Below are 144179 nucleotides of genomic sequence, written 5' to 3' on the forward strand. Positions count from 1 at the left end.
TTTCTATTTACGACGTATAAATTAACTATGCAAACGCAGCCGTCGTTAGTAAGGTTTAGTTGAAAAAGACTTTCTAAAATATTTTAAACGTGACTGTAAGAAACCATTTGCTTTACATCTCGCTTTGCTATTATCAGACTGTTAACTGTCACGACGAAGTTGGCCAACTTGACGGTTGCGTTGTAATTTTCACGACTGCCGATTTACATGTAGTATGGGTGCGCTCAGATTAATAACTAATCGGTTACACGGCGAAAATCGAGTTGTAAGAGCATTCAGACTGGCAACTTGGCAGTAGTGGAATTCGTTGAGAGCAGTTAATTGTCCATCTTTGTGCTGGCAGTTGGTAGTCTGAACCTAGCATAAGATAACTATGCAAACGCTACTGTCGTTGGTAAGTTTTAGTTGAAAAAGACGTTCAAATGTCTTTTAAACGTGAGCGTAAGAATCCATTTATCTTACATCTCATTAGATACGTTTTGAAACAGCTCGTAAGATAAATGGAAGCCGACGACCACTCGTGTGTTACTCCCCATTTTACATGCAGTTCATTGGCGTCATGTTTGAGCTGTCATGATCGCTCATGTTCGTTACTCATAAAGTATATCTAACTATGTATTCCTTTTTAGTGAATAAACCCGCTGAATATGTTTTCTTGTTCGAAGCAGGTCCGTATCTAGCATACGTTTTTATCTATGGAGGGGGTGCAATGTCCAAAAGGGGATACCTATGGTATTCCCAAGAACATCACCATACATAAGTTAAAGAATGGTGCCTTCGAATCCCCCCCCCCCTGGATCCGCACCTGATTCTTAGTTTAAACATATGGTCATTTATTATACTTTTCCTCACTCCCTATTATTTTGTAGCTATATACTGCACAGGGGCGGGATGTAGCCCAGTGGTAAAACGCTCGCCCGATGCGCAGTCGGTCTAGGATCGATCCGCGTCAGTGAGCCCATCGGGCTATTTCTCGTTCCAGCCAGTGCACCATGACTGGTATATCAAGGGCCGTGTGTGCCATTCTGTCTGTGGGAACCAGGGATGGTACATATAAAAGATCCCTCGCTACTAACAGAAAAATGTAGCGTATTTCGTCTTTAAGACTATGTGTCAAAATTACCAAATGTTTGACATCCAATAGCCGATGATTAATAAAGCAGTGTGCTCTAGTGGTGTCGTTAAACAAAACAAACTTAACTTTACTATATACTGCACTGTGAGAAGTGATATCCCCGACTTCCATTTCTGAAATTTACTCACGATTCCGATTCCGGAATATCAAAATATCTACGTCCAACCATGTCGAAAAGAGGGTTGGTGCTTATTAGAATATTACAAAGTTCAAGGTCATTAAATTCAGTTTACTTAAGTATGCGGTTTACCTGTCGCTGGTTACTCTTTGCAGGTCAGTGGCCTGTTGTTGTTTTTAAAACACTGATGCCGACTTGGCATTGTAATACAAACGCCAGGTTCACCATATTCAACATACATCTAATATTCAACTCATCAAAACCTCACTCACCGACCCGAAATGTCGGGCTTTAAACCGACATTCGTATGGGGTTATTGACCTCAAACTTGGCAGGTATGAAGTCCATGTGACCAATTCTTAAGAGTGTAATATACTCTAAAACTGTTAACATGCTGAGCACAATGATACTAATTTACGTTAGACACGTTAACACTATATAGCGTGAGGTGTAGTTTTTAAAAATAAATTTGAAAAAAAAGAAAAAAAAGTGAGAGGTGCAGACCAAAGTGGTCCTGGGGTGATTAAGGATTTCTCTAGAGAGGGGATGCAAGATTATTTCATTTGCACACTAATATCAAAGCCGATTTATCCTAGTAGTACATGTAGCACGTGCTACGGGACCCGCGCTTTAGGGGGCCCCGCGGCCATGTGTACATTTATTTTTCCCCTCTCCCCGAGGGTGTTGCAAAATATATATCCTGTTATTTGTGCTACAGGCCCCGCGGATCCTTAAACCGGCTCTGACTAATATTCATTGTGTTTATAACGATCTTTTCCTGAAACACACGGCTAACCAAAATATTACATAATACTAGTATCCACAAAATAAAACAATAACTATATTCGGAGTGCGACCAGCCTCGGTGGCGTCGTGGCAGGCCATCGGTCTACAGGCTGGTAGGTACTGGGTTCGGATCCAAGTCGAGGCATGGGATTTTTAATCCAGATACCGACTCCAAACCCTGAGTGAGTGTTCCGCAAGGCTCAATGGGTAGGTGTAAATCACTTGCACCGACCAGTGATCCATAACTGGTTCAACAAAGGCCATGGTTTGTGCTATCCTGCCTGTGGGAAGCGCAAATAAAAGATCCCTTGCTGCTAATCGGAAAGAGTAGCCCATGTAGTAGCGACAGCGGGTTTCCTCTCAAAATCTGTGTGGTCCTTGACCATATGTCTGATGCCATATAACCGTAAATAAAAAGTGTTGAGTGCGTCGTTAAATAAAACATTTCTTTCTTTGAACCAGTATCGGGGTGTGAACCCAGTACTTACCATTCTTAAGGTGCATGGGTTAACCACCATCATTAGTCTGAGTATGAACCAGTATCAGGGTGTGACCCTAGTACCTACCATTCTTAAGGTGCATGGGTTAACCACCATCATTAGTCTGAGTATGAACCAGTACCAGGGTGTGACCCTAGTACCTACCATTCTTAAGGTGCATGGGTTAACCACCACCATTAGTCTGGGTGTGAACCAGTACGGCTAACCAAAATATTACATAATACTAGTATCCACAAAATAAAACAATAACTATATTCGGAGTGCGACCAGCCTCGGTGGCGTCGTGGCAGGCCATCGGTCTACAGGCTGGTAGGTACTGGGTTCGGATCCCAGTCGAGGCATGGGATTTTTAATCCAGATACCGACTCCAAACCCTGAGTGAGTGTTCCGCAAGGCTCAATGGGTAGGTGTAAATCACTTGCACCGACCAGTGATCCATAACTGGTTCAACAAAGGCCATGGTTTGTGCTATCCCGCCTGTGGGAAGCGCAAATAAAAGATCCCTTGCTGCCAATCGGAAGAGTAGCCCATGTAGTGGCGACAGCGGGTTTCGTCTCAAAAATCTGTGTGGTCCTTAACCATATGTCTGACGCCATATAACCGTAAATAAAATGTGTTGAGTGCGTCGTTAAATAAAACTTTTTTTTTATATTCGGAGTGCGAGATAGGTGGTAAGCACCCCCAGTACCCATCCCTGGATCCTCGCCTGCAGCCATACATGTATATAACTGATTATTTAAACTGACAATACTGCAAGCCACGCAATGAGCTGAGGATATGTTGGCATGTTCATCTAGAAAAGCTGTGAATCACAGATCCAATTGGGGAAATTTTGAAACACTTTTTTTCTTCTGGTTTTTAAATTCGGGTGAGAAAATGTGGGAGAGCATGAGACTTCCCTTTTAAGACACTGAATCCAGACACGACCCTCATAAATGGACATGAACATGCACACAGCACCGATTCCTAGACAGGAGTTAGGTATAGGGGAGGGATTCAGTGGCAGATCCAGAAAATCCATTTGAGGGGAGGGAAAGACATGAGGTGGAATGCCAAGGGAACTTTGGGGGAGGTTTGGAGGGGGGTCGTAAAAAAATTAAAATTAATATATAATAAAATTATAACTGTCGCAAAATTTAGGGGGGGGGGGGGAATTGTTAGATATTTCAGGTCCTTTGCTAAATTAGCCAACTCCTGAGTTTTATACAAAGTGGCTACATAGTACAATGTTTAGTGTTTGGCTAATAAACATTTCCATAAATTCATCACATTTTAATAGTTAAAAAGAAAATAGTCCTGGGAAGTGGCAGTCCACCTATAGGCAAAACACCTGCCATTGGTTCGTTGTTTAAAGGTTATTTTGCATCAGTTTTGTACAGAGATGCAATTTTGTATGTGTTATTTTGGTTCATTTAATCTTATCTTCGTTCTTATAGTCAGTTGAGGTACAAGTACGCAATCCTGGGCACACACCTCAGGTATCTGGACTGTCTGTCCAGAACAGTGGGTTAATGGTTCTGTTATTCAGGTTAAAAGTTACAGCATGGAGGGTGGCTATTGTGTGCTTCATAAGGATTTCCCAGAGGTACCGACGGCAGGGGCGGAACCAGGATTTTGTAAGGGGTGAGGGGTTGACAAAATTCTAAAAAGGGCAACTTGAGTTTGTCGAAGGCAAATGAACCGAGGTCCTAAAGGAAGCGAGAAAATGTTCAGAGACGCCTTTTCAATTCAATTTCGTTTTGAATATTGTAGATGATGAATTTTAAAACTAAAGTAATTAAAACGAACATATCTAACTGGCGGAGGGGGTCACGGGACGGCGGTCTCGTCAAGGACCTGCTTGTGCACCACTCGTCTACTGCTAAAATATCATTACCATAATGTTTAGTACAACAACACCGGCCTCGGTGGCGCAGTGGTTAAGCCATCGGACTACAGGCTGGTAGGTACAGGGTTCGCAGCCCGGTACCGGCTCCTACCCAGAGCGAGTTCTTAAGGGCTCAATGAGTAGGTGTAAGGCCACTACACCCTCTTCTCTCTCACTAACCTCTAACCAACTAACAACTAACCCACTGTCCTGGACAGACAGCCCAGATAGCTGAGGTGTGTGCCCAGGACAGCGTGCTTGAACCTTAATTGGATATAAGCACGAAAATAAGTTGAAATCAAGTACAACAACCAAATACCAGTACCACACAGTACGACATTCTAAATACCAGTACCATATATATATATATATATATATATATATATATATATATATATATATACAACATTCTCTTCGTTTATGATATGACACAGACGATGATTTATATGGTTATAAGCACCGCATCACACGACCATTTTATCACGGACATAAATTTCCATGTGACAAGCAAATTAGCCGAAGCTATGCAAACAATGTTGATGGTGTTGCGAATAAGTACTGAAGAGAATCTATTATCGTGGTGTGAGGCTTCCCCAGTTGATACGGATGTCATCATTATTGGTTTCCTCGTTTGAACCACTTCCGGCGCTTATCGACTACCACCAATATGGGAGAGCGTGTAGTATTCGGACGTTCCCAGCCATATCAAATTGTTAATACTCTCGTATCAGTGTAGTTTATCTCGGTAGCAGTGCATAAAAATACTGAGTGTTTAAGAATGAAATTAAATATGATACACCAATATTAAAAAATAAAGGTAAAACGATTACCTCGTGCGCATCATTCACAAAAATGTATTTTCGTCTCAGGATTGATGAAATACGAAAACAAATATTTAGATTGATTGAAAACATATTTTAGTGCATAAACAACAAAGGGATTGGGCACAAGTTTGCCAACTTACTATACCTGCGCTGTTGTTGTTGTTGTTGTTGTTGGTGGTGGTATGTCTTTAGTTTTAGAAACAAAACATCTTATATATGAGATAAGAGTCACTAATTAGGAGGTAATGTTGATGTGTATAGTGAGTCAGGTTGGCAATATAACATATATATTTATTAATAACGAATATTATCGGCACCACAATAACGTACGCTACTTAAGAAGTTAGAAATAGTCCTGGTGCCATAAGCGTACGAGACAATGAGGTGCAACTGCACACACACACGCACACACGCACACACGCACACACACACGCACGCACACATACACACGCACGCACTCACACACGCGCACACATGCACGCACATACGCGCGCACACACGCACGCACATACGCGCGCGCACACACACGCACACACACACACTGACACACACACACACACGCACGCAGAAACACACACACACACACACACGCACGCAGACACACACACGCACGCAGACACACACACACAGACACACAGACATACACACACGCACACACACACACACACAGTGTGCTGGAGAAAAACCTCAAATTCGAGCAAAATGAGAGCCCGTACGCTTATGCCTGGTGTTTAGCTCCCGTACGCTTATGCCTGTTGTTTAGCTCCCGTACGCTTATGCCTGGTGCTCCCGTACGCTTATGCCTGGTGTTTAGCTCCCGTAGGCGTTTTTAAGCAAAATCGCATCATTTGTTTAAAAAAAAAGTCTTTTTGCACTGAGCTATGAGACCACAAAGTTGAGAGTTTATTGTATTAGACCTCCTGGGAATAACATTCTGGAATTTAACAAAATTGTAGGCCTACATACTGTTATGCGTATATTTTAGCCCATGGGCGGGATTTAGCGCAGTCGGTTGAGTGTTCGCTTGAGGTGCTTACGTCGCAGGATCCAACCACCTCGGTGGATCTATTCAGCTCATTGGGGTTTTTTTCTCATTCCAAACAGTGCACTACAACTGAACAAAGGTTGTGGTATGTGCTTTCCTGCCTGTGGAAAAGTGCATATAAAAGATCCCTTTCTGCATTAGGAAAAATGTAGCGGGTTTCCTCTGATGACTACGAGTCAGAACTACCAAATGTTTGACATCTAATTAAACCATGTGCTCTAGTGGTATCGTTAAACACAAACTTTATTTATTATTTGATCGATACAGCTGACATGCATCGAAGGTATAATTGGCAGTGTACGTGCTTGGACCTTATATAGAAACCAGCACCGTAAACCAAATCTTGGTTGGCCGTCCGCTGGTTCTCGCCCACCCCCACCCCCCTCTCACCATCACCCCCACCTTCGACCTTATTAAATTAATGGGCTCTTACCATATGTCTACAATGTTTTGATATCTGTTTGATTTAATTTCAACCGCCGGGCGGATGATCGGTCTGACCCGGTTGTTCTGAATTATGCATCAGTCAGTCTAGTGCACGAACTGATAAAAACGTTTCCGTGCTGCGTGAAATCCACACTTGAATAGGGCCAGATAGGCGATACAGTATTAAATATTCGGGCTGGACCGTGGCTGTCACAGGCAAGTCACGTGGTCATGACGCTTTAATCGGTCTGGATCGCTGTTCATGAAAGGTCAAAGGTTACTGGTTGGACAATAACAGGAATTCAGACCTTGTTACCTCTAGCTTATTGAGTTACATTCGGCAACTAACGCGACCCGGTTTTTATTTTTATTTTTTTCGACACCGTTTAGAAGTGAAAAAAAACGAACAGATTATATATTTACAATTCATGTGCTGCATATTTTGCTAGTCTTCAATTTTAAACAATATACAATGGTCAGCTGCGGATTTAAAGAGAGGGTACCTTAAAATTATTTTTGTTACTAATGCTTAATAAGGTACTATATCAAACATTCCTAGCTCTTCCTTCTGAGAGAGAGAGAGAGAGGGAGGGAGAGAGAGAGAGAGAGAGAGAGAGAGAGAGAGAGAGAGAGAGAGAGAGAGAGAGAGAGAGAGAGAGAGAGAGAGAGAGAGAGAGAGACAGACAGACAGACAGAGAGACAGACAGACAGAGAAAGGGAGAAAAAAAAGGAGGGGCGGGTGAGCGATAATTATAATTAAAGAGAGAGAGAGTGAGGGAAGGGAGAGAGAGAGAGTGAGAGAGAAAAAATGAGGTAGGGAGAGAAGGACTGAGACACAGAGAGAGAGAGAGAGAGAGAGAGAGAGAGAGAGAGAGAGAGAGAGAGAGAGAGAGAGAGAGAGAGAGAGAGAGTGAGAGTGGTATGATGTACCAGTATTTCATGCAAAACCGAAAATAGCCGTTAAGATACCATTTATCTTACGAATTATTTCAAAACATACTAATGAGCGAAAGCAAGTTGGATATGTTTTAAAATAAATGAGTTGTAAGATAAATGATAACTAACAGACGCGAGTTGAGTATTTTATTTCTTACATATCGTCAAGAACTTTTTTTCCAAGTAAATCTTGTCAACAAATTACGTCGTTTGTGCTTGCAGTGAACTTGTACGTCACAGAACAGTCCGTTTCAGTTTAATTTAAACGTCACAGAGCAATCAGTTTTGTCGTGCTGGTAGCATTGGATTGCATGGCTGTCGTGACAGGGTAATTGCCACTGACCAGCCAACTCTATGTCCTTAAATAGATAACACACATATGTGTGTTACTGCCGTATGATATCATAAATAAGGAATTAAACGGAAATACCTTAATCTGTGTAACAAAGCTTATTAATTTTAGCATTATTATCAAATAGCTATATAGAATTTCAAACGAACCACAACGCATTTTTACATGGGCTACAATAAATAAGTAATAATGTAAGTTAGTTTGTTTTTGTTTAACGACACCACTAGAGCTATCGGCTATTGGATGTCAAATATTTGGTAATTATAACTCGTCATCAGAGGAAACCCGCTACATTGTTCCATTGCAACAAGGGATCTTTTATATGCAATTTCCAATAGACAGGAAAGCACATACCACGGCCTTTGACAAATTGTTTTGCACTAGTTGGAACGAGAAAAAACCCAATCAGTTGAGTGGATCCATCGAGATGGTTCGATCCTGCGACACAAGTACCTCAGGCGAGCACTCAAACGAAAGAGTTAAATCCCGCATTTGAAAATGGGCAGAAGCTGGACGCTATCGCCTGTGCTCTCGACTCACCCGATATTTTTAGAATGTATATGCTCCCGAATAACGCTACAAAAGGCGAAGTGTAATTGGTCGATATTTAAATTGTTATTTATAGATGAAATGTCACCTGGACATGGGAGTCCACGCAATGCTGTTAGATCTACTGGTAGACCAGTAGAGCTAATTTTAATCAGATTGTGACACAGTTTAACAAAGTTTGTCAAATGATGTATCTAGGACTATACCATAACGGGAACATAAGCCTGAAATTCTGTCTCAAGGGTCATGTAGATTGGATGCGGCGTGTGCGTGCGGTCCGACTGGTGCATCTGATGCGTCTGCGACTTGCGGTTTGGGCATATGTATACACCATATATACGATTATTTCATTGCGGCAGGTTGCATGCGTTTTGCACACGCACACATCCAGTCTATATGGGCCTTTAGTATTAGATTATTTTTAGCCAGACCGCACGCACGTATCGCATTCAATCTATCTGAGCCCTTAAAAGCTGTCCTGTCCTGGACGGAGGAGCCGGCCGAGGCCGGCTCTTGTGCCCAGGACAGGCGTGCGCTACAACACCTTGCTCTGAATGTGCACGTAAAGACCTATGACATGACCTGACCTGGGTATATTTGTGAAAGTCTTCTAGTTTTTCGTTTTTTAACAACACAGTTAGAGCAGATTGATTTATTAATCAACAGCTATTGGATGTCAGCAAATTGATAATTCTAACATATAGTCTAAGAGAAAACCGGCTACATTTTGCATTAACAGCCAAGGGGTCGTTTATTTCCACAGAAAGGAAAGCCTTTGCCTTTGATACGCCAGTCGTCGGGCATTGGCTGGGACGCAAGAATCCCAGTTAGAGAATGGGTCCACCGAGGGGGTTCGATCGTACGATCCTAGCAACTCGGAGATCTTTTATATGCACTTTCCCCACATACAGGACAGCCTAAGCCTTTGATTTACCAGTCGTGGGGCATTGGCTGGGACGCAGTGATCCCAATTAGAGAATGAGTCCACCGAGGGGGTTCGATCGTACGATCCTAGCAACTCGGAGATCTTTTATATGCACTTTCCCCACATACAGGACAGCCTAAGCCTTTGATTTACCAGTTGTGGGGCATTGGCTAGGAGGCAGTAATCCCAATTAGAGAATGAGTTCACCGAGGGGGTTCGAACCTACGACCCAAGCAACTCGGAGATCTTTTATATGCACTTTCCCCACATACAGGACAGCCTAAGCCTTTGATTTACCAGTCGTGGGGCATTGGCTGGGATGCAGTAATCCCAATTAGAGAATGAGTCCACCGAGGGAGTTTGAACCTACGACCCAAGCAACTCGGGCGAGCGCTCTATCTACTCGGCTAGATCTCGCCCAGGTTGTGAAAGTCGTACGCGTAGTGGAACTGCGCTGCCATAAAGATCTTCCCATCAGGCCTTGGATCCAGCCTTTGGGGCTCTTGTTACGGCTTTGGCAATGAGATTTATTGATGCAGTAATTATCTCGCACACTAAATGCTTTGTAGTCCTAGTACGGTATACTGAAGTGCACTGAAAACACACCAGTCATATTTGTAGTTGTAAAAATGATATGAGAAAAATATAATAATACCAAGAAAAGAAGAAGTTTGTTTTGTTTTTAAGGACACCACTAGAAAACATTGATTTATTAATCATCGGCTATTGTATGTCAAACATTTGGTAATTTTGACATATAGTCTTAGAGAGGAAACCAGCTACATTTTCCCATTAGTAGCAAGGGATCTTTTATATGCACCTTCCCACAGACAGAATAGCACATACCACGACCTTTGATATACCAGTTGTGGTGCACTGGCTGGAACTAGAAATAGCTCAATGGGCAAAATAATAATACATTTAACTGATTTTGTATAACTGTAGTCTGTCCCATCCTCCTACAAGAATGTTGGTTTGACGTAAGAAGAAAAGTATAAGCGTGTTGGAAATAACACAAAATTACTATTTTTGTGTGCATGTTACAAAATAATCTGCTGAGAAACTTGTAATACATTTGGGGTGAGACGTAGCCCAATGATAAAGCGTTCGCTTGATGCACGGTCGGTCTGGGATCGATCCCCGTCGGTGGGCCCATTGGGCTGTTTCTCGCTCCAGCCAGTGCACCACGACTGGTATTTCAAAAGCCGTGATATGTATTATCCTGTCTGTGGGATGGTGCATATAAAAGCTCCCTTGCTGCTAATCGAAAAGAGTAGCCCACGAAGTGACGACAGCGGTTTTCCTCTCTCAATATATGTATGGTCCTTAACCATATGTCCGACGCCATATAACCGTAAATAAAGCGTCGTTAAATAAAACATTTCCTTTGTAGTAAATTTCATAGTATGAAAAAAGGCGTTTCCTGTGGGACGGACTATAGATGTGTTCTGGTAGGCAGTAAATAATTCAAAAATTGTATCAAGAGTTATGCGATAGCAGCAACAACTGAAATTTTTTGTGTGCGTTTTCATTGATTTCAGTATAATATTAATATGTGTATGTATGGTCGACATGTTATACACTGTGTGGAACCGACAACGGATATTGGACAAATTTTGCTGGCCAAAAAAAGAGAAAAAAAAAGAAGTTTTTTCTTGTATTAATGACTCACTATTGGGGATAATTTACAATTAATCAAGTTCGTACAAGTTCATGTAACTTTAACATTGCAGAATACATTAACATTATGCATAATAACGCGCTACTTTCATTTAAAATTTTAATTGCGACTGTACGGCGAATTGCTCGATCAGTTATTTTTACAATTTTTAGCGACGTTTAAATTTATACTCAGATTTAACTGTTGGCGTATTTGTTTGGTAAAAGTCTTAAATATAGGTCTGTAACTGCTTTGTTATCAGTTGTAACCGTAAGTTAAATGCTAAAACAATTTTATTACCATAGTTCAACTTTGGTGGTGCCAAGAAATGTAGCGAAATTATAGCGACGACAGTACCAATATCCGGTGTCGGTCCTACACAATGGAAATATAGAGCAGAATAGTTGCCATTTAAATTGTGTGGGCCGAATTTATGAATCCTGTTTTTCTCTTTCTTATTAAACTCTGGTGTTTAGGCTTAAACATTGTAGTTGTGAATACATGTAGTTACACGCATGCAAGTCAAAAACATGCTCTGTAAATACGGCACTGTACGTATATTTTATTTTACATAAAAGATGTCGTTTACTAAAGTGCGCCTGGTTTTTCTCAATTAGAAAACCCTTTCAAGCCATTAAAGGGTCATACCCTAATTTTTAAACACTAAGGCATATTTTTTTTTTCTTTACTATTGTAGCCGTTTTTGATAACTGAAATCATACTTTACTTAGATTTTATGGTTTAGATTATCCATTTCCGTACATTCGAAGTGTTTTTGGTCATCCTGGTGTTTTAATATCACAAAATGCATTTCTCATATTTTTAAAAACGCACTTTTTGGGAAGTAACAAATATGGAGTCGAGTGTTAGTCTATTTTTAGAGGGTATTTGACCATTTTAAAGTCATAGACTCATGTTTTACTCAATTGTAACGTTATCCAAATGTGTTACAGGTTTGTAAATTAATTGTTAATTTTCACGGGTTTAAACTAGGGTCTGTCCCTTTAAGAGACATAATTTACTGACTGTCTGTGTTTTTATCGAAATAGGCTACTTTCGATCAAAGGTAACATATAGGCGTCTGTTATGATGTTACCTCATTTAAAACATGTACATTCATTAGATCGATCAGAATCACAAAGAATATACAGCAATGTATATTCCAAGGATACAGAAGAAACTGATCTAATAAGCTGGGCGTTAAGTCATATTTCAAATGTGATATTGTATGTTTACTAGTATTGTTGTTTGTTCATACCAATAAGCCGCTATGCTTACGGTGAATAAAGAATTGAAATGTCATAACTTACTGTTAAATCACAATCCTATTTGTGTGGGAAGTAAACGATAATTCCCGAATCTGAATATTTATTCATATATTTGCATTACTGCCAAACAGCTATACAGTGTTCCGAACGAATCACTGTACGCATTTTTACGCGTATTAAAACTAATATTGTGAGAAGAATGATGGAAATACATGGTGAAATGTTTTCAGGCCAACCCGTTTCGCTAGAAAGTCTCCATTGTTTGTTGAAATGTGACCCAGCACTGGGGGGCGGCAGAGACAGTTGACACCCCCCCCCCCGTCCCCCAACGCTTATGCCTATATCCATATACTACATGTATACAGGCACGGCGGAAGCAAGTAGACATTGGGTGGGGGAGGCTGACAGATCGCGGGCACAAAACGTCCGAATTTCGGAGGGGGGGGGATTACTACCAATAATATTTTTTATTCAGAATTATAGGGGGCTATAGCCCCCATCCCCCAGCCCACCCACCCTGCTCGGCCGTGCCTGCTATATGTCATACTAATAGGTGGTAGTGGGGGTGATTTAAACAGGGAGCTTTGGCATCAAACTCTAAAGATAATACGTACATTTGCACCACCTCCAGTTGATAATCAAATTAACATATAGGTTCCCTATCCCTTTAGTTGCTGTCATCTTCCAATGCCTACGTATGTAACTGTAAACCCGGTTTAAGGAACATGTGATGGGCCAATCGCCGAATTTGCAATACGACACGCCTCCATTTGCAATCGGACGTATTCCGCTTCTGGGTGTATTCATATTCCGTTTCGTAAACTGGGAGTTGAAGTGTCGATAAAATGATGACCAGTTTTGCTAAAACAAAGCAGCCGGAGAACATTTATAAACTGATATTACTCATAAATGAGCAAAGCTCATCAGACTTCAGGCGCGGATTCAGGCGGGGGCCCAAGGGGCGCAGCCACCCTCCTAGTTTTGGTCAAAATATATATATTACAGAATACACCAAAAAAATGCAAACTTATCCCGACCACCAGTCAAGGACGTTTAAATTACGTTTTCAAAAGCAAGAACAGCTTTTGTGCCCCCTCTATTAAAAAATTCTGGATCCGCGTCTGGACTTCCCTGAACTATTGAAATATATTGTTTTATAATGCATATATTTTAACGCAGCGCCAGGCTATTACAATAACTCTATGACCAGGAGAGACGGAGTTTTTTTTCGTTTAACGACACCATTAGAGCACATTAGTTTATTTGTAATCGGCTAATGGATGTCAAACATATGGTCATTTTGACACAGTCTTAGAGAGGAAACCAGTTACATTGAATGGGGCCATAGAGTCCACGGATTAGTATTGTATGTCTGTTGGTTTCCATGTACTTAATATCTGTGGTTTAATTAATTAAAGAGATTGTCCGAAGTTCACTGCAGTTAACACGTTGCCGGCTAACAGAATGAATGAATGAATGAATGTTTTTACGACACCCCAGAAAAAAAACCCATCGGCTATTGGGGGTCAAACTAATGTTTGTCAAAATACATCAGCTATTGGGGGTCAAACTAAGGTTTGTCGACTAATAGAGCCTTTTTAACGGTTGTAATTGCAATGCAGGCCTAAATATTACACTTTTTTCTTGTGCATAAACTATTATGTGTTTTTGATTTTCCTAATGTTTGTATTTGGCCATACTTCATTTTATTTCCCAACATATACATTTGTTCCGTACATACGAAAGTATTGGGAGACCAAATCCAGTTTGTGCTTCTTGCAAAAATTCGGACGATCACAAACCTATTGAATATACAGACACTGGCATTCTAAACAAGAAAATATTGTTAATATGCAGTATTAGTTGTTATGTAATATTAATATTAGTCTGAAATATCTTACAATTTAGCAAACTCGGGATGGTCCCTTTAATTCTATGGCTGAAAAGAAGTTAAGTTTTTTTTTGTTTCACGACACCACTAGAGCACATTGATTTATTAAGCATCGGCTATTGGATGTCAAACATGGTTATTCTTACTCGTAGTCATCACGGGAAACCCGCTACATTTTCCCTCATGCATCAAGGGATGTTTTATATGCACTTTCCCACGGACAAGAAAGCACACCACAGCATTTGTGGTGCACTGGTTGGAACGAGAAAAAAACAATCGGTTGAATGGGTCCATAGAGATGGTTCGATCCTGCGAGGTAAGCACCTCAAGTGAGCACTCAACCGACTGAGCTAAATCCCGCCCCTTCTATGGGTGAAGAAAGGAAATGTTTTATTTAACGACGCACTCAACACATTGTATTTACGGTTATATGGCGTCAGACATATGGTTAAGGACCACACAGATATTAAGAGAGGAAATCCGCTGTCGCCACTTTATGGGCTACTCTTTTTCGATTAGCAGCAAGGGATTTTTATATGCACCAAAACACAGACAGGATAGTACATACCACAGCCTTTGTTACACCAGTTGTGGAGCACTGGCTGGAACGAGAAATAGCCCAATGGGTCCACTGACGGGGTTCGATCCTAGACCGACCGCGCATCAAGCGAACGCTTTACCACTGGGCTACGTCCCGCCACCTTCTATGTGTGAATGATGTTGCCTAGCATAACATCTTCCTGTAACCATAATAATTTAGTTTTTAGAACATCCCTCGTCAAGGTTTGTGGAATTCTCTGAAACTACGGAACTAAACGAATAATACACAACATGTAATCGCTGCTCCATCCAATGATATTTTATACTTCGTCCTCTGACAATATTATTTTCCGTGCACGTGCTGCAAGATACGGAACGCTTCCGTTAGCTGTTGGTTCTGTTACAAAATATTAGTTTTAACGTTTCATTTGCCAGTAAAGTTAACGGTTAGTTAATATTTAAACTGCATCATTACTGTATACTTTGATTAATGCCACAGATGCTAGCATTTATTAAATTAAATATTTTATTATCATGCGGTCTGGATAAAAAATATTATTGGTAGTAAATCTTTTGGCAGAGATGAATTTTGCTCGTAGAATGTAGGAAATTGCATTTCAGGACATCTGGTTTTAAAAGATTTACGGGGAAACATACATCCGAACCCCCTAGAAACTTTGCTTTGCGCCCTCAATCTCGGTCAGACCCCCGTGTCTTACTTGCTTACGCCGTCAGAGCCGGTTTCGGGATCCGTGGGGCCTGTAGCACAAATAACAGCGGGACACCCTTCCCAGGATATATATTTTGCTACCCCCTCGGGGAAAGGGGAAAAATGACCTGGTGAAAATAAATTTAGACATCACCACGGGGCCCCCTGAAGCGGAGAGACCGAAGCACGTGCTGCATGTGCTACTAGGATAAACCGACTGTCCGCCGTGCCTGCCATCATACATAACAATATTCATTATCTTTTTTTTTTCTTCTTTTTTTTGCAGCGTTCTCCCACAATGCATTTGGTCGGTTCCTTGAAAACGAAAGTAAACTATCGACTTCTTTCCATCGTCTCTCCTGACTGGACATATGACGTCGTCATTGAAGGAATTAATGTAAACCGACTTTTGCAGAAAGATCATCTGCAGCGGCTGTCACGGAGAAGTGCGGACTTTATTGAGAGATAAACACACAACTGTCAGACGGCGGATTGGCGGGAATTCGGGCTTACATCGTTTGGAGTCGAGATATCAGGTAAAGCCTCTTCAAGCCGCAGGGGTTCCAGTTCTGATGACGTTTATGGCCGAGAGAGAGAGAAAGAAAAAAAATGGAATAGAGTTTTGAGGCTTTTATCTCCTTGACCTGGTGATTAGTTGATTGATTGATTGATTGATTTTGTGTGCTTTTTTTTTTTTTTTTTTTTACATCATTGTCACAATCATGGTATTTACTGTTTGATACTAAATTGATGCAAGGAAGGAAGGAATGGTTTATTTAATAAGACACTTGACACATTTCCTTTATGGTTATATGGGGTTGGACATATGGTTAAGCACCACACAGATAATGAGAAAGGAAACCCGCTATTGCCATGCAATGGTAGTGCAGGTCGCATACAGCTGTTCAGACTAATGCAATTATATGCAATCTTTTATATGTACCATCCCACAGACAGGATAGTACATACCACAGCCTTTGTAACACAGTTGTGGAGAACTGGGTGAAATGAGAAATAGCCCATTGGGCCCACCAATGGGAATCGATCATAGACCGACTGCAGAAGACCACTGGTCTACATCCCACCCTCAAATGGGTGGAAATAAAAACTAATCTTTTTTACAATGGAAATTTGAAATGTGTGGTCAGTTTAGTTCCCAATTTTGGTCATATGTTCCGATGACCTACCGGAACTAGAAATCCATTGGTAGCATTTTTTCTGACCACTGTCATGTCAGCCATCTTCAAATTCAAAATGGCCGTCACTTTCATATAATATTTTTATAAATCTCCACTTCCATTTAACATAGAAACATATTTTTGGGTCTATTTAAACATATTATGTTTGTGAATTAAAATATTTTTTAAAATTATTATTCATTTCACATGACAACCATCTTGAAATTCAAAATGGATGTCATTCCATTATATTTTTTTCTCTATCTTTACTCCCATTAAACAGAAAAATTATTTTGGTGTCAGTTTACATCTATGAGTTCAGATGATTATTTTGTAAAAAGGAAAATTGTTGTCTGATCTTGGCAGCCATCTTGAACTTCAAAATGGCTACCACTTTAATATATTTTTTCAAATATCTCAACTCCCGGTTAACGTGGAAGCATAATTTTTTGTCCATGTACATTTCTGTATACCATGCATTGGATGGTTTTCATTTATATAGTCATTGACTCATAAAAACAATCTTGAAATTCAATATGACTGCCATTTTAATACATTTGTCTTATATCTCAACTCATAGTTAATGGAGAAGCACAATTTTGTTGTCTAGATGTATATTTCAGTGGTCAATGAATCTAATTCTTTAGATTTATAGTCATCCAATTATGGCAAACATCTTAAACTTCACAATGATAGTCATATGGAAATTCAAAATGGCCACCAATGTTATCATTTGACAAATACTTTTTCTCCTAGTCTACAAACAAATGCAACTTTTGTGTCCATTAGTACAATGTAGAGCTGTTATATCAAACTAAATACCAAACATCCTTTCCTTGGTACACACATTGACTATCTGAGCGGTTTGTGCAAGAAACAGGGTTAATGTGTCATCCTGTAAAGTGGAATTGGTGAAGTGGCCTCACACCTACTCACAGAGTCATTAAAACTCATTTTGGGTGGGAACCGGTACCAGATTTCGAACCCAGTACCTACCAGCCTCAAGTCTGATGTCTTGACCACTTTCATTTCATTTCAACTCAGTGTTCGTGCTTATATCCAATTAAGGTTCAAGCCTGCTGTCCTGGGCACACACATCAGCTATCTGGGCTGTCTGTCCAAAACAGTGGGTTAGTTGTTAGTTATTGGTTAGTGAGAGAGAACAGGGTGTAATGGTCTTACGTCTACCCATTAAGTCATTAAAACTTGCTCTGGGTGAGAGCTGGTACCGGGCTGCGAACCCAGTAACCTACCAGCCTCAAGTCTGATGGCTTAACCAGTACACCACCAAGCTCCTAATTCATATCTCAAGAGAGAAAGATGTTTTCACAGCTAAATATACAGCAATTAAGGCGGCATCAAGATCTAACCCTGGCTTTAATTGGATTGTCTAAAGGCAATTAAATTTGTTCCAGATAAGGAGGTGATTATGCCTGTACTTCTCAGGTGGCCAAGCAGTCGGTCTGTGGGGTCTGTGAGAAAACTCTGCTCTCCTGTTACTGTAAGATTTGTTCAGAGACCACGCCACCTTTTGCCAGGTCTTACTTATTTAGTCCAGGGTCCCGTTTTATGAAGCGTTCTTAGCACTAAAATCATCTTAATTCACTAAGATCGATGGTAGAACTTAATAACTTAAGGTAATTTTAGCACTAAGATTGCTTCGTAAAAGTTAACACACTTATTCACATTTTGGGTTTCTTGAATTTATATCCATTATGTACACATGTGATGCCCACTGATTATTTTCACCAATTCGTTGAAAATATTATATGTATAAATGGTAAGTTCAAAATGGGAAAAGGGTGGGATGCAGCCCAGTGGTAAAGCATTCGCTTGATGCATGGTCAGTCTGGGATCAATCCCCGTCGGTGGACCCATTGGGCTATTTCTCGTTCCAGACAGTGCTCCACAACTGGTGTAACAAAGGCTGTGGTATGTACTATCCTGTCTGTGGGATGGTGCATATAAAATATCCCTTGCTGCTAATCGAAAAGAGTAGCTCATAAAGTGGCGACAGCGGGCTTCCTCTTTCTATATCTGTGTGGTCGTTAACCATATGTCTGATGCCATATAACTGGAAATAAAATGTGTTGAGTGCGTCGTTAAATAAACCATTACCTTCCTTCCTTCAAAATGGGAAATGGCATCAAACATCATTTTCAGGTTACACGCCTCTGAGAATTGAAAATTCGTGTAAACTATATATGGGTTAACCAAAAATAAAATCATGGTAACCCGTTTAGTTTTTACGTAACCCGTCATGACCGTGTAAATGATGTCATAAATTCAGGCCACAAATGAAAAATGTGTTACGCAAAAATATACTTATACGAGCTATGCACAAGATGTGCAAACGAAACTATATTGCTCTTGCAGTTTTATGAGGCCTGAGGTTAGTGCAGGTTTGGTCTCTTACATGCAATACCAAATCTCCGTTACCATCATGAGACCAAACACCATTCCTTTCATTTTTTTCCAAACTCTACCATGGGAACCATTCAGGAATGGTCCAACCAGTGTGTAATATAGGGCTAAGATTTGTTGCTCTGTGATAAGATCCACTGGTTTATCTGGTGTGTGTGCTCTGATCCAGAGATAAGGTCAATCAGTCAAGCTGACCACAAAGACTGGACTTAGCTGGCTGCACAACAATGACATCAATCTTACTTTATCAACAGATGTTTGGAATAAATGTTATCTTATAATGGGTGTATACATGGGCATTGTGTTAGCTGACACTGAAGAATGGCCGTCAATGTGCTGAACAAAGACACAGCAACCACGGAAAGAGGGAGACAGGGGAGAGGGAGGGAGGAATATGTATTTTTTTTAGTACCTGCAAAAAAGTTAAGGTATAATAGTTACTTTTTTTAGTCCCCTACTGGTCCAGCTGCAGGGGACTATAGGTTTCATCTCCATCCGTTTGTCCATGTCTGTCTGTCCATCTGTCTGTCTGTCCGTCCATCTGTCTGTTCCACTTACAGTTTTCCATATGTTTTTCGCACAATTTTGTATACAGCTTTATCATGTAGTTATGTATCAAGTTTGACTTGCATGGCGATTTACCCATTTTTGACAGAGTTATATGACCCATGAACTTGGAAGTTTTAAAAATTGTTGGTGCTGGTAGAGGATATGTGTTGTTTTAGCAGTACTCTCAGAATGCTTGTTGAAAGTACTGTTTACTACAAACCAAAATAACTTGCGAACATTTACTTGTTTAACTTTCTTCTGTTTTCTTTTTCTTCACTAAAATATATTTAAAAATAATTTAAGGACAGTCTCAGATTTTATTACCTAGTGAGCAAGAGGTGATTCAATTGTTCTGAATACTAACCACCAACACAGTGTTATTTAATCAGATTATGAATCCATTAAAACAAAATACAGCAAACCTACATAATTTTTTTTATTTCAGTCGGCCAATTTACTATCATTTCAACCAGCTGACCCTAATCTTTTTTTAAACAATTACCAAGAAAATGATCAAGGGTGGGAATTCTCCTCGGATTTTCCTCTCATGGAACATGACATTTCCTCGCATTTTAATCGTCCTTGCCCCCGGACCCCTCTAGATTTCTTCTATTTTACAGTTTACCACCCCGGACCCCTCTAGATTTCCTATTTTTTACAGTTCACCACCTCGGACCCCTCTAGATTTCCTCTTTTTTTTACAGTTCACCAATTCCCACCCCTGAATGATACATACAATCACTTTAGTGTCATGGTCATCAGTTTTCCATGTAAAATAATTTCCCCAAATAAACTATATTTCCTACCTACATGTACCTACCCTATTTGTCTTAGCTCCACTGTGATGTTAATCAGCAGAGCCTTTCCCACACCAATTTGTCCAGCATCCATCCATTATAATACTCTTCTGTCATTCATCCATCAACTTTTCCTTTGAAGTTTATCTTCTCTTCTTTGATTGGATTGTTCTAAAGCTTGGTACAGTGATCCTCTGGGGCAGCCTTCACAAACTAACAGAAATATTTGAGATATTTAGAATTTTAGAATTTCTATTCAGTTTTGATTAGATAGTTCTGAAACAGTATAATTATGGACTGCGGCAGTGTACACAAACTAACAGATATATTGTAGAAAGTTTGAATTTTCGAATTTCTATTAAATTAAAAAACCTGAAAAATTAAATTGCAGATTTGAAAGTACCGGTATATCTTTTTCTGGAGGTTTGATCACATAGTTCTGAAGCTTGATAATATATAATCTCTGGGGCAATATCCACAAACTAATAGTGAGCTATTTTGGAGGTTTGAAAATTTAGAATTTTGTATTAAATTTGATAAAAAATAATTAGCAATTTAACATTGAAAGTGACTATGAAGATTTTTTTTATTAAATGTGATAAAAAATCTTTTGAAATTCAACATTGAAAGTGACTATGAATTACCACCTACTAGTGATAAAATTAAAAATTAAATAGGAAATTTAACAAGCAGGGTTTTTTTTATTGCCTGCAACCTCCGTGCATGTGATAGTTATGAAAAATCTGTATTCAAGTTAACTTGCTAGGTTCATCATATATGCACAGTCACACAAACTGGCATACAGTGTTATTGCACACTAGTATCAGTACACAGCAGAATTTTAATTTGGGTGAAGGAGCGGGCACGGCAAGTGTTGCCTTCGATTTAATAACAAAATTTAGAGTACCAATGCTGGTTGGTAGGTTTAAAGGTTGTTTTGTTTCACGACACCACTAGAGCACATTGATTTATTAATCACCAGCTTCATTGTTACATTAGTAGCAATGGATCTTTTATTTGCACAATCATATAGACAGGATAATACATACCACAGCCTTTGGTATACCATTCGTGGTACACTGGCTGGAATGAAAAATAGCCCAATGGCCCCCAACAGGGATTGATCCCAGACTGACAGCGCATCAGGCGAGTGCTTTACCACTGAGCTACGTCCTGCCCCTAGTTGGAAGGATGCCAAGGTTAAAAAACAAATTCAAAAGAGGAACATGAAGACAAATGGCTTTTTATCAAGGTTTCTGACAATAATTATTTCACCCTATGGCAAGGGGATGGTGGCAAACCAGTTAAGACATCACAGTATTTTTCTTTCCATTGACAACTTTAAATTATCAGGGCACATTAGCAAATAAGGAGGGCAATCATGGCACCTGCCATCGGTGCTGTGGTTATTTTTTATTATTTTTGAAACTTATAAGTTTACAGCAAAGTTTAATGCTTCCTTACCACATGCACTATATACTGCAGCTGCGAAGATAGAATTGAATTACAGGTAGATGTGTGTTATTGTGAATTGGATGTAGCAAACATGTGTTTATAGTTTTCTTAAACACTCATTGAGAGAACATTTTGAGATATTTATAATATGACATGGTGATATCCTACTTAAGATTTATTTAAAGACATCTAACCATGATGATAATCTAGATGTCAAAGCCCAAAATTGCTGGTTCAAATTAACCCTATGAAAACAGATTTTCTACCTTGATGTAAATATGTTTTAGTTGAAAAATTCATTTAAATTTCTTTTATAACTGGTTTTTAAAGATACATGTATATAGGAAATAGAATGTACACTTGTGTCCATTAGATGTCATTTATCTTGCAACTCATTATTTAAAAATGTATTCAATTCTCTTCTGTTTGTTATAGATACATTTTGAAACAACTCACAAGTTAAAAATGGTATCCAAAATCCATTTTATTTGTTTTATTTTGACATAATATGCAAATTGCAATTAAGCTTCAAGCATGATGTCGTGGGCTCACACCTCAACTGACTGGGTTTTCTGTACTGGGCATTGGATTAATGGTTAGATTTTTGTGTGATTAAAACTTGCTCTGGGTGATAGCCAATCTAATTAAAATTAGCTCCACTATTACATGTGGATCTAAAGACAGCCAGTTGGAACTCATGTCCACCAATCAAAACCTTACTTGCAGAATCCTGCCAGTGATTTAAAACTAACAACACTGCGTAGTCCCCAATGTCCAGGTAACATTTCATCTGTAAATAATAATTTAAATATTGACCAATCACACTTCGCCTTTTATAACGTTATTTGGGAGTATACAAATTCTAAATATATCGGGCGAGTCTATTTTAGTGGCCGCAGTACAGCGAACCATACCAATACGTATGGAGTGGGTTATCAGTCTTCAATTTTACATTAAAAATTATTTATTTATTTATAAAATTAAAAAAAACTAAATCAGTCTTCAGTTTTTCATTACAAATTATTTATTTTATAAAATAAAACATGTTTTAAGGCATTCGTAATTCACACGAAACATGTATACCCTCAGGATAATTCGGAATGTTTTCAAATTATTTTTAAATCACTGGCAGGATTCTGCAAGTAAGGTTTTGATTGGTGGACATGAGCTCCAACTGGCTGTCTTTAGATCCACATGTAATAGTGGAGCTAATTTTAATTAGATTGGGTGATAGCCAGTACCAGTAACTACCAAGATTTGAACTAAGCACCTGCCAGTCTTAAATTATGTCTCATGGCTTAACTGCAGACATTTAATTTTAATTTAAATTAAGGTTCAAGCACACTGTTCTGGGCACACATAGGTATCTGATATGTCTGTCCAGGACAGGGATTAATGGTTGATGATTAGTGAGAGAGAATTCAGTACACTGACCGTAGACTTACCCATAGAGCCGTTAATTAACTTGGTACCAGTCAGCTAGCACCAGGCTGCGAACCCAGTACCTACCATTCTTAAGGTGCATGGGTTAACCACCACCATTAGTCTGGGTATGAACCAGTATCGACCGGCCTCGGTGGCGTCATGGTTAGGCCATCGGTCTACAGGCTGGTAGGTATTGGGTTCGGATCCCAGTCGAGGCATGGGATTTTTAATCCAGATACCGACTCCAAACCCTGAATGAGTGCTCTGCAAGGCTCAATGGGTAGGTGTAAACCACTTGCACCAACCAGTGATCCATAACTGGTTCAACAAAGGCCATGGTTTGTGCTATCCTGCCTGTGGGAAGCGCAAATAAAAGATCCCTTGCTGCTAATCGGAAAGAGTAGCCCATGTAGTAGCGACAGCAGGTTTCCTCTCAAAATCTGTGTGGTCCTTGACCATATGTCTGATGCCATATAACCGTAAATAAAAAGTGTTGAGTGCGTCGTTAAATAAAACATTTCTTTCTTTGAACCAGTATCGGGGTGTGAACCCAGTACCTACCATTCTTAAGGTGCATGGGTTAACCACCATCATTAGTCTGAGTATGAACCAGTACCAGGGTGTGAACCCAGTACCTACCATTCTTAAGGTGCATGGGTTAACCACCACCATTAGTCTGGGTGTGAACCAGTACCAGGGTGTGAACCCAGTACCTACCATTCTTAAGGTGCATGGGTTAACCACTATCATTTCTGGGTGTTAAGGGGTGAACCAGTACCAGGGTGTGAACCCAGTACCTACCATTCTTAAGGTGCATGGGTTAACCACCACCATTAGTCTGGGTGTGAACCAGTATCAGGGTGTGAACCCAGTACCTACCATTCTTAAGGTGCATGGGTTAACCACTATCATTAGTCTGGGTGTGAACCAGTACCAGGGTGTGAACCAGTACCAGGGTGTGAACCCAGTACCTACCATTCTTAAGGTGCATGGGTTAACCACCACCATTAGTCCGGGTGTGAACCAGTACCAGGGTGCGAACCCAGTACCTACCATTCTTAAGGTGTGTTAAACCATTAGTCTGGGTGTACCAGTATCAGGGTGTGAACCCAGTACCTACCATTCTTAAGGTGCATGGGTTAACCACTATCATTAGTCTGGGTGTGAACCAGTACCAGGGTGTGAACCAGTACCAGGGTGTGAACCCAGTACCTACCATTCTTAAGGTGCATGGGTTAACCACTATCATTAGTCTGGGTGTGAACCAGTACCAGGGTGTGAACCAGTACCAGGGTGTGAACCCAGTACCTACCATTCTTAAGGTGCATGGGTTAACCACCACCATTAGTCAGTACCTACCATTCTTAAGGTGGTTAACCACCACCATTAGTCTGGCCATTGTGAACCAGTACCCAGGGTGTGAACCAGTATCAGGGTGTGAACCCAGTACCTACCATTCTTAAGGTGCATGGGTTAACCACCACCATTAGTCTGGGTGTGAACCAGTACCAGGGTGCGAACCCAGTACCTACCATGGGGTCTGAGTATGACCAGGGTGTGAACCCAGTACCTACCATTCTTAAGGTGCATGGGTTAACCACCACCATTAGTCTGAGTATGAACCAGTACCAGGGTGTGAACCCAGTACCTACCATTCTTAAGGTGCATGGGTTAACCACCACCATTAGTCTGAGTATGAACCAGTACCAGGGTGTGAACCCAGTACCTACCATTCTTAAGGTGCATGGGTTAACCACCACCATTAGTCTGGGTGTGAACCAGTACCAGGGTGTGAACCCAGTACCTACCATTCTTAAGGTGCATGGGTTAACCACCACCATTAGTCTGGGTGTGAACCCAGTACCTACCATTCTTAAGGAGCATGGGTTAACCACTATCATTAGTCTGGGCGTGAACCAGTACCAGGGTGTGAACCCAGTACCTACCATTCTTAAGGTGCATGGGTTAACCACCACCATTAGTCTGGATGTGAACCAGTACCAGGGTGTGAACCCAGTACCTACCATTCTTAAGGTGCATGGGTTAACCACCACCATTAGTCTGGGTGTGAACCAGTACCAGGGTGTGAACCCAGTACCTACCATTCTTAAGGTGCATGGGTTAACCACTATCATTAGTCTGGGTGTGAACCAGTACCAGGGTGTGAACCAGTACCAGGGTGTGAACCCAGTACCTACCATTCTTAAGGTGCATGGGTTAACCACCACCATTAGTCTGGGTGTGAACCAGTATCAGGGTGTGAACCCAGTACCTACCATTCTTAAGGTGCATGGGTTAACCACTATCATTAGTCTGGGTGTGAACCAGTACCAGGGTGTGAACCCAGTACCTACCATTCTTAAGGTGCATGGGTTAACCACTATCATTAGTCTGGGTGTGAACCCAGTACCTACCATTCTTAAGGAGCATGGGTTAACCACTATCATTAGTCTGGGCGTGAACCAGTATCGGGGTGTGAACCAGTATCGGGGTGTGAACCCAGTACCTACCATTCTTAAGGTGCATGGGTTAACCACCACCATTAGTCTGGGTGTGAACCAGTACCAGGGTGTGAACCCAGTACCTACCATTCTTAAGGTGCATGGGTTAACCACCACCATTATTCTGGGTGTGAACCAGTACCAGGGTGTGAACCCAGTACCTACCATTCTTAAGGTGCATGGGTTAACCACCACCATTAGTCTGGATGTGAACCAGTACCAGGGTGTGAACCCAGTACCTACCATTCTTAAGGTGCATGGGTTAACCACTATCATTAGTCTGGGTGTGAACCAGTACCAGGGTGTGAACCAGTACCAGGGTGTGAACCAGTACCAGGGTGTGAACCCAGTACCTACCATTCTTAAGGTGCATGGGTTAACCACCACCATTAGTCTGGGTGTGAACCCAGTACCTACCATTCTTAAGGTGCATGGGTTAACCACCACCATTATTCTGGGTGTGAACCAGTACCAGGGTGTGAACCCAGTACCTACCATTCTTAAGGTGCATGGGTTAACCACCACCATTAGTCTGGGTGTGAACCAGTACCAGGGTGTGAACCCAGTACCTACCATTCTTAAGGTGCATGGGTTACCTACCATTCCACCACCATTAGTCTGGGCGTGAACCAGTACCAGGGTGTGAACCCAGTACCTACCATTCTTAAGGTGCATGGGTTAACCACTATCATTAGTCTGGGTGTGAACCAGTACCAGGGTGTGAACCAGTACCAGGGTGTGAACCCAGTACCTACCATTCTTAAGGTGCATGGGTTAACCACCACCATTAGTCTGGATGTGAACCAGTACCAGGGTGTGAATTCTTAAGGTGCAGTACCATTATTCTGGGTGTGAACCAGTACCAGGGTGTGAACCCAGTACCTACCATTCTTTCTTAAGGTGCATGGGTTACCATTCCACCACTATCATTAGTCTGGGTGTGAACCAGTACCAGTACCAGGGTGTGAACCCAGTACCTACCATTCTTAAGGTGCATGGGTTAACCACCACCATTAGTCTGGGTGTGAACCAGTACCAGGGTGCGAACCCAGTACCTACCATTCTTAAGGTGCATGGGTTAACCACCACCATTATTCTGGGTGTGAACCAGTACCAGGGTGTAACCCACCTACCATTAGGTGCATGGGTTAACCACCACCATTATTCTGGGTGTGAACCAGTACCAGGGTGTGAACCCAGTACCTACCATTCTTAAGGTGCATGGGTTAACCACCACCATTATTCTGGGTGTGAACCAGTACCAGGGTGTGAACCCAGTACCTACCATTCTTAAGGTGCATGGGTTAACCACCACCATTATTCTGGGTGTGAACCAGTACCAGGGTGTGAACCCAGTACCTACCATTCTTAAGGTGCATGGGTTAACCACCACCATTATTCTGGGTGTGAACCAGTACCAGGGTGTGAACCCAGTACCTACCATTCTTAAGGTGCATGGGTTAACCACCACCATTATTCTGGGTGTGAACCAGTACCAGGGTGTGAACCCAGTACCTACCATTCTTAAGGTGCATGGGTTAACCACCACCATTATTCTGGGTGTGAACCAGTACCAGGGTGTGAACCCAGTACCTACCATTCTTAAGGTGCATGGGTTAACCACCACCATTATTCTGGGTGTGAACCAGTACCAGGGTGTGAACCCAGTACCTACCATTCTTAAGGTGCATGGGTTAACCACCACCATTAGTCTGGGTGTGAACCAAAAAGTACCAGGGTGCGAATTCTGTACCTACCATTCTTAAGGTGCATGGGTTAACCACCACCATTAGTCCGGGTGTGAACCAGTACCAGGGTGCGAACCCAGTACCTACCATTCTTAAAGTGCATGGGTTAACCACCACCATTAGTCCGGGTGTGAACCAGTACCAGGGTGCGAACCCAGTACCTACCATTCTTACGGTGCATGGGTTAACCACCACCATTAGTCTGGGTGTGAACCCAGTACCAGGGTGTGAACCAGTACCAGGGTGTGAACCCAGTACCTACCATTCTTAAAGTGCATGGGTTAACCACCACCATTAGTCTGAGTATGAACCAGTACCAGGGTGTGAATCCAGTACCTACCATTCTTAAGGTGCATGGGTTAACCACCACCATTAGTCTGGGTGTGAACCAGTATCGGGGTGTGAACCCAGTACCTACCATTCTTAAGGTGCATGGGTTAACCACCACCATTAGTCTGGGTGTGAACCAGTATCGGGGTGTGAACCCAGTACCTACTATTCTTAAGGTGCATGGGTTAACCACCACCATTAGTCTGGGTGTGAACCAGTATCAGGGTGCGTACCAGTACCAGGGTGTGAACCAGTACCAGGGTGTGAGTACCATGACCCCAGTACCAGGGTATGAACCAGTACCAGGGTGCGAACCCAGTACCTACCATCCATATAAGGCCCAGTGATATAAACCATTGCCATAAGAAGTCACTCTAGGTGGCAGTCCGTATCGGGGTACAAACCCAATATCTACCATCATTATAAGAGTTTTTGTTTAATGACACCACTAGAACAAATTGATTTATTAATCATTGGCTTAGAGAGGAAACCTGCTACATTTTTTGAATGAAGTTTGTTTTGTTTAACGACACTGCTAGAGCACATTGATTTATTAATCACTGGCTATCGGATGTCAAACATATGGTCATTTTGACACGGTCATAGAGAGAAAACCTGCTACATTTTTTCCATTAGTAGCAAGGGATATTTTATATGCACCATTCCACAGGCAGGATAGCACATACAATGGTTTTTGATATACCAGTCATGTACCATCCTTATAAAGCTCAAGGCTAAATCACTTGTCATTAGAACTCTATCTTGGAGGCAGTTGGCATCAGGGTGCAAACTCTGTACCTACCATTCTTAAGACCAATGTCTTAACCACTATACACCACCGAGGCCAGTTATCACAGACAGCAGTAATGGCCATTAATATGTGGAGTATTCTCTGCGTTATGAATTGATTGCTCTGTTTCAGTAGATCGAGACAGCCCCAGAGTCTCCTCCAGACTGTTCCATTTCTACTTGGCTGCGTTATCTCGTAGATTTGAGATATTTTCAGAGTGTTTGCCGGCTATATTTAGATGACATGTACCTGGGAGAGTACATCTGTCAGACCCACAGGTTTGGAATGATAAATACTTCCAAGAAGAAACCCTCACCATGTCTTAAGTCTCTTTCATTCTTTTAATGCTCGTTCTTAAAAGATCATAAAGCAAATGTTTTATAATGCCCTGCGGCTGGGTCTTTGCTACTAATTCCATTTTGATGTGGTATTTTTAGATTGTTTTTGGCAAGTTGACGGATGGAATATAATTATCATGTTGTAACACTTGTTATTGTTATATGGTTGAATTTTTACCTATAGATAAGATGTTAAAAAAACCCACTAAAAAAACACTTAACAACGACAATAAATTTAAAAAAAAAAAAAATTATACATCAGTTTTTGTTGTAACAGTGTTATTGTTGAATTTTTACCTGTAAATAAGATGTTAAAAAAAAATAAAAAAATAAAAACGAAGGAAAAAACAATGATAAAAATAAATAATTATTGTACATTAGCCTTAAATTTAGCAATCTTGTTATGTTGTTGTACTTTTACCTGTAAATAAGACGTAAAAATAAGGTGTAAAAAAAAATAAAAGAAGCAAACATCGCCCTAAAAAAATCCAACAACATCAATAATAAAAATGAATCGTTATCGTACATCATGCAGCCAGCCCTTGCAATTAATTGACATTGATATTTGGCAGTGTCAACATAAAACAAATTAATGTAGGCATTTTGTCAAGTCTGTTTATTTTCAGTGGAAGTGTGTCAGTGAACGATATACAATAAAACTTTCAGTCGGCGCGTTCTCATTATGATGTAAATTATATCTTGGTCAAATTGTTTTCTCAGATTCCTTGAACAATAATTAGCTACAGGTCTGGCACGTGCATAAATTCCATACCTCCAAAATGCACATCACTTACTATATGATGTAGATTGTGCAGTTCCCTGTAGCATGTGAATTTATATAGTATGGGGGTGGGGGGGGGGGGGAAGAAGCAGGACGTAGCTCGGTGGTAAAGTGCTTGCCTGATGCACAGTCGATCTAGGATCGGTCCCTGTCAGTGGGCCCATTGGGCTGTTTCTCATTCCAGCCAGTGCAACATGCATGATTGATATATATCAAATGTTGTGGTATGTGCTATCCTGTCTGGGATGGTGCATATAAAAGATCCCTTGCTATACTAATTGAAAAATGTATCAGGTTTCCTCTCTTAAGACTATATGTCAAAAATTACCAAATGTTTGATAATAAATCTGTGTACTCTAGTGATGTTAAACAAAACAAACTTTAATTTTTTGTATGGTATGATTTTTGGTAATATCTTAAATGGCTCCCCATGATCTAAGTTAATCACTACATGTACCTTCAATTGTTTTTCACATTGAGGTCCATTATGTAGGCCTAATCATGGTGGGGGGAGTCTGTTATATATTCTCCTGCAAGGCAGACCGAATGTTCAGTAACTATCATGGGAGATATGTCATGTATCTTGTATCACTTAATTCTTTAAAGGCATTTCTCACTCCAGCCAGTGCACCACGACTGGTATATCAAAGGCCGTGGTATGTGTTATCCTGTCTGTGGGATGGTGCTTATAAAAGATCCCTTGCTGCTAATCAAAAAGAGTAGCCCATGAAGTGGTGACAGTGGGTTTCCTTTCTCAAAATCTGTGTGGTCCTTAACCATATGTCTGATGCCATATAACTTTAAATAAAATGTGTTGAGTGAGTCGTTAAGTAAAACATTTCCTTCCTTCTTCCTTCTTTAAGGGTAAACATGTTTTCACAACTTTTATGTGTTAAAATTGATCCTTTTTTTTTAGTTTAGTTTTTTTGCTGTATTTTCTTTTTTCATTTTTATTCTAGATCAAGTATATAATATACTGATAGAAAAAAAAAGTTAAACTTTGTTTTGTATACGATGCCACTAGAGCACATTTATTTATTAATCATCAGCTATTGAATGTCAAACATTTGGTAATTTTGATATATAGTCTTAGAGAGGAAACCCAGTACATTAGTAGCAAGTGATCTTTTATATGCATCATCCCCCACAGGATAGCACATACTACAGCCTTTGATATACCAGTCATGGTGGACTGGCAGGAATGAGAAAAACCCAATTAATGAGCCGACCGACAGTGATTGATCTGAGACCGACCGCGCATCAAGCGAGTGCTTTACTACTGGGCCACGTCCCGCTCCACTCCTCGTCCATAGTATGATGAAGTCAACCATTTTTTAGCAATCAATATGACATTACAATACTGACATTCAATCCATGTTACATCTTTATCTTTTATATAGACAGGGGTGAGACATGGCCCAGTGGTTAAGCACTTGCTTGATGCATGGTCGGTTTGGGATCAATCCCTGTCATTGGGCCCATTGGGCTATTAGAGTTCCAGCCAGTGCAACACAATTTTTACATCAAAGGCTGTGGTATGTGCTATTTTGTCTATGGGATGGTGCATATAAAAGATCCCTTGCTGCTAATTGAAAAGAGTAGGCTATGAAGTGGCGACAGCGGGTTACCTCCGTCAATATCTGTGTGGTACGTAACCATATGCCTGATGCCATATAACCGTAAATAAAATGTGTTGAGTGCATCGTTAAATAAAACATTTCCTTCCTTCTTCTTCCTTCCTTTATACAGACATTACGAGACTATTGGTGAATTGTATTTGGTCTATCATACAAAGTATTCCTTTATTTCTTAAAGTTGTGCTGAGGTGTTATTAAACAAACTTTGTTTTCTTTCTATATGCATTGCATACATGCATATATGGGTTTGGATTTTAAAACGAAAAAACAAGGGAGAAGTACAGAGAACAACGTTTCCTTTGAAAAGGTTTGTTTTCATAAAGCGGCATACAAATTTTAATGAAAATAACTAATATTAGACGAGGAAGTAACGGCACCTATGTACGAGTGTGTTAAGCAAATGCCGCAAGAATGGAAATAGTTTATCACCAAGTTGTGGGAGATATTTGCTAGGAAAATAGATAATTTGTTGTCCCTATAGACATTGAAGTTGTGGAATGCTGCGTGTACAGGAATAATGGCTGCACTGTGCGGAACACAGACAGGTGAAGCCAAGGCATATAGCACCAGGCCCTGCCGTACAACGTGTCTTTGTTAGCCAGGTAACAAGGCCACTTTGTTGATACGGCAGAAATGCAAGGAATTCGCCTGATGCTCCCCACCAAAGCCTGCTGGAACTACTAACCCGCTTGTAATAAAGACAAAATTATTAGACCATTAGCATTTTTTCGGAGACATTCGCGACTTTGTTACAAGATGGGTGGGTCGCATTTTTTTTTAATAGGTTTTTTTTGTATTTTTTTCATCGTCTTCCTTTATTGTCAATGTTTTTTTGTTGCTTGTAAGATGGGTGGAGTCACGTTTTTAAAAAAATAGTTCCCCCCCCCCCCCCCCCCCCCCCCATTTTCTTTTATTGTAAATGGGTTTTTTGTTGTTTGTGAGAACATATATTATCAGGCCAATGTGTGTGTGTATATATATATATATATATATATATATATATATATATATATTGTTAAAATTTTTTTTACAAATGTGTATGCAAATGGATGGGTCTCTTTTAAAAGAAAATCCCTTCATTTTTTTTATTTTTTATTTAATTTTTTTTTTTTGTCTTCTTTTATTGTCAATGTGGGGTGGGTTTTTTTGTTAGAACATATTAAATGAGGTCACATTCCGGTATATACAAATACAGTTAAACGTTTGTTACAAGTACCATCATTTGAATTCTTACGCTTTTATGATGGAAGTATAATGTACCTTGCTTTGAATGGAGAAGGGCGATGTTTAGTTAGAATCATGAATGGGTAAATGGGTGGGCTGTTAACTTATTTCTTAGCTGTATATGTGCACTGAATATGGATCAATGAGTTGTTGAATAAATATGTTGGTGAATGAAAACATGGATTTATTACTATAAGATTAAGCAGTGTTTAAGAAATCATTTTCCAATGTGATAAAAAAACATAATAAATTTACTTGCGTAATGTCAGATCTATAGATAATAAATGCCAAGAATGTAATGTATGAAAACAACTGTGGCTGAATGTGAGTATTATCATTTTCTCGTGAACTACTTGGCTGTGTTCCATCAAAATTTTCATTTAACAATTTTACTCATACCTTAACTACTATGTACACCACTGTATATATACCTTATTTGTTACAGACCATACATATACCATATTTGTTACAGACCATACATATACCTTATTTGTTACAGACCATACATATACCATATTTGTTACAGACCATACATATACCTTATTTGTTACAGACCATACATATACCATATTTGTTACAGACCATACATATACCATATTTGTTACAGACCATACATATACCTTATTTGTTACAGACCATACATATACCTTATTTGTTACAGACCATACATATACCATATTTGTTACAGACCATACATATACCTTATTTGTTACAGACCATACATATACCATATTTGTTACAGACCATACATATACCATATTTGTTACAGACCATACATATACCATATTTGTTACAGACCATACATATACCATATTTGTTACAGACCATACATATACCATATTTGTTACAGACCATACATATACCTTATTTGTTACAGACCATACATATACCATATTTGTTACAGACCATACATATACCATATTTGTTACAGACCATACATATACCTTATTTGTTACAGACCATACATATACCATATTTGTTACAGGCTGTATGTATGTACATGTATAAGACATTTGTTACAAGCTATATACATACCATATTTGTTACAGGCTGTAGATATATATACAGTATTTGTTACATGCAGGCTGTATGTATATACAACATGTATTTTTACTGGCTGTATATATACCATATTTGTTACAGACTGTATAAATGTGATATGTGTTACAGGCTGTATGTATATATCCATGTATAACATATTTGTTACAAGCTGTATAGATATACATACCATATTTATTACATGCTGCAGATATATATATCGTATTTGTTACAGGCTGTACGTATATATGCAAAACATTACTGACTGTATATATACCGTATTTGTTAAAGGCTGTATATATGAATCATATTCATTACAGGCATACACATGCAATAAAACTATGCCCAGTGCTAGTGTCCTGTGGTTTACGTTAAGATGTCCATTGATTACTTGTAAAACCACTTAGTCTTTTTCTGTCAGTTCTGACAGCTTGGTATTCTCCCCTGCATTGAGGATTACGTCTCGAGTTTGACACGCCATTCATACGTGTTTGGACATGCAGTAATCAGCGTATTCTTCCACTGTGATCATACAAACGGATTATACCTCAGAGACAATTTAATATTGCTTTTATTTTGAGCATATGATTGTTTTGTTTTCAGACTCATTTCATGTCGGGGTTGGAGGGGTGGTGTTATTTTCTGGATACATATGCATGTGGTTGAATACTGATAGCTCAATTAGCCAGGTCTGTTATATAAGCAACTCATCTGACCAGTAAATAATCCCAGGAGCCCAAGACTAAAAAAATCACTGTGGTTCATTTTTACATGCAAGTAGTTAACTTACTGAGACAGTCTAGATAATCAAGTTTTCAGATTTTCATAAACATATTTGCCTGTTAAAGAGGCAATATCTATGGGTGGGTCCAAAATTATTTTAAAAGGTTAAACTGTAAGTTCATATCTTTTTAGCAATATCAGTTAGCAGTTGTTCCCTATTTGTAGTATATGCTGTACATTAATAAATCAGTGTGTCATAGAAATGTCATAGAGATGACAATAATGTTTTTCAAAATCATCAAATATATGGTACAAATTAGCTTGTATTATAGACTACCATCTATCTTCAGGGAGAGATGGCATCTAACTCAGTTGGTTCAGCCAATTGTTTTTTTTCTCGTTCCAACCAGTGCACCACAACTGGACAAAGGCCGTGATATGTGCTTTCCTGGCTGTGGGAAAGTGCATATAAAAGATCCCTTGCTGCATTAAGAAAAATATAGCAGGTTTCCTCTGGTGACGAGTCAGAATTACCAAATATTTGACATCCAATAGCCGATGATTAATTAATGTGTTCCAGTGGTGTCGTTAAACAAAACAAACTTCTTCTGCTCACCTGAGGTGCATGGGTTCGTAGGATCAAATCCTCTCTTCTCTGATTGGGGTTTTCCTCATCCCAACCGTGACTGGTATATCAAAGGCTGATATATGACTGGTATTTTAAAGGTTGTAGTATGTGCTGTCCAATCTGTGAGAAAGTTCATATAAATGATCACTTGTAGCTAATGGTTCTCATTCCAGCCAGTGCACCACGACTGGTACATCAAAGGCCGTGGTATGTACTACCCTGTCTATGGGATGGTGCATATAAAAGATCCATTGCTGCCAATCGAAAAGAGTAGCCCATAAAGTGGTGACAGTGTGTTTCCTCCTTCAATATCTGTGTGGTCCTTAACCATATGTCTGACACCATATAACCGTAAATACAATGTGTTGAATGTGTCGTCAAATAAAACATTTCCTTTCTTCCTTCACTACTAGAGTAGTAGTGTTGGTATAAAACACAACTTAGGTGTGATGTGGGATTGAATGTCAGTAATCTGAGACTCAATGTCACCGAACACTGTCAACTTTTCAACACTGTGGATGATGGGTTTGGTTACAGTCACTATTTGCTGTTTCTATATACCTGATCTCATATTTCAAACCACAAGTAGCTGTACACAACTTCTTAACTTCTTGTGGTCCTTAACCATATGTCTGACACCATATAACCGTAAATACAATGTGTTGAGTGCGTCGTCAAATAAAACCTTTCTTTCTTTTTTGTAGCTAATGGAAAAACGTAGTGGGTAAATTTTCTCTAAAAACTGCATGTCGGAGTTACCAATAGTTGATATCCAGTAATCGATGGTTAATAAATCTATGTTGTCTAGTGGTGTTGTTAAACAAAACAATCTTTAAATTCAACAGAAAATGATGTTTGGCCAAGTCACCTAATATGGTACAAATTAACCTATATTATAGGCAGCCACAGATATTCAGTGAGCACATTAATTTTCTTCTGTCTGCTTATTACAGGCTTCACTGGATATTAAATTGCTTATAAAGACCACCTACTAATAGAGGTCAGTCTTTGTTGGATTTATTGATGGGTTTTCTTCACATGTCGGAGCGGGACATAGCCCAGTGGTAAAGCGTTCACTTGATGTGCAATCCGTCTAGGATCGATCCCCATCGGTGGAACCATTGGGCTATTTCTCATTCCAGCCAGTGCTCCATGACTGATGTAAAAAAAAAGGCCATGGTACATGTGTATGTACTATCCTGTCTGTGGGATGGTGCATATAAAAGATGCCTTGCTGCTAATCGAAAAGCGTAGCTTATGAAGTGGTGACAGCGGGTTTCCTCTCTCAATATCAGTGTGGTCCTTAACCGTATGTCTGATGCCATATAACTGTAAAATAAAATGTGTTGAGTGCATTGTTAAATAAAACACTTCCTTCCTTCCTTCTTCACATGTCTGACAGTACGGGTCTGTGTTCCCTTGTGTAAGCATGGCTGAAAAATTATTCAATGGGGGTATATACAAATGTATATAGTGACATTTTTGGGTTTACATAAGTAAACATCTGAGAAATTATTCAGTTGGAGAATATAATAATACAGTGACTTTTTCCACACAGGTTGGACTGAATGGAACTTGTGTGTTTCCCTTACACAGACAGCATGGCTGAGAAATGATTCAATTGGTTTAAAGATAATGGCTTTTCTAAACAGGTCAGACTGTATGAAACTATGTCCCCTCAAACAAGAATGTAAGAAATGATTCAATGGAAGAGTGTATATATACAATGCCTATTCTACACAGGTAGGACTATTCATGAATCTTGTGTGTCCCCTACCCCCCACCCCCCACCTTACATAAACACGGCTGAGAAATGATTCAATGGGGTTATATATCTATATAATTACACACTGCATGAATGATGCTGGTATTTTTATAGGAGGGTGGGAACTGTGTGTGTAAGAATGCAGCGCCACCTGGCACGTGTGACAGTGGAGACACTGTGACGTCGCCGTATAAGAGTGATGTGTATCAGGTGAAGCGTTCAAGCGTAAAAGAATGTGGTGCAGAGGTACACAAAGCCGGGCTCTGTGTGGCAAAGTGCGATCGGCCGTGGCTCGAGGAACCCTACAGCACATTCCACGCGAGACTGTAAAACGTCGCTGCAGGTATGACGCAGGGATTTTGCTGTTGATCATCACTCTAGCTCAATGTTGCCTGCGTTTGCCTGTCCATTTGCTTGCCTTGCCTTGTCCGTCTGACTCTGCCTGGACATCGTGTCGTGTTGTGTACATTGCTACCAGCACAACAACATTATCCATCAGTACATTATTTACCAGTATTTGTGATGACATTTATAGCTGGATTTTTGTGTTCCCTTTTGGAATGTGAGTTGGACGTTAATTAAATTGTTTAATAATTATGTTGGTTAACTTTATATTGGGATTTTTGTGTTTTGGAATGGGAGTTAGACTTGTAATTAAATTGTTTAGTAATTATGTCAAACACCATAGTGGGATTTTTGTGTTTTTGGAATGTCAAACTTTATAGTGGAATTTTTGTATTTTGTGTTTTGGAATGTGAGTTGGACATTAATTAAATTGTTTAATAATTATGTTGGTTAACTCTTTATTGGGATTTTTGTGTTTTGGAATGTGAGTTGGACTTTAATTAAATTGTTTAATAATTATGTCAAACGTTATAGTGGGATTTTTGTGTTTTGGAATGTGAGTTGGACTTTAATTAAATTGTTTAATAATTATGTCAAACGTTATAGTGGGATTTTTGTGTTTTGGAATGTGAGTTGGACATTAATTAAATTGTGTAATAATTATGTCGGTATAACTTTCTGTTTGTGTTTTTCTTTACAGGTTTGAAACTTATTTATTGTTTTTTTATACATTCATTAATTCTATACCATTATAATATTATTTGTGTTTTATTTTTTCGGGTTCCAAATTTTGTTTTGTTTTTCATATTAATTTCTGGTGTAATTAATATTACTAAGTTAATTTTAACAGTGAGAACTGGCAAATGTGTTAGTATTTTTTTCTTTATTTATTTAGCTAACAAAATCATTAAATGTTTTTTTAATGATTTTAATTTTTAAAAATTGTTTTTCAGATTTCACACCTCTATCTGTGAAGTTGGAGCAAGTTGGATTTTTAAAATAACATTTACAAGAAATCGGCTATCAATGAAAGATGGATAATTAGACCAGACACGGAAAATTTTAAGACTGGATACTGCTGTGAAAGGTAGGTAAAGATTATTCATAACCATTACATATACCTAGCTAAAATAAAGTTAAAGTTTCTTTTGTTTAACGACACCACTATAGAGAGCATTGATTAATTAATCACTGACTATTTGATGTCAAACATTTAGTCATTCAAATGTACAGTATAGTATTCAGAGAATATCTGGCTTCATTGTTCCATTAGCAGCAGGGGATCTGTTATGTGCACTGTCCCACAGACAGGACAGCACATACCTCAGCCTTTGATATACCAGTAATGGGAGACACTAGCTTGTGGAATGAGAAGCAATCTCTACTCTACTTCTCAAATCTAGAAATTGGGAAGCCATTATATAGACTGCTTGCACTGATATAGACTTTACTCTCACTTTAATGTAAATTTAAAATAATCTTTTTTTTTTCTTTTCTTCTTTTCGTGTTTTTCACTTTACATTATTTAATTTAATATTGGTCGTGCTGATGCTGACATAGCTGTCACTAATTTCTCAATTTGAATAGCTGTACAATGTTTTAGGATTAGTGTTTTCCCTAGCTTGTTTTAGCATGGTGCAGCACAGCACCATGCCTCAATAGCCTAGCACCATCTTGCCTTAATCAGTGCCATGCTGCCCTGAGATCAAACAAGCCTTTTTCAGTAATTAATTCAAAAATTGCCTTTATAAAACACCAAAAAAGGTATTATTAATTAATAAAATATGCCTTTTATATCTTTTGCCATTCATTTATTAAAGCAAGCACATAAATTACATTAATGTTTATTTCAATTAATTTTTGTGTATTTTTTATTGAAATACAAGTGCCCCAAAAATGGTGAAAATGCCCCAAAAGTGTTTGGTCTACCATGCCTTGCCAAATTTCTAAGGAAATCACTAACCTGGATGGAAGGTAAATGCTGCTTGTAAAATTGATTATCAGAAATCATATTGTGTAATCTTGTATGACAATTACCTCTTGTTGTCTGTCAATTTCGAGCCCTGCCTCAGGTGAACACTCTGTCACTGAACTACACATGTACAGCCCATCAACTGAGAATTAAGTTACTGGCCTCGGTTGAGTCATTGTTAAGCCATTGGACTTAATGCTGGTAGGTACTGGGTTCATATCCCCATACCAGCTGTCACCCATAGCAAGTTTAATGACTCAGTGGGTTGGTGTAAAACCACAACACCGACTTCTCTCTCACTAATCACTAACCAACTAACCACTAACTTTCTGTCCTGGACAGACAGCCCAGATAGCTGAGGTGTGTGTTGGGGTGTTTGAATCCTTAATACCTGGCTGGTGTAGTGGTTAAGCCATCCGAATATGGCTGGTAGGTACTGCATGGGTTCACATCCCAGTACCGTCTTCCACCCAAAGTGAGTTTAACAACTCAGTGGATAGACCACTGCACATACTTCTCTCTCACTCCCTGTCGGTGGGCCCATTGGGCTATTTCTCATTCCAGCCAGAGCACCACGACTGGTATATCAAAGGCCGTGGTATGTACTACCCTGTCTGTGGGATGGTGCATATAAAAGATCCCTTGCTGCTAATCAAAAAGAATAGCCCATGAAGTGGTGACAGCAGGTTTCTTCTCTCAATATTTGTGTGGTCCTTGACCATATGTCTGACGCCATATAACCGTAAATAAAATGTGTTGAGTGTGTCATTAAATAAAACATTTCTTTCTTTCTTTTTGTCTCTCACTAACCACTAAGCACTAACAATTAACTGCTAACCCTCTGTCCTGGACAGACAGGCTATATAGATAGCTGAGGTGTGTGCCCAGAACACCGTGCTTTAACCTTAATTGGATATACCTAAGCACGAAAATAAGTAAAACAAAAATGTTAAGAAGTTGTGTACAGCTACTTGTGGTTTGAAATATGAGATCACGTATGTAGAAACAGCAAATAGTGACTGTAACCAAATCCCTTGTCCATAGTGTTGAAACGTTGACTGTCTTCACTGACACTGAGAGTCGGATTACTGACATTTTATCCCACATCACACCTAATTTGTCTTTTATACCAACACTACTACTCTAGTGGTGAAGGAAGGAAGGAATGTTTGGTTTAACGACATGCTCAACACATATTATTTACGGTTATATGGCGTCAGACATATGTTTAAGGACCACACAGATATTGAGATATGAAACCCGCCACTTCATGGGCTACTCTTTTCGATTAGCAGCAAGGGATCTTTTATATACACCATCTTACAGACAGGATAACACATACCGACGGGGATCAACCCCACACATTGAGCATGCATCAAGCAAGTGCTTTACCACTGGGCTACATCCTGCCCCATCTAGTAGTTAATTGAATTGGGTCTACAATACCAAGTGATATCCCGTATTAGTTTCGTTTTACTGGTATATTTTGATACTCTCTAATTATTCTTAAAGGTTAACTTTACATGTAAAGTTAAGTTAAAAACAGATCTAAAAATGTTTTGCCAAGTTGTAGTGAAATATTAGGAGATGACATTATGTATGCAATCATTTCCAGTGAAGGCTGTTTTAATTGTATAAAAATATTGAAAATCTGGCATTAAGTGGATTTTTGGCTAAAATGAAAAAAAGTACCATTGAGTTGCCACCCTTGAATAGTGATGTAATTTGTGCATTTTCATCATCTGCAGGTGTGTAATGACGTACTGAAAATGATAAAAAATGTGAATAATAAAACCACTCGTGTTTTCAAATAAAATTTTGGAATGTTTAGCATATACATAGTAGGTTTTTTGTAACATGTTTTATTGCCTTTGTATGAAAGCAAGAGTAGGACTATCACTTTTACTTGTTATATAGTAAATTAAATTTAAACCATATAGCTCAGTTAGAAATTTTATTATAAAGTTAAAGGATTTTGTAATATGTGTGTGTGGGGTGACACAATTCTAGAAAGGCCAAGTTTGTTTGCCAAAGGGGATATTTGGGAGCATAATCCCTGGAAAATTTTGAAATGAAGATATGTGTTTTCAGAGCAATTTAGTGTTGTATATTGTGGATGATGAATTTTAAAGTGTCAGTAAAAAGGGCACAACAAGTGGGGTTGGGTGGAGTGGAGTGAGGGGGTACTTGGAACCCCTATAACTCCCCACTGGATCTACAAATGAGTTGACCCTTTAACAGTTTTTTTTTACAGACAGAAATAAAAGTTCATTTCTTGCAAGCTACATATTGTATGCAACAGCTGACTGAATGTCGCTCAAAACTGATATTATTTCATACATGTGAATTGATTGACCTACGACTTGTATTGTGTGTGTGTGTGTGTGTGTGTGTGTGTGTGTGTTTTGGTATGTGTGTGTGTGTTGGTGTGTGCATGTGTGTTGATGTGTGTGTGTGTGTTTTGGGTGTGTGTGGGATTTTTTTCCCAGGTCTTTAAAGAAATATAAATGTATCTCTGAATGAAAGGGAAAAAAAGAGAAAAAGTTTGTTTTGTTTAATGACACCACTAGAACACATTGATTTATTAATAATTAGTTATTGGATATCAAACATATGGTCATTTTGACTCGGTCAGAGAGAGGAAACCCACTACATGTTTCCATTAGTAGCAAGGGATCTTTTATATGCACCATCCAACAAACAGGATAGCACATACCATGGCCTTTGATATACCACTCGTGGTGCACTGGCTGGAATGAGAAATAGCCCAATGGGCCCACCGACGGGGATCGATCCTAGACCGACCGCGCTTCAAGCCCCCTGAATGAAAGGATGATGGTGTTTGTATATCTGCAGCAATGGAGTCGATTGTCGAACAGGCATGAGTGGTTCACAGACAGTCACTGACCGTTAAATTTAGCTTGGATCGGGGTCTGTGGGAAGGTTGTATGAAGAAGAAGATCATTATTATGTACTTACAGTTAGAGTCAGACTGGACGAACACTGACAGTCACTGACCGTTAAATTTAGCTTGGATCGGGGTCTGTGGGAAGGTTGTTTGAAGAAGAAGGTCATTATTATGTACTTACAGTTAGAGTCAGACTGGACGAACACAGACAGTCACTGACCGTTAAATTTAGCTTGGATCGGGGTCTGTGGGAAGGTTGTATGAAGAAGAAGATCATTATTATGTACTTACAGTTAGACTGGACGAACACAGACAGTCAATGACCGTTAAATTTAGCTTGGATCGGGGTCTGTGGGAAGGTTGTTTGAAGAAGAAGATCATTATTATGTACTTACAGTTAGAGTCAGACTGGACGAACACAGACAGTCACTGACCGTTAAATTTAGCTTGGATCGGGGTCTGTGGGAAGGTTGTTTGAAGAAGAAGATCATTATTATGTACTTACAGTTAGAGTCAGACTGGACGAACACAGACAGTCACTGACCGTTAAATTTAGCTTGGATCGGGGTCTGTGGGAAGGTTGTTTGAAGAAGAAGGTCATTATTATGTACTTACAGTTAGAGTCAGACTGGACGAACACTGGCAGTCACTTTACCGTGACTGATACTTAAAGTGTAGACATGACCAACCTGGTTAAGCCATCAGCCTTATGGTGCTGGTAGGTACTGGGTTCGTATCCTGGTACCGACATATACATCCAGAGCGAGTTTAATGACTTAGTAGGTAGGCGTTGTTAATGCCTGTACATTAATGTCTCTCTCACTAACCACTAACAAGCTATCCACTAACCCCTGTCATGGACAGTGTATAAGTAGTTTTAACCTATGTCCTGGGCAATCAGCCGAGGTGTTTACGTAATTTTAACCCATGTCCTGGACAATCAGCCAAGGTGTGTAAGTAGTTTTAACCCATGTGCTGGACAATCGGACAAGGTGTGTAGGTAGTTTTAACCCATGTGCTGGACAATCAGCCAAGGTGTGTAGGTAGTTTTAATTAACCCATATGCTGGACAATCAGCCGAGGTGTGTAGGTAGTTTTAACCCATATCCTGGACAATCAGCCAAAGTGTGTAGGTAGTTTTAACCCATGTGCTGGACAATCAGCCGAGGTGTGTAGATGGAGAGGAATAATGTACAAAATGCTTACATTGTGGAGAGTGTTTTTAAACAAAATCCCAGATGTTTCATGTATGTAGCTTAATAACATCCTTCTGCTAGTACTAGTTTAAATCAGGGCGAGATGTAACTCAGTGGTACAGTGCTCGGTTGTTGCGTGGTCAGTCCTGGATCGATCCGCCTCGGTGGGCCCATTAGGCTATTTCTCATTCCAGCCAGTGACTGGTATATCAAAGGCCGTGGTATGTGCTATCCTGTCTATTAGATGGTGCATATAAAAGATCCCTTGCTGTTAATCAAAAAGAGTAGTCCATAAAGTGGCAACAGCAGGTTTCCTCTCAATATCTGTGTGATCCTTAACAATATGTCCAACACCATATACTAGTAACTGTAAATAAAATGTGTGGAGTGCATCGTTAAATAAAACATTTCCTTCCTTGTTTAAATCAACTAGGGTTTGAATTGAAGTAACCTAAATGAAAAACCATTTTATCAATGGGTTGCTGGGCCAGGTATGAAAACAGTGATGGGTGCTGAGTGGACTCTACATGTACATTCCCAAATTTTGAAGTATTATAAAATCCAGTGTTTAACGACAATATAATTTTTTTAATTTTAATGATGGACATACAATATCCTCGTCATTTGGGTGTACATGTTCAATGTGCAGTAAAAACAAATTTGTATTGTGTCTTGATCATGCTGCAACCGGCCTCGGTGGCGCCGTGTTATGGCCATCGGTCTACAGGCTGGTTGGTACTGGGTTCGGATCCCAATCGAGGCATGGGATTTTTAATCCAGATACCGACTCCAAACCCTGAGTGAGTGTTCTGCAAGGCTCAATGGGTAGGTGTAAACCACTTGCACCGACCAGTGATCGATAACTGGTTCAACAAAGGCCATGGTTTGTGCTATCCTGCCTGTGGGAAGCACAAATAAAAGATCCCTTGCTGCCTGTCATAAAAGAGTAGCCTATGTGGTGACAGCGGGTTTCCTCCAAAAAACTGTCAGAATGACCATATGTTTGATGTCCAATAGCCGATGATAAGATAAAAAATCAATGTGCTCTAGTAGCGTCGTTAAATAAGACAAACTTTACTTTTGATCATGTTGCTTGCAGTACTAGTGGTACTCATTCTGTGGAGACTATTTGTTATCTTTGGCACTTCTTCGACAATCATTGTCATTGTGAATGGCCCTGTCACACTGTAGCTTATGTCACTCATACGCTGGTATACGCTGACATACGCTAGGGGTACGTTAGGAATAGGTTGTATACGTTTGAAGCACGGTGGCATACGCTGGCATACGGCGAGGTAGAAAATTATTTTTAAGCATGTTTAAACATTTTGTGCATACTCCGACGTATGGTTTATACGCTAAGCATACGTTAGGCAGATGCTGAATACACTAGAGGTATGCTAGAGGTACGTGACTCCTAGGTCGAGTACGCTGACATACGCTAGCATGAAGGTGTACCGTATAGCTAGCGTATTGATAGCACATGAGTAACGTACTTCTAACGTATGTCTGACGTATCTGCAACGTATATAGACGTATATACGCAGAGTATGCTGGCCATACGCTGGTCACACGCTGGTCATACACTGGTCATATGCTGTCATACGCTAGCCATACGCTAGCCATACACAGAGTACACTGGCCATAGGCTAACATTTCCTGACATTCGCTAGTCATACGCTGGCCATACGCTACTCATACGCTACGCATAGGTTAAATACAGTAAGTATATGCACAATTCTGCATTTTCAAGGGCTTCTTGTGCATATGAAAATTATTTTATGAATTTTCATACACAACTCATACGTTTCTCTCATACGCTATAGTGTGACAGTGCCATAATACAATGACATGTCATCCAAGACTGCATAAACCTACAGCAGCTGAGGGAGACTACCTGGACAACTACAACAACTCTCCATAAGAAGCTGTATGGCACAAGAAGTGATCTACAGAGAACAGTATCATTCATAGTCACTGCTGGTCTCGACGTGCAGTCAACAAGTGAACGAAAAAAAGAAGAAGAAGAATTGTTAATCAAGGGTTGTTCTAAAAAGGATCAGATTGGGGGAAGCTGTTGGGGTTGGTGTGTGGCACGGGGGATTGAAAATTAGTTTTTCATGGACATATTTGAACCAGGGACTCTTTGCAATTGTGCTCTATACTACCTGAGCTAATAGTGAAATTACCACCAGCTATTGCTGTTAGGAGCACTTTATATCGATTCTCTTACCTAATTATAACAGATCTGCTGTTAATTGATTTATTACCCATATGGTTAAAAATGTCTACAACATAAAGTGGGACGTAACACCTCGATGTCATACAATAATATCATACAATTGGTGCACTACAACCGTACTAGAATAACCTTGATGTCATGCGATAATATCATACAATTGGTGCACTACAACCGTACTGGAATCACCTCGATGTCATGCGATAATATCATTCAATTGGTGCACTACAACCGTACTGGAATCACCTCGATGTCATGCGATAATATCATACAATTGGTGCACTACAACCTTACTGGAATCACCTCGATGTCATGCGATAATATCATACAATTGGTGCACTACAACCGTACTGGAATCACCTCGATGTCATGCGATAATATCATACAATTGGTGCACTACAACCGTACTGGAATCACCTCGATGTCATGCGATAATATCATACAATTGGTGCACTACAACCTTAATGGAATCACCTCGATGTCATGCGATAATATCATACAATTGGTGCACTACAACTGTACTGGAATCACCTCGATGTCATGCGATAATATCATACAATTGGTGCACTACAACCGTACTGGAATCACCTCGATGTCATGCGATAATATCATACAATTGGTGCGCTACAACCGTACTGGAATCACCTCGATGTCATGCGATAATATCATACAATTGGTGCACTACAACCTGACCAGAATGTCAAACTCAGTGATATACATGTAGCCTTAAATTAAAATTAATTATGGGTAATAAATAGGATATTAAATTTGATACCATTTTGTATTATGTTTATGTCCCTGGTGAAATAATTTTCATTGTGATTTCTTAAAGCTCATGACTGTTGAAAATTATTTCACTCGGGACATAAACATGATGCAAAATGGAGGCTCATTTAATATCAGATATTATGTGCCTGCTAAATTAGTCTATAAACTTATATATCTGCCTATTGCATTGCATTTAATATCCTATATGTACCTGCTATATTAGCATTATAAAGCTAGTATATTTTACCCCTTACCCACAGTTAAAGTTTGTTTCTGTTTAACGACACCACTAGAGCACATTGAATTATTAATCATTTGCTATTGAATGTCAAACATTTGGTAAGTTTGACATTTAGTCTTAGTGAGGAAACCTGCTACATTTGTTCCATTAGTAGCAAGGGATCTTTTATAATATGCACCATCCCATAGACAGGATAACACATACCACAGACTTTGATATATTAATTGTGGTGCACTGGCTGGAATTAGAAATAGCCCAATGGGCCCACAGACACGGATCGGTCCTAGACCAACCACGCAGCAAGCGAGCGCTTTACCACTGGGCTATGTCCCACCCCCTCCCTCCTCCTTACCCACAGATGCACACATATAGAGAAAGAGAAAAAAAATTACACTATTAAGAAAACATGAAAAATCCTTTGTAAATGTAAAACAAACATGTAAACTAGAGAAGTAAATATCAAACACAGAAACTAAACCTAGTGTCAGCACGCAAGTTCTCCCGTGTTGACCTTTTAGTGTTTGCTATGAGCTGTCGTGTTTTTGCGGTTAAAACCCTAAAACAATGCTGTAGTAATTTTCTGTATGTTCTGCTTAGTTACAGATCTGCTTGCATCATGCCGGTTAAAGTGCATGTGCCAAAAAAATATGTAGACTTTATTTGCTGATCTATACTGTAAATCAGGAAATGTTAGCGAGCATAAAATTTTAGCGAATTTAGCGAGGTCATACAAGATGCTAATATTGCATGATGCTAAATTTAAAGAGTGGTGGATTGCACATGGATTCCAGTTTATTTTGTTGATTACATAAAAAACCCAACTATGCTATAGTGGCCCTTGGGTACCATTTATCTTACGAGTTTAGGCTTCAGAAAATTGCAAGAATATATAGCATGAATATAGGCACAAAATAGTTTTTTACCATTGTTTAAAAAGTTTGTTTTGTTTAACAACACCACTAGAGCACATTGATTTATTAATCATCGGCTATTGAATATAAAAAACTAGGTAATTTTTACATATAATCTTAAAGAGAAAACCCGCTACATTTTTCATTTTTATTTATATATATATATATACACCATGTCACAGACAGGATAGCACATACCACGGCCTTTAATATACCAGTCGTGGTGCACTGGCAAGAACAAGAAAACCATTGTTTGACACTCATTAGCCAATGTATTTTTTGTGCTGGGGTGTTGTTAATCGTTCATTCATTCATTCATTCATTCATTTATAGGCACAAAATAGACTAGAATACAAACAGAAACATAACAGTTGCAAGGGGACAATATTTCAAAATCTTAGGTGAGTTTTACTTAGGTAACCGATTGTTCGGTTACATGAATATACATGTAGTTCTCATAACCAATGAGTTAGGCCTACCTCATCCTAAAACACTTGAACTATGGATCAGTGCTACATTGGTGGTTCAAATGTATTTTAAAACATAGACTAATCTTTACTATCATTACTGATATGTATGGTACTTTTAATTTTAGAATGTAATTGTTCACCACATAAACCGATTGGCAGTTCTCGTGATTTTAAAGTTGCATAACCAACACGCGAACAGAATAACTGTTCTGGTGAAATATTGTGCCCTGCAGTTGTGTAGTGAGTTACAATATACAAATGCTGACAGTTCCATAAAAAATTAGAATGATAAACATTTGTGCCATAAACTAAGGCATTTATGGCACTTGTGCTTGCACAGATAACTTATATATCCAAAGTAGCAATCAATTTCAGTAGTGTTAATCCTCAGTGGATGGTTTGGCTGGAACATAAAAGTCATCACCATAAACAGGCCTTTAGATATTGCACCAAAGTCGAGGTGATAAATACTGTGCCAAAAATAAGTATGCCAAAAATAAGTTATACCCAAAATAAGTTATACCCAAAATAAGTACAAACATGATGATTTTAAAACATTTCACCTCAAAAACATTGGAAATGTTAACCTGCAATTAAATTAAAATTAACTTGAAATGCATTTCTAAATATGTACAACTCTTTATCAGCTATTAATAACATTACTGCACTAAAAAGACCTTGGTGTGCTCAGAACGGAGGCAAAACCATTCTCTAATTGTTTTTCCCCCCATCACAACCAGTGGCACTCAACTGGTATATCTAAGACTGTGGTATGTGCTCTCCTGTCTGTGGGGAAAGTCCATTTTAAAGATCGCTTGCAAAATTATCAAATGTTTGACATCCAATAGCCAATGATCAACAGGCCAAAGTCAACGTGCTCTATAGCTGTGTTGTTAAACAAAACTAACTTGAAACTTTCACCCTAGTTGCGTAAGAGAAGAATGTTATTAATACATGATATATCAAGGTTGCGAGTGCCAAGAAACAAGGCAGGGCTAGAGAGACGTGGGTATAACCTGCCAGGTATGTCAGGTATGGAATGTTAGTACTCACGATGTGTTCATCAAACTATCAACAGTTTGGAGGCTTTTATTTCTCTAGTACCAACAAATGTGCTGCAGTCGTAATGATAATTCATATTTCTCGACATGCTCATGTCAGTTAAACAGCTAGACTGTTGCATTTTGTGGCGATAACATGCATACTATTGTTTGAGTTATGACATCAGTGGACTGATTCTGCACCTACGCAGTAGCCAAACACAATAAACATATATCTAACGTTCTAGACCTTCGTGGGGGATCCAAAATATATTCGCTAAACGTTTTTTGTTGAATATCTATAAAAAAAATGCACCTTCAATTAATAGCAGATTTTATTATTTTTGTTTGAAATTTGTGGATCTAATATAATGTTTTTTACCCACTTGCAAATTCACCTGCCCCCTAACTCTCCCACTTCCACTCCTACTCCCCTCCCACTCCCATCCCCTCTCCTTCCCCACTCTCCACCCTGCATACATGTACTTCTGGTTACAAAACTAACATTGTTCCAATTTTAAACTAAATAATCAACATGCTAGCTATATAAAATTTAGTTTTGCCTTTGTTTAATTTAATTAAATACATGTATCTTAAAATTGATTTTTGATTTTTTAAATTATGTTGAACATTCATGTACATAGGAGATATGAAAATTTGTTGGGACCGGTATGGAACGTATTACACGTATGTATTGTTTTAACAGTATTCTCTGAATGCTTGTTAATTTTTTTTTACAAATAACAGGTAATAACCTTGGAAAGACTAAATCTCAGGTATACACATGGAGCACTCTACCATCATTGTATCTTGTAAAAAAAATACATCATCAATAATATTGCTTTCTTAACATGTAAGTAAATGACGTCAGACTTTGAGTGGCGTTAAATTTACTTGTTTTTTGACGTCATGCTAAGTTGTAGGTTTTTGTGTTTTCACGGCTCGTATTATATATTCAACACTCAGTCTGGATATGAACAGAGCATGTTTAAAAAGGTGTTCTATACATGTAGTTACACGATATTCTCCACACAACTATGCTGGGAATGCCGGCCATTGACACAACTGGTAGATGAATTGGTGGTAACAGGGATGTGTGTAATGGTTGATATGCTACGAGGTAGGCTGTCTGTAATCAGGTCCAGGTGGGAGTGTAGTGTAGGTAGTAACTAGATGATTTTTATTGGTGTGCAATGTCGTAAAACACAGTAATTGTTACATTAAGTGATGTACAGTGAAACCTGTCCTAATATTTATCTGAGTTAGTCAGGATTCAGTGTTTGGAGGGTCGCAGTGTTCGGAGGGTCGTGTTGTTTAGAGGGCCGCGTTGTTTGGAGGGTCGCGTTGTTTAGAGGGTTGCAGTGTTTGGAGGGTTGTGGTGTTTAGAGGGTCGCGTTGTTTGGAGGGTTGCAGTGTTTAGAGGGTCGTGGTGTTTAGAGGGTCGCGTTGTTTGGAGGGTTGCAGTGTTTAGAGGGTCGTGGTGTTTGGAGGGTCGCAGTGTTTGGAGGGTCATGGTTTAGAGGGTCGTGGTGTTTGGAGGGTTGTGGTGTTCAGAGGGTTGTGGTGGTTTAGAGGGTCGTGGTGGTGTTTAGGGGGTTGTGGTGGTGTTTAGGGGGTTGTGGTGGTGTTTAGAGGGTTGTGGTGGTGTTTAGGGGGTTGTGGTGGTGTTTAGAGGGTCGTGGTGGTGTTTAGGGGGTCGTGGTGTTTAGGAGGTTGTGGTGTTTAGGTCGTGGTGTTTGGAGGGTCGTGGTGTTTGGAGGGTCGTAGTGTTTAAGGGGTCGTGATGTTTAGAGGGTCGTGGTGTTTGGAGGGTCGGAGGATCGCGGTGTTTGGAGGGTCGCGGTGTTTGGAGGGTCGGAGGGTCGTGGTGTTTGGAGGGTCGTGGTGTTTGGAGGGTTGTGGTGTTTAGAGGGTTGCGGTGTTTAGAGGGTTGTGGTGTTTGGAGGGTCGTGGTGTTTGGAGAGTTGTGGTGTTTGGAGGGTCGGAGGGTTGCGGTGTGTTTGGAGGGTCATGGTGTTTGGAGGATCATGGTGTTTGGAGGGTCGCGTTGTTTAGAGGGTTGCGGAGGGTCACAGTGTTTGGAGGGTCGCGTTGTTTAGAGGGTCGTGGTGTTTAAAGGGTTGCATTTTAGAATTTAGAAAATTTGAGACCATGAAACTTGGTAATTTTGACAGGATTCCAGTTTGTCAGGATTCCATTTCGTTCAGGGTGCAGTTTAAACAGGTTTCACTGGAATGTGTACTGTGTTAATGCTAAACAGGTCATAATTTCACTTAAGCTATCTGGACTGTCTGTCCAGAACAGTTGGTTATCAATTGCCATTGGTTATTAATAAGAGTGAGGGTGGTATAGTGATCATACCCACCGAGTTGTTAAAACTTATTCTGGGTGGGAGCTGGTACCGGGATGTGAACTCGGTACCTACCAGTCTTAAGTCTTATATATATAACCACGACACCACCAAGGCCAGTTGTAATATAATATGGAAATAACCAATTTTATGCTATAAACCATTATGTGATTCAATGGAATTGACATTATTATTATTGACTGTATTTTGAATAAAGGAAAGAACAGGAGTATTTACTTAATGACACCTCATACATTTTAAAATGATGTGTGTCCAACATGGTTATTTCGACACTTAGTCAAGAGAGGAAACCCCCAATTCTGCCACACAAACATACATACATATAAAGCAGCTAGGGATCTTTTGTATATAGACAGCTAGGGCAGTACAAACCATGGCTTTTGATGTATTATAGTCACGAAACATTGGTTGGGATGGGGAAAAAAACAAAGGGTGAGCATTCTTACCATTGAACTACATTCCATCCCATTTTGAATAAAAATCAATCAAAGAAATAGTTGCATGTACAGGCTTTATAGTTTATCCTGTTATTGGCATATATATATACTCTTCAAAAGAAGAAACGCAAAACCACATTGTCGTAACATTTGGAGAATTGATTTAATTATTGAATGGTGAGTCCGATAATTACCAAATGTTGCAGGATTGTTCACAATTCACTCTAGTCCATTGTGAGTAAGTGATAGGACACACCACCAAGGTCAAGGTCATCTGGAGTGAATACCGGGTGTGGCCTCCGCGTGTGTTGACAACTGCCTGGCACCGCCTGCCCATTGAAGCAACCAGAGTACGAATGACGTCCCGGGGGATGGTGGCCCACTCGGCCTGCAAGGCTGCTGCCAGCTCGGGCAGGGTCTGGGGCTGTGGTTGTCGCTGTCGGAGGCGTCGGTCCAACTCGTCCCATAGATGCTCAATTGGGTTCAAATCCGGTGATATCGATGGCCAAGGAAGGACATTAATGTTGTTGTTCTGTAGGAAAGCCGTTGTGAGACGTGCTGTGTGAGGCCTGGCGTTGTCATGTTGGAACACTGCGTTGGCGTTGGCCATAACTGGAACGATGTGTGGCCGGAGGATCTGGTCAATGTAGCTCTGTGCATTCAGGTTGCCCTGCACGTGGACCAGGTCAGTTCTGCCAGTGTGTGAGATGGCTGCCCACACCATGACACTACCCCCGCCGAATCTGTCCATTCCTGCACGCAGTTTGCCGCATAACGTTCACCACGACGCCTATACACGAGACATCTTCCATCATGACGTCGGATCAGAAATCGGGACTCGTCACTGAACCACACCTGTCTCCATCGCAGTTGAGGCCATTGTCGATGAATCTGGCACCACTGCAGTCGGAGTCGACGGTGTTGTGGTGTTAAGATGACACCTCGAACTGGACGTCTGGCACGAATTCCTACCTCACGTAGGCGGTTCCGTACGGTCTGGTCGGATATCCTGCGCAAACCTGGTATTGCTGCGGCTATGGAGGTGGCAGTAGTCAATCGTTCCCGAAGGTGGCGTACTCGGATGTAGCGGTCCTGCCCGGGGATAGTGACCCGTGGTCGACCGGATCTAGGGAGGTCACGTGTTGATCCATGTTGCTGGTAACGGTCCCACAGTCTGGACATGGTGCTTGGGGACACATGGAATGCCCAGGCAACGGCCGTTCTGGATTCGCCTGCTTCTAGTCGGCCGATGGCATTGTTTCTCTGTGGTTCACTGAGACGTGGCATGTCCTGGATTGTCAACTGTCGGCCAGGTACAGAGGCCAGGCAAGCGAACACCCTGCACTTTTATACTGTCGGTGTTCATGTTGCACGTGCAGACAACGCACGTGCAGTGGTGACATGGTTTGCACGTGGCTGCGTTTTTGCGAATATTCACATTTTGGAACTTTATTGTACAGTAGCTGCGTTTTATCGAATGTAACCGTGGGAATGTGTTTGGGACATGCAATGACCTTATATTCACAAAGCATGAACCGGTAGGAAACATAAAATCGGAGTTATAACCCATTTGTACCCTTTTGCGTTTCTTTTTTTGAAGAGTATATATAATTAGTGTTAGGTTTTATAATTAGTGTTAGGTTTTGTCAACTAATTCAGTGAAAAATGGCATGCAAAGCAAGATGATTTTCAAAAATAATGAGTTCAGACAATGACAGTTATTGACATGTTTACCACTAATGTTAGATGTGAACTAATCCATGGTTGTTTGTTTTTCTCAAAGTAAAAATACCTGGCAAACAAGTCATCATGAAAAGACATTTGACAGTTTTGTTAGATAGATGGACATTCTAGAAATGATCTCCCGTATGACTTGCCAAAACTATTTTAATTAGTAAAGAAAACCAACTACATATACAAAATCCATTTTAAAAATGAAAAATTAAGATTATTTCTGTCAGTGGTATATTTATAAATTGGTAAGCAGGAAATAACAATACAAAAAATTAATAATAATAATAATAATAATAATAATAAAATCTTTATTTATAGAAGATATAGTTCAGTTAGTTCTAAACTATTCTCCCCTCAAGCCTTCTTACTAATTATAACAATAATAATATTAAAAATCATATTAATTATTAAAAGTAAAAACTAACAAAACCATAATATAATATAATAATAGTATAATGTATACAACCATAAAAGATATTAAATAATTATGTAGAAGAGCAATCATGTTTTTAAGAAGTGTTTGAAACATTTTTCTTAAATATATTTAAACTAGTACATTTTTAACATCATTAGGTAAACTCTTCCAGATACCAACTCCAGAAAATTGAAAGCTTTTCTTGTAATGTTCTATTTTTGGTCAGGGAGCTAACATTTCCATCATAAATGGAGCTAAGTTCATAAATTGATGATATTGGATTGAACAGGTCTCTGAGGTACTGAGGAGTAAGTCTGTTCTATGTTTTACATACAAGAATGGCTTTTGATATTCGATTCTTCTGTTTATTTTTAGCCACTAGTTCATGAAAAAGTAAATCAATTGGATCATCAGGTGATTTGTCAAAAATAGTATGTGCTGTTCTTTTTTGTAATTTATTTATTCTTTCTAAGTCTAATTTAGAACAATTTCCCCATATAGTCAGGCAGTAATCGAATAATGGTTGAATATAAGCACGAAAATAAAGTATTCTAATATTTAGAGGAAGATATATCTTTATTTTTGCTAGCAGAGTTATTTTTGAAGTTGGTGCTTTACATACCTTGTCAACTTATGTATCCCATTGAAGAAAACTGTCTATATATACACCAAGGAGCTTATGACTTGATACTTGCTCTATTTGTGTGTCATCAACTCTTATTTCTATATCTTTTTGTTTTATATGAGATAATTTTTGGGCAGTAGTTATTAAAGTGCTTTTTGTTTTGTTCTCATTCAGAAACATGTTGTTTTTACACCAAGCTTCAATGCTTTTCTTATCTTTATTTAATTTATCTTTTATAATGTTTATTGATGGGCCTGAAACATGTGTTGTTAAATAGACTTAATCTGTGGCTTGTGGCATTTGCCTTTTTAAATTCTTTCCTTTATTCTTCAAGCACCATCACTATTAACTGTCTGTCAGATATTGCCTGTATAATTTCCTTTGGTTTAGCAGTAATGTGGAACTAGTTGGAATGAGAAAAACCCATTATTTCTCCCATCTCTAGCTATGCAAGACAGACCCATTCCATTATGTCGACCCATAATAAATAATAAATCAGTTTTGTATAGGCTATGATGTCATTGCATTTAACATGGGGAGTATTACCTCATTGGTAATATGGTAATATATGACGTCATATTAAAGTGAGTTGGTTAGTTTCAGATCAATATTTTGTTATTAAAACATTCATTATAAATGCTATGTAGTTAAGTTATAGTGCTAAATTATATTTAACACATGAAACAGAGGCGACAAATATTTTTGATAAAATGGTGAAATAAAGAAGTTACTATTTCAGCCATCATTGTTATTCATGTAAAATAATGGTTTATTTATCAAATGGATGGGAGAAAAAGACTCCATCATATGCGGTCATGTAGGATAGAAAAAGTACACCCTCCGTGGTTGAAGCCTTGTCCTGGGTCGAAATTTCCACCACCTCGGGCATACTTTTTCAATTTTTCTATCCCACATGACCGCCTATGATGGAGTCTTTTAGTCTACTGAAGGGTATCGATCCTATTGCATTTTGGGGTGGGATCCTTAAGCTCTCGCCTGATGAGCAATCAATTTAGAATAATCCCCATTGGTAAGCCCATTGGGCTGTTTTTCATTCCAGCCCTTGCTCCACAACTGGTGTATATATGTAACTAAAGGCCATGGTATGTACTATCCTATCTGTGGAGTGGGGCATATAAAAGATCCCTTGCTGCTTCATAAAAAGAATAGCTCATGGAGTGGCATGCAGCAGCAGGTTTCCTCTCATTATCTGTGGTGTTGACCATAAGTTCAACACTATATACTAGTACTGTCCTCGGTGGCATCGTGGTTAGGCCATTGGTCTACAGGCTGGTAGGTACTGGGTTCGGATCCCAGTCGAGGCATGGGATTTTTAATCCAGATACCGACTCCAAACCCTGAGTGAGTGCTCCGCAAGGCTCAATGGGTAGGTGTAAACCACTTGCACCGACCAGTGATCCATAACTGGTTCAACAAAGGCCATGGTTTGTGCTATCCTGCTTGTGGGAAGTGCAAATAAAAGATCCCTTGCTGCTAATCGGAAAGAGTAGCCCATGTAGTGCCGACAGCGGGTTTCCTCTCAAAATCTGTGACGCCATATAACCGTAAATAAAATGTGTTGAGTGCATTGTTGAATAAAACATTTCTTTTTCCATATCCTAGTAGCCATAAACAAAAATGTGTTGTATGCATCATTCAATAAAATGTTTCTTCCTTCCTTCCGGTTGCGATTCAGGTAAGCACTGACCTGCTATAACCTTGCATTAAGAGTAATGAAGAACATGCATGCCAGACCTTTGGAGAATTGGAAAATTTGCAAAACCAATTTATCAGTTACGCAAAAATAAATTTAGGTAACCCACTTCCTTTTTATATTGCCCTTTATGCATGCATTTCTACGTAAATAATATAAACTTCAGGTTATTCAAAATGAGATTTGTGTTACGGTAGTGATGCTAGAACAAAATGATAATTTTTACAGATTTTTTCAGATGTCTGCATACTATCTGTGGTTTTAGTGTAGTTTGGGGTTTTCGTTTGTTTGTTTGTGGGGGAGGGTAGTGGTGTGTCTGGGGGTTGTTGATTTTACTTTCATTTTTGTTTTGGTAGGGTTTTTTTGATATTTTTATAAAAAAAAATAAAAAAATCTGTTTCTTATTAATAGTTAAATAATATTGAACAGCTGACAGAAAGAAAAGAAAAAAAATAATTACACATAATTAAGTAACTGTGATCGAAGACAAAACAAGAAATAAAGGACAGTCAGTGGTAACATAAAATGTGCCCATGCTTACTGTTTCTGATCATGTAGTGATATTAAAGAAATGATACTGACACAGATGTTCCAGTCAATTTAGAATTTTCCGCTCCCTCGGAAAATACATTGAAAAAAAGAAAATTAACCTGGAACAAGGAAGGGTGGTTTTGACATACACTCCCAAATTTGTATTATCTGTTAACGTGGAATGTTATTTTACTGAGAGTGTTAACAATATTGATTAAATTATGTAAGCTTTTGACACCTGGAATGGCTGACTGGCTTTAATTATAGATCTTCAGTGTTGCTGTTTTTGATCCACTTAATACATTTTATGTTAACCCTTCATATATTGGCCAGTTAACCCACCCCTTCCCAGAATGCATTTAATGACTTTTAAAAAAAAAACCTAGGTACTATATACAGCAATATTTCAAAGATAGATTCTTCTCAATTACATTATAACAGTGGTGTAGAAAGGTGCCAAAAAATGTGTGTGGAATGCACACCACACACACACACACACACACACACACACACACACACACACACACACACACCATAGCAGCATCAACAAAAGTGGGGGCACATGCCCCCTTGCCCACCCAACCACCGCCCCCACTTCCTATGCCAGTGTTATAAGTAAAAGTTACTTTTGCTGAAACAAACTATAGTGTTTTACCTAGCTTGTTTTAGCATGGTGCAGCACCATGCCTCAATAGTCTAGCACCATCTTGCCTTAATCAGCATGCATGCTGCCCTGAGATTAAACAAGCCTTTTTCACTAATTAACACCCAAAAAGGTATTATTAATTAATAAAATATGCATTTTATATCTTTTGCCATTCATTTATTAACACAAGCACATAAATTACATTAATGTTTATTTCAATTAATTTTTGTGTATTTTTAATGAAAAACAAGTGCCCCAAAAATGGTGAAAATGCCCCAAAAGTGTTTGGTCTACCATGCCTTGCCTAATTTCTAGGGAAATCACTGAAACTATGTACTGCAAATGTAAAGCTGATACTATACAAAAGCATATAGTGGCAGGGGGGCTCACGTTTATGTTTACACACTTTTATACTATTATAAAGCATATATAAAGTAAAATATCTGAAAAGTTGGGGGGGCACATGCCCCCCTAGCCCCCCTCGCTTCCTACGCCAGTGATACACATAACAGACATTCAATTGTTAGCTAAATATCAAACCCCAGGGGCCTTGTACTTTCTTTCTTTAATTATTTCTATTCTCCTGTATATGGTATAGCTAGCTGTTGCCAGTTTAGCTTTATATAGTTTTCACTTTAATTAGATTTCTGCCAAGCCTACAAACAATGGGATTGATTTCACCTATTTCTGTGACACTAAAAGACTGTCTCAGTTTATTTCTATATTTAAAAAAAGAAAAAAAGAAAGAAGAGATGTGACACAAATGCTTTAGAAGAAAAATGAATTAATCTTTTGGGTGGGTGGATGGAAGAAAATCTGCAGCACGCGGCAAAGCCATGTCTTTGAGAGAAGTAAGTCGGACAAACCGAGAACATTAAGCTTGTTACATGATCTGCGATGCCATGTGCTATACTGCCACCACTGCTGCTGCTACGTACTGCTGCTACCGCACTCTCCTTTTTCTCTCTGACTGCCTTGGGAACCGTGTGTGGGTGGGGACTTGTAGGGGGGCTGAAGAGATGTCGGGGGCGTATGTGTGCTGCTAGGTTGACAATATACATATATATATATATATATATATATATATCACCTTGTCCTTTGTCATCTGCGCCAAGTCTTAAAACACTGTGTACTTTGTGAGAGAGAACATTGAACCCGGTTTTTAGTATTGATCTGGTCTTACTGAATAGACATAATGCACCATACTGCTTAAAATGAACAGTAAGTGGTTTTTGTCTATTTTATCTTCTTCTTTTTTCTGTCTGTCTGATTTTGTTGCTTGTTTTCTTTTCTTTTTTTTCCTTTTCTTTTCTTTTCTTTTCTTTTATTGTTAGCATGACTGAACATATTAGGAACTGGTAATGCAGTTATTTGCAGTTGTTTTAGACACTATAAGTAACCACTACTCATACATCATTTAAAGTACCAATTGGAATTTTTAAATATAGATATTTATGCTTTTTTTAATTACATAATTAACTTGTATTATTATTAAGTGTATATATCTTATCTGGTGCAGAAATAATGCATGTGTAGATGAAAAAGGAAACAAGTAATTTTTTGATTTAATAGCACTTCAAACATATGGTAATATTGACTCTATGTGTAGTTAGCTGCTGGAAAGAAACCTGAATCCACAGAGGTTATTTCTTTTGATAAACAGCAAGGGATCTTTTATACTAGTCATGCAGTTTGCATTTCAACAAAATGGTGATATTTCACAAAAGCTTAAATAATCTCCATGCACTTTAATAGCCTCAAAAAAAAAGAAGAAAAAAATAGCCTAAAAGAAAAAGAAAAGACGTTTAACTTAGTCTTTGTCAATTCATAAATAGTTGCGATGTTAATTGCATTAGCATAATTAATTAAGTGAGAGGAAAAGATATGGTGTGTGAGTTCTAGTAGTACATGTGCATTCATCTCCATCTTCATTTGGTGCACATATTATTCACTCTGTAAGAAGATATTTTCACTGAAAAACTAACGTCACTTCCTGCACTGTTTAGTGAAGCATAAAACTACAATAAAATAATATTTAAGGTTATTTTGTCCATGATCTCATAATGGGAAATTGTTGGGATGGTCGCCATCTTGGAAAATGGGCTATAGATATCAAATATAATTCTGATTGACAGATATTCTTCAGAGGAAAGCCATTATAATGCTTCCTCACAGACAGGACATAATTCACATATACTATGGCATTTGATATATTCCATTTGTGGGCACTAGTTGGAATGGGGAAAAAAACGACAATGGATTCGCATCATGAGGTTAGATCCAAGTACCCCTGCGTGTGCTGTAACCTCACCGTGGTGCAGGGGTGTAACATTTTCTTTGAGAATGGCCAATACAGCACAAAATTGAAGTTTTGAGTAAAATTGAATTTTTATATTGATGTTGATCATCACTTTATTTATTTGCATTACCATAGTTTGACACCCAATAGCCGATGTATTTTTCGTGCTGGGGTGTCGTTAAACATTCATTCATTTAGATCCAAGTATCCTGGCTTATCAGACAAATTGTCTATACAGACTGAGCTACATGTAGCTCTTTTCGTGCGCCCTTTCATCAAAAACAGACAAAATTTTCTTTATCACATTAAAGCAGTTGCCAAAAGATGGCGAAAACTCGAGTTGGGTAAAAAATGTTTTATTTAAAGATGCATTCAACTCATTTTTTAATTAATTTATTTATGGTTATATGGTATCAGACATATGGTTAAGAATGCCAGAGATGATTAGAGAGGAAATCCACTGCCGCTACTCCATGAGCTACTTTTTTCGATTAGCAGCAAGGGATTTTTTATATACATCATTCCACAGACAGGATAATACATACCATGGCATTTGTTACACCCGGGGGGGGGGTGGGATATAGCCCAGTGGTAAAGTGCTTGCTTGATGTGCGGTCGGTTTGGGATCGATCCCTCATCGGTGGGCCCATTGGGCTACTTCTCATTCCAGCCAGTACACCATGACTGGTATATCAAAGGCTGTGGTATGTGCTATCCTGTCTGGGATGGGGCATATAAAAGATCCCTTGCTCATAATGAAAATGTAGCAGGTTTCCTTTCTATGACTCAAAATTACAATATGTTTGATATCCAATAGTCGATGATTACCAAATCAATGTGCTCTAGTGGTGTTGTTAAACAAAACAAAACTTTATAACAAACTTTGTTACACCAGTTGTGGAGGACTGGCTGAAAACATATATATTTTTGTTTAACAACACCACTAGAGTATTGATTTATTAATGATCAGCTATTGAATGTCAAACATTTGGTAATTTTGACATATAGTCTTAGTAGCAAGGGATCCTTTTATATGCAACGTCCCACAGACAGGATAATACATATCATGGCCTGTGAAAAATATTACCTAGCTATAGTGTACCCACTGATGGGGATTGATCGTAGACTAACATCACATCAGTTAAACATTTTACATCCCGCCCACTCAAGTTAAAATGTTGTTCATGTATTTTTGCTTTAGAAAATGATCTTATGTTGTGCAAAAAATGAGATTGCAGTTTAAAATGATTACTGGCAATTATTTAGTTTGTTTAGGGTGGGACGTAGTCCAGTTGTAAAGCGCTCGTCTGATGCGCAGCTGGTCTAGGATTGATTGCCATTGGTGGGCCCTTTGGGCTATTTCTGATCCCAGCCAGTACACTACAACGTGTATATCAAAGGCTGTGATATGTGATATCCTGTTAATGGATGGTACATATAAAAGATACCTGGCTACTACTAATTTATTTTAGCAGGTTTCCTCTCTAAGACTATATGTCAAAATTATTACCAAATCTTTGACATCCCGTAGCTGATGATTAATACATCAATCTGCTGTAATGGTGTCATTAAAAAAATACACAATACCTGTTGCCTTCTATCTGCACTCTACTGTCAACCCAACCTGTTCTACATCTGTTTATACATTCATAATATTCTGTCTGTCTCACACTTTAACATATTTTAAACTATATATAGAGAATAATAAATACAGTATCATTGTTATCAAATTTAGAGGATAATAAATAAGTTACAAGTTATTGTAAAATTTATGTTCCGAGTAAAATAATTTTTACTTGTCAAACTTGAGCAAGTGACAAACGAAAATTATTTCACAAGGGACATAAATTTGATAACAACTGGTACGGAGTTTGTTATTCTATTTATTACCTCGGCTGTTCATTTTCTTTTTTTTTTATTATCTAAAAGCATTTTATTTTCGATATTTGTATAGAAACGATATACATATAAGCTTAAACCACCTTTCATTCTGTTCTTCATATTTCTATAACTTTGTATTTTATTCACAATTCACAGAAAAGAGAGAAAAAACCAACCCAAAATTCTTCTTTTTTTTTCTTTCAAAAAATTATTTAATGAATTACAATAAAAATAACATTTTATTACCAATTTAATGATAAAAGTTGTGAGGCATATATATTAAATAAAAACAGAAAATTTGCTTGAGTAAGAGGGTTTCAACCTGCCAAACTCCCCTTCCCCAAGCCATCCATCTGCACATGTGCTGGTTGTGTATTGGAAAACAACCCTCAGTAAGATCTATCCCGTGATCCATTCATTGCAGCCGTGGGCAAGCATTCTACCACTGAGCCATGCATCCCGCCCCCACACTGCTGTCGAGGTCAGGTCCACTATACATATCAGTGAATTTGAGGAATTATCACTAAATTATGGAGTTTGTGGGAAAACGGCTTTTGCACAGGAAATGCCAAGGAATCCTGCATTTCTTCACTGTCAGAGGGTGCTATACCAGATCACAGGGAAAGTGGTAGCTGGAAAAAGGAAAGTGGTAGCTGGGAAAACACGCTGCAAACACTTTCAGATGGGTTTCCACTTCCTTTAGAAATACGGTGTACATGTTGTGTTTGTTAATTTTGTATATTTACTAGTTGGTCAGTCTTTGTTTGTTATGTTATAGGGGCTCACACATTACTGGAAAGAATTGTTTTGGCTAATTTTGAAATATGTTGAGTATTTCCTTGAATATGATTTAAAAAATTGATAATTTAAACAAAATTGTATTAGCAAATTACTAACTGTTGTACCCACTATGTATAAAAATTGGCAAATGGCTAATTTAGCAATGTATGGGCAGGGTGAGTCCTGTGTGAGATGCATACAAAACACTTTTATGAAGGTATAATATTATTGTACACTGACATCTAACAGGTGGTCATTTCAATTTTGATAAGTTAATTAATATTGTCATGAGATACTCGGTAAATAAGTATGATAAACTCTTAAAAACTGAAACCTTAGTAAAGGTGAATTCTATCAAAATCAGATGTAATTATTGTGTCAGTATATATTGCACACATATATTTTTTCACAATAATATCTTGCTCACATTAATTTCTTGACTCTGTGGGTAAGAGTAGCTTCGATCTACAGACTGCCATAGATTGGCATCACAACCATTAGTCTATGTCTAGCCAGATGGTCCAGACAACCAAGGTTACCAATTGTCAGAATAATTATAAACTGGACACCAAATAGCCATCATTTTAAAATGTGCTGAGGTGTCATTAAACAAACAAACATTCCTTTCCTTTCTGTGTTGGTTATATGCATATGTGGCTAATTGTTCTGGTTTGGCCTTTGGGAAGTGAAATATTGTAGTGGTGTCCTTGGTAGATACATTGTACCACTTGTGTCAGTCTGGGCTAGTTCTTCCAATAATTGACCATTTCCTGCATAACCAGTTTCATCCCTCACCAGATGCTACTGATATCAGTTATGTGTGGGCATAACATACAGTGAAACTTGTCTAAACTGGACCCTGAACAAACCGGAATCTTGGCAAAAAAACGACCAAGTTTCATGGTCCCAAACTTTCTAAAACATGACCCTAAAACCCCCAGATCCTGTCTAAATTGGCTATATATTAGGTATCCGGCCTGATCTAGTTTAGACATGTATGTTTAATTGTACACTGAACTAACTGGAATCTTGTCTAAACCGGACCCCGAACCAACCAGAATCTCATCAAAACCGGCCAAGTTTCATGGTCCCTAATTTTCTAAATTCTAAAATGGGACCCTTTTAACACCAGATCCTGTTTAAATTGGATAAACAGTAGGTCCCCATTGTGATTTGGTTTAGACAGGTTTCATTGTATTATAATCTAGTTAAGGGGAAGGACAATAGCCCAGTGTTAAAACATTCACCTGATGTGCGTTCGATCTAGGATCAATCCCTCTCAGCGAGCCCATTGGCCTATTTCTCAATCAGGCCAGTGCACTACAGCAACGGCTGTGGTATGTACTATGCAGGACACTGTATGTAAAAGATCCCTTGATAAAACGAGTAGCTCATTGCATGGTGGCAGTGGGTTTCCTCTCATTATCTCTTTTGTCTTTGTCCATATAAAGAAAGATAGACATGTTTTATTTAACGATACACTCAACACATTTTATTTATGGTTATATGGTGTCGGACATATTGTTAAGGACCATGCAGATATTGAGAGAGTTTTCGTTAGAGTTTTTAACATGCTCCTATACCACGAAGGTTTCAAGCATATTGAGAGAGGAAACCCTTTATCGTCACTTCATGGGCTACTCTTTCCGATTAGCAGCAAGGGATCTTTTATATGCACCATCCCACAGACAGGGTAGTACATACCATGGCCTATGATATACCAGTCATGGTGCACTGGCTGGAACAAGAAATAGCCCAATGGGCTCACCGACAGGGATCGATCCCACACCGACTGCATCGAGTGAACACAGTACCACTGGGCTACATCCCGCCCCTTATCTATATCTGCAATGACAGACAACTATAAATTAAAATGGGTTGAGTACATCGTTAAATAAAACATTTCGTCCTTCTTATATATTGATCTAGATATGGTTTGTGTGTGCTGTCTAGAATATGGATGTGTGGGTACATCTGTCGATCTAACCAAGGGTTGTTCAACAAATAAATAAATATATCAAATTTCATATTTGTTATACCCAGTCCAGGCCTCCACCCCTAAGTAACATTATGCAATATGCAGACCTGTCAACCTTTAGTCAAGAGAAAGCAGGAGGTGTGTGTTGAAAAAGCAGGAGATTTTGTCAAAAAGCAGGAGATTTTTTAAATTCACACAATTTAACCCAAAATCGCAAGATTAAAAAAAAACATTATTACAATAAGTTATATGAATACTTTATAATGTCATATATACTTCTTAACCTTAGATCTTGGCATTTTTTTAATTTTTTTTTTATAAATATTATAATTTAAAACATATTTAAAAAAAATAAAATATTTTATCCAAAAATTTTAAGAACATGAACAAGAAAAAAATAATTTAATTAGTACATTTACGGTATTACACTTACAGCCTTACAGGTTGCGTTACATTATCATTTGTGGTTAGTGTACCTAAGTACCAAAAACAAATTTATATAAATCTTATAAATTAATATTCAGTTTTTACTATAATGAGGAACGGTGGCGTGGTACTTATTTAAAATCATTATAATGATGCAATAAACATTGTATTTTCATTAATCAAAAGTAAAACCTCATTACGGACATCGTGTGAAATATACCGGAATTATACCCATTTCCGTGAGTAACTTTATGTCAGTGTCAAACACAACATTTTTTAATTGTACAAAAATAATTTCTTGAAGTGTACCCTTATAACCAACATTTTACCCACAAACATACAACATTAACTGACACAAGTATGTTTATACAGCTAATTGGTCTTTTCGTTGTCTTGCTGTGACATGTGATTTTAACATGCATCGTGTGTATCGCTGTCAACTCGGGAGTCTGGCAGTTCAGATTCGTCATAGTTGCATTATGTAATCCAGTGGGAAGACATTTTACAATTCAGAGGTGTTATTAGAACTAAATTGGATAGTTTTGTTTTTTTATATGGCAAAAATGAATGTCAATACACAGCCTTTTGAATTAGCGGCAACACGCTTCGTAGCCATTACGATGACAACAAACATTATAATAACACGTCATTTTATAAACTCCATGTGCTTTTTTAACAATATAAATAGGCTATCCCACAATTCTCACTTCGGCAAAGGTTAAACAGTTGGGACAATTCGGCCTGTTACATTCTCGGAAACCGAATGTAGTTGACATTTTCCGAATGAGAAAAAAAAGGCAGAGTTACTTCCCTTCTGTTATTTTGACAAAAGAGGATCGATTTTTTTTTATGCTTACAAAAATGTCATTTAACAGGAGAAACTGTCTCCCGCACAGGTGAAAGGAGATTTGATCAAATACCGGGAGACTCCCGCGGAATCCGGGAAGGTTGACAGGACTGAATATGTCAAGACCACTTCCCCATGAAAATTTACATAAGGTTCATGAATAACCTCCCCTGAACTATCCTTTTCATTTTGATGTACACATATTTAATTATGTCCTAAACATAGCAAGTGTCCCATGTCTGTTGCATCAAAGGCTATGGTATGTGCTGTCCTGTCCGTCTGTGGGAAAATACATGTACATATAAAAAATCCCTTGCTACTGATAAAACAATGTAGCATGTTTACTCTAAAGTCTGTGTATGTGTCACAAAATGTTTGACATCCAGTAGCCTATGATTAATTAATCAGTGCACTCTAGTGGTGGCATTAAACAAAACGAGCTCTACTCTGGATATACAGGCCACTTATTAATTTCCATTTATTTTTATCCTCGCATCCAATTACAACTGGATCTCTGGGTCGTCTTGGGTCGTGTTTCCAGAATGGCTAGTGGTTAGTGGTCGGTACTCAATGACAGTAATCAGTCTGGCTGTCTTATACTTCTCCATGAAGCAGTGCTGTGTCCATTACTTTAAAGTGCATACACAGTGAATTAATGTGCTCTAGTGGTGTCATTAAACAAAAAAACCTTTGCACTTCTCCATGAAGCGGTGCTGTGTCCATTAAAGTGCATACACAGTGAATTAATCAATGTGCTCTAGTGGTGTCATTAAACAAAACAAACTTTGCACTTCTCCTTGAAGTGGTGCTGCATTCATTTACTTTAAAGTGCATACTCAATGATTAATTAATTAATTAATGTGCTCTAGTGGTGTTGTTAAACAAAAACAAAGTTTTAACTTTAAAGTGCATACAATTAAAAGATTCCTTGCTCTCTATAAGGGGCAGAACATAGCCAAAGGTAAAATGCTTACTTGATGTGTGGTCGGTCTAGGAAGGATCCCCGTTGGTGGGTCCATTGAGTTATTGCTTGTTCCAGCCAGTGCACCATGACTGTGGTATTGTGCTATCCTGTCTGTGGGAAAGTGCATATAAAAGATCCTTTGCTTCATTAGGAAAAATGTAGCGGGTTTCCTCTATGACTAAATGTCAGAATTAATAAATCAATGTACTCTAGTGGTGTCATTAAACAAAAGCATTCTATGATTGGGTTTCTTTAAATCCCAAACAATTCCCCGCGACTGGTACCTGCATGTGTATTAAACACTGTTCTGTCTGTGGGAAAGTGCATATAAAACATCACTTGCGATTAATGGAAAAACCGGCCTCGGTGGCGTCGTGTTTAGGCCATCGGTCTGCAGGCTGGTAGGTACTGGGTTCGGATCCCAGTCGAGGCATGGGATTTTTAATCCAGATACCGACTCCAAACCCTGAGTGAGTGTTCCGCAAGGCTCAATGGGTAGGTGTAAACCACTTGCACCGACCAGTGATCCATAACTGGTTCAACAAAGGCCATGGTTTGTGCTATCCTGCCTGTTGGAAGCGCAAATAAAAGATCCCTTGCTGCTAATCGGAAGAGTAGCCCATGTAGTGGCGACAGCGGGTTTCCTCTCAAAATCTATGTGGTCCTTAACCATATGTCTGACGCCATATAACCATAAATAAAATGTGTTGAGTGCGTCGTTAAATAAAACACTTCTTTCTTTCTTTAATGGAAAAATGTATTGGGGTTTCCTCTCTAGGACTATATAAGTAAAATGTATCAAAATGTTTGACATCCAATAGCCGATAATCAATAAATCAATATGCTGTAGCAGTGTCAATAAACCAAAAAAACTTTAAACTTTTTTAATCCATTCTATGATTGGGTTTCTTTATATCCCAACCAATTCACCATGACTGGTTTATCAACTTTAGGTGTAGTTAAAACAAAACAAACTTTTTGCTGCACAGAGCATGCGCTTTATGGGAGAAGTTGATGCAGATTGAAATAGCAGCAGGTATTGGGATACGAACCGAGTACCTACCAGTGAGCCTCAAAGCTGATGTCTTTATACCACTAGATCACGGAGTCTAATATCGAGGCCATTTTCATCATTACGTGTTCCGATACAGTCTCTATTTACAATATGTATTCAACTGTATTTAAATGGCGTGATTAATAAGCTAGAAGCCATAAATAAGTTATAATTGGCCGAGAAGGAAGCTTCCTTGGCAATTTTCTAACGATGTGGCTCCAATATCATTACTGTTGTAGGCGGCAGTGTGGTATTTTTGTCATCCGCCTAGTCTTGGAGTGTACATGTACACACAGGAAGGCACCATTTGGTACAACACAGTGACCAAGTTTTCATATCCTTCCCTATATATATATAGTATTAATAGTATTACGTCATGGTATACCACGTGTAGGTGACATTTGATGGGAGTATTAACACAGCTAACTGCTGCATCTATTATAGAAAACAATCAGGTCATCCTGTTTGTTGATTATAATGTGACTCATAGTAAATTGTAGTATGCAGTAAGCTGGTAGGTTTGTACATATGTTTTTTAAAATTTATTATTAATTGTTTTTTAAATGTTAAATTGAACCAAAGAAAGAAAAGAAACAAAAATTGTTATTGAAAACAATTTAGTGTTGAGTTCATGGTTCATTATTTTTTTGTAATACTGGTATATTTTTAGGGGAGCATGTGACTCACACCCTAAGTGGTGGGACATGCATAGCCCGGTGATAAAGTGCTCGCTTGATAAGCAGTCAATCTAGAATCAATCCACTTGGGAGTGCATGCATCCAACCCCTTCCTCCACCCCCATGTAACAGTTTCAAACCCTTCAGGCCCCCAAATTTCCATCTTCCAAGTCATCACACTGACAGTGCCCCCACCCCCAACCCAACCCCCTCCAAATACACTCCACAGTTTGTGATCAGATTTCATGGTTATATGTAGATCCAACAGGTATGTGACTTAAGTTGATGACACAGCGTTTCTGTGAACTGACCACATTGCACTGCATGGCCGTGTATTTCCCTTGAGATGATCACAAGTGAATCATTGAATTCTTCCAAGTAAAGTGTGAGAGTATTGATTAATTTTGTGTTACTACAGTCATTTGCTGAATGAGTGTGACCGTCACTTTAAATCAGACAACCAATCATATTCATTTCCTGTTTGTGTGGAAATCTATGATTGGTCATCCAATATAAAAATTTGAAAATGTTTAAGGGAAGACATACGTGGAAGAAGTAATTTAATGAACATGTTTAGTGACTAACAAGCAGTCGTATTTAAGTAATAATTTGCAAAGAAGGGAACTAGTGTCTTTGACATCTGAAGCTTGGCACTGAAGGGAACTAGTGTCTTTGACATCTGAAGCTTGGCACTGAAGGGAACTAGTGTCTTTGACATCTGAAGCTTGGCATTGAAGGGAACTAGTGTCTTTGACATCCGAAGCTTGGCATTGAAGGGAACTAGTGTCTTTGACATCCGAAGCTTGGCACTGAAGGGAACTAGTGTCTTTGACATCCGAAGCTTGGCACTGAAGAGAACTAGTGTCTTTGACATCCGAAGCTTGGCACTGAAGGGAACTAGTGTCTTTGACATCTGAAGCTTGGCATTGAAGGGAACTAGTGTCTTTTGACATCTGAAGCTTGGCATTGAAGGGAACTAGTGTCTTTGACATTTGAAGCTTGGCATTGAAGGGAACTAGTGTCTTTGACATCTGAAGCTTGGCATTGAAGGGAACTAGTGTCTTTGACATCTGAAGCTTGGCATTGAAGGGAACTAGTGTCTTTTGACATCTGAAGCTTGGCATTGAAGGGAACTAGTGTCTTTTGACATCTGAAGCTTGGCATTGAAGGGAACTAGTGTCTTTGACATTTGAAGCTTGGCATTGAAGGGAACTAGTGTCTTTTGACATCTGAAGCTTGGCATTGAAGGGAACTAGTGTCTTTCGACATCTGAAGCTTGGCATTGCAGGGAACTAGTGTCTTTGACATTTGAAGCTTGGCATTGAAGGGAACTAGTGTCTTTGACATCTGAAGCTTGGCATTGAAGGGAACTAGTGTCTTTGACATTTGAAGCTTGGCATTGAAGGGAACTAGTGTCTTTGACATCTGAAGCTTGGCATTGAAGGGAACTAGTGTCTTTTGACATCTGAAGCTTGGCATTGAAGGGAACTAGTGTCTTTGACATCTGAAGCTTGGCATTGAAGGGAACTAGTGTCTTTTGACATCTGAAGCTTGTCATTGAAGGGAACTAGTGTCTTTTGACATCTGAAGCTTGGCATTGCAGGGAACTAGTGTCTTTGACATCTGAAGCTTGGCATTGAAGGGAACTAGTGTCTTTGACATCTGAAGCTTGGCATTGAAGGGAACTAGTGTCTTTGACATCTGAAGCTTGGCATTGAAGGGAACTAGTGTCTTTGACATCTGAAGCTTGGCATTGAAGGGAACTAGTGTCTTTGACATCTGAAGCTTGGCATTGAAGGGAACTAGTGTCTTTGACATCTGAAGCTTGGCATTGAAGGGAACTAGTGTCTTTGACATCTGAAGCTTGGCATTGAAGGGAACTAGTGTCTTTGACATCTGAAGCTTGGCATTGAAGGGAACTAGTGTCTTTGACATCTGAAGCTTGGCATTGAAGGGAACTAGTGTCTTTGACATCTGAAGCTTGGCATTGAAGGGAACTAGTGTCTTTGACATGTGAAGCTTGGCATTGAAGGGAACTAGTGTCTTTGACATCTGAAGCTTGGCATTGAAGGGAACTAGTGTCTTTGACATCTGAAGCTTGGCATTGAAGGGAACTAGTGTCTTTGACATCTGAAGCTTGGCATTGAAGGGAACTAGTGTCTTTGACATCTGAAGCTTGGCATTGAAGGGAACTAGTGTCTTTGACATCTGAAGCTTGGCATTGAAGGGAACTAGTGTCTTTGACATCTGAAGCTTGGCATTGCAGGGAACTAGTGTCTTTGACATCTGAAGCTTGGCATTGAAGGGAACTAGTGTCTTTGACATCTGAAGCTTGGCATTGAAGGGAACTAGTGTCTTTGACATCTGAAGCTTGGCATTGAAGGGCACTAGTGTCTTTGACACCTGAAGCTTGGCATTGAAGGGAACTAGTGTCTTTGACACCTGAAGCTTGGCATTGAAGGGAACTAGTGTCTTTGACATCTGAAGCTTGGCATTGAAGGGAACTAGTGTCTTTTGACATCTGAAGATTGGCAATAAAGGAAATTAGTATCTTTTGTCATCTGAAGCAGGATCTAACTCATTTGCCTCATATTTGGGTCATATTATTTTCTTTCAGTATTCCATTAATTTGTTCTCAATCACAGCTAGTGCCTTGTGACTTGTGTATCAAATGTGTGGTATGTGCTGTCCTGTCTATAGAAATGTGCATATAAAAGATCCCTTGCTGCTATTGGGGAAAACATAGCGGGTTTGCTAAATTAATCATTGTGTTCTTGTGGTGTCATTTTTAAAAAAAGCCAACACTTCTTTGACACATAAATCATGCTTGGGGTGTCATTAAACATTGTTACTTTCATCTTGGGGATCATTTTGTTTATTCTCTATTCAAGTTTCAGAGATAAAAAACAATTGAAAAAGAAACTATTCCATGCATCAAAATTGTATTTATTTTTCACAGCTTTCCCCACCCCCCCACCCCCCTTCCAGATTTAGATAAAATTACAAAGCTATTTTAATGAAATACATTAATGCATTCCTGTTGCATGAGATAAGTGACGTGAACTTTCAATCATGCAATAAATTGACGTGTAGCCTTAAAGCTTGCTATCTATCTGGAGCAGCTCAGTACTACTTGCAGCTATAGCGAGATAAATTTGATTTCAGGGTTAGCAAGTCATTCACATTTTACATAACTCTGGAGGGAGATCATAGTTGAACAGGAAGTTGTAAAACAAGGTGGTGGTTCTGTCTGGGCCACACTGACTCATTCAGATCAGTTATAATCCCATGTTCATGTTTTGTTATGGCGGCTCTTGCTGCAGTAGGATACAGCATTTTATAGGAATCATGGTTCATTTGTAAATAATGGGCAGGATATAGCCCAGTGGTAAAATTATTGCTTGATGTGTGGTCGATCTAGGATCGATCCCTGTCAGTGTACCCATTGGGCTATTTCTCGTTCTAGCCAGTGCACCACAACTTGTATATCAAAGGCTGTGGTATGTGCTATCCTGTCTGTGGGTTGGTGCTTATACAAGATCCCTTGCTGCTAATTGAAAAATTAAGCAGGTTTCCTCTCTAGACTATATGTCAGAATTACCAAATGTTTGACACCCAATAGCTGATGATTAACATATCAGTGTGCTCTAGTGGTGTTGTTAAACAAAATCAACTCTAACTTTAACATGTAAATGTATATACTGATGTCCAAAAGAAACATTACATACATAAAATTTGAATAATTTGATAAATATTGTTGTTATTAAAAAATGAACCAATTAAGAAACCACCTTGCAAACACTTTGCATGTATCACGAAGTGCATTGTGATGTTTAGATGTTGAACTCCAGGATTCTTTCCATTTGTGCTTATAAAAGATCCCTTGCTGCTAATGGCAAAATGTAGCAGGTTTTCTCTGATGACTATGGGTTTTCTCTGATGACTACGAGTCAGAATTACCAAATGTTTGACATCCAATAGCCAATGATTAATTAATCAATGTGCTCTAGTGGTGTCGTTAAACAAAACAAACTTTAACTTACACATTGAGGTCAGCTGAATGATATAGCTTTGACCACAGACCTTTCTTGATGGAGATATCCCAGCCAACCTGATATGCATGCAGGTTCTGTACATATTTGTATTACACATGTGGTAGTGGCAGATACTATCAATGTTTTGCTTTCATGTGTCAACTTTCCATTGCTGTAGTCTGTTTATAACACATTAATTAATTTAATATGCTGTGTAGTTTTGTTACTTGTATGAGAGAAAAAGTATTGAAAATGTGAAATTTAGTGTGAAATGTGTATTAGAATGTGTATGAGTCTTAGAGAAAGAAAAGGGTTCTAGAGAAAGAAAAAACTGACTTTTTGTGATTGCAGATTTTATCTGAATGTTTTAGTTCATGTGTCAACTTTTTATTTCTGTATAGTCTGTTTGTAAGACATAAATTAATTTATTTGCTGTGTAGGTTTGTTACTTGTGTAGATAAAAAAACATTGGAAATGTGAATTTTGTATTAGAATGTACATGTATTTATGTTCTAGAGGAGCGGAAAAATTGACATGTGGTGGGTGGTATTGTAGATTTTATCCGTGTTTTGGTTCATATGTCAGCGTTCCATTGCTATATAATATGTTTATGACACATAAATTAATTTACTATGTGAACTTGCATAGCGTTTTTACTTGTACAGAAAAACAGCTTTGGAAATGTGAATTTTGTATTAATTCTAGAGGGGGGGGGGGAGGGGGCATTGGCATGTGATGACTGCAGATTTCATCTCAATGTTTTGTTTATGTTTATATTCCATTGCCATATAATGTTTATGAGCGATAAATTAATTTAGTATGTGAACTTGTGTAGCTTTGTTACTTGTATAGAAAAAAAAGCAGCTTTGGAAATGTGAATTTTGTATTAATTCTAAAGTAAAAAACAAAATTGACATGTGGTTATGCTGATTTTATCTCAATGTTTCGGTTCATATGTCAGCAATCCTTTGCTATATACACATGTAGTATGTTTAAAATAATTTAGTATGTCTTGTAGTTTTGTTACTTGTGTGGAAAAAACCATTGGAAATGTGAATTTTGTATTAATTCTGGGGGGGTGGGGGAGGGTGGAATTGACATGAGGTGACTGCAGATTTTATCTCAATGTTTTGTTTATATGTTAACATTCCTTAGCCATATAGTATGTTTACAAGCCATAAATTGATTTAGTATGTTGTGTAAGTTTGTTACATGTATAAAAAAAAGCACTAAAAATGTGAAATTATTTTTAAGATCTGAAGGGGGAAAACTTGACATGTGGTGATTGCCGATTTCACCTCAATGTTTTGGTTCATATATTATGTCAACATTCCATTGCTATATAGTATGTTTATGAGCCATAAATTAATTTAGTATGTCCTGTATATAGTTTTGTTACTTGTTTGAGAGAAAAAGCTGTTGGAAGTGCTGAGTATGGTGTGAATTGTGTATTAGGACATGTGTATATAATTTGTGTGTGTGTCTTGACAGGTGGAATGGGTTCATAATGCTAAGTTGATATTTGATCACACTGTGCTTGGAAACCCGTAGCCTTCTCTTTGTACTTAACAGGAAATATCTCTTACACAACGTTCTGTCGGAGGTGCCAGGCTTTGTAATTTGGCTTGTAGCTTTATAATCTTGTGTTCTTGACAACCCATATATAACTCCTGTAGGGATATGTAAGATTCAACCATCCAAAAGTGTCCATTGTTTGTCCGGCCAGATATCTGTTACCGAATTCAAAGGAAGGAATTTTTAACAAACTTACATGTAGATGGTGTTGTACACAGTGCCGGATTTATAAGGGGGCAAAGGGGGCAATTGCCCTGGGCCCCCCTGCCAGAGGGGTCCCCCAGACTAAGGACTTCCTTTGTAAAAAAAAATTAATAATTATAAAATTAGTTTTATTTTTTTTATTTGTCATGTAATTTAATTTCTATGTTGAGGGCCCTCTGAACCTTAAGTGCCCCAGGCCCCGGCCCCGGGCCGCCTCCCCCATGCACGCCCCCCCCCCCCAAGGTCTAAATCTGGCCCTGGTTGTACATGTAGTTAAGCCATTGGCCTTATGAGGCTGATAGGTTCTGGGTTCGTATCCCAGTACCGGCTTCAATGCAGAATGAGTTTTAATGGCTCAGTGTGGAGATATGAGGACATTGAATACTTGGCTACCATTGGGCTTAGCCCAGTGTTGGATCGCACTCTGGATTGGGCACGATGCTCCCCCCTTTGTCAACCCTTTGTCCTCCAGGGCTAAAAATAATGAGTAAAGTTTAGTTTTTTAAAGTATTAGTATATATATTATATTTTAGAGTAGCCTGATCAAAATTAGCACCAGATAATATAATAGTAATAGTACATAGCCTGAATTGATTTATTTCATATGGTGCATTTTAAAACTAATTATGTATCTAGTGATTTATATTAAATGTAACTTAACCCACTCCCTATTAGGACTTTTAGAAATAGGTCTTACCATCTAAATCTGGTAATTGCCCCCATTAACCTACTACCTTCCCCCTTTCCCTTCCCCCTCCCACCATGGAATCATGGACTGGCTACACCAGAACCCGAATCCATGGTGGGCGTGCCCAAACCGTAAAGATGTGGGCACGTTAATATAGTTCCCTTCCCCTTCCCATTGAATACTATATTAAATGTACACTGAACAACAAACGAAACACCAATAGTTCACCTAAAATGTTCACAAGACAGATAATTTTAATAGACTCTAAAACTAAGATTCAAAGTGAATAATTTAAAATAAATTAAAGAAAGCTAAATTAATATTTGTGTTTCATTTTTTTATTCAGTATATATTCTTAACATTAACTATAATCCCCGTTGGTGGTCCTTTGGGCTGTATTTCTCATTCCTGCCAGTGCACCACGACTGGTATATCAAGGGCTGTGGTATGTGCTGTCCTGTCTATAGGATGGTGCATATAAAAGATCCCTTGCTACTAATGGAAAAATGTAGCAGGTTTCCTTTCTATGACTGTATCAAAATGACCATATATGTTTGACATCCAATAGCTGATGATTAATAAATCAATGTGCTCTAGTGGTGTCGTTAAACAAAACAAACTTTTTTTTGTTGATTCAGTATAAATTCTTAACACTAACTATAATCCCTGTTGGTAGCCCTATTGGGCTATTTCTCGTTCCACCAGTGCACCATGACTGGTATATCAAAGGCTGTGGTATGTGCTGTCCTGTCTATAGGATGGTGCATATAAAAGATCCCTTGCTACTAATGGACAAATGTAAATGTCATGGGCCTGTTTTATGATGTGATCTTAGCGCTAAGATCAGCTTAAGGGCATAAATAACTACATGTGCATGTACCTTAGCAGATCGACATTTGTGTCTTGGTTGGATTGATGAAGGACAGTCAAGTTAAAATGTAATTAAAAGACAAGCTTTCAATATGTCTATACCCAAATCTACACATCTAGTATATCAAAAGCCTGTAGGAAAGTGCAAATAAAAGATCCCTCTTTGGGTATAATGTTTATGACATCAGCAAGTTTCTTCTCTCTGTCTAAATCAATTAAGTGTCCATATAACCATATGTTGAACACATTTGCATGTAGCTTTAGTTTTAAAAATGTGCTGAGGTGTCATTTTGTAGGTCAGTGCATGTGATATATCTATAATATAGCACATGTAATATATATATATATATATATATATATATATATATATATATATATATATACTGTAAACCGTATTAATATTGCGATGTGTTTTTTTTGAGAATGTATACCTTAGCGCATGTTCGCGACGTGTAAATTTCGCGAACGACCGTTGACAGCTCAAAAAAAAAGTGGATAAAGACAGCTCACTGTAATTGTTATAAAGTTACTGTCTGTAATTCTGTTATCCTACATCAAGCAATTGTACCTGGTACAGAGTCTATAGAAGGGATTAGGCCCTACCCACTTCACCTGTATTAGAATCACAACTCACAACTTCAGTTGTTAACTGTTAACACCCTTTGGTAGATAAAATAATAAACGATTAATCGCCATCGATTTAAGTTACATAAAACAATTAACAATTAGTCGCCATCAAGGAGAGCTCGTGTATAGGCTGTGCATGTTGAGTGAATCTTATTGTGAATTTTATTCTCAATAAAATATTTCAAAACAAAACAAATTACTTTAAACACACTTCAAACTGGAAAATAGTGCGTGCGTATTAATTTCACGACATAAGGTTGGACGCGAAAACACGCGAAATTTATACGCATGCATTTTTTTCACGGTTTACAGTATATATATATATATATATATATATATATATATATATGATATTTTACAGCACCAAGTAGTGCTTTAGGATTTAGTGCTGTGTATTTAGTGATGCACTGCACAAAGTTGAATCATTTTCTTTAACTGGATTGCATGATGCATGCTGCAAAAATAAAATATTTACGTATTCATAAAACAGTAATAAACCTGCATAGCTTTCACAGCTTATATGCACTTTCCACTTTTATTGTGTGTGATCTATGAATAATCAACCAAGAAACAATATCTCCCCCCCCCCACACACACACACACACAAAGCTATTGTTTGTGGATAACCTTTGATCTTTGTGTATCCTGTTACTACACAAACCACAGTGCTAGACATACTACATGGTGGAGCTAGAGTTCATACTGGGTTTAAAACTGTCTCCGCTTGTAATGATTGATGGGCCAAAGAAAGGAATGTCTGTTTTTACAACCATACAGTTCATGGACTGTTAAGCAGCAAACAAAAAGAGTTAAATTTGTTTGTTTAATGGCACCACTAGAGCACATTAATTTTTTAAATCATCGGATATCGGATGTCAAACATTGGGTAATTAGACACAAAGTGTCAAAGGAAAGTCCTACATTTTTCCTTTAGCAGTAACGGATCTTTTATATGTACTTCACCATAGACAGGACAGCACAGCACATACCATGGTCTTTGATATACCAGAGAATTGGTCCACCAAGGTGATTCGATCCTATATCAGGCAAGCACTCTACTGCCTGAGCTAGACCCCATCCTGCTAAACAGCAGTTATTAATTAGATGGTATAATTACGACACTTTGCCTACAAATTGAGAGAAGAAACCTGCTGCTGCCACATACATACCTTTTAGCAGCAGTTTCTGACAGCACAGCACATACTGTGTGATATACCAGTCATGGAATTTGTTGAAATGGGTAAACAATGTGTGGGTCTGTTGAATGATGGGGAACTGATTCATTGACTATATAATCATGGCTTAGGTGAGCTAGTACTCTAACCACTGAGTTGCATCCCACTTGTATCTATTTAAAAATAGCTGAATCTAATTTTACTCTAACACTGAGTTACATCCCACTTGTATCTATTTAAAAATAACTGAATCTAATTTTACTCTAACACTGAGTTGCATCCCACTTGTATCTATTTAAAAATAACTCGATCTAATTTTATTCTAACACTGAGTTACATCCCACTTGAATCTATTTAAAAATAACTGGATCTAATTTTATGCAATTTGTGGATATATCTGAATAATCATTTAAATAATAAATGCCTTCAAGCATGTCATGCTAGGTGAATAACTTAAATAAATTAAAATACCTTTGAGCTTGTTGTGCTGAGAGATGAAATGTAAAATTATTTAAATAATAAAATGCCTACCAGCATATTGTGCTGGATGACTGCAAACAAACTTAGTTTAGTGATAGCCTAGTTTTCTCAGACCTGTCTCACCATGGGCACAATCATTTCATTTTTTATTTCAACTTGTTTCCGTGCTTATATCCAATTAAGTTCAAGTACGCGGTCTTGGGCACACACCTCAGCTATCTGGGCTGTCTGTCCAGGACAGCGGGTTAGTTGTTAGTGATTACTGATAGAGAAGAGGGTGTAGTGGTGTTACACCTACCCACTGAGCCCTTAAGAACTCACTCTAGGTTGGTGCCACGGTACCAAGCTGTGAACCCTGTACCTACTAGTCTGTAGTCCGATGGCTTAACCACTGCGCCACCAATCAAAATCTAAGTGAGCTGAAGATCACTCTCCTTACATGTCAGGCAACCATGCAATCTAATGAAGTTTCAAATTAAATTTATTAAACATTTTATAGCATTGTGATCAGCTTTCTTAAAACTTAGTTTACAGGTGAGTGTAGAGGGGAGTGATGCAGAGATAGAGAATGAAAAAAGAGGGAAGGAGAGAGGTGGTGAGAGAGAGAGAGAGAGAGAGAGAGAGAGAGAGAGAGAGAGAGAGAGAGAGAGAGGTGGTGAGAGAGAGAGAGAGAGAGCAAGAGAGAGAGAGAGAGAGAGAGAGAGAGAGAGAGTGAGGGAGAGAGTGAGGAAGGAAGAAAGAGAGAGAGAGCATGGGAGGGGGAGAAAGCAAGGAAGGAAGGAAGTTAGAGAGGCAGAAAGCAAGGTAGAGGTAACAAGAAAAAGAGAAAGAGTATGGAAGGAAGAGAGAGAGAGAGACAGACAGACAGACAGAGAGAAAGAGTATGGAAGGAAGAGAGAGAGAGCGAGAGACAGACAGACAGAGAGAGACAAAGAGTAAGGAAGGAAGATATAGAGTTTGCAGATACTGCAGGCCAACTTCCAACTTCTCAAAGCATTTCTTGTATATATCCATAATTTATTTTATTTAAATAATAAAATGCCCATCAGCACATTGTGCTCAATGACTGCAAACAAAATGATTTTCAGCCTGAGCTTGTCGAGACCGACTTCTACTTGTTCCTGTTAGAATGAAAAATCTCCAAGCATTTCTTGTATATCCTGTATCAGTGCCTGCCCGATCCTGTTTCTTGTGCTGTATGGTATTTGATGTCAGGAATTTACTTTGTTGATAAGCTGTATTAGAAATAAACTGGTCCCACCCTTCTTATATTGGCGCTGATTAGAGTCGCTGATTAGAGTCGGTGTACATTTCACAAGTCCTTCCTTAACTGACTGAATTTGTGCAGCGACTTGCATGTCATGGGGTATTGACTTACAATCAACGAAAATAACACTGCAGGTTTTAACATGAACTGTGAACAATTTGTTTTATGAATGTAGAGTTTGAAGACCGTTTTGGGTTAAACTAGACTTGAGTAACAGCCGAAATGAAGATTTGTTAATAAGATATGTCTAAGTTAATATCCATCTTTTGTGTTAAATATATAAATGTAGGTTTTCCGTGATCAATAGATTTAATTGGTTTTCAAATATTTGTGTGTGATTATGATGAGCATATGGATCGAATTATTGTCCTCCAGAAAGATATGCATAGCCCAGTGGTTAGAACTACATGCAAGTAGATCCATCTAATACATGCACATGTTAAGAGCTGCATGCCATTGAATCTGTTGTTACTAAACCATGGTATATTTACTTGAGCAAAACATTTGAGCCATTATTACAACTCTTGCACTGTTTTATTTAACGACGCACTCAACACATTTTATTTACGGTTATATGGCGTCAGACATATGGTTAAGGACCACACAGATTTTGAGAGGAAACCCGCTGTCGCCACTACATGGGCTACTCTTCCGATTGGCAGCAAGGGATCTTTTATTTGCGCTTCCCACAGTCAAGATAGCACAAACCATGGCCTTTGTTGAACCAGTTATGGATCACTGGTCGGTGCAAGTGGTTTACACCTACCCATTGAGCCTTGCAGAGCACTCATCAGGGTTTGGAGTCGGTATCTGGATTAAAAATCCCATGCCTTGACTGGGATCCGAACCCAGTACCTACCAGCCTGTAGACCGATGGCCTAACCACTACGCCATTGAGGCCGGTCCACTCAGATGAAAGCATTGATTTAATGTTGTATATCAACTAAAACTGAAATATTTACAAACACGAAACTCGTACCCATTAATTATAGAGGATTCAAAAGTCAAAACGGAAAGTTCCATTTTGTTAAACGTTGTCGTGTTGAGTATTATATATGTATAGCTTATCAGGCAGCAGCAGGTTTCTTCTCTAATATCAACCTGTGTTCTGGGATGTCCAGACCAATGTCTTGTAATTTGATATAAGAAAGGACAAAAGCTAATACGGTATATTCTTTACCACTGGGCTACGTCCCACCCCTTTGACTGTTTGGTGTCCAACGGATGGTGATTGCAATACCATACAGACTGAAAGCAGGAAATCATCCAGCCATTAGTCATTAAACCTTGCTAGACAGGTTTTTCTTCACACCACACATTAAACCAAATAACCACTTCAGAAACCAGTCAAAATAGTTTTCAAATGTTTAGTGGGAAAAAATGGGCTTTTTTAAATTTATTATTAATTTTTTTTTTTAATCCCCTTTACTGTTTCTCCTTTGACTTCGAACCATATCATTTCTTCCCGATCTGACAACTCCTAATTTCAACTTTCTTTCGCTATCCACCTCCACATCCCTGTCCTTGTCTCTCCTACTGTGGCAGTGGGGGAAAAAAATGGCTGGCTGGCTGAATGTAGGCCTGCTTCAGCCACATAAGTTCCTCCTACAAAATGGCAGCAAAAGATATTTTAATTATATCAAATTTTCCAGGTTATCACTTGTCAGTCACACAGATACCTTCCTGATGAAGGTTTTGGTTATGGTCAATATTCCCTTAGTTCTTTCCAACATTATATTATGACATATTTTATACCACTTTGTGCATCACTGGTTGGAATGGGGGAAAACCCTTTGGGTCATTAAATGCAATTGACACTGTGGCCCATCACCAGTTGAGTGAGTGCTCTTCTGTGCAGCTCTATAACATGGTGACCCACCCACAGGCTGACAGGAAGACTTACCAAAGGTGTCAAGTGCTACTTACGGTATTGGGCTGCAAATAATTACAGGGCTTTAAAAATAGATCTACACATACTGATTAACCTACTGCTGAAATTGTGGGGGAAGGAAATGAAAGAAGATTTCTGTTACCGACACTTAAGTACATTTTTAAACAGCAGCTGTTTGGTGTCTTAACATTTATACACCTGGAAATTAATTAAGCAGTATCTAGTTTTGATCTTGTGGCTTATAATTTGCAATAATTTTTAACATTTCCTGAAAACAAAATACTGTAATTAATTAGGAGATAACCATCATTTTTGACTGAATCGTTTTTCTATGGAACTAACTGGCTACTATCTAACTGTAGACCCTTCAGTCGTCAACTTCACCTGTTCCAGTTGCTAATAACGTCACTTTCTAATGACATCGTTAGCTTTCCGGGTGTTATTTTTATTTGATCCTGTTAAAAGAATGTAATTAAGCAATCACAATACAGAACACACTCGCAGTCAGTTTACAATGTTACGTGCAGGCAGAGCATATTGAAAAAGATTGACATCAAATGACACTGTCGTTACATTAATATTTAATATGTTCTAGAGAGAAAAACACAAACCATAAATATATATGTATCGAATCATATTGTAATTAACTATGGAGCTGGTATCACACTGATGTGCTTCTCATAAATCATTTATTCATGCCATCTTGGAGGAAAATACCAAGTAGATAACAGCGATACGTAAAAATTCTCAATATGAGGCTTAAAGTGACTAGTCTGTCAGCATGGACAATTACTACTAAGAGCCTTTTTGGCTGCAATGCAATTCAGGATGAGCTTATTTAATTTCCAAGTGTATATAATTGTTCTAATGAGAAGTGGGAGGGGCAGAGGGAGGGAGAAAAATAGAGGGTAGACAGATCCAGAGAAAGGGAAAGAAAGAAAGAAAGAAATGTTTTATTTAAGGATGCACTCAACACATTTTATTTACGGTTATATGGCATCAGACATATGGTTACGGACCACACAGATATTGAGAGGAAACCCGCTGTCGCCACTTCATGGGCTACTAGCTCTTTTCGATTAGCAGCAAGGGATCTTTTATATGCACCATCCCACAAACAGAACAGTACATACCACAGCCTTTGATATACCAGTTGTGGTGCACTGGCTGGAGCGAGAAATAGCCCAGTGGGCCCACTGACAGGGATTGATCCCAAACCGACTGTGCATCAAGCGAGCACTTTACCACTGGGCTACGTCTCGCCCTCCCAGAGAAAGGGAATGGATGGGAGAAAAAGACTTCATAATATGCGGTTATGTGGGATAGAAAAAGTACACCTGAGGTGGTGGAAATTTCAACCCAGAACCACATATGATGGTCTATTAATCTAGTATTGAGTTGAGTGTGTGATATATTGTATACAATGTATAATATATATAACAAGTCCTTTGAAACAGCTGTTTGTACATTGCACTGACAGCTGGTTAGTTTTATAAGATTTATTATGGATTTATTAATAAGAGTATCGTTGATGATTGCTATTCTGATAGTAACCTTGTTATTAAACAGTTTTCTGTCTGTTAAATGTTTCTTTGAATACCTCTCTTCACCTCTGTCTGTCTGCCTGTCTGTCTGTGTCTGTCTGTCTGTCTGTCTGTCTGTCTGTCTGTCTGTCTGTCTGTCTGTCTCTCTCTCTCTCTCTCTCTCTCTCTCTCTCTCTCTCTCTCTCTCTCTCTCTCTCTCTCTCTCTCTCTCTCTCTCTCTCTCTCTCTCTCTCTCTCTCTCTCTCTCTCTCTCTCTCTCTCTCTGTGTGTGTCTGTCTGTCTATCTCTGTATGGGTGGGGATTGAGTGGGGGAAACACTTTTTGCCTTACTGTAGATTTCACCATGGTTACTTTAAATGTATGTATATATATATTTGTGTGTTTGATATATAAGAGCCAAAGATTCAACATTGTGTTGATACGATGTTAAATAAACATTCTTTTCCTTGGCATATATATACCTTATCAACCCTTCCAGATCTTGGTGAAACATGCCTTTTTGTACTTTTAACATGAATTATTTATTTATTTTATTATTTTTTTTTTTTAAAGTCTAGAGTGAAAGAATTTCGCTCTGCATTGCCCCATGCCTGGGCAGGTTTGTCTGGCATATAGTGGAATGCTAGCTAGTATAGTAGTGTGTGGTGTTTATCAACATTCACCTTTGTGTTGCGCTAATCTTGTGCGCACACCACCCCCTTGGCCTCGTGCCCAGTGCATAATGGCCCATTTTCTCATCCGCGGAGTCAGACTTTTGGCACGGGGCCTACAAGACGTTACTAAAACCACTATAGGTCATCTAATCTGTGCTAAATACTTGCTTTTTTATAATGGCCAATTGTTATTTCGGATATCTCGGCAGACCCTTGATGCCTAAAATGTACCTTACCCATTTTTTTTTACGTTGATTGACGTTCAAGATGGTTAAACATCTGATAGCGAGAATATATTGGCCGAGTTTATGATCTCTATAAACAAGAAAGTAAAAGAGTCTTGTTATCTTTTAATAAAGTAAAATGTGTTTTGATAAAATGGATTGTCTGCACATGCAGGAATATTTGTTTAATAACACCTCATTGCTTTTTAAACTACGTGCAGCTGTTTGGTGTCCAACACATGGTTATTTCAAGAGGGCAGGGAAGTAACACAGTGGTAAAGTGCTCGCCTGATGCACAGTCGGGTCTAGGATCGATTCCTGTCAGTGGACCCATTGGGTTATTTCTTGTTGCAGCCAGTGCACCACAACTGGTATATCAAAAGCCATGGTATGTGCTGTCCAGTTTATGGGATGGTGCATATAAAAGATCCCTTGCTACTAAAGGAAAACAAAAAAGTCAAAATTAGTAAATGTTTGAAATGCAATAGCTGATGATTAATAATATGTTCTAGTGGCGTATTAGCAAAAGTAAAAACAAACGTGATAGAGAAAAAGACCATGCATCTTCTGTCACATAAGCCACTCCTAACAATAATTTACAGCTGCAAGGGATCTTTTATATTCTCTTTCCAACAGAACAAACAGTATATGGTATGGCGTTTGTTTTACCAATTATGGGGCACTGGTTGGAATGTGAAAAAAAACCCCACGAATTCATTGAGGGTGATCAATCCTGTGACCCATTACACATCAGGCAAATGCTCTACCACTAAGCTACAATCTATGTATGTCCTGCCCCACAGTAGAAAAAAAAAAAAAATTTGTTTTGTTTAACAACACCACTAGAACACATTGATTTATTAATCATCAGCTATTGCATGTCAAACATATGGTCATTTTGACACATAGTCTTAGAGAGGAAACCTGCTACATTTTTTCTATTAGTAGCAAGGGATCTTTTATATGCACCATCCCACAGACAGGATAGCACATAACACAGCCTTTGACATACCAAGACTTTGTGGTGCACTGGCTGGAATGATAAATAGCCCAATGAGCCCACTGATGGGGAATGATCCTAGATTGACCGTGCATCAGGTAAATGCTCTACCACTAAGTTAAGTATGTCCTGCTCAACAGTTGAAGGTTAAATGTAAGTAATTACAATGGTCTTTGATTTGTTGGGGTGTTTTGCTCAATTTTTTTCTTGCTGTTACTAAATCGGGGTTCGTAGCGGTCTTTAAATTCCTTAAAAGTCTTTGAATTTGGAAAAAATTATTTTTAGGTCGTTGAAAGTCTTTGAATTGTAATAAAAGTCTTTAAATTCTCACAAATCTTAGCCAAAGCAATGATGATATCTTTTACAGCTGCATGCACTTGATATTTTTCAGTTACAAAGTTTAATCTGTCATGATGCATGTTAAAAAGCTAAAAAATTTGACATGGACAGCAACTCGCTCTTGGCTGGAGCTGGTACTGGGCTGCGAACCTTGTACCTACCAGCCTGTAAAGTTTATCAATGTATTTTTGTTTATCTTTGTTCATTAAAAAATATATATTCAAATTTATGCTAAATTGTAAAAATAATTCTCGACTGGATTTTCATAATGAATGTGTACTCTAGGGCAGACATGATCTGTGCCAATATTCCTGCTACAGACTACGCAGATGCCAAGTTGGATTCGCATAAAAACATTGAAGTTGATCATTAGAGTCTACTGGTGTTATACTGATTTCAAATTCCGCCTTTGCTGTTGTCTATTATCATGGTTTCGTGGGTTAATCTTAGACAGATAATGGATCCACACAAAATGGTTTTACTTTTCTGTCCTGGAAACACCCCCCAGCTGTCTGGGCTGTCTGTCCAGGACAGTGGATTAGTTGGTTAGTGGTTAGTGAGAGAGAAGAGGGTCTAGTGGCCTTACTCATTGAGCCCATAAGAACTTGCTTTGGGTTGGAGCCGGTACTGGGCTTAACCACTGTGCCACCAAGGCTGGTAGAAATTCATTTTAATATCTAGTTTGTCCTCAAATGTATATATGGAATTATTAGGTATGGACCTACTTTAAAACAGACAATATCCCAAAAAGTTAACATTTGTTTTGTTTAACAACACCACTAGAGCACATTGATTTATTGATCATTGGCTATTGGATGTCAAACTTTTGGTAATTTTGTCATATTTGTCTTAGAGAGGAAATGTTAACTGCTACATGTGTCCATTAGTAGCAAGGGATCTTGTATATGCGCTATCCCACAGATACAATAGCACATACCATGGTCTTTGATATACCAGTCGTACTGTACTGGCTGAAATGAGAAATAGCCCAGACAGAATAGCACATACCATGGTCTTTGATATACCAGTCGTGGTGCACTGGCTGGAAAGAGAAATAGCCCAATTGGCCCATTGACGGGGTTCGATCCCAGGCTGATCGATTGTGCATCAGCACATTACCACTGGGCTACGCCATGCCCTAGTCTGTGTACTGATAAGTACTGAATTGCTTTTATCATTGTCACGATCATGCCCTAGTCTGTGTACTGATAAGTACTGAATTGCTTTCATCATTGTCACGATCCATTGACTTTGTGTCATAGACTTGCAACTGTCACGTTTTTGTCTCAAGACCTTCAAGATAAATAGGTGTTAGTTTTCCAGCTGTGATGGTGTCAACGTTTGTGTTTAACTGTATGTCAAGTTCACGCATTTTGGCTTCGTTTCACATGAGCTACATGTAGATAATAATTCCTAGATGAATAAAACTTGGATGTTCGTTTTACATACATGATGGAAAATTATTTAATTACATTTTTCATAAGACAATTCTAAAATGTTTAGTATTAATTGCTGATCAATTGTCCAACTGATAGCAACCATCATTGTTGGAAATTTTGAAGACAAAATGTTCCCTGGTATTTAAAACAAATGTTCCTTTATTATCATTGCAGAGTAAATTTTTCTGTTACATGTTTTAAAGGCCGTGGTATGTGCTGTCCTGTCTCAGAAAGTGCATATATAAAAGATCCATTGCTGCTATTGGGGAAAACAGAAAAATGTAGTGGGTTTTTTTTTCTATATGTCAGACTACCTGTTGGAATTACCAAATGTTTGCTTTCAGTAGCCAATGATTAATTAATCAATGTGTTTTAGTTGTGTCGTTAATCAAAATAATATTCAGTATTATAAGAAACACTTTTGGCATGTTATTTTTTAAGCTTATTTTATCCATGTTTTTTTTCTTTCTTGTTTCAGCTGAAGAAGTAATTCTTGCACTAACGGACTGAACTTGCTCACCCCCAGATCTACCACTGGTACATGTCAGTGATGTACGCCTTTGTGCCAGACATGAATAAAAAACCCAGTTATTTGCAGAGCAAGTTTATCAACAAATTACAGAGACTACCTGCTTTTCCAGACAGGAGAGAAGTTAAAACAAAGGTTGCACAAAATTTAGGAGTGCAGTGGCATTTCTATTGTGGTACATGTTCAAGATGGAGGCATTATATTCACTATTGGAAATACCAAATTGTGTGTGTGGTTATTAAGGTGGGTTTTTTTATATTAATCGTTTTAGAAGAAATTGTAAAATTAAAAGTTTGTTTTGTTTACTGACACCACCAGAGCACTCTGATTTATTAATCATCAGCTATTGGATGTCAAACATTTGGTAATTTTAATATAAAATCTTAAAGAGGAAACCCGCTACATTTTTCCATTAGTTGCAAGGGATCTTTTATATACCCGGTACACCAGTCTATAGACAGGATAGCACATCCCATGGCCTTTGATATACCAGTCGTGGTGCACTGACTGGAACGAGAAATAGCTCAATGGGCCCACCAACGGGGATTGATCCTAGACCGACTGTGCATCAAGTGAGCACTTTTGAACTCAGCTGCGTCCCACCTAAAAATTGTAAAGATTTATTTGTAGAGTTAAATGTTCAGATTTATTCTTTTGTATAGTTTTGTTTGAGTGCTCAAGGCAAGTTATACATGTATATATTAGTAATTCAGTAATTGTAACATTATTGTGCAGTAAATTATAGGGCTTGAACTTGACAATTGCACCGATAGCAATTGCCATCGTCGGGATATAAGGGGTGGGATGTAGCCCAGTGGTAAAGTGCCTGCTCGATGAGCTGTCGGTCTGGGATTGATCCCCATCGGTGGGCCCATTGGGCTATTTCTCGCTCCAGTCAGTGCACCACGACTGGTATATCAAAGGCCATGGTATGTGCTATCCTGTCTGTGGGATGGTGCATATAAAAGATCCCTTGCTGCTAATTGAAAAAGAATAGCCCATGAAGTGGTGACAGTACATTTCCTTCCTTTGTTGAGATATAAATTGCTGTAGGTAGAGGGCATCACTGACGACACGTTGCTGTTTAATTCAAGGGGAACAACTGTTAGTCAATTCCATATATATTATTTTGTAAGAGTTGTCTCCCATTGTATGTAACAGCAGTGTGTCTCTTACCAAACTCCCCGCGGGTGTATATGGTGTTAATCATTGGAACTCTTGTTTATCCTAGCACAGCTATCATTGCACTTCTTAGGGTCACTAGGTAAATTTAATAAATGATTTCTTGGAAACTCCTCACTAGGCTACTTTCACTATGTTTTAAAAAACAATAAAAAATTAAATAATGTTTTTTTATACATATACATGTAGAAACATACTATATCCATGTTTATTTGAATTCAGGTTGCATATGCAAGGGATATCATACTGTGGACATACCAGTGAAAAGTCTGATCTCTTGTTGACAGAAGAGATATCATTGTTAGGATTTTGACAAAACATCACGTTATTGGAACATCAGGTAACTTGATTACATACATGTATTATTGAACAGTTTCGATCGTGTGGAAACTGAACTAAATGTAGTTGAATTTATTTATTTATTGTATATTGTATTTATTTATTAGTTGTTGTAGAATGAAACCTTATAGTTAATGTACTTCATTCATTCATCCATTCTTTGTCCATCTCTCCATCCCTCATCCAGAATTTTTTCCTGACAACAATTTGGTTTTTCTGGGGGGTTTTAGGTGTTTTTTCACAGGATGAAATAATTTTCAGTTAATAGTTTGAAGTAATGTATTTTCTAATTCATGTAAGAAAACATACTTATGTAAACAGATAAAACTGTTAGTGACAAATATTGAACTGTATTAAAAAAGCAAACCCAAGATATTCTACCAGACAAAACGTAGAGGGAGAGAATGCAACTTTCTTGTCAAGCTACTTTACCTGAGTTACTTCCCTTACATTATAGTTCATTGTCGTCTTCTCTGCTTTTACATTAAAGTACATGTGTATGTAATTACATTCATTGATGGATTTTTTTTTTTTTTTATGTCTGACTTAAGATATTTACTAGTTTAGTAATATATTGAGATAGCTTTTGATTAAAATACAAAACATGGATATATGTCATATAAAAAATTAATAATTAAATCTCTGACCCTAGGTGTGTTTACAGTTTTATTCGTGTCAGAATTGTATGGATGAGAAACAGTAAAACTATTTCTTTTATGCAATAATATATTATAATATTTTATAACTTTTGATCATTTCAAGTACAACTTTATATTTTCATGTTGGTTATATCAACAAATATGCTTGACTAGTAATTTAAAGGAAGGAAGGAAATGTATGATTATATGACGTCAGACATATGGTTAAGGACCACACAGATATTGAGAGAGGAAACCCACTGTCGCCACTTCATGGGCTACTCTTTTCGATTAGCAGCAAGGGATCTTTTATGTGTACTATCCCACAGACAGGATAGCACATACCATGGCCTTTGATATACCAGTTGTGGTGCACTGGCTGGTACGAGAAATAGCCCAACGAGCCCAACAACAGGGATCGATCCCAGATAGACCATGCATCAAGCAAGTGCTTTACGACTGGGCTACGTCCTGCTCTCTAGTAATTTAAATGATCGAAATTTGGTACAGATTTAATGCAAAAAATATTGTTGCCTGCCTTTTAAATATTATTGACATTCGGAAGAAATACATGTACATGTACATGTGTATGTGATATAAAGGCATAGACCCTAGTTTTAACCCATAAAAAATGGACACTAAGTTTAGTGGATTTACTAACCTGTAACTCGTTTGGATGAAGTTACAATAGAGTGAAAGGAGAGTCTGTGACGTTAAAACAGGAAATATCCTTAAAACAGACTAGAACTCGAATCAATAAACTGCTACTTCTCAGATGCACATGCTTTTTTAAAAATATGAAAAATTAGAAATACCAGAATGACAGAAACACTTGGTTCTACGGAAAAGGATAATCTAAATAATAAAATCTAAGTAATGTTTGATTTCAGTTATCATAAATGGCTCTAATAGTGAAAAATATGCTGTAGTATTTGAAAACTAGCATCTGTCTCTTTAAACTAAAACATAAAAGGTAGAAAATTAACCACTGGGGAAAACAAAATAAAAATACAAAAAATACAAAACAACGAAGTAGGACTTTTACACAGTGCAAAATTAGTTTTAAGAAAATTCTTACTTAGTAAGCATTTGTATTTAAGAGGTAACTTTTGCCTGTGTGTGTTAGCAATTTCATATACCACTTGGAGTATAAGCTTACTACGCACCGAAGCTACAAATTGATATATCTGTCCATGAAAATATAATTCCATCATATCTTTTGTATTGAATATTCAGCACGTCTATTAACAGTTTACTTTCATGCTTCATTCACTGATATCTATAGATATGACAATATAATCCCCAGCAAGATTTGATAAATGCAAAAATTTGTATTCTGGTGGGTGTTCCTTGTAAAGGGAGAGAAAGCTGAAGAGTGAATATATATTGAAATATCATATTCAAATAACACGACTTTAGAACTCAGATGACAACACCTTTGAGGTATAGTTCATATATATGGGATCAGACTGCTGCAAATATTTCTCTTGAAACTCTTTAAGAAAAGACGGTTTGCATAATATTTTCCTTTCGCACTATACACTGACACGGGGTCAGATCTGATAGGAATGCTTTGCATGTTTGACTGGAGTGCCATCGGCGTCTGAACAATACGGAGATATCGAATCATATTTATGACGGCCGTAGGAGCAGGTATCTGTGATATTCTAATACAGGGGATTGCATGAAGTCTGATTATGTTTTGCAAATCATACGGCAATTGAAAATACTGGATTAGAATCCATAATGAAGCCTGAACAGTTAATCCGCCGATATTGTGTTATGGGTACTCCCAGCATTTAAGTGCTGCGATATCCTACGCAGCTATTTTATGTCATGCATAGAAGGTGTTGAAGTCAGTCAATAGTAAATACATATTGATTCACATTCTTTGTAAGCCAGCCTGTTTGGGACAAGTCACAGCGGGGCATCTCTTTTGTAGGGGTAATTTATGACGTCTAAAGTACATGTAAGGCTGACTGGACTCATCGGGATCAGTCTTTTGGAAAGCTATATCAAAATATTTTGACTCTATGAAAACTGTGTTGAGCTTGCTGCTGTTGTAGGGTTTGTTGGGTTTTTTGGTGGTTTTTTCCTTTTTTTCCTAGTCTTTTTCTTAAAATTTATTTTTTTATAATCTTTGTGAAAAACATGTTTAAAGCTTTTCTGTGGAATGCCATAATTAATTTTAATCAGTCTTTTGGAAAGCTATATTAAAATATTTTGACTCTATGAAAACTCTTTTGAGCTCACTGTTGTTGGGTTTTTTTGTGTGCTTTTTTCCTGGTCTTTTTCTTAAAATTTAATTTTTTATAATCTTTTTTGTTGGTTTCTTTCCTTAAAATTTTTTTGTGTAAAAGACAGGTTTAAAGATATTCTGTGGAATGCTGTAAATACTTCTAATCAGTCTTACGGAAAGCTATATAAAAATATTTTGACTGTATGAAAACTGTATTGGAGTTCGCTGTTGTGTTTTGTTTGTGTTTTGTTTGTTTTTTTTGTGTGTTTTTTCTTAAAATTTCATTTTTTATAATGTTTGTAAAAACCCCAAAACAAACAGGTTTAAACATATTCTGTGGAATGCCTTAATTTAAATATTTCGGTAATATAAACATGAGGGTTCTTTTTTTTTTGTAGTTAAACAAATAAAACATAATATGTTTTTAAGTCATTTTATTTTTTGTTATCTTTTGAATAGATTTAACTTGATTTTATGAAAAACTTATCTAAATACGTTTTGACAACAAAATACATGTAATTGTTCATGTTTCGTAAGTAGACATTAGATTGTGTATTCATTAATAGATTAATTATAAGAACCCAGTAAATGGAATATGTATTCAAAACCCGATAGAAATCGGACAATATTTTGTTTAAGTAGATTGTAATTACATGCTAGTAATATTTTTTAATCTGCCACACACAAACACACACACCTCCAAAAAAAGAAAAACAAAACAAAATACTCTCTTTTTTTTATTAACTTGTTTGTCATTAATTATCTGGTTTGGTCGCAGTTATATAAAAGGTAATGTTGAAATTTTCCAAATTGCTATGCTAAAAACATGACTGCTATACCAAATACCATGCTGTATACCTGTCTGTTTTTTATATATAGCCTTTACGATATTTATTGTTAAGCTTCTAGATGGTCAATTTAAAACAAAATTATATTTTTAAAAGAAAAAAAAGAGACAAATAACCATCTAATATTAATACTTCATAGGTGCTTGGGCATCATTAAACATTCATTCATCCATTCATTTATTCATCCATTCATTCATCCACCCACTCATTCATTCACTCACTCATCCATCCATCTATTCATTCATTCACTCATTCAGTCATCCTTGATAGCTTATGCAAGTAAATTTTTTCTAACTTTATTCATTTGATTAGTGCAACAATAAAAATAGATTTTGTAAGCAAACGAATAAAATATTTCAGACCAGTTCTTTACTGTTACTATTACCGTCTAGCATTCTCATTTCTTTTTTGTGTTTCTTTTTTTCAAAACCCAACATTTTATATGAATGAACTTTTCTTAATGTTTTCGGCTTACTAAATATTCCTTTAAGCTTTGGAAAACAAGAAGGTATAATTATCTGCAGACGTTTGACAAAAAAAAAAAGACTCCTTAAGAGTAAGAAAAATAAAAAGATTTTGTCACAAAGTCATGGATATGGCTAAATGTAATTTCCAGCTGTTTAATTTCTTAGCCACTTTGAAATACAATCCCGTTTAAACTCGATGTGGATGATTCAAGTCATTGAGAAATCCGAAGCCAGGATGTGCGGGCAGCTCACGGCTCACGCTGTAGGACATTATCATATTGTATAGCTGGTATCGTGTTGTAGTGTCTGATTTACCTGAACTAATTTGTACAGGTAACAACCAGGTAGTAGGCTGACTGTGTCACAGAACGGCGGAAGTAGAACACAAACCACCACCTGTTCTTGTAGGTTGTTTCAGATAATGTGTCGATTCTGCATAATTAAATGCATTGTATGCACTGTATATATTTAAAGGTGCATTGTATGCTTTTTGTAGATAGATGAACAGAGTCTGTTGTAAATGTCTGTTAGAGATTTGGAAATCCCAACCCAAGAGAGAATATATTTAAAGGAGCATTCTACGATTTTTATAGATAAAGAGAATGTATTATAAATGTCTGTTAGAGATTTGGAAATCCGAACCCACGAGAGAGTATATATTTAAAGGTGCATTCTGTGTTTTTTTATAAATAGATAAAGAAAATCTGTTGTGAATGTTTGTTAGAGATTTGGAAATTGCAACCCAAGAGAGAGCATACATGTATATTTAAAGGTGCATTCTATGATTTTTATAGATTGGTAAAGAAAATCTTTTGTGAATGTCTGTTAAAGATTTAGAAATACGAATCCAAGAGAGAGCATGTATTTAAAGGTGCATTCTGTGCTTTTTATTGATTAATAAAGAAAATCTGTTGTAAATGTCTGTTAGTGATTTGAAAATGCCAACCCAAGAGAGAAAGCTGTTAGTGTGAAACTACTACTGACTGAGCTAATCAAAGTGAAATTTCCACTAGCTACAACTAGTAAAAACACACACAGTACAAGCACTTGACAACTACATGCTTCAATTAAAACTACATCACAATGATATCTTTAAATATGAATTTCACTACAAAGGAAAATAGTAGTGACACCAAGCACATTATTTAATTAGTGGCTGTGCAAAACATGCGGTAAGGGTGAGATTTTCCTTAAGTTCAGCCAATGGTAAAGTGCTCGCTTGATGTGTAGTCAGTCTAGGATAAATTCTTGTTGGTGGGATTATTGGACTATTTCTTATTCCAGCCAGTGCTCCACAACTGGTATAACAAAATCTCTAATTGCATGATGGCTACAGGTTTTCTCACTCATTATTTGTGTGATCCATAACCATATATTGATACGTCCAAGACATATAACCGTAATTAAAATGTGGGCCCATTGGGCTAAATCTTGTTCCAGTTAGTGCACCACAGCTGGTATATCAAAGGCTGTGGTATGTGCTATCCTGTCTGTGGGATAGTGCATATAAAAGATCCCTTGCTATATGTGGAAAAATGTAGCTGGTTTCCTCTCTAAGACTATAATCTCAAAATTACCAAATGTTTGATATCCAATAGCTGATGATTAATAATCAATGTGCTCTAGTGGTGTCATTAAACAAAACAAACTTTATTCTGGTTATATAAAAGTTTTAAGTATTGTGTTTTGGAATTTTACAAGTCTTATCACTGACCTACAAGAAAATGTGCATGCAGAAATGTAAGCATGTGACAGTGATTGTAAATGTATACATGTACACATAATGAAAGATGTGTGAAGGATTGGCTCAAGTCACAATACAGTATGAAAGCAAACAGACCCAAGATCAGCTCCTTTATCATTTGAAAAACCTTTCTACACTTACTCCTCACAAAAAGCTTGGGAAATGGAGCAAGGACATGTTCGGGCTTCCTGCCTGTTATCTCCCTCATTTTTTCACCCTGTCGGTAGAATATATCTATACCTATGATAATAGATGATAATGCGCCAGGGACCTCTTTCCGAAGAAAAAAAAAGCCCACCTATTGTGTAGGTCCTCACTCCGAGCTTACTTTTCATTGTTAGGTAGGTGAATAGGTACATGACTATCGGTGGCTTTTTTCATGGCGCGCAAAGATTTTGACATTGAAAATTGATCTTGTGCAAATGTAGTTGAATATCATTTTCTTTTCTTTTTTCTTAAAGAAAAATCATGAAATTTTGGAACAAGGCCAATAAATGGAGATTGACATTAATTTTTGCTTGGGGGGGGGGGGGGGTACCCATTGTTAGGTTTATCTCAGAGGTCATCATATTTGCAAGGATGATTTTAAAGGAATAACTTCAGTAGGTTGCTTGCTTAAACAAAATTATTTATATTAAAATTCCATTCTGCCGCGACATTTTTTTTCAGAACTAAAGATTTCGGGTCGAATTTACAAAGCCTGTTTTAGGTTTTATACACGTGTAACTATATATGTTTACAAAGCCTGTTTTAGGTTTTATACACGTGTAACTATATATATTTACAAAGCCTGTTTTAGGTTTTATACACGTGTAACTATATTTATTTACAAAGCCTGTTTTAGGTTTTATACATGTGTAACTATATATATTTACAAAGCCTGTTTTAGGTTTTATACACGTGTAACTATATATATTTACAAAGCCTGTTTTAGGTTTTATACACGTGTAACTATATATATTTACAAAGCCTGTTTTAGTTTTATACACGTGTAACTATATATATTTACAAAGCCTGTTTTAGGTTTTATACACGTGTAACTATATATATTTACAAAGCCTGTTTTAGGTTTTATACACGTGTAACTATATATATTTACAAAGCCTGTTTTAGGTTTTATACACGTGTAACTATATATATTTACAAAGCCTGTTTTAGGTTTTATACACGTGTAACTATATATATTTACAATGCTTAAAACACCTGCATTTAAGAAAAACAGGCTTCGTAAATTCGGCCCTGCAGTTTTAAATTTGACACTCGACATGTTTTTGCTTTTCCTTTTCATGCATGAGTAGTCAAATCGGTTGGTGGTTTTTTTATTCAAGAGTCAGCTGACAGCCTTTAGAATTAATTCATGTGACATGTTGGCTACGTGCTAGATTTTGGATTCTGTCACCTGTGGTTATTGTGGTCAGTTAATGTTTTTCAGTGACTAATTTTAGAGACATAAATTAATATTTGAAGTCTTGGCAAGAAAAACAATTTATGCTTAAAAAATTGTGTTACTGTTGATTTTTTCAGGCAATGTGTTTTTGTTGATTTTTTCTCCCGTGTAGTAGTGTACTAAAACCAGTATTTCCATGAATGAGTTTAAGAATTGTTGGATGAAAAGAGACCTCAAGACCTCCCAGAAGTCAAGTATATATTGTGTTTATAGTGGTAATCAACCATTGAAACAAATTCAAACAGTCTTGTAAGCATGCAGTGAGGCAGAAATGTATTGCATGTGCAATCATGAATTGAAATCACCTTCATGCGTATATAGAACCATCCTTGAAAACAGCTTCATTTGTTGTAACTCTATACCATTTTACAGTCGTAATTTAAATATTTTATTAAAAAGAAAATTGTGTATATATTATACTGAGAAAATGGAATAAAAAAGCAGGCAGGTGTCGTGAGAATAGAGTTTAAAGACATTCAGATAGTTTCATTTGTTGTAACTCTATACCATTTTACAATTGTAATTTAAATATTTTATTGAATAAAAAGTATGTGTACATTATACTGAGAAAATGGAAGGGAAAACATTGGGTAATAATCATGAGAATGAAGTTTAAAGACATTCGGATTGCAGCAAAAAGTATTTTATAGAACCATCCTTGAACACAGTTTAATTTGTTGCAACCCAATACCATTTTACCAGTGGTAATTTAAATATTTTATTGAAAAAAATTGTGTATATATTATACTGAGAAAATGGAAGGGAAAAAATTGAGTAGGAGTCGTGAGAGTAAAGTTTAAAGACAATCAGATCACAGCAAAAGAAAATTTTAAATGACCAAAACCCAGACTTATAAAACATTTTGTCCAGACTCGAGAGTAGCTGTCTCTGAACTTCACATTTTATTTGCGTGTGGGAAGTTTTATTAAGCCTTTAGTTCAGACTAAAGTTTAGTAACCATGGAGCTAGGTTATAATGTAAGAAAATAACTATATCAAATATGTCACACGTGTCTCTATCCAATGTTGTTTCTAAAGGATATTTTGATTTGCAATAGGAGACATAAATAAATTTCTCTTTCCAGCCACCGCTCCAATTCTAGTGTTGGTGTAGCAAATTCCATAATATGTACAAATGTAGCATCCTGCTTGTGGGATGGTGCATATAAAAGACCCTCTTTTGCTAATCGAAAAGAGTAACTCATGGTATGGTGGCAATGGGTTTCATCTCTCATTATCTATGTGTTCCTGAACCATATGACTGGCATCATTATAACCATAAATAAAAATGTGTTATTAAATAAAACATTTCTTCCTTCCTTAAATGGACATGGAGCTCAGGTGTGTGACCAGATGGCATGCTTGAACCCTTCATAGACTACAAGTATAAAAATTAAATTAGAATAAAATGTAAAGAGGAGCAAACACCAATTGTGATCAATAATTCCCCCCCCCCCCCTTTCCATTTTTTAAAATTTCTTTGTCGTCTTCCTTAATTGTCCTTCCCTATATACTTCCTTTCCTTTTTTTACCCCCTTTTTTTCTTCTTTCCTTTCCTCTCTGAATAGTCTCCCTTGGCCTTGTTCTGATCATGTTCTGATCGTGTGTCCCCAGCTGACAATAAATTGCCTGGTGTGTAACCCGACACCATGGAACTGTGTGTAATTGGACACACTATATGATGGAGTATTGACATTAAAACGTGATGACCTGATACTATTCATTACAGCTGAACAGTATTCCTATGAATGGTGTTAAATAAATAAGACATATAGACACCTGTTTAGAAGTCCTCAGAGAAGTGGGTAGAGAAAAAAAAGAGAATTGATTTCCATATAATTTGCTTTGCTCATAAAAGTGGTTACCTGTTTTGCAGATGGACATTTTGGGAATGGTTCATTTTTGGTGAATCCCTAACATATGTACATGTCATATAACATACAGAGTAAACATTTTACCATGGCAATGATGGTGCCTTACCTGGTTTGTCACCATGCCCTTTCCATATGTTGCATGTTGTATATGCAAGAAGTGTGTGTGTGTGTGTGTGTGTGTGCGTGTGTGCGTGTGTGCGTGCGTGCGTGCGTGCGTGCCTGCCTGCCTGCCTGCCTGCCTGTCTGTCTGTCTGTCTGTCTGTCTGTCTGTCTGTCTGTCTGTCTGTCTGTCTGTCTGTGTGTGTGTGTGGGGTGTTTTTTGTGTGTGTATGTGTAATCAACATTATATGAAATATATCTCCATAATGTAATATGTTGTCTCCAAGGTCAGCTTTCACATCTGTTACATTTCATAATCTGTCCAAATCACTTTCGGTCAGACATGTTGAGTTCTGAGACTTTTCCATCACTTAACTGTATCATAAACACGACAAAATGTATCAGGATATCACTAACAATGCAGGTCTGTTTTGAAGGTACGTTTTCTTGCTACAAATGTATACAGTCATGCAATCAAGTGTTCTTTAAAAATGTTTTTAAAGGTAACATTGCACGACAGTTGATGTACTAAAAAGTTAAAGTTTATTTTGTTTTTAAAATGTTTTGTCAAGTTGTTAAAGTTTGTTTTATTTATCAACACCACTTGAGCACTTTGATTCATTAATTAATCATTGGGTAGTGGATGTCAAACATTTGGTATTTTTGACATATTATCGTCTTAGAAAGAAAACCCACTACATATTTCCTTTAGAAGCAAAGGATCTTTTATATGCACCATCCCACCAACAGGATAGCACATACATGGGCTTTGATATACCAGTTGTAGTGCACTGGCTGGATCGAAAAATAGCCCAATGGGTCCACCAATGGGGGTCGATCCTAAACCGACCACACATCAAGCAAGCACTTTACCACTGGGCTGCATCTCGCCCCTTTTTGGTTATTTTAGCAATCGTTGCTTTTCAAAAAAAAAAATTCGAATTTAAAAACAAACAAACTGTGAATCGGTTCTATCGAATGTAATCTGGAAATGAGACCACTTAATAGACATCAGCTAGTCACAACCGATGACATCAGATCTTTTGATGATTTTCTTGTAAAGACATGCTAATTGCTAGTTCGTGTTGTTTCAGTTTTTTCTTTGATGGTTTATATACATTATTAATAATGTATGACAGCTGAAATAACGCCCATCTTGCACAGATTTGTATGACACAAATAAATGATACATGCTATATTTTGCACAAAATGGTGGGAACACTGTTTGATGAAAAAAGTAGCTTTTAAAAATATATGGAAAAAAAAGCACACAAAAATTATTGCACATAATATGTAGTGGCGACACTGTTGACAGATAGTAATGATGTTCGTGATGCACAAAGACCTATTGTATATTGCGTGGGCTTTTGTCTCTTTAATGGATTATGAGTTAAATTGGTTATAGATTACAGAAGACACTTTATGTTGATTAATGTGGCATATCATCCATTGGTTCCATCTGAACATGGCAGTTGTCTGTTAACAGAAATGCCATATCGTACTGGATTTTATTACATTGCACGGTCTTACATCACATAATATGAAATGTTTGTACTCTTTTACATTGTACGGTCTTACATCACATGATATGAAATGTTTGTACCCTTTCTATTACATTGCAGGGTCTTAAATTACATAATATGAAATGTTTGTAGCCTTTCTAGTTAGTAATTTGTCCAGATAGATAGGATTTCATTTTTAGTTAAAGATAAACTTTGTTTTGTTTAATGACACCATTAGAGCACATTGATTTATGAATCATCGGCTATTGGATGGCAAACATTTGGTAATTTTTTTACATATACATGTGATCTTATAGGAAACCAGGTGTTACATATTTCCATTAGTGCCAAAGGGATCTTTTATATGCACTTTCCCACAGATGGGAGAGGACCTACCATGGCCTTTTATATACCAGTTGTGATGTACTGGTTGTAATAGGAAAAAATCCAGTGAAAAAAAGTTGTCCACTGCATGCCCAGCTCTGTCATGCTGCAACCTATACCTGCCTTAAATTGCCTCACATTGTCATATATTTCATTTCACTCACTACTCCATCCAGCCTGACTCCCAGCTTTTTTTAATAACCGTGGAAAAAACTACATTAATTCATGGGGCGAGACATAGCCCAGTGGCAAAATGCCTGCTTGATGTGTGGTCAGTTTGGGATCGATCCCTGTCGGTGGGCCCAATGTGCTATTTCTCGTTCCAGCCAATGCACCACAACTGGTATATCAAAGGTTGTGATACATGCTATCCTGTCTGTGGGATGGTGTACATAAAAGATCCCTTACTACTAATGGAAAAATATAGTAGGTTTCTTCTCTATGACTATATATCAAAATTACCAAATGTCTCTGACATCCAATGGCCAATGATTAATAATCAATGTGTTCTAGTGGTGTCGTTAAACAAACCAAACATATTAGTTCATCTACCTACATGTATATACCAGTAATCACCACTCTTAACATGATTCATCAATATGGGATCATACACTCAACAGATTTCCATCACTGAATTAAATCATTCCACATTTTATACAGATTCTCTGGAGAAATATCTGTACATTAAAGCTTTGCAATTTAAAGTAGCCGATCCATAAACACATTTTCCTGTGCTAAAGGAAATTAAGAGATTGTGTATGTCGCCAAAGAGATGCATAACGCTTTTCTCTCATAACATTATGATGATAAAAGCACGAGTAATTACCTGTTAGAACAGAGCGTTACTTGACAACTTGTACAACACTCCTTTGAAAAGACACCAAATAATTATACCAATCTTAAGGGTGATTTTTTTTTTATCTCGCCATATCGTATTTAAACATCAAAACCTTAGGAGACTGTCTGCAGCAGTGGACATAACAAAGTTGGCGGTTGAAAAACAAAAAAAGTGATGGCAAAAACGTCTGCAAAGTGGTTTCCCTTTCTCTGACACCTGATTATTTTGCCATTTTTTTTATCTCTGTCAAAACAACACGTTAGACCGCCTCTGCTCCCACCCACAGGCTTTCGCCCACTTGAGCTTCAGTTGATATCACCAATCTCTGTTTGTACAGTCTATCAGTGTGGAGATGCAGACAAATTGAATATATTAAAGAGGATAGGTTTTTCTTTTAGAAGGAAGGATTTGAAAATTGCGTGATTTAAAAAAAAAATTTTTTTAATGTAATGATAATATTTAGGCTAGTTGCGCTAATACAATTTAACAGTTTTAAAGAAAGATTTTTGATGTAAATTCTTTTTTTTTTTTTTTTTTTAAACTGTCATGATAATAATATTTAGGCTTGTTGCACAAACACAATTCAACAGTTTTAAAGGAAGTTTTTTTCTTTCTTTCTTCCCTTTTTTTGTATTTTTTTAATCATACCACTAGAACACATTGATTTATTGATTGTTGGCTATTGGATGTCAAACCGTATAGGTACAGATATGAAAATTTATTTCCCTTTCCTTTTTTTCCTCCACAATACCTCAAGATATTGAACTAAAATTTTGTGTATTGCTTTATCATGTATCGTACTGATACAGATCAAGTTTGACATTCATAGAGATTTATCTTTTTTTGTAAAGAGTTATGTCCCTTATTGGATGTCGAACATTTGATAATTCTTACATGTAATCTTCAAAGGAAACGCGTTACATTTTTTTTCATTAGCAGCAAATGATCTTTTATATGCACTTTACCACAGACAAGACAGTACATACCACTGCCTTCAATTATCAGTTGTGGGGTTCCTAATTAAAGCCAATGACTTAATTAACCAACATGTCAGCAAGGCTGGGTGAATTAACATATGCAAATTTAATAAAGTAAAATTGATGCATAGATGACCAAATGGACATGCGATATGGCAAAGGAAAAGAATGTTTAATAATCAATACCCCACTAATGTGTTTGGAATGGGAGAAAACTTGATGGGTCCACAGGAGATTGACTCTGTGACACGTTACAGGAAAGGGAATGAGACAGAATCTATTAGTCATATCTGATAATTATCTGAACTTGCATTTAATGATTCCATCATAATTCCATCAGAGGTTTGAAAAATATTTGTGTGCTTAAGCTATCACAAAATGTAAGTGGCTCACATCAACATCAGACGTCAATCCTAAATAAAAAGTCTCGTCACTTTTAAATTTGTCTCGTCAATCTTAAATGAGTCTAGCCACGGAGACAACCTGATAGAAAGAAGCAAGCAAGTGGTACCAGATTCCAAAGTACATTTAATAGATAGCATTTCTTTTTTACAATTCTGTGTTTTTTTGACAAAAATTATCTGATTTTAAACTATTATAAAATGTATACTTGTTGCGTTAACTCAAGACAGAGAGTCTCGATCTATACAGAGATCTTTAGACTACCAGATGGAAGAAGCAGACGGCAAAATGTAAAAAGCAGACGGCAAGATTTTTAGAAGCAGACGCAATGGTACCAGTTTGTGCCAGTTTTCTGAAGCCTATCTATGGGTGGGAGCCCAAAACTGACAGATTCTTTAAACCCTACTTCACACATCTCCAGCTCGTTTCTCAACGCTCGCACACAGTGTACACTTGAAAATAGCCAGATCTAGATATCGGCAAATACTTCTAATTTGTAATTTTGCAGTTTTATCTGCAAGTGTTTTTTACCGGACTGGCTCCAGGTAGTGTTTAGTCTGTCAATACTTTTAAAATTGCCTGGATGATAAGACCACTTGTCCCTTGTAGGCAGGTCATTTGTTAACACACATCCCTTGATACAAGTGATAGTAGGGATAGGGTACTCCAAAAAAAGAAAGAAAAAGGGAGACAATTCTAAATAACTGACTTTTGTGTTTTGTAAGAACAGTTTGTCAGGATTTTTTTTTTGAACCTGGGAGGTGGTGCCGATTGTTCTGTGTTTAATGACTGATAAAACAAACACTTTTCGCGCTCGTGTGACTACTTGAAACAATTCACGACTTGAAAGCAAATGTAGGTAGCAGAAGTGGTTCGGACACTTTGATTTCTAATTGGTCGCAGATTAGTTTAAATAAATATTGCAGGGTGTGTGTACCATCAAATCAAAACCTATAGATGACCGTTGTTAGTAAAGTAACATATTGTTTTGCTAAAGCTGTTACATTTCAATTTATCAACATATTTCTGTATAAAATATATAAAATGGAAATTGAACCTTGATAATTAACAATGGCAGTCAGCAATGACGTGGAGATTGCTGTAGTGTTTTCAGTTTTCCATGGCAGCATTTTGCTGTGGATCTTTTAATTTTATTTTACTTTTCTTAATGGGACATTCCTGAGTTTGCTGCATTGTGTAAGATGTTTCCGACTAATAAAATATTTCTACTACTAAACTTACATATTAAATATATTTTCTTGTTTAGAATATCAGTGTCTGTATAATCAATGTGTTTCTGTTCGTCTTAGTATTTGTAAGAAGCCCAAACTGGATTTTGTCTTCAAATAATTTTGTACGTACAAAAAAATAATTTTTAGGAAATAAAATGAAATTTAACCTGGTACAAATATTAGAACGGCCAGAAACACATTTAATATACAGCCACTAATATTTTATGCAGAAAAATATATTTGATATGTAATTACAATCGTTAAAAAGTCTCTGTTTGTTGATAACATCTTAAAAATTGCAGCAAACTCAGGAATGTCCCTTTAATTAATTAACTAATTATTTATTTATGTTTGTATGACTGGCAAATTAAACTCGTCTGTTACACAGTAACCACAAATCTGCCAAGGAAAATACTATTGAGATAATTTTGTCATGTCATATTTTTTGCTGTTGCCATTTTTTGTTTAATTGCCAGAATTGAAATGTGACTATTGCCATATCATGAATATATTAGCTGAAAACTTGATTATGAGTACGTGATTTTGAAAAAGAATTACATGAAACAGCTGGCAGCTATGATCAATTTGTAGTTTTATTCAAGTGTAAATGTGTGCTTTGATATCTGCTGTATATTTTAAATAATGATTTTTTTTTAAATCAAACTTAAACTACATATATAATTGTTGTGTAAAACTGCAAACAATCAATAACCATGCAGCAGTAACAAACAAACAAAAATGAATAAATAAATAAATAAATAAATTAATTAATTAATTAAAAAAGTAAAATTGATAAATAGAATTAAATTAAATAATAAATAAAATTAAAAAAAAAAAAGTAAATAAAGAATAATAATTTTAAAGAAAAGAAAAAAAAAAAAAAAAAAAAAATGTTTAAAAATCATATGATCAGTTAGCATTTAAAAACCATTTCATCTTTCCTAATAAAAACAGAATTTCTAACAATTCTCATTCGTCTTGCTTGCTTAGACCTTCACACAATACATACACGTAACAAACTGTATTATATAACACCTCCCCATTAACACAATTTTATGCCTGTATTATATTTTAAAAAATTGTATTAAATGGTGCAATTTAATACAGAGTTTTGTAACCAAGTATGTGGGTTTTTATTTTTTTTTAAGAAACCACCTGTAAACAAGAACTGATGCCTATAGTTTTCTGAAACGTGTATTGTAATTTGAATCCACTTGTAACTACAGTTTTGGTGGTCCACCTTAAAAACTATCAGCTTCCTTCCCTCAGCCAACATTAATTTTCATTGGACAACTACGGGCTGATGAACTAACGAATTGGCTGGCTCCATTGACAATTTTTATCTGAAAGGTGTAAATGATATGCAATTGTTGATGACTACATGCACCACAACAGACCGATCATTTGCTTCAAGCCAGATTATATGGATCAGTGAAGATAAACCCAGGCAGATAATCCTTTAATTTGCGATCAGCTGATAACGGGCGCTTGCGAAACCTGTCAGCTTTGATGTGTGTAGCTGAACCGAGACAGTAGCATTCAGCAGCAAATATCGTTTGAAAATCGCTGTAAGAAATATGGCTGTGTGCACGGTTAAACCCTGAATGCAGTCGTAATAGGACATAATTATATGTTGACGTGGTGTGGTGTAGTTCTCGTCGGATGCCCAGCCCAATTGCGGTCTTAAAACTTGGTGTATAGTTATGAAAGAGCTTATTGTAACATAATTTCATATTGACCTCGGCTAGATGTAACACGTACCTTTTACACTAGAGTGTAGTATGTGTCATAGATGAATCATCCCCTCCCTCCACCACACCTTTTTATTATGATTTTACGCAATTTTTTGCCCCATTTTTGTACCTTTGGTCCTTTTTAAAAAAAAAAGACATAGATTGAGAGAAAGCAACAGAGAGAGAAAGAGTGAGCATTGCTGTTACATAGCAATTAAGGTACTTCTAAACAGAGAGGGAGGGAGAGAGAGAGGGAGGGAGGGAAGAGGAGAGTGGTCATTTGAATTACATTTGTAGTTTAATTATAACAAAATATGAAAATTTAAGGATGTGTTTATTCATATTTCTATACAATATATTTTTATCTTTAATCTTTCAAAATAAACACTAAATTTAACTCCTACCAAATGTGTGATTTTTGCAATAATCACAAACTAATATGTTTCTAATTATTTATAATTATTATCATTATAGAGCTTCAATATAATAAAATTCTTTAGTTTAGTGCAGGAACAGAACTGAAAATACTTTTATTTCTGACTATTATTTGACTGGACATTAATATCATGACTTCACAAGCTTAGATTCAGAGCTATATAGCTTATGCGATTTGTGTTCTCCAATTCCCACAAAAACAACATCAGCATAATATTGTTATATCCATAAGTAAACCAAAGACTTATGGAGTTGACCACAAGTCATGTAGCATTAAGCAATCCCAATCCGAGACATAAAGCTGGGCAAATGACGAGCAGGAAAGCCCTATAATCCCGGCGTATGATTCGTCCACTTATGATAATATAAGGGATTCATTCCAAACACAGCTAGCCTCCCAACATTTGCTTGTACCGCGGAGAGGGCTAGGCGGCACGAGTGTTGGGCACATTGTACGTATCATTTAAAAAATGTGCGCTGGGTTGATTTCCCACCTCGAAGACAAATAGCCTGCTTCCAGGCCTTCTATTTAGGTTCTGCGGCTGCTTGTATAAACTGTTAGATCGTTTGCCTGAGCAATTAAAGAGCTATTTGCCTTCCCTTTGTCTGCGACATTCCACAGATGGTTGGCTGCGATGTGCAGTATGTTAGGCTTTTTGTCAAAGATTCTGGCGTGTCGGTTCTATAGAGGGAATCGCAGCACACCATTGTTGGTCCCAGCAAACATGATGAGCGTACCTTCTTCATCATCGGACCAATGGAAATCACTGGTGAAGATTTTTGAAGTCTGTATGGGGTTTTTTAGACAACAGGCTATATAATTAGTTGTTTCTGTGACCAATAGCATGTTGTTTAGCTTCCTGGGTTATAAAGAGTTGATTTATAAAGCTAGATCTCAGTTTTGTGGTCTTGTCATTGCCATTTTAAAAAGTTGTTTTAAAAAAAAAGAGATGGGTAAAACATAGCCCATTGGTATTAAAGCACCCTCCTGATGTATGTTTGGTCTGGGATTGATCCCCGTCAGTGGGCCCATTGAGCTATTTCTTGCTCCAGCCTGGTATATCAAAGGCCATGGTATATCCTGTTTGTGAGATGGTGGATATAAAAGATCTTTTGCTACTAATGGAAAAAATGTAGTGGGTTTCCTCTCTTAAGACTGTGTAAAAATTACCAAACGTTTGACATCTAATAACCGATGCTTAATAAATCAGTGTGCTCATGTGGTGTCGTTAAACAAAACAAACTTTAACTTTTATCTTACAATGTAGCTGCAAACTCCGGACAGTCCCTTTAAGGTTTATCTTACAATGTAGCTGCAAACTCCGGACAGTCCCTTTAAGGTTTATCTTACAATGTAGCTGCAAACTCCGGACAGTCCCTTTAAGGTTTATCTTACAATGTAGCTGCAAACTCCGCACAGTCCCTTTAAGGTTTATCTTACAATGTAGCTGCAAACTCCGGACAGTCCCTTTAAGGTTTATCTTACAATGTAGCTGCAAACTCCGGACAGTCCCTTTAAGGTTTATCTTACAATGTAGCTGCAAATTCCGGACAGTCCCTTTAAGGTTTATCTTACAATGTAGCTGCAAACTCCGCACAGTCCCTTTAAGGTTTATCTTACAATGTAGCTGCAAACTCCGCACAGTCCCTTTAAGGTTTATCTTACAATGTAGCTGCAAACTCCGCACAGTCCCTTTAAGGTTTATCTTACAATGTAGCTGCAAACTCCGGACAGTCCCTTTAAGGTTTATCTTACAATGTAGCTGCAAACTCCGCACAGTCCCTTTAAGGTTTATCTTACAATGTAGCTGCAAACTCCGCACAGTCCCTTTAAGGTTTATCTTACAATGTAGCTGCAAACTCCGCACAGTCCCTTTAAGGTTTATCTTACAATGTAGCTGCAAACTCCGGACAGTCCCTTTAAGGTTTATCTTACAATGTAGCTGCAAACTCCGGACAGTCCCTTTAAGGTTTATCTTACAATGTAGCTGCAAACTCCGCACAGTCCCTTTAAGGTTTATCTTACAATGTAGCTGCAAACTCCGGACAGTCCCTTTAAGGTTTATCTTACAATGTAGCTGCAAACTCCGGACAGTCCCTTTAAGGTTTATCTTACAATGTAGCTGCAAACTCCAGACAGTCCCTTTAAGGTTTATCTTACAATGTAGCTGCAAACTCCGGATAGTCCCTTTAAGGTTTATCTTACAATGTAGCTGCAAACTCCGGACAGTCCCTTTAAGGTTTATCTTACAATGTAGCTGCAAACTCCGGACAGTCCCTTTAAGGTTTATCTTACAATGTAGCTGCAAACTCCGGACAGTCCCTTTAAGGTTTATCTTACAATGTAGCTGCAAACTCCGGACAGTCCCTTTAAGGTTTATCTTACAATGTAGCTGCAAACTCCGGACAGTCCCTTTAAGGTTTATCTTACAATGTAGCTGCAAACTCCGGACAGTCCCTTTAAGGTTTATCTTACAATGTAGCTGCAAACTCCGGACAGTCCCTTTAAGGTTTATCTTACAATGTAGCTGCAAACTCCGGACAGTCCCTTTAAGGTTTATCTTACAATGTAGCTGCAAACTCCGGACAGTCCCTTTAAGGTTTATCTTACAATGTAGCTGCAAACTCCGGACAGTCCCTTTAAGGTTTATCTTACAATGTAGCTGCAAACTCCGGACAGTCCCTTTAAGGTTTATCTTACAATGTAGCTGCAAACTCCGGACAGTCCCTTTAAGGTTTATCTTACAATGTAGCTGCAAACTCCGGACAGTCCCTTTAAGGTTTATCTTACAATGTAGCTGCAAACTCCGGACAGTCCCTTTAAGGTTTATCTTACAATGTAGCTGCAAACTCCGGACAGTCCCTTTAAGGTTTATCTTACAATGTAGCTGCAAACTCCGGACAGTCCCTTTAAGGTTTATCTTACAATGTAGCTGCAAACTCCGGACAGTCCCTTTAAGGTTTATCTTACAATGTAGCTGCAAACTCCGGATAGTCCCTTTAACTTTTATATTACAATGTAGCTGCAAACTCCGGACAGTCCCTTTAAGGTTTATGGTTAGGGTAATTCAAGTCTTCTGCAAATTGTCGTATTAATATGTTTTATTCCCAATTCCACTATGGCCCTGATGATGGTTTTTATCTCAGTGGGTAGCACGCTCTGTTGAGGTGCTTAGGTCATAGCTAGAATGAAACCCTGTCACAGACCCAGTGAGATATACTTCCTGTGCCAACCAGTCCACCATCACTGGCATATCAGAGGCTATGGTACATGTAGTCCTCTGTGAGAAAGTGTATATGTAGTGGAGGATGTATGAGGAGGTGTAGATTCGTAAACAAATTATTCACTAGCCAAAATAATTATTTTTCATGAATCTACACTTCTGATTGCATTCTATTTCCAACTTTATTCATAAAACAATGACGTGACTGCTAACTTACGATAACTTGTTTTATCTTCTCTTATATGACAATATTGGTTATATATACATGTATGGCAAAGAATATTTAGAAACATAATAACTCAGAACACAGTGGATGGCTGGCTATAGCGTGATGCACATGCTAAACTTGTAATCTCTGATTTCAGATTTAGTTTCTTACAACCTTCGATTTAGTTTCTGACAATATTCAATGTATTCTGACAAAATATATTCCCTTCACTAGTATCAAGTTTATAAGGCTTAAATTACATGTTCTTTTTCTGTGAATCAGATGTTTGGCCTTGTGGGTTAAAGCACTGTAGATGTACTTGTTAAAAATGTACAAGTTCTGTCAGTAGTGGGTTCGAATACCTGACCTGACTACACAAAAAAGTCAAACTGCATTGTTTCACAGGTGTTGATTCTTGAAAAATAATCTACAAGTATAAAAGATCTCTTGCTATGAATGAAAAACTTTACTAGGTTTCCACTGGAGACTATTTCAAATTATCAAATTCTGAGTTGTTTTTTCCAATAAGCACTGCCCTTTGAATACTTAGGCTTAACATAAGATATAGTTTGTTTCTGGTTAACTGAATGACCCTAATATTACTCTTCTGACCTTAATATGTTTTTTGAATGATTACCAAATTTATTTTACAAAACAGTCACTTACTATATAAAATAATTTTTCCAAAATAAAATATTTTTCTTACCTAACTTATTATTTTAATTTTTGTTATTTTGATTTTAATTTTTTAACATTAAATATGAAAAAAAGAAGTTTTAAATATTTTGCCAATTATCTTCTAAAGTGTCCAATCACAGACACCATGTGACAGTGTTGGATATAAGCACTTGTCCGTTTGTCCTGACAAGTGAAAATATGCTCGGACAAGCAAAAAGTACCTCAATGGTTGCCAAGTGGACAAGTGAAAATGTTCAATGCAGTTTCATTTTGAGCAATCAAAACTAATGTCCTTGCACTTAAATAAAACTTAACAACTTATTTGGACAAGTTAAAGTATTGGCAGACAAGTAGATTTTTAGATATATTGGTCCAGTGGATCTAGTGAAAATTTCTGCTGATTTCTGTCACTGTGTGACATATATAATGAATTGAATAGGTCATGTGTCATTTTGGGCCCAGAATGGCTGGCGACACATGTATCATTCCAACACGGAGATGGTTCATATATATCTACATGTACAGGTTTTTTTTATCAGTTATTTAAAATGTGTTATCTGTTACTATTACAGAAATTGACCTGATCTATGCAGATGAGAAGTATGTGTGATAAAGAGCAAGGGGTTTGATGTGTTATGGTGGCTGTGTGTTAACTTAATGTGTGGGAAATGTCATGACGGGAGGGTGGGGAATTTCCAGCCCTTATCAGCGAGGTGACAGTATGGAGTGGAACATCTTAGCTGGTCCATCATCCTGCGCCACTGTTTATCAGCGGCTGTTTACCCCCTTTATCACTGCCAGCTGAGGCTACTACAAACAGTTTATATACTTTTACACCCCTCAGCATGGTTAACACCTTGAAATTCTGGGTATACTGTACTAGAGAACAGGAACTTACCTATACAGGCCTTCATATAACCCTCCCCAACTAATGTTTTGGTATAGGTGTTGATGATGTACAGTAAATATGTCCATGGAAATTATAAGAATGATAGTTTTGTTCATGCATGCATTGCTCACGCAAGCCTAGGATTGCATAATCCAATTTTCATTTGTAAATTAAATATTATTGGACATCATTGACATGGTAATGGTGGTTTACTCCTAAATGAAATGGTTTACCTCAGCTTGTTTTTGCGTAATCCTTAAATGGTTTACACAAATGTTCAGTTCTCATATACCTGAAAAATAATATCATTTTTAATGTGTCATTTATTTTGGTTTTATACGGTATTTATATTTATAAAGAGCTATAAAATTGGTAACTGATTGAGGAGGCAGTTAAAATATTTAATAATTTATAAAATCAACCCAGGCTAAAGATTTTCGAAGCTAACTTAGATCTACGATATCATAGAACCATCACTACAACAAACATCATAGAGAGGTCATAGCCTACAATGGTTTTACAATACCATATATCTTCGCCTATAAGTCGAACCTTTTTCACCCAAACATTATTTCATAACTTGGAGGGGGGGGGGGGGTCGACTTATAAGAGGGTAGAAAAATTTTACTCAATAATATTACTGTTTTATGGATTATTTTACAAGTTTTATTGTTGAATTATGCCCTGTATTTATACTAAAATATGTTAATTTGAAAACATTTTTTTTTTATAACCTATTGTTTGGCATTATAGACCGGTTTTGGTTATGTGAAAAGGCGTATTGTAGCTCTAAGATACAGGGGCAGGATTTAGCTCAGTCGGATGAGTGCTCGCCCGAGGTGTTTGCATCGCTGGATTTAATCACCTCAGTGGATCTATACAACTAATTGTTTTTTTCTCCTCATTTCAACCAGTACACCACAACTAAACAAAGGCCGTGGTATGTGCTTTCCTGTCTGTGGGAAAGTGCATATAAAAGATCCCTTGCTGCATTAAGAAATATGTAGTGGTTTTCGTCTGATGACTATGAGTCAGAATGACCAAATGTTTGACATCCAATAGCTGATGATTAATTAATCAATGTGTTCCAGTGGTGTCGTTAAACAAAACAAACTTTACTTTCTCTAAGATACAGGTAGCATCGGAAAAATATGGGTGCAGGATCCCAGACATGGGCATTATTTATATTCATGACAAAGTGGTCTTTAATTTACGGTAAAGGATGAAGAGGTAAACCAGAAGAGCTCTGTATACACAGGTGGTCACTATATGCAGAGTTACTGCTACTATAACAAGATTTTGACTGTGTTACCAGCAGTGTACGATTTTGAGGAGAGTCCGGGAGCCTGAGGCTCACAAAAATCATGTAGGACTATCTGGCTTGACTAGCATACAAGCCCACATGGCTCGTAAACATGACACTTAAATTTTTGAAACCAAAATTGCACACTGACCAGATATGTGAGGCATGTACTGAGAATTTCCCATTTCACCTTGATGTCTCTATATATGACTTTGTATACACTGGTGGTCCCTATATGCAGAGTTAGTGCTACTACAACAAGATTTTGACTGTGTTACCAGATATGTGAGGCATGTACTGAGAATTTCCTGTTTCACCTTGATGTCTCTATATATGACTTTGTGTGGTGACTCTGGGAGCCGAATGAAGAAATGGCCATCATGTTGGCTAATAATGGCATCCGTCTTTGTCACCCGTTTAGTAATGGTTTCACCACAAACTGTATTACAGCAACAATTCTGTAACAGTGTTTATGACACCTCACTGACAGAACAACCAGCTTGAATAATCGTTTTGGTTTGGAAATCTGAACTGTTGGTCAGTTTGAGTAGGTACCGTGCATGTTCTGTGTGACACTAAGATTAAAAAATGGTGGTTCTGTGTTTTTAAGTGATATCACTGCCGGAAAGAGATGAATATAATAAAAAAAACAAGAAAATAGTTTTATATGTGTATGTGTGAGAGAGAGGTGATTTGGGTACATTTGTTTCTGGAGAGTAACCAGGATATATGCCTTCATTTTGCACAAGGTTATATAGGGATGGGATATAAGGCTGCTGGGTACTGGTTTCATGCCCCTGTATATCAGCCAATGCTTGAAAATGACTGAAGGTGGGCAGCAAAAGCCACACTAAATGCACTAATATATTGCAGGGTTTCTGCCAGAGGGTAAAACGAGTAGGGCGCTATGCCCAATTTTTTTTGCAGATTTGTCTTTTTTTAAAGTTAACCTTTTGACAAAATTAATTACTTTTTTAATTACTGTATGATTTTCTTAACCTTAACCCTAAACTTAACCCATTTTTTTTCTTCTTGGGGAGGCCCCCATACCCCCTATTGACTGGTTACATTCAATTCCATATAGTGCCATACCCAAAAATTTCTTTCTGGCAAAAACACTGTATTGAGGATATTTTATTTTTAGAAGTGATTTGTGTAATATATTTTTGATGCTTTTATTCGTATTGTCTCAAGTTTCTCACTTATTGGTGTTAAAAAGGTTACAACTTGCAAACCTACGTTTGAGACTTATAATTTCTAGAACTGATTTTCATTTTCTGGTGTTTGCTTCCATCTTGAAATCTCCGAAGCAAAGATTGCTTCCCATTTCATAAACTGAATTTAGATAACTTGTCAGCTACTACCAAGTGGGGGAGGATGTAGTCCAGTGGTAAAGTGCTCATCTGATGTGAGGCCAGTCTGGGGTCGATCCCCATTGGTGGTGGACCCATTGGGCTATTTCTCGTTCCAGCCAGTGCATCACGACTGGTGTATCAAAGGCTGCGGTATGTGCTATATATGTGTATATAAAGTATCTCTTGCTACTAATGGAAAAATGCATTGGGTTTCCTCTCTAACGACTTTATTTCTAAATTACCAAATGTTTCACATCAAAGAGACAATGATTAATAAATAAGTGTGTTCTAGTGGTGTCGTTATACAAAACAAACTTTAACTGTTATACCAATCACCAATCACTATAGTAACTAAACATTAACCCCTGTCATGGACAGACAACCTAGATGTTTGAGGTTTGTGCCAATGACCTTAAATGGATATAATGATAAAACTGTCACCTGGGGCATTAGGTTGTATGATGGAGGTATTCTTTATGTAGAAGTTATTGTTTAGGTGTTGGCAGATGTAAAGTATAGGCAAGTGGCCATCAATATTGGGTGCAATTAAGGCACCGAACCACCATCTGTCATGTCATTACTTGTTGTAGCAGCTTAATATAGTCCAGTTTAGGAAATAATTCTTTATTAAAATAAAGTCTACAAAATTCTGATATTCCTTTTGAAATTGTTCTTTGTTGGTTACATGCAAATAGGTTAATCTCTAGTATTTAAGTAACTGATTGGTTTGAAGTTACTTGTGATTTGTAGTACTAACAGATAACAGCTGTGTAAGTGGTCTAGTGTCACTTGTATAACAGCAACACGAGGCAGTGCTCTGGCATGAGGGTGGCTAACTGAAAATGTTTGTGGTTGACCTATGTTCAAGGAAGGAAATGTTTTATTTAACGACACACTCGACACATTTTATTTACGGTTATATGACGTCAGACATATTGTTAAGGACCACACAGATATTGAGAGAGGAAACACACTGTCCCCACTTCATGGGCTACTCTTTTCAATTAGCAGCAAGAGATTTCTTATATGCACCATCCCAAAGACAGGATAGCACATACCACGGCCTTTGTTACACCAGTCGTGGTGCACTGGCTGAAGCGCAAAATAGGAAGAAAGACAAATGGCAAATGGTTTGAATTATAAACAGGACTAATGTTATAATGCTTTGATTTGAATAGGAAAATTGACATGTTGTAATGCTTTGGTTTGAATGGTAAAAGGGACGAATGTCATAAAGCTTTGGTTTGAATAGGAAAAAAGACGAATGTTATAATGCTTTGGTTTGAATGCTAAAAAAGAAGAATGTCATAATGGTTTAATTTGAATAGTAAAAAAGACATGTCATAATGCTTTGGTTTGAATTGTTAAAAAAAAAACATATCGTAATGCTTTAAATAGTTTGAATAGGTGAAAAAAACATGAATTCATATCACATCATTCTTTTATTTGAATGAGCGAAGAAGACAACAACAACAGACATGGATCAATCTAAGCAGACAAGTCCTCTTATATCTGTGTGTTTGTGAAGCGTATGTGAGAAACGTAGCAATATTTTTATTGTCAATTGACCGACATCCGTCCTTTGATGTGACAACGAAGGCTCCTCAGACTTGTACCGACGTCTAGCGGACGTGTACCGCCGTCTAGCCGGGTCGGACAGACACAGCTGGTGTCGGGATTACCTGTCAATGTTTAATTATTACCAAGACGCATGGATTAAACTCGGTCTTAGGCTGGATTGCTGACTAACTTATATATCATTCATCAAAGCTCTTGACTTACGGTGACACCTTTTACCTCAGGCCATATACCTGTTGATACCAATTATCTGGTTCTAAAGTTTAAAGTTTCATTTGTTTAAGGACAATTAATACTATTATAGAGCATATTGATTAATTCGTCATCGTTTGTTGGATGTCAGACATTTGGTATTTCTAAAGCATAGTCTTCAGTTAAAGTTTGTTTGGTTTAATGGCACCACTAGAGTATATTGATTAATTCCTCATTTGCTATTACATGTAGATGTTAGACATTTAGTAATTCTGACTCGTAGTCTTCAGAAAACTGGCTACACTTGTACGTTAGCAGCAAGGGATCTTTTATATGCATTTTCCCCACAAACAGGATTGCACATACCATGACGTTTGATATACCCGTTGTGGAACACTGGTTGGGACAGGGGAAAACCCAATCAGAAAATGGGTCCACTGGGGAGGTTCAGTCCAGGCACCTAAGGCGAGATCCCATATGCTGTTAATACTTTAAAAATGTGAGCTACAGTGTAATAAATGTTGCATAATATACATGTACATGTTGTTAAAGAGACTACATTACCCATCTTTATAGTCCAGACATAGTTCTATAAACCTACACTATCATTTTTAAAGTGACTGTTGCTCCACCCCATCTTACCTTCCAACAACTTGGAAATGATGTTTTAAAAAAATCTCTCCTAAAGTTGACAATACAATACAACCACTGCAATTGCCCATGGCAATCGGTAATGCCGTAGAGATTGTCGTGGATTGTATTAGTTTTTTTTTTTCAAGGCATGGTTTTTTTTGCCATGGACATTTTCTTAATTGCAGGGGTTGCAATATTTGACATATCCCCCCCCACACACACACACACACACACACACCCACACTATGCACTTTTTTGACTACCCTGATAAACTATAAACTAGCAAGGACCTTTTGTTTTATTGAATTCTGTTGTTTCAAAATGTTGTTCTGAAAATGATGAAAAAAATGCATATGGTACATATTCAGTAGTCATTCCTGAGTACCCGTAGCCTTTAAATTGTGGTGGCAATGGCTTTTCTCTCTCATTGTCTAGTCCAGTGGTCACATTTAATGATCCTATGTTACACAGCTGATATAACCTTATTTCACAAACTGCTAAGGACTCGTTAAATAGTAAACATTTTCCCTTATATCTGCACATACATTAAAAACAACTGTTAATAGTTTGTACGTTTCTGTATAGAAAGAAAGAAAGACATGTTTTATTTAACGACACACTCAACACATTTTATTTACAGTTATATGGCATCAGACATATAGTTAAGGACCACACAGATTTTGAGAGGAAACCCGCTGTCGCCACTACATGGGCTACTCTTTCCGATTAGCAGCAAGGGATCTTTTATTTGTGCTTCCCACAGGCAGGATAGCACAAACCATGGCCTTTGTTGAACCAGTTATGGATCACTGGTCGGTGCAAGTCATTTACACCTACCCATTGAGCCTTGCAGAGCACTCGCTCAGGGTTTGGAGACAGTATCTGGATTAAAAATTCCATGCCTCGACTGGGATCCAAACCCAGTACCTACCAGCCTGTAGACAGATGGCCTAACCACGACGCCACCGAGGCCGGTTTTCTGTATAGAAATCTGAGGCCTATAATACAGCTGATAATGAACTATAGTGGATTAAATCTATTAAAATGTGAAGAAAAAAAATAATTTAGTTAAAAACTTAAGTGAATAAAACCTGGTAATAATTGTCAGTGACCTTCTAAAAGCAAGAGCTGTTGAAAGTCACTATTGAATTTTTTATTTTTTTGCTGACCCAGCAAAATAAAGTCTGGTTCGTTTTTCTCTCTGACTTGCCAGGTAATCTCTTAGAAAAAAAATTGATTTAACAGCGTACTATGGTTGGTTTGCTTACCAGGCCATCCATTCATTGCAAGACTTATTGACAAAGTTTCTTTATGTGGCTGCAAGCAGTGGAATAATAATGAGTAGGGACCGTGTTACATTCACCTGTTGCGATCCACTTCGATGGGCTTACAACTTTTCAAGTAGCATTTGTAAAGAAAGGCCACAATAGCAGCTTTCCAAGGGAGAAAAAAACTGTAATGAATAGTTAACAGCTGACTCTGCTCGCGTGACCTCCAATTCACGTAAAGTTTGACCCCTCCGTGTCAGATTTTGTCAAATGAAAGGTCTGATTTTGCCAACCTCTTGTTGCCTTGAATAAAAAAGTATAGTCAGGGATTTTTAGTGGGGAAAAAAGAGAGAGAAAAGTAACTATTATGGAACATAAAAGTGATATTTGCATTTGGGTTTGTTTACTGTTTTTATTCTCTCTGTAAGTTTTATGTGTTGCTGCATAATAAAAAGATGGAAGAACAAATCAGGAAGGAAGGAAGGAAATGTTTTATTTAACGACAAACTCGACACATTTTATTTACGGTTATATGGCGTCGGACATATGGTTAAGGATCGAACACACAGATATTGAGAGAAGAAACCCACAAATATTGAGAGAGGAAACCCACTGTCGCCACTTCATGGGCTACTTTTTTCGATTAGAGATCTTTTATATGCACCATCCCACAGACAGGATAGTACATACCACAACCTTTGACAAATGGGCCCACCAATGGGGATCGATCCTAGATCGATCACACATCAAGCGAGCGCTGTACCACTGAGCTACACCCCGCCCCGCACAAGTCGGGAGGTCTTACAAATAAATTACCTTCGTTACGTTCAATAGCCAGTGATTAATACATTAGTATGATCTAATGATGTCTTTAAGAGAAACTTTTAAAGTCACAGACCCTATAGTTTCAACCCATTAAAATTAACACTAGGTTTGGTTAATTTACAAACCTGTAAAATATTTGGATAAAGATACAATAGAGTAAAATAAAGTGTCTGTGATATTAAAACAGGGGAAATACCCTTTAAAAAAAATAGACTAGAGCTCAACTTGATAACAGTTACTTCTCAAAGATATTTTTGTGATATTAGAAATGCCAGGGTGACCAGAAATACTTCAGATGTAGGGGGGGGGGGGGGGGGGCAGAAAATAGCCCAGTGCTAAAGTGTTTGCTTGATGTGCAGTCGGTCTAGGATTGATCCCCGTTGGTGGGGCCATTGGGCTATTTCTCGTTCCAGCCAGTGCATGACGACTGGTATATCAAAGGCCTTGGTATGTACTACCCTGTCTGTGGGATGGTGCATATAAAAGATCTCTTGCTGCTAATCGAAAAAAGTAGCCCATGAAGCGGCAACAGCAGGTTTCCTCTCTCAATATCTGTGTGTCCCTTAACCATATGTCTGACGCCATATAACCGTAAATAAAATGTGTTGGGTGCATCGTTAAGTAAAACATTTCTTTCTTCGGATGTACAGACATGGATAATCTAAACAATAAAATCTAAGTAATGTCTGATATCAGTTATTAGAAACTGCTATAACTGAAAAATATGCTGTAGTGTGTATAAGAACTTGGAGAGGGTGGGATTTAGCTCAGTCGGTTGAGCGCACACTTGAGGTGCTTGCATTGCAGGATCGAACCACCTCGATGGATCCATTCAGCTGATTGGTTTTTTCTCATTCCAACAAGTGCACCACAACTAGTCAAAGGCCATGGTATGTGCTTTCCTGTTTATGGGAAAGTGCATATAAAAGATCCCTTGCTGCATTAAGAAAATGTCACAGGTTTCCTCTATTGACTACAAGTTAGAATTACTAAATGTTTGACATCCAATAGCCGATGATTAATATATCAATGTGCTCTAGTGGTGTTGTTAAACAAAACAAACTTTACTTTAACTTAGACTGAATCTCCCCATTGGTGGGCCCATTGGGCTATTTCTCGTTCCAGCCAGTGCACCACGACTGGTATATTAAAGGCTGTGGTATGTACTACCCTGTCTGTGGGATGGTGCATATAAAAGAACCCTTGCTGCCAATCGAAAAGAGTAGCCCATGAAGTAGCGACAGCGGGTTTCCTCTTTCAATATCTGTGTGGTCCTTAACCATATGTCTGATGCCATATAACCGTTAAATAAACATTTCCAATAGCCGATGATTAATATATCAATGTGCTCTAGTGATGTCATTAAACAAAACAAACTTTACTTTAACTTAGACTGAATCCGACGCTGAGACATCCTGAAACAAGCTGACATCATGGTTTATAATATATTGTGGCTAATGAGATCTACATGTTTCTCTACATGTGTGAAATAAAAACAAATGATGTTCCATTAAGCGGTGCAGTGCGAGTGGTGGGTAGAAATTAAGGACAGTTCTCTATATCAAACACAGAGAACTGGTCGAACACCGTCACACCCTCAACATTTATCACCGGCTTCCTCAACAGCTTGCCAGCACATGCGATATGTAAGGTCATTAAGTACTTCATGAAAGAGTCACCAAAACAAGCACATGCACACACATTTATACTCAACTCCAGTGGAAACGCATCAGTCAGATTTGTAATTGTTAAAAAAAAACATAATAAAAGAAAACATCTTCATTTAAGACCAGACATTATTTTTTGTTGTTGTTTACATGTGATATGTAGGGTTATTAAGTACTTTATGAAAAAGTCGTCAAAACAAGGACATGCACCTACATGTATACTTGACTCTAAGGAAAATACACCAGTCAGTGAATATATTTTTTTTTTTACATTTAAGGTCTAAAATAATTTATTGTTTGTTATATGAGACTGGAGACATGAATGTTCATGATATAGAATACAAATGAATTTTAAAAAGTGCCATTTTTTATTGCCAAATATACCATCAATTTATCAACTGCACATTTTCATTAGATGAATCATGAATGCAGTGTTATATAAAGTAAAGTTTGTTTTATTTAATGACGCCACTAGAGCACATTGATTTTTTTATCTTATCATCGGCTATTGGACGTCAAACATGGTCATTCTGACACTGTTTTTTAGAGGAAACCTGCTGTCGCCACATAGGCTACTCTTTTACAACAGGCAGCAAGGGATCTTTTATTTGCACTTCCCACAGGCAGGATAGCACAAACCATGGCCTTTGTTAAACCAGTTATGGATCACTGGTCGGTGCAAGTGGTTTACACCTACCCACTGAGCCTTGCAGAGCACTCACTCAGGGTTTGGAGTCGGTATCTGGATTAAAAATCCCATGCCTCGACTGGGATCTGAACGCAGTACCTACCAGCCTGTAGACCGATGGCCTAACCACGACGCCACCGAGGCCGGTACAGTGTTATATAAATTAAATAAGTAACATGTTAAATTACGTTAGGAGTGTTAATTATTTCAACGCTTATATTATGTGACATTGCAATTTCTTGGTATTATATTTTTTATTTGTATTTCATTTTCCAACATTGTTTTGTGTAAGAATTAAGATGTAAAAGATAAAATAAAAAGATGTCTGGCTTAACTGATTTATTATAACTTGATATATACTGGTAGCTAATAAAACCAGCTTCAATAGTGTCATGGTTAAGCCATTGGGTGAAATTAAGGTTGGTAGATACTGGGTTCACAGCCCGGTACCGGCTCCCAGCCAGAGTGAGTGTTAATGACCCAATGGGTAGGTGTAAGACCACTACATTGACTTCTCTCTCACTAACAACTAACCACTAACTCACTGTGTTGGACAGACAGCACAGATAGCTTAGGTGTGGGCCCAGAACAGCATGCTTGGAACCACATTTGGATATAAGCATGAAAAAATAAGTATAAATGAATGAATGAATGAATGAATGAATAAAGTGCCAATAAATAACGATAAATAACGATAAACTTGTATATAAAAGTTAGGGCTATTGTTTGTTTTATAGTAATCATTTTGTAATAGCAATATAATAACAGAAAATTGGGTGTTGTGTTTTTGATGGATTTCAGTATATATAAACAGAGCACTGTCCCAGTTCAGATTGCCCGAGGTGCTTGGGTCATTATGATCAAGCCCCAACTGTCAGTGGATGCTTTTTTTTTCCAATCCCCTTCCCGTGACTGGCATATCAAAGGCTGTGATATGAACTGTCCTGTCTGTGAGAAAGTGCCCGTAAAAGATACCTTGCTGCTGATGGGGAAAAAAAATGTAAGCAGGTTTTCTCTGAAAACTGTCATTTTTATAACATGTTTGACATCCTATAGTCGATGATTGATTAAGCAATGTGCTCTAGTGGTGTCTTTAAAGAGACAGTCCTGGGAGTGCTGCTATAATGTAACCATATCAAAGTAAAATGTTTAAATTAAACATTTCTTCCATCCTTCCATTGTGTTCTAAAGGTGGTAGGTTGTGGTTTTGCCTTCCGGCATTAGGTCCAATATATTCAGATTGCCCAGAAAACTTGAAAGGAAATGCAATCTTTCTGTAATATAATATATCCAGAACAAATAAATCATTACCTGTATTTGAACCAGGGTTTTCATGACATTATATAATACCTGTTTATATTAAATATGGTAATTCTGACAGTTTGCGGATATTACACAACTAGTTGAGGTAGTCTGCATCTGACAACTCAAGGTTAAAACTAGCTATACTTGTTTGCTGTAGTTTGGGACCAAAACACTTTGTTATTCTTTTTTTTCCTTTTCTTTTTGTCTCACCTTTGTCAAACTAAAAGATGAGATATAGGTATTAATTCAGGGTTTTATCACCTATGTTTCTAAACTCCGACAATCTGCACCATTCCCCACCATTTCCCCACCATATTCTAAAGACTATGTCGTTTTTTATTCCCAAATTTGGAGTAGGCCTATCAATGTAAATAATTCTCATTTTTTTGTTATATTGTATAAAGGCATATTTTGAAACCAATACATAAGACTTGATATTAATTTGATTAAATACAAATATATGTATAGTATTAGTCTTTTTGATTCTAACAAAGCTTACTAAGATGTTTTTTATATGAAACTAAAAATTCCCCAATAACCAATGCTTGATAAATCAATGTGCTCTAGTGGTGTCGTTAAGCAAAACAATTTTTTTTTTTTTTTTTTAGTTCAATGTTAAGGTTGTGTGTTTAATTATCTCTGCATACATGTACATGTACCTGTAGCTCCATTTTTTTTTTATTTTATTTTTTTTTTATTATTTTTTATTTTTTTATCCCACTGCTCCTTTCCTTTCTCTCCTTTGACTTCCATCTCATTTCTTCCCGATCTGGCATCTCCTATCAACTTCTTTTGCTATCCACCTTCACATCCCAGTCCTTGTCTCTCCAACTGTGACAAGTGCTTGTCTCTTGTAGCTATCTGTGCCACATCTGTCATTTTCTATCAGCTTTCTAGCTCTATTTGTTATAAACTATGAGTCATTGAAACTTAACTTGGTTTATAGTTGCATCTATATATGAAGAGTTTCATCACGAAACGCGATAAATGCTGTATTAAAAACCATTGTGCGAACACCACTCAGACATTGTTCACACGTAGACAAACACAAGTTCAAATTCAGTTTTCAGCAAAACACGATACGATTGTCTGAGGATATATCGCAGATTGCAGAGAAACTGGTCTAGTGTTTATGTTGGTTTGGAATAAAACATTTTTAGGATTGGGTGTGTATAGTGGCGTTTATTGCATTTTGTGATGAAACTCTTCATTATGTTCATTGCAATGTGAGTGTCAAAACAATTATGAAATTAACTTTTTTAATTTCAACCAGCATTGAGATGAATATCTATGGATGCAACTGCTGGCATCATCGAATATGTTTATGGTACTTGTACAGTACTTGTATGTAGTTGAGACATTTTATATTGAAGAATTCTTGTTTTATTGGCTGAAATGGTGTTTTGAATGTTTTCATTTTATTTTTAGAATGTACCTTATTTTAAATGGAGTTTTAATTTATAATTTAATATGACATACAGGGTTAGCTCTGGGTGAGTAGACAATTTCGCCAAATTGTCTATTAAAGTTCAAAAATGGCAGAAATTACTAATTTTTCAAATAAGATATCAATAATTACATGAAATTTCATTCACCAAATTTTAATAAAATTCGCCAATTGTTTTTAAAATTCACAGTTGGCGAATTTGATGAGTGGCAGAGCTAACCCTGGTCATATATATTTGAAGTGGTTATGACAGACAGATAATTGTTATAATGGCACACCCCTCCCAAAATTATAGTAGGTTCAAGTGTATATATGAGAGTTCTACATGTAGGTCTTTCTGGTGGATCTAGACATTCAGACATCTTAATAACAAGAAGAGCTTTACATGAAACTGGTGAAACCTAATCAAGATGAAAGCTTTTTAAAAACGACAGATAATCATTTTTAATGTTATCAAGAACTACTAGACGTCTTGTCTCCCATTTTTTCATAAAGTGTTTTATTCAGAACAAGTAGAACAATTTACTTTACGAATTATTCTACAAACACAATCAAAATACACATAATTTAGGCTAAATATATCTGTAATATGACAGAGATATGTTTGTCTTTATTTGAAAACCCCATCATACAGTTAACTTCTATCACTCAACAGAAGGCTGAATCTTCAGAGTGTAATTAATTGCTGGAGGCTGAAATCTAGTAAATATTTACGATTGTGGTTAAGAATCTTAAGATTACAAATGTACCAAAAAACCACATTTTACACGAGTCCTGTCGGAAATACGCAAGTCCTGTTGGCCTTATATTGGGTGAGGTTGCTATCAATATGTATCTGGCACACTTGCAAGTGCCACACGAGAAACTGATAAATATGTTTACAAACACTGCATGGACAATGTACAATGTAGAGCTGAATATTAAATGCATACATCTATTCATATATATGTACATAGGTATGTACCTACCTATCTACATACACACATGTATACATGCAGGCAGGCCAGCAGGCAGGCACCAGGGGCTGTGAAACGGGGGAAGTCATGGAACTTTTCCCTGTTACTGTGCTCAGAATTCTGGAAATGCTGTATATGAACACCTGAAATTTACAATTTTGTCATGGGAACATGTCCCCTAACCCCTTCTAACAGGTGCAGTCTTTTGGACCCTTACGTTTCCCTCCCCCAGGCCATGGGACTGACAATGGAAGGGAAGGGAACTCTTTTTATGTGCCCATGTCCAAAAGGTACAAGCACGCCTATCCTGGACTTGACCTCTGGCATTGCCAGTAGCCAATTCCACGACATTGGTCCCCATTTTCAAATTGCACTGACAGTGCTTCACCCCCAGCCCCACTCCCCCCCCTCCAGCCCCACTCCACCCCCAGCCCCAACCCCAGCCCCACCCCAGCCCCACCCCACTTTCAAATACACTCCATGGGCCCTGATTTCTGCATGTACATTCACACGCACACATGTATTGTAATAGCTAAATAAATCACCACATTAATAACTGGGTGGTTGTGTTTTTTTTGTGGGGGGAGGGGGAGTTTTGTGACATCGGGTAATTAGTCGAAACATTAATTCAGCAAGGTTTTTTTTTTTTCTTCTTCTCAAATGACCGACTCTATAGTCGTTAGCTGTAATTTGTGTATCATGTGTATCGTACAGTGATCAATATAATTGTTAAATTGAGCACACGTTACTCTGAGGGCCTCTTAATAGTGTTTTGATTGTTCCGACCTGCTGAATGAACGTTTTTGTCAGTCAGCACGCGTGATGTTTGTAAGATCTGCCCTCTTGTAATGGAGTGTGCCATGAATGAACCGCAAAGCACCCGCTACGACCGTACAGGATGTGTATTGATGATCGCTGATCTAGAAAGTGGAGGGCAGATCAGGGTACTATGGCAGTCGTGACAGACCACCCAGGTGTTGGTGGTCAGTAATAACAACAGCTAGAGTCGTAAGCCCTTGGAATATTGGCCCTGGATGGGGTTTTTTATATATGAAAATCTTTCTTGCTTAATTTTCATTTAAATTTGTTTTTCCTTTTGTAATTTTGATTTAAAATTTGTCATTTGATTTTCATTTCCTTTCTGGTGGGTTTTTTTTTTTTGTGGAGTGTGTGGGGTTGTTTGTTGTTGGGAGGATTTTAGGGGTGGTGTGGTGTTTATTTGTTAAATAATACTCCTTGATTTTTTGTTTGAATTATAGTTTTTGTTTTTGTTTTGTTCGTTTATCTGTTAAATAATATTTCTTTGATTTTTTTTTAAAACATATTTTTTTATATTTATAAAATGTTCATTAAATGTCTTTTTTATTAGAATTTTTAAATAGGTGTTTATGGAATAAGTCGTTAAATTAAAATATTAAATATTTCATTTGAAAATTGGTAATACAGTCTATTACAGAGACTAAATTTGTGAAAGATACACATTTTATTTTTTTAATGGGTTTTTTTCTGGGGGGTTTTCTTGTTTTATTTTAGTTTTTTTTACTAAAATGTGCTTATGGCACAGGTTGCTAAATTTCACTATTAGATATTTATTGGAAAATTTACAATATAGACAAGACATTTTTTTAAAGTTAAAAACGAAGATATCTGTTTTTTAACTGTAAATGTTTTACAACATACATTGTGGTGGGTCTTCCGCTTTCGTCACCAAACAAGAGATTTATGATAATGAGTCTCCACTAAACACAATCAATAGATAAGGAATCGGTATACGCGAGATTAGATCTGCGAGTATTGTTTCAAGTCGGTTACCACATGATTTAGTGAATGAAGTCGCATAGTACCAGTCTGTCATACTCATTCATATGTGACTTTGAACTGACAGTTCACTTGTATCATGTTATTCAAATCCAGATTGTCTTTCATTACGGTTTGTTTTTCTTTATACACGTGAGGCATGATGTAGGCCAGTGGTACAGTGTTCGCTCGATGCGTGGTCAGTGTGGGATTGATCCCCGTCAGTGGGCCCATTGGGCTATTTCTCATTCCAGCCAGTGCACCACGTGGTCAGTGTGGGATCGATCCCCATCAGTGGGCCCATTGGGCTATTTCTCATTCCAGCCAGTGCACCGCGTGGTCAGTGTGGGATCGATCCCCATCAGTGGGCCCATTGGGCTATTTCTTATTCCAGCCAGTGCACCACGTGGTCAGTGTGGGATCGATCCCCATCAGTGGGCCCATTAGGCTATTTCTCATTCCAGCCAGTGCACCATGACTGGTATATCAAAGGCTGTGGTATGTACTACCCTGTCTATGGGATGGTGCATATAAAAGATCCCTTGCTGCTAATCGGAAAGAGTAGCCTATGAAGTGGTGACAGCAGGTTTCCTCTCTCAATATATGTGTGGTCCATAACCATATGTCTGATGCCATATAACCATAAATAAAATGTGTTGAGTGCGTCATTAAATAAAACATGTCTTTCTTTCTTTCTTTATACATGTGTACATGGTGCTTTTTTCTGACTATACAGTTGTTTACAAGCATTAAAGGGACATTCCCGAGTTTGCTGCATTGTAAGATGTTTCCAACTAATAAAATATTTCTATGATTAAACTTACATATTAAATATATTTTCTTGTTTAGAATATCAGTGTCTGTATATTCAATGTGTTTCTGGTCGCGTTAATATTTGTAAGAAGCCCAAACTGGATTTTGTCTTCGAATAATTTCGTATGTACAAATTTTTTATTTTTTGTAGGAAATAAAAATGTTTTAACCTAGTACAAATATTAGAACGACCAGAAACACATTTAATATACAGCCATTTTATGCAGAAAAATGTATTATATATGTAATTGCAATCGTTAAAAAGTCTCTGTTAGTTGATAACATCTTTAAAATTGCAGCAAACTCAGGAATGTCTCTTTAAAGGTTTACTTAATAATAAAGTACGGTTAAAACAGACCAAAAAACCAAAATGTTTTGACAGCTATATTCAAATATCAGGAGATGGCATTACATTTGTTTTTATTTTCAGTAAAAGTTATGTCTCTTTTAGAAAAATATTTATTGAAGTATTAAATATAGATTATTATACGAGCTTGTGTGTCATACTGATTTTATGAAACAAGCGTCAGGATTTTTGTATTGCCCGAGCGAAAGCAAGGTTAATACATGAATCCTGACACAAGTTTCGTAAAATAAGTAGGACTCACACGCAAATGTAATAATTTCTTTATTATCCATATTACATATATTTTTTTGTTTATGAATGAAAAGGACTGTGTCAAAGTGTTTCAACCACAATTAGACAGACAGGACAAAATAATGTCATATTTCACATGCACAGTCTGAGCTAGGACTGGAGAAGCGATGTCATATTATGACATCGCTTCCCAAAATTACGTCATTACTCTTGTTATTACACTTGTGGTTTGTATGATTTTTATTAACTCGGTTATGTTGAACCAGATGGTTAATAAAATAGCTTTTTGGCTAAAAAGAAAAAACAAGAATTGCGAGTTAATTTAACTCTTGAATAGTGACATAATTTGTGCCATTTTCCCCACCTGCAGCTGTGAAGAGTATGTACTGAACAAGATCAAGAATGACGTTGCGTATGAACATCGGTGTCATCTTTGTTTTCAAATAAAGTTAAAGTTTGTTTTGTTAACAACACCACTAGAGCACATTGATTGATTAATTAATCATCAGCTACATTTTTCTATTAGCAGCAAACAGATCTTTTATATGCTCATCTCCATAGACAAGACAGCACATATTATGGACTTTGATATACCAAGTATTAAATCACATTAAGGTTCAAGCATGCAAAGGATCTTTAATATGTAGTTTCTCACAGACAGGATAGTACACACCATGGCCTGTAATGTATCGGTCAAGTGGCAGTAGTTGTGATGGGCTGGGGGATAGAGTGGGAACCTGAGTTTATTGAGCAAGGGCAATTGTTTATACAACCTTTCACACCTCAGTGTGTGGGGGGGGGGGGGGGGACATAGCCCAGTGGTAAATCACTCGCCTGATGTGCTGTCAGTCTGGGATCGATCCCTGTCAGTGTATGCACTGGGATATTTCTTGGTATATCAAAGGCTGTGGTCCCTGCTATCCTGTCTGGTGCATATAAAAGATCCCTTGCTACATCATCCAATAGCCGCTGATTAATAATAAATCAATGTACTCTATTCATGTTGTTAAACAAAACAAACTTTACTTGTTTGTGACACGGGGGGGGGGGGGGGGGGGGGGGGGGGGAGACCCGAGTCCATTGAGCAAGAGCAGTTGTTTATACTTCATATCTCAGATTAGATGTCTCATACCGGCCTCGGTGGCACAGTGGTTAAGCCATCGGACTACAGGCTGGTAGGTAAGGTACAGGGTTCGCAACCCGGTACCGGCTCCAACCCAGAACACATTTTTTAAGGGCTCATTGGGTAGGTGTCGGGGCCACTACACCCTCTTCTTTCTCACTAAGCACTAACCAACTAACAACTAACCCACTGTTCTGGACAGCCAGCCCAGATAGCCGAGGTGTGTGCCCAGGACAGTGTGTTTGAACCTTAATTGGATTATAAGCACGAAAATAACTTGAATGAATGAGTTGTCTCCCACTGAATGGCATCCCAGCCATAATTTGTACTTTTTATAGAGCCACCTGTTGCCCATAAATCCATTCTTATTTCGATAAACTTGCAAGCCCATGTAGCTTCTTCCTCATAAACTGTACGTCATAAAGCAGTGTGTTCTTCATATCCATAGCTTCATTATTCCCCATCATAAATCTGGAGAAGCAGCTGCAAATGTTACGGAAACAGAATTATAATTTTTTATTTTTTTTAAAAGTTTATTGCCCTCATAAATTTAATACTGCTGTAGGTAGACAGACGGCATAATATGTATATGTTCTTGATTAGAGTTTGTATGATGGCATACATGTAGGACTGCCATTGACATAATTAGTTAATTTATGGTTAATATGGTGCATCCCCTGCAATTAAGAAAAGAAAATGTTGATGGCAAAATACATGCCATATTGATCATGAAAAAAATAACCCTGAATAGTTCAAGGCAAAACAGTGCCGTGGCGAACTAAAACAGCATTGCCGATTCCTGTAAGCAATTGCAGGGGTTGATGGTGGAATAGAACTGCCATTGACATAACATAATTTAGGGTTAATATGGTGGCATAAAGCTGCCACTGACATAACAACATAATTTAGGGTTAATATGATTGCACAGAACTGCCACTGACATAACAACATAATGTAGGCAAAAATTGTACGACAAAATGGGATATTTCTAGATGTTTGTTTTATTTAACAACACCACTGGAGCACATTGGTTTTTGAATTATTGGCTATTGGATGTCAAACATTTGGTAATTTTGACATAAAGTCTCAAAAAGGCAACCTGCTTTTTGCTAATAATAGAAAAATGTAGTGGCTTTCCTCTTTAAGACTGTAAAAATTACCAAATTTTTGACATCTAATAGCCAATGATTAATAAATCAATATACTCTAGTGGTCTCATTAAACAATAACAGACTTTAACTTATGTGATTACATCGATGGCAATTCTGTGCCATCATCAAGTCAAACTGTAACTGACAATTACACAAAATATATACACATATATGTGATGCCATTGACATTGACTGTACACAGCAATGATCTGATCAGGTTTCAAGACGAGCTCCTGCTTGATGTTCTGTCAGTCTGGGATCGATCCCCATCGGTGGGCATATTGGGCTATTTCTCATTCCAGCCATGAGTGTCAAAATTACCAAATGTTTGACATCCAAAAGCCAATGATTAATTAATCAATGTTCTCTAAATCAGTGGTCTCGTTAACTTTAAATGGTAATGTTGATAATTAATAAATCAATGTGTTCAAGTGGTCTCGTTAAATTAAAACAAAATTTTAAGTTTTAACTTTAAATTATGTGATTATGCCAGTGGCAGATCTGTGCCACCATAGAGTCGAACTGTAACTGACAATTACACAAAATATATATACATATATGTGATGCCATTGACATTGACTGTATACAGCAATGATCTGATCAGGTCCAAAGACATGTGCTCAGTGTTGGGTTGCACACGTTGTGTCATTCAATATGATCCTCCTGTCAAAGACTGTGGATCTTATCTTTCCTCGGGTATGCAGCTGTCTGAAAGGTGAGATTGGATCATTTCTAATCCGGTATCGTTAATGAGGGGTGGTTTCGTCCACGCCTCAACGGGCACAAAGACTTGTCATTTAGTTAATTGTTTTTAACCAGATCTTTGGGAGTGATGTTTGTTTTTGATTTGATTTGGTGCTTAATATGAAGTTGTTATGGGTTGGTGGTTTTCAATAAAATGATATGCCATACAGTCGAATGTTTGTCTTCTTGGGTGGTATTGTGATATATATATGTATGTATATATGCACACAGTTATAGGTTCTGCTGTGCGGCACTTACTCCATAGTCTGCTTGACTAAAGTGGGGAAAAGTTATTGCGGGATAAAATCCTTTTCCTTCGCCTGGTAAGAGGTGCTGCTGGGTAATATGAACATAGGTGAAAGTTAAACATGAAGGAAATGTTTTATTTGACGATGCACTCAACACATTTTATTTATAGTTATATGGCATTGGACATATGGTTAAGGACCATTGAGGGAGGAAACCCACTGTCGCCACTTCATGGGCTACTCTTTTCGATTAGCAGCAAGGGATCTTTTATATGCACCATCCCATAGACAGAATAGCACATACCACGGCCTTTGATATATCAGTTGTGGTGCACTGGCTAGAGTGAGAAATAGCCCATGGGCCCACTGTCGGGGATCGATCCCAAACTGACTGCACATCAAGCGAGTGTAGTCTCTTAATCATAGTCTTTTCGAGGTGGGATCTAGCTCAGTCGGTAGAGTGCTCGCCTGTAGTCTCTTAATCGTAGTCTTTTAGAGGCAGGATCTAGCTCAGTGGGTAGAGTGCTCGCCTGTAGTCTCTTAATCGTAGTCTTTTAGAGGCGGGATCTAGCTCAGTCGGTAGAGTGCTCGCCTGTAGTCTCTTAATCATAGTCTTTTAGAGGCAGGATCTAGCTTAGTCGGTAGAGTGCTCGCCTGTAGTCTCTTAATCGTAGTCTTTTAGAGGCAGGATCTAGCTCAGTCGGTAGAGTGCTCGCCTGTAGTCTCTTAATCGTAGTCTTTTAGAGGCAGGATCTAGCTCAGTCGGTAGAGTGCTCGCCTGTAGTCTCTTAATCGTAGTCTTTTCGAGGCAGGATCTAGCTCAGTGGGTAGAGTGCTCGCCTGTAGTCTCTTAATCGTAGTCTTTTAGAGGTGGGATCTAGCTCAGTCGGTAGAGTGCTCGCCTGTAGTCTCTTAATCGTAGTCTTTTAGAGGCAGGATCTAGCTCAGTGGGTAGAGTGCTCGCCTGTAGTCTCTTAATCGTAGTCTTTTAGAGGCGGGATCTAGCTCAGTCGGTAGAGTGCTCGCCTGTAGTCTGTTAATCATAGTCTTTTCGAGGTGGGATCTAGCTCAGTCGGTAGAGTGCTCGCCTGTAGTCTCTTAATCGTAGTCTTTTAGAGGCGGGATCTAGCTCAGTCGGTAGAGTGCTCGCCTGTAGTCTCTTAATCGTAGTCTTTTAGAGGCGGGATCTAGCTCAGTCGGTAGAGTGCTCGCCTGTAGTCTCTTAATCGTAGTCTTTTCGAGGCAGGATCTAGCTTAGTCGGTAGAGTGCTCGCCTGTAGTCTCTTAATCGTAGTCTTTTAGAGGCGGGATCTAGCTCAGTCGGTAGAGTGCTCGCCTGTAGTCTGTTAATCGTAGTCTTTTCGAGGTAGGATCTAGCTCAGTCGGTAGAGTGCTCGTCTGAGATGCTTGTATTGTGGTATTGAACCACCTTGGGACCGGCCTCGGTGGCGTCGTGGTTAGGCCATCGGTCTACAGGCTGGTAGGTACTGGGTTCGGATCCCAGTTGAGGCATGGGATTTTTAATCCAGATACCGACACTAAACCCTGAGTGAGTGCTCCGCAAGGCTCAATGGGTAGGTGTAAACCACTTGCACCGACCAGTGATCCATAACTGGTTCAACAAAGGCCATGGTTTGTGCTATCCTGCCTGTGGGAAGCGCAAATAAAAGATCCCTTGCTGCCAATCGGAAGAGTAGCCCATGTAGTGGCGACAGCGGGTTTCCTCTCAAAGTATGTGTGGTCCTTAACCATATGTCTGACGCCATATAACCGTAAATAAAATGTGTTGAGTGCGTCGTTAAATAAAACACTTCTTTCTTTTTTTTTTGAACCACCTTGGTGGACCCATTCTTTGACTGGTTCATCCCCTATCCCAACCAGTGGCCCATGACTGGTATATCAAAAGCCGAGGTATGTGATGTCTTGTCTGTGGGAAAGTGCAAATAAAATATTCCTTGCTGCTAATGGAAAAAATAGAGAGGATTTCCTCTATGACTAGGTATAAAAAATTACCAAATGTTTGAAAAAAGAAAGAAAGAAAGAAAGAAATGTTTTATTTAACGACGCACTCAACACATTTTATTTATGGTTATTTGGCATCAGACATATGGTTAAGGACCATACCGATATTGAGAGAGGAAAGCAGCAAGGGATCTTTTATATGCACCATCCCACAGACAGGGTAGTACATACCACAGCCTTTGATATACCAGTTGTGGTGCACTGGTTGGAATGAGAAATAATGCAATGGGGCCACCAACAGGGATCGATCTCACACCGACCACGCATCAAGCGAGCGCTGTACCACTGGGCTACGTCCCTCCCCCACCAAATGTTTTACATCCAACAGCCAATGATTAATAAACCAGTGTGCTCCTTGAAATCAAACATCTATTATGGGTGCATGACCTATGATGGTGTTACGCATTCTTTAGTTAACGCATTATTTATTTTGTGTCCTAAAACTAATCATAAAATGTTCTGGAAAAGTCCTGGGGGGGGAAAATCCTTCAAAGTTGATGGTTCTATAAATGTAAGAACCAGTTTCAGGACAGATTTTGTTGATCTATACATTTAAAATTGGCATCAAACCATCCGTGGGTTACGTATTTTTTTTTTTAGATAAGCCGTATGATTTTTGCATAGCCTTTTATGACCATGTAAACGACGACCTACATTTAGTGCACTAACGAATAATGGCTTATGTAAAACTAGGATTGCACAAGCGACAAGCAAATGATACTATCGGTCCGCAGTTTTTCCCCCGAGGCCCATGTATTATTATGTTGAACAATGTAGTGTATATGAAAGTGCAGATATTGCAGGTAATATGAAACTTGTAGCAACACTGTTTGTGAGTCATCCCTGCATGACTAACCATGACGCCAGCGTCCCAGTTGGCATCCCATGTCCAAATTATAAATATGTTCAGTTCACAATTTAAGCCATGATAAATTCACTGGTTTATTAGGAAACAGTTAGCACACGTGTCTTTTATTGTTTTTACTACATGCATGTAGACTTCTTAACATGACGTGGCCTGTAAAGGAGGGAATATGCCAGAGTAAAATGTAATATGAGTTTAAAAGGAGGGAATGTATGCTAGGTTAAATGTAATAATTACGAGTTGAAAAGGATGGAATGTGCTTGGTTAAATATAATATGAGTTTAAAAGGATGGAATATGCCAGGGTAAAATTTAATATGAGTTTAAAAGGATGGAATATGCTTGGGTAAAATGTAATATGAGTTTAAAAGGATGGAATATGCTAGGGTAAAATGTAATAAGAGTTTAAAAGGATGGAATATGCTTGGTTAAATATAATATGAGTTTATAAGGATTGAATATATGCTAGGCTATATGTAATATGAATTTAAAATGATGGAATATGTTGGTTAAATGTAATAATTATGTGTTGAAAATGATGGAATATGCTTGATTAAATACAATATGAGTTTAAAAGGGTGGAAAATGCTAGATTAAATGTAATATGATTAAATAGGATGGAATAGGCTATGTTAAATGAATACTAAGGCAAAAATGTTTAGCAATTTTGTACTACATTGTACTGCATTGTGCTTTAAAATACAAGAGCTCTCTATGTTCAATGACTATAATTACACATTTTATTTTATATTGACAAACCAGTGACAGAAGATTTTCAATACAAAATAAAATGTACAAATAATGTATGAATTAAATCAAGTGTCTGGTTTCATTTTCTATGTGACCAGTTTTCTTTTATTTAAGCACATTTACCAAATTGCTAAATGTGTTTTGTCTTAGCATATGAGCTCAACCACAATGCCATTGAGCCTGAGTTGCTCATGTTTAGTAGCTATTGGTTTTGGATCAGCAGCTGTAGGTGATTTGCGTCAGACTGTTTGGGTTATTGTGTTCAGCAAAAACAAAAGTAGGTTTTCACTAGCAGAACATTCAGCATTTACAAGTATTGACTTTTCCTTGACAAAACTTAATATTTAGCTCTCAGTTTGTAAAGAAAAATACTTGTCTGTCTGTCTCTGTGTGCGAGTGTGTGTGTCTTTGTCTCTGTCTCTGTATTTGTCTCAGTCTCTGTATCTATGTCTGTCTGCGTGTGTTCAGTCTTCGCCAAGAAAGACGAATGATCATTCAATTAGGGAAATTTTCAGTACACCAGCAAATTTGTCACCTTACAATAAAATGTTTAATAGATTTTAATTGAAACCTTGTGATTTCTTGCCTAGCACCATTTCAGGAAAGTGGTTTTCCTCTCACCACAATTTTGCAATTGGTGAAGAGTGTGTTAGTGAGTGTCGGGGGATGTTGGGGGGTGGTCTGTCTGTCTACATACCGGTACATACAGTTTTGAGCTACAGTAGCTATCATCATACTGCTTTCAGAATACTTTTGAAATTTAAAAACTAAACTTTTTACTTTTCATAATTCATATATCTTTGTAGTTTACATTAATTTTACACTTAGACATTTTAGTCCAAACCTACAATTTATACAAGAATACAATGTAACTAGCAACATATTTTCACTATACTCCTTAGAAAGAAAGGATGCAACTTGCATCCTATAACACTGGTCCTGGAATTCAGAATACTTTTAAAATTTAAAAACTAGTTTTTACTTATAACTCATTTATGTTTTATTCTTTTGCAATTTACATTCATATTACACCTAGGCATTTTAGTCCACATATACAGTATATATCAAAGAATAACTAGCAACATATTTTCACTATACTGCTTAGAAAGAAAGGATGCAACTTGCATCCTATAACACTGGTCCTGGAATTCAGAATACTTTTAAAATTTAAAAACTAGTTTTTACTTATAACTCGTTTATGTTTTATTCTTTTGCAATTTACATTCATATTACACCTAGGCATTTTAGTCCACATATACAGTATATATCAAAGAATAACTAGCAACATATTTTCACTATACTGCTTAGAAAGAAAGGATGCAACTTGCATCCTATAACACTGGTCCTGGAATTCAGAATACTTTTAAAATTTAAAAACTAGTTTTTACTTATAACTCATTTATGTTTTATTCTTTTGCAATTTACATTCATATTACACCTAGGCATTTTAGTCCACATATACAGTATATATAAAAGAATAACTAGCAACATATTTTCACTATACTCCTTAGAAAGAAAGGATGCAACTTGCATCCTATAACACTGGTCCTGGAATTCAGAATACTTTTAAAATTTAAACACTAGTTTTTACTTATAACTCATTTATGTTTTATTCTTTTGCAATTTACATTCATATTACACCTAGGCATTTTAGTCCACATATACAGTATATATAAAAGAATAACTAGCAACATATTTTCACTATACTCCTTAGAAAGAAAGGATGCAACTTGCATCCTATAACACTGGTCCTGGAATTCAGAATACTTTTAAAATTTAAAAACTAGTTTTTACTTATAACTCATTTATGTTTTATTCTTTTGCAATTTACATTCATATTACACCTAGGCATTTTAGTCCACATATACAGTATATATCAAAGAATAACTAGCAACATATTTCCACATATACTGCATTTTAGAAAGACAAAGGAAGGAAAGGATGCAACTTGCATCCTATAACACTGGTCCTGGAATTCAGAATACTTTTAAAATTTAAAAACTAGTTTTTACTTATAACTCATTTATGTTTTATTCTTTTGCAATTTACATTCATATTACACCTAGGCATTTTAGTCCACATATACAGTATATATAAAAGAATAACTTATTTCCACAATACTTAGAAAGAAAGGATGCAACTTGCATCCTATAACACTGGTCCTGGAATTCAGAATACTTTTAAAATTTAAACACTAGTTTTTACTTATAAATTTATGTTTTATTCTTTTGCAATTTACATTCATATTACACCTAGGCATTTTAGTCCACATATACAGTATATACAAAGAATAACTAGATACTCCTTAGAAAGAAAGGATGCAACTTGCATCCTATAACACTGGTCCTGGAATTCAGAATACTTTTAAAATTTAAAAACTAACTTTAACGTGCAATTTACATTCATATTACACCTAGGCTACATATACAGTATATATCAAAGAATAACTAGCAACATATTTCCACAATACTGCTTAGAAAGAAAGGATGCAACTTGCATCCTATAACACTGGTCCTGGAATTCAGAATACTTTTAAAATTTAAAAACTAGTTTTTACTTATAACTCATTTATGTTTTATTCTTTTGCAATTTACATTCATATTACACCTAGGCATTTTAGTCCACATATACAGTATATATCAAAGAATAACTAGCAACATATTTCCACAATACTGCTTAGAAAGAAAGGATGCAACTTGCATCCTATAACACTGGTCCTGGAATTCAGAATACTTTTAAAATTTAAAAACTAGTTTTTACTTATAACTCATTTATGTTTTATTCTTTTGCAATTTACATTCATATTACACCTAGGCATTTTAGTCCACATATACAGTATATATCAAAGAATAACTAGCAACATATTTCCACAATACTGCTTAGAAAGAAAGGATGCAACTTGCATCCTATAACACTGGTCCTGGAATTCAGAATACTTTTAAAATTTAAAAACTAGTTTTTACTTATAACTCATTTATGTTTTATTCTTTTGCAATTTACATTCATATTACACCTAGGCATTTTAGTCCACATATACAGTATATATAAAAGAATAACTAGCAACATATTTCCACAATACTGCTTTAGAAAGACAGGAAGGAAGGAAGGAGGAAAGAAATGTTTTATTTAACAATGCACTCGACACATTTTATTTACGGTTATATGGCGTCAGAAATATGGTTAAGGACCACACAGATATTGAAAGAGGAAACCTGCTGTCACAACTTCATGAGCTACTCTTTTCGATTAGCAGCAAGGGATCTTTTATATGCACCATCCCACAGACAGGATAGTACATACCACGGCCTTTGTTACACCAGTCGTGGTGCACTGGCTGAAACGAGAAATGGCCCAATGGGTCTACCGACGGGGATCGATCCTAGACCGACTGCACATCAAGCGAACACTTTACCACTGGGCTATATGTCCTGCCCCTTAGAAAGAAAGGATGCAACTTGCAATTGTAACCTATCACACTGGCCCTGGAGAGAGACCTATCACACTGGCCCTGGAGAGAGACCTATCACACTGGCCCTGGAGAGAGACCTATCACACTGGCCCTGGAGAGAGGGGTTTTGGGATAAACATTCAAATCCACGACATTGGTCGATGTTTGCACATTTATTGTCTTGGATTCCTTCGACACATGGCCCAAGCAGAGGGACAACAATGGCCATGTTTGCCGAGAATCGCAACATAGAGTATGCCTTTGTTCGCCTGACTCCTCAGCAAACAGCGATGCGCATGGTGTTGGGCCTTATTCTAACGGTGACTTTCTTAATATAAACTGTCCACATCGATTGTCTGCTGGCAAATACATATCTCATGGTGTTTGTATGCCCATGATGCTGATAAATATTGTCCCATCAGTTAGGTGAAAGAGGCAGACAAACAGTTTTTACCTGCACGGGGAATAAAAAATAGCCTGCAGCGTATAATTTGTCGGCTCGCAACATGAATAATGCAAATACTGATATGGTGCAAAAATGGAGATTAATGTTTTTAGTTTTTCATTTCTCCGATCTCAGTCAATAAGAACACTGAGGTGTCAGATTGTTTTTGTCAATTCCCTTTTGTTATTAAAGAAGGCTGGAGGTCAGAGAATGTCAGTGGTTCTGGGAACTTTTCAGATTCGTCGAAAATGATGTTTGGATATCGAAAATTGAAGAATAAGCCGTGTTGTATTAAAATTTGAATTATTTCATGTCGTTTTTAATGTGTGATGTTTTCATTTCTCACAGAATCCTTTAGGGATATTTTAATAAAGATTCCTCAGCCATTAAAACTATTTCTGTATTTGTGGATTGATGGATGGGTGCGAGTTGGATGGATGGATGGATGGATGGGTTGAACAGTTTTAGATTAAATCAGTAGATTGATGAATGAATGGTTAAATACTTGTACATGTATTGACATCCATCGTCTATTATGAAGTCATGATTCATTATAAACAATGTCTTGAAATTTGTATTTTACTGACACCTAATACCATAGCTATTTTTCATTCTGGGTGGTGTTATCATTTATTCATTCATTCATTCATTCATTTATTAATTTATTCAGGGGACAATATTTCAAAATCTTAAGTAACTGGAAGTCAGTTCATGTGAATTTTACTTAAGTAACCGATTGTTTGGCTACGTAAATCCGGTTGTTTGATTACGTGAATATAGTTCTCATAACCAACGAGTTAGGCCTACCTAATCCTAAAACACTTGAACTACGGTTCTGATTCAAAAACATAAACTGATTTTCTCTTTTATTACTATAATGTAATTGTTCACCACGTAACCGATTGGCAGTTCTCGTGATTTTAAAGTTGTGTAACCGACACGCAAAAAACCCAATGGTTCCCATGAAATATTGTGCCCAGTTTATTCATTGCATTCATTTATTCATAGCATTCATTTATTCATAGAATGCATCCTGGATTAAAAACTCTGTTTTTGTGTGTTTTTCAGATGATGCACACAAATCCTTTGAGGGAGGATTGTTAACAAGGAAGATAACTATATGACCAACAGGTGGATCACTGCAAGGATCAACACTACTTGCATGTGTATACTTGGTTATGGTACACACAGTTCTTGAAGTAAGTACTAACTTGTGTAGTACATCTGAGATGATGACTTAGGGAGCTTTTCTATTTGAAAATAGCAGTTATTTGAGCAGTCCATTGACAAAAATGGAACAAGTTTAGGGTACCACTAATATCTGGAATTGAGATGGACAGTCATAGACGTAACTATAAACTATTTCCTCTGAGACATATCAGAATTGACATCCAATAGCTGATGATGAATTAATTAATAAAGGTGCTTTTAACTTCGTTACCACTAATTACTCTGAATGACGGTATGCACGTAGTTACTCTAAAAAGTAAAATAAAAACATCTATATATACACACTATCTTTTAAAATCTAAAGACCAAAAAGGATTATTTTTAAAGGTGGCTCAGGAAATGGAGAGTTAAAATGAAAACACTGGCTACAGAGTTCCTGCCTTATCTCGTAGTTTTTCTTTCGTGTTTTCTGCTAGTCTCCAGCAATCTTGCTTACTTCTGCCATCCGATGTTTACACAGACTTTCTAAAACAAGGCTATTTCTTTTCTAAACTGTAATATCTCCTGATTCCCCCTTGTAACACGACCCCGGCAGTGACCTGTGAAATAGTCTCCTCAGATATGGGCTTTTTATTTCAGTGTTATGGCACCACAAAATGATTTGTCAAAACATTTGGCATCTGATTTTAGTGGGTATATCTCGTTTCTTCCAAAAGAAGGAGAGTTTTAATAAGCCATAAACACGACTATACTTTATTAGCTCACTGTGTTTTGGTATGGTGAGTATTATTATATTAGAAATAAAAATTTTTTTAAAGGTCCAAGCATATTCCTCAAATCTCTGGGTTGTCTTGTTTTGTATGGAAGTTTATGGTTATAGTAAAAGAGAAGGAGGGAAAATGTGTTTCATTTAACGATGCATTCAACACGTGTTTATTATGGTTATATGGCTTGGGACATATGATTAAGGACCACACAGATAATGAGAGAGGAAACCCATTGCTGCCATGCCATGTGTAGTAAAAGAGAAGATTGTGTACACTGGCCTTTACACATGTACATCTTCATATTGCAGAGATGAAAAAAACTAGGGGTTTTTTAGGTGGTTTTTTTTGTTGTTGTTTGTTTTTTGTTAGTGCCACCCCAAAACTGTTCATGTTCTGAGAATTGGTATAAACTTTTTATGGGCTGTGCAAAATTAGATTCACATAACGTATTTAATTTTTTGCATAACCACATCTTAAACTTGATGCATGAACGAAAAAATGGGTTAATGCGGAACTATAAACTTGCATGAGCGGCATGCGAATGAAACTATAATTTTCAGAAACTTGTCTTGTTTTACACTAGTTTAATTATTTTGATTGTATACTATTTAAAAGGCATTAGACTAGCATACTTGGAATATTTTTACCACCAAAGAGTAATACCCATATGGTATATCCAGTACAAAATATGATCCATGTATAAATACTTTTCCAAGTTATTAATCAGTATGAAGGGATACAAGGCTGTTTTGTGGCATCCAGATTTATACATTTTCAGTATTAATGCTAGTCTCAAACAACCAACTGTCACGACGAAGTTGACCAACTCACTGATCTCGCCACTTCTACAACTGTCCAGTTACTTGTCTGAGCACTCTTACAACTCGATTCTTGTCGTATACAACTCCTACGACTGATTAGTTGTCAACTTGAGGGCATGCATCCATCATGGTATGTGCTATCCTGTCTATGGGATCCCTTGCTGTTAATCGAAAAGAGTAGTCCATGAAGTGGCAACACCGGGTTTCCTCCCTCAATATCTGTGTCTGACGCCATATAATTGTAAATAAAATGTGTTGAGTGCACCGTTAAACAAAACATTTCTTTCTTTAACTCTGTCAAGAGTCTAGCAGAAAATATTATTGAACATTTCTTTTTTTATGATCACTGTGCTAATACCAGCACTTTGTTTTTCTTATGATCGCTGAGCTAATACCAGCACTTTGTTTTTCTTATGATCACTGAGCTAATACCAGCACTTTGTTTTTCTTATGATCGCTGTGCTAATACCAGCACTTTGTTTTTCTTATGATCGCTGAGCTAATACCAGCACTTTGTTTTTCTTATGATCGCTGAGCTAATACCAGCACTTTGTTTTTCTTATGATCGCTGAGCTAATACCAGCACTTTGTTTTTCTTATGATCGCAGAGCTAATACCAGCACTTTGTTTTTCTTATGATCGCTGAGCTAATACCAGCACTTTGTTTTTCTTTTTTGTTTGCTGACTGGTTAGGCATAATATATGGACTGTAATTATTTTAGAATTGGAAATTTCATATGCAGAAAAGTGAGTCAATTAACATACAGGATGTTGTGTTATTTAAATATTTATTGTTTATATATAGGTCAATGCCATATCTCAGTGTTCTTTGAATACAGGTGTTACTTGATATCTCCTGCTTGATACTTGATACCCGAGATAGCTATCTCTTCTTTTTTTTCTTCATTTTGTTTTAATGTGCATGGTTGATAAATATATTCTATATTCTACATCATAATTATATTTTTCAACAAAAAAATGGGGGGGAGGGGTAAAAAATATTTAAAATATATTTTGTGCTACTATGAACACATGGATGACTTGAAACATTTTGGATTTACGGAAATGGATAGTCTAAATAATAACATTTAAGTATATAATTTCTGACTTCAGTTATCAAAAATGGCTCTAATAGTGAAAAATATGTGGTAGTGTTTAAATGGTCAGGTATACATCGTACTAAATTGATCGCAAGTGCTTGCTCTTGTGAACACATTTCTAGGCTAGGTGTGATAAAAACACAATGGCACAGTAGACAAAGATGATGAATCGATAAGTCTTTTTGACAGTTTGACTCAGATTACAAATTAAGATAAAATAATGGCAACATCAAGATAACAGCTGGAATATTGGCATCATGCCAGCTGTTTCAAAACCATATCAGATATATCTATTATATATATATATATATGATTAGTTTCAAGAGTTTTTAATATGTAAAATATCTTCAATCAAGTCTGTGTTAATCAGTGTTTATCGAGGCTAAAACACGAGTAGCAAATTCTGTTTATCCTATAACACTTGATAAGATCTAAGTTGCCTTCATCAGTAATATGACGTCATCACAATTAACTCAAATGTAGTTTGATGTCACAGACTTTAACTAAACATTATACTTAGGTATACAGGTCTTGTTATCTTGTAAACAAATGACCCATGTACAGCAAACACATATTAACTGGCATAATAATGGTAAATATGGCTAAATCTGGCTAAATCATTAGCTGCATAAAACATCTGATTTAACATGAAAATTGTCCAATTGAAATTAACCATATATGCTAGTTGTACGTATTAGAATAACTAGTATTATGAAAACTGGATGATCTGTAAAACAGAATTCCCTCAAAACCAGAAATTTATCATTGTCCCTTTTTAAATATTGATAAACATGAAGGCCAGAACCTGTGTTACAAACTGGATACCCCAGACTTTTTATCTTAAATTTTTCCCATGTGTGTCCAGTTTAGAGGGCTTTACTGTACAATATGTTAGACACCAGTTAACCATAACTTAAAATGCACTGAAATATCATTAAATACACATTCATTCATTTCCTTTCCTTTTCATATGATGTCCATATGATTGTTCATTCATTTCATTTTTTAAGCACAAACTATGGACGTCATACACCAAAATATGTTCTTTCTACATGTGTACAATTATGTATATAAACCCACATCCCTTTGCTTTCTTTTTCATATGATTGTCCATTCATTCCGTCAGTTAGCACCCACCATGGACATCATAAACCATTCTGCTTTCTACATGTGTACAATTATGTATATAAACCCACATTCCTTTCCTTTTTTCCCCCATATGATTGTCCATTCATTCCTTCAGTTAGCACCCACCATGGACATAATAAACCATTCTTCTTTCTACAACTGTACAATTATGTATATAAACCCACAATCCTTTCCTTTACATCTCATATGATTGTCCATTCATTCCATCAGTTAGCACCCACCATGGACATCATATACCATTCTTCTTTCTACACGTGTACAATTATGTATATAAATCTGCACATGTGTTGAAAATTATATATCTAATAATAATATTGCCTGAATGGGATGGCAACATCACATGGCAGGGGGAGGGATGATTGTAAAAATATATTCACCATCAAAGTAAATATTGTGCAATTGGGTTTGAGTTTTGTGGCTGTATTGCTGGATTTTTTTAACCAGCCCACAAAGCATAGCCCACCCTTCCTGCTGGCATTTGGATGTGATTAGCCAGCGTTGTGCACTATTATGTTAAGATGAAGAGAATGCGAACACCTTTGCGGCTTATTTGTGTATATTGGTGGTGTTCCCAAACAGACATTTCTTAATGAGGAAATAACATATGTCGTTCTGGATGTTCTGCTTTCTTGATTGGTTAATAGTTTATGTTGAGGAAGATGAATGTATATATGTACTGGTTGTTGAAGGAGGTCAAATATGTAATAGTTATTTGAAATATATGCAGACATGAACAAAAATTGAAGGGAGTGATTAATTGCTCCCCTATGGTATACTTAAATTACGGGAGCCATTTAAGATATTACTTTCTTGCCCACTGGACAGGGTTATCCAGCTTTGGTATAGTGCTACAAAAATCTGTCTAACTCTAGGGCTAGATAAATCTGTCTGAACCGAGGGCTAGACAATTTCTACATATGTGTGACTTCATAACTCATGTTTACGACGATTGACGTCATAACTCATGGTTTTCAAAATTCTGTTTGCCATTTCACGTTGTATCATTGTTTTAAAAATATTTAAAGAAATTAATATTTTCAACTTTATATCTATTGTTAAGTTGTTGCATTTTTATGTCATTGCATAAGTTGGACTATATTTTTCAGCGTATGATTAAATGAGTTTCATTGTTTGTAGGTGAAATGTTTATGAATCATTCTACAATAAACAAACCGTACGTAGCTTACAAAATTAATGTTTTGTTACTGTAATTAAATGGGCATGAAAAAACAATCAATTATCATTGTGAGGTATAAATAAGACAATTCCAACCCTCGGGACAAAGTGTTTTTGTAACGGTCTCGGGAAACCTCAGCCTTCATAAAAAAAAAATTCTCACGGTTTGGAATTGCCATATCTATACCTTACAATGGTGATGGATTCTATTAGTATTGATATCATTTGAATTTGCTTGCTAAGGACAGCTAAAAAGTAAACTCTCCTTGAACTAGTCCCAGGGAAGTGATGAGGAGCATGGTTGATAGCTCCTGTTAAATGGCACAATCTGTTTATGATTCTTATGTCTGTGTAGGTGTGTTAACATGAGCTAAATTGCTGATTATTTTGTCCCTGTTTGTATTTGTTTATATATAAATGTGTATGCAGTTGTTGACCATTATAGGCTTACAGTAACTAAATTACATGATGTCTGATCCATCCTCCTACCCACTTGTTTGTCTAAGCACCCACCAACCCCCTTGCCAG

At 37.5% G+C, this 144179-nt stretch overlaps 1 long non-coding RNA gene across 1 annotated transcript; it reads left to right on the top strand.

Annotated features, from left to right (window-relative positions):
* The first annotated feature begins 37038 nt into the window (after window positions 1-37038).
* Window positions 37039-88383, top strand: LOC121378378. Its single transcript, XR_005958719.1, has 4 exons — window positions 37039-37424; window positions 38161-38294; window positions 86820-87113; window positions 88275-88383. It is a non-coding gene; the product is annotated as an uncharacterized LOC121378378 (long non-coding RNA).
* The last annotated feature ends 55796 nt before the right edge of the window (window positions 88384-144179 follow it).

This window comes from Gigantopelta aegis, chromosome 8 (assembly GCF_016097555.1).
Source record: "Gigantopelta aegis isolate Gae_Host chromosome 8, Gae_host_genome, whole genome shotgun sequence".
NCBI classification, from domain to species: Eukaryota; Metazoa; Mollusca; class Gastropoda; order Neomphalida; family Peltospiridae; genus Gigantopelta; species Gigantopelta aegis.